Raw genomic sequence first — 144,179 nt, forward strand, 5'->3', positions numbered from 1 at the left:
TCATGACCCAACGAGGTAATGTCATCAGTGCTAGAAGGTTTGGGAGGAGGAGGAGGAGGAGGAGGAGGAGGAGGAGGAGGAGGAGGAGGAGGAGGAGGAGGAGGAGGAGGAGGAGGAGGGAGGAGGAGGAGGAGGAAAAGGCAGTCCCCAACCTGAATTTGCACTTTTTCCCCCTTGAGGAAGAAAATGCTTTGCTTCTCATCCAAGAAGCTTCTTCAGTTCATAACTGAAGAAGCTTCTTGGATGAGAAGCAAAACATCTTCAAGAAAAAACAAAAAAAAAGTCCAGTTGGGACCCACTCAACCAATTAAACTATAGTTGCATCTTCCCAGAAATTAATTGGGCTCCAAGTTCTATCCATCCCAGGAAACATGCCAAGTCAGCCAGGAAGGCTGAGGATGGGGCTCTAACAAGGTTATTGTGAAAATATGGGATGGAAAGATCTTCGGGATTTGACGTTGGCAGACCTCAAAGAGCATCTCAACCCCAAACAGCAAATGTCAGCTTCACTTGAAGGATTTCCAAAGACACTAACTCTTTCCTCAAAGTCAACTCGCCCCTCGTTTTCTCTCTCTCTCCTCCCAGGGATTAAACGCTCAGGGGGAATCGTGAAGCCAACTTTCTCTGCCATCTGGAGCGCCCAAGGTTGTGGTTTGTTCTCACCCGAATGGCATCCAGACCGTGGCAATGGAGCCATTCGGCATAAAGACAACACCCCACAAGCAACAACGTGCTAAATTGTGCCTCTTGTGTCTATGCCTGGGCCATGGAAGGGTTGGCTCCTCTGTGTTGGCCACAGCCGAGGAGAATTGTGGTTGCTTTCCAGATTCCTTGCAGAAGGGGGGCACCCAAGTTGAAGGAGAGGGGGCTTCCATCTTTTCCAGCAGAAGAGGTGGGAGAATAAGTACTCTGCCCTCTGACTGACTGACCCCCCAAAGAGGACAAAATTGGAGGGGTTAGACTAAAAAGGTGATTGCAGTCAACTCCTCCGCCGCTTTTTTTTTTTTTGCAAAATGGAATTTTCCATGAAAAAAATAATAATACTGATATATGGGGGTTTCCTTCAGCTGGAAAGTTGGCAGAAAATCCTCAGTTCTCTCCTTAAGGCATGGTCCCTTCCCCCATCCATCACTTATAGTGTTGTTTCAGCTACTTTTTTTTTTAAGTGTTATTTTTAAAGCTAAAGAGGGAAAGGAAACTAACCCAAAGAGCTCTTCAACTTTGGTGGCTTTAAGACTTGCGGACTTCAACTCCCAGCATTCCATGCTGACTGGGGAATTCTGGGAGTTGAAGTCCCTAAGTCTTAAAGTCACCAAGCTTGGAGGTCCCTGACCCCAACAGAGGAAACACGGGCCAAGAAACAAGCTAGGAGGAACTGGGCTGTCGCTGAGCAGGAGTTCATCAACTTTAAGCCTTGTGGACTTCAACTCCCATCATTCCACTGCTGACTGGAGAATTCTGGGAGTTGAAGTCCATACGTCTTAAAGTCACCAAGCTCGGAAAGCCCTGATCCCAACAAATGAAACATGGGTGAAGACATAGCTTGGAGGAACTGCCGCCCAAGTAAGAATAGATTAAGGGCGTGTCCCTTCTCGCTCTTATCTACTGAAGCTTTGTTCTGGGGAAGGCAAACTCTTCAGGTTGGGTGATGGCCCAGTTTCTTCCCCAATGTGGGACACACACACACACACACACAAAGGGAAGACAATACAGCCAAGGAGGATTTGGAAAGGCAGGCAGTCGATAAAGCAATTTTAAGGCAGACTGTCCGGTTGTTTGGAAAGTTGAAGGTCACCCTGTTCCTGAAAACGGGAAGGGGATTTCGGTTGACTGAGACTCTAGCAGCAGTAGAATTAGCAGCATGGCAGAATGGAGATCTATGGTTGACCTTCTTGGTCATCTTTGTCATCTTCCGCTCGGTTCTCTGGCAGCGACGGGGAGCACGTTAGCAGCTTTCGCCCTCTTGGCGCTCAGCCCCTTCGGACCACAGGTGTGTCCTTCCACAAGAGCTGGCAAGGTCTTGAGAACTTGAGCTCTGGTGGTTGCAGTGACCTCAAGACGTAGGGAGGGGATTCACATTCGGCCCAAGCAGAACTTGGCTCGGCCAAAGAGGTCCACTCTTCTCTGGAAGAAAAGGCTTGAGGGCTGTGAACGTTTGCCGAAGGGTCAAACATTGAGCTCCCTCTTCTTACCAAAACAGACACTCTTCCTCTCTCTCTCCCTCTCTCTCTCCCTCTCTTTCTCTCTCTCTCTCTTGCTCTTTTCTGTCCCTCTTCCCTCCCTCCTCTAGTTTCTCTCTATAAATATTAGGTAAAACATTGATCTATGTTTCTTGCCGTAATTGGGGATCCAGAAATGCAGAAAACCAAAGTTTTGACTCCAAAGACGTACAAAACGGAACCTAAAAACAAAAAACAAAAAACCCATAACACGGTTCCTACGAGATGGACGCAGTACTGAGTAACACATGCTTTCTTCTTCTCCCTAACCCCCACCCCCCCTAAAAAGGCCCGCCCTGGAAAGTCCACTTTTGGGGCGGCCTTGCTTGTTCTCGCTAGTTAAGATACAATTAATACAAATAACCCGGCTCGCCCCCGTTTCCCACACACACACACACACACAAACTCCCTCCGCCAGAGTTTTGGGTCTCCTCGCGGGAAGAAAATGGAAGGCAGAACTGGGTGCAGTCTATAAATGCCCCTGGCGTGGAAACGACACCTGGTGAGAGTTTGAGCAGCTTGTTTTTTTTTTTTTTTTAAATGATACTGGTAAAACGTAGAGGTGGAATGGTGCGTCTCCTTGCCTGCCGCTGGCGGGGAAGCACTTTCTCTTTCTCTCTCTCTGTCTCTCTCTCTCTCTTTCTTTCTCTCTCTCTCTCTCTGATGTGCCTTAACGCATGGCGTTAGGCAAAGTTGAAGCCACGGTGGTCTTGTTGATTGTGCTCTTCAGCATTGGGATCTAAGCAAGCACATTCTCCCTGCAGGTCGCAAGACATGGGGAATGGGATGACCTGTAAGAGAATTAACAGAATCAGAAGGGACCTTGGAGGTCTTCTAGTCCAACCTCCTGGTCAAAGAGGAAACCCTACACCATTCTGGACAAAGGACTGTCTAATCTTTTCTTGAAAACCTCCAGTGAACTTCTGAAGGAAAGCTATTCCACTGGCTAGTTGTTGTAACTATCCAGAAATTTCTCTTTAGTTCTAGGTTGCTTCTCTCCTTGATCAGTTTCCATCCAAGTTGCCTCTTGTCCTGCCTTCAGGCGTTTTGGAGAATAGCTTGACTCCCTCTTTTGGGGGGCAGCCCCTGAGATATCAAACACTGTCATCATGTCACCCCTAGTCTTTCTTTTCATTAAACTAGACATACCCAGTTCCTGCAACCATTCTTTACGTGTTTTAGTTTCCAGTCCCTTAACCATCTTTGTTGCTCTTTTTGGTAAAGTGAAGTCACTTTAAGCTTTAAAATGTCAAGGACTGAACACATTTGAGTAAGATAATTCTGTTTTCTATAGACTTAAAAAGAAGCAAGGAGAAGCAATAGAATCCCTTATGCCACCAGGCTTGAAATTTTGGATCTGGACAACTCAGAACTATGCCGCCTACGGCCTGAACTAAGCTTAGTAAACAAAATTGTCCTACCTGTCAATGGCTACTTCAGCTTCAACCGCAATAACACACGAGCAAACAATCGATACAAACTCAAAGTAAACTGCTCCAAACTCGATTGCAGAAAGTACGACTTCAGCAACAGAGTGGTCAATGCCTGGAGCTCACTCCCTGACTCTGTTGTTACATCCTCAAACCCCCCAAAACGCTAACCTTAAACTACCGTGGACCTAACTTCATTCCTAAGAGGTCTGTAAGGGGGCATGCGTAAGCACACCAGCGTGCCTATCATCCCTGGCCTACTGTTCCTATTTATTTGTACTCATTTATTATGTATATACTTATACCTGTTTATACTTATATGTTTATATGTTTAAAAAAAGAGCAAGAATGCAGAATGGAATAACTAGAAGCTCGAAACAATGGTGGGCTTGTCTACTCAGCCACTACCCATTTACCAGAAGGCAAAGTCACTGGGACTAGAAGTTTAGTCTTTTTGGACTTGTTCTGGAGCTCATCCTTGAAGAACGTTTCTCTCACCAGAATATGAGTTATCAGAATGCTGCTATTATGTCATTCCTAGACCTTCTTTTCATTAAACCAGACATAACCCAATTGCAGCGACTGTTCTTTATATGTTTTAGCTTCTAGTCCCCTAATCATCTGGTTTGCTCTTCTCTGCACTCTTTCTAGAGTCTCGACATCTTTTTTTAACATGTGTGGAGGCAAGAAGGATGGTTCTTGAGTTTATCTGCCCAGCTGCAGTTGGCCAATGGAAGAGGGGGCTTCATCTCATGAACAGCAGGCCTGCAACACCTTTAGGAGGTCAGTTGACTTTCAAGGCCATTTCACATTCCTGAGAACAATCCATTCGCTCTCCTACAAAAGGATGTGGTGGCTCAGAGGCTAAGACGCTGAGCTTGTCAATCAGAAAGGTCAGCAGTTCGGTGTTCGAATCCCTAGCGCCGTGTAATGTAGTGAGTTCCCATTCCTTGTCCCGGCTTCTGCCAACCCAGCAGTTGGAAAGCATGTTAAAAAGGCAAGTAGAAAAATAGGGAACCCCTTTGGTGGGAAGGGAACAGCATTCTGTGCGCCTTCAGCATTTAGTCATGCTGGCCACATGACCACGGAGACGTCTTCGGACAGTGCTGGCTCTTTGGCTTTGCAACGGAGAGGAGTACCGCCCCCTAGAGCCAGAAATGACTAGTGCAAGGGGAACCCTTTACCTTTACCTTACAGAAGGACTAAATTTCCACACCTGGTGAGGTGCCTTCTCAGACATCTCCAGAGGCTGCACCACACCAAGCACGTTATAATAACCCAGCCAGGGGATCTTCAAGTTTTATCGTTGTGAGATAGGCTTGCTTCAAGAGGAGGAAGCCAATTTCGAAGGATTGCATCAGGAGAGGGAAGGGCGACGGGGAATGAAGTCCCCGGGGTCTTCTCCCATCTGTGCTGCCAGTGTTAATAGGTTAATTTCTCTCCCTTGCTGGCCGATGCCACAACCTCTTCCCCTTTTTTTCATTTTAGCATTTGCAACACTCTGTCTATCCCTACTGACACCTTGATTTGTTCCTTCTAGGAACAATTGAAAGGAAAAAAAAAAACACCTGCCAGCTTCTCTTGTGATGACATCCACAGGGGCTTCTGGAAATAGACAAAATATTTATAGATAAATGTTCACCAGCTAGACACTCCCTCATGCGTGCATCCACCTGTTTCTCTGCAACTGTTGTGGTTAGCTGGTAGCAGGTGCGGATGGCTGAGGAGAGCGAGGACTCCCTTGAGGGGCCAGGACCATTAGGGAGTGGACTGCTGCCTTCAGAGATTGTGGGGGCTGGCAGCAGGATGAGGTTCCCGAGGAGCCTGTGCCAAGTGTGCGTGGACGCAGGATTGCTCGCAGGAAAGACCAGCGGCAACAGCACGGGCAAATCGGGAGTAAGGCTGCAAGGTAATGGCCCCTCCTTCAAGAAGATAAAAGTCAGCTGTGAAGCGAATGTACTTTGCAGAAGGCAAAGTCGTTTTGAAACTCCAGCCTCGTGGACATTCTAGTATCCCGAGTTTGTATTTGAAAATTCTTATTTTGCAAATTATTTCTTGTCTGTTATCTTTTCGCACGGTTTGGCAAGGCTTGTGCTTATCACAGCTAATTATTTTGTAAAAGCATTACAAGGTTTCTGTTCTTTCTGAATCATGTTTGATTTGTTGGAAAAGGGTGTGGGTCAGAACAGCAACATTGAAACCCAAAGTTATGCAAAGGAAGGGACAGGCCATCTTCCTAGCTAGACAGTTTCTCTTCCACTGGGAATCTGGTGGTAGCTCAGTGCATTGACCTCTGGGCCTGGCCTCCAACAAGCAGGACAGAGTTTTTATTTGTGAACCGCAAGGAATTTCAGACATATCGCTGTGACAGAGAGGGGCTTGTAACAAAAGCTTTCAGGGGTGCACAGGCCCATAGAAGACTTGGGAGGGAAGCCCCTTCCCAAGTTGTCCCCCCAAAGATACTTTTCCCCCCCAAAAGGCAACTAGACTTTCTTGTATTTCTTTCCCCCTATGGAAACGTTTTGCTTCTAATCCAAGGTTGCTTGCTTACTTCCCTCCCTTCCCCTTCCCTTTCCCCCTGCCCTTCTTCTTCCTCTTCCTCTTTCTCCTTCTCTTCTTCTTCCTCTTCTGATCCTCCTCCCCTTTCTTCTTCCTTTCCTCCCCCTTCCTTTTTTTCCTTCGCAGAATAAACCAAGAAAGTCCAATTGTTCTTTGGAAAAAAGTACTGTTGGGACAATGACATGACCTGGATGATTGAGAATCTCCATAGACATCCCCAAGTTGTCCCCAGATCCTATAGTTTCTAACAGAACCTGAGAGGGATACCTTTTCCAAGAGTCTGTAGCTGTCCAACCAATTCAAGCAGAAAGGACCTGCTGCAGAACCAGTCAGCCAAAGAGTTGGTGAGGACCAGTGGATGTCCTTGTTCTGCAGTGGCCCCTGGTCAATCTCTCTTCAGAGATCAGAAGGCCCCTCCCCAACTCTGTTAGCTTCTCATAAGGTCATAAAAACCGGGTTATGTTCCCACGTGTGGAATGCTGAATGTGTCTTTTCCTGGCTGCATTGCTACCTGGCCATGTGTTTTACTTCTATGCTACTCTTATTCTATTCTACTCTACTCTAGTCTCCTCTACTCTACTCCTTTTTTCTATTCTATTCTGTAATTCTATTCAATTTTATTCTATTCTGTAATTCTATTCCATTCTATTCTGTAATTCTATTCTGTAATTCTATTCTATTCTGTAATTCTAATCTATTCTGTAATTCTATTCTATTTTGTAATTCTATTCTGTTCTGTAATTCTATTCAATTTTATTCTATTCTGTAATTGTAATTCTATTCTATTCTATAATTCTATTCTATTCTGTAATTCTATTCAATTTTATTCTATTCTTTAATTCTATTCCATTCTAATCTGTAATTCTATTTTATTCTGTAATTCTATTCTTTAATTCTACTCTGTAATTCTATTCTATTCTGTAATTCTATTCTGTAATTCTATTCTATTCTTTAATCTATTCTATTCTGTAATTCTATTTTGTAATTCTATTCTGTAATTCTATTCTATGTCTTATTCTGTTCTATTATCTGAACGTTTTCAGCATTTTTATTGTTTGAAAATGTTTTTAGTAGTTTTAATTGCAATGCATTTTTCTGAATCATAAGCCACCCAGGGTCATTGACTGAGATGGGCGGTGATAAAAACTGGAGAAAGGAATTATTGATTTTACGAAGGAAAGTCATGCTATGAGCTATATTTAATTCCATACATCTATGCCCCACAAATGACATAAAATCTAAGTTTGTCCCTGTCCTCACCTCACCTATTCTTGTCCTTCGAGAAGTTGCTTAGCTCTGCGGGAATGCAGAAGGCCTCCTAAGTTGGGGGAAGGTTTTCTGGCTTGAAAGTAGTAGATAATCAGGGAAAGAATGTTCTAACTTTAGATCTTTTTAAATTTTATTTTAAGTTTTCTTTCACTGGATCAGTAAATTCCTGGACATGCTTTGCCCTCTTGAACTGCTTCTTACAAACCGCAGGAAGCATTAGTACCACTTTACAAAGTCTTAGTAAGACCATACTTGGAATACAGCATCCAGTTTGGGTCACCATGTTACCAAAAAGATGTTGAGACTCTAGAAAGAGTGCAGAGAAGAGCAACAATGATGATTAAGGGCCTGAAGACTAAAACATATGGTTGCAGGATTTGAGTATGGCCAGTCTACAGAAAATGAATATGATAGCACTATTCCAGTATTTGAGGGGGCTGCCACAAAGAGGAAGGGGTCAACACAGTTTCCAAAGCACCAGAAGAAAGAACAAGAATCGATGGACGGAAACTAATCAAGAAGAGAAGCAACCTAGAATTAAGGAAAAACTTCCTAATAGTGAGGACAATTACCCAGTGGAATTGCTTGCCTCCAGAAGTTGTGGGTGATTTATCACTGGGGGTTTTAAAGAAATTGGACTAGAGAACAGCAACCAGGATGATTAGGGGACTGGAGATTAAAACATATGAAGAATGATTACAGGAACTGGGCCTGGCTAGTCTAGTGAAGACCAGGGGAGACAGGAGAGCAGTCTTCCAATATTTGAGGGGCTGCCCCAGAGAAGAGGAAGGGGATCAAGCTATTTTCCAAGGCAACCAAAGGCCAGACAAGGAATGATGGATGGAAACTGAACAAGGAGAGGTTCAACCTGGAAATAAGGAGGAATTTTCTGACAGTGAGAGCAATCAATCCATGGAACAGAAGTTGCCCTCAGAAGTTGTGGAAGCATCATCACTTGAGACTTTCAAGAGATTGGATTGCCATCTGTCAGAAATGGTGTAGGGTCTCCTGCTTAGATGGGGGGGGGGGCTAGACTAGATGACCTACAAGGTCCCTTCTAACTCTGATTATCTACAATTATCCCTTCCAGCTCTATTCTGATTGATTGATTGATTGATTGATTGATTGAAATAACCTCTGCACACTTTCCAGAGTCTCAACAAGATCTAAATCCGGCAGATATCTTTTGAGCGCTCCAGAATTACTGGAATTACATTATTTTTAAAATGTTGCCTGTGGCTTTAAAATGTTACAGCAGCTGAATTCTTAAGAATGAGCTCACCAGGCCAGTCTGGAGTTGGCCTCTCTTTGAAATGCAAAAAGTTTGGGGCGTTTGATATAGATTATCTCTTTTTCTCGTCTTTCTCTGTCACCAAATGTATTCATCAGCTGTGCTGGCCAGACGGTTTTTGTTAATTTATTCCAAAGTTGGGCCCTTCATAAACTTCAGCGAGGCTTTTAAAATTCCAAAGGAGAAGGAAACTAGCATCTTTTAAGATAAGGGCAGAATGGCAGTTCAAAGGCAGGTGGGCCTCATCACAGGAGGAGGGTGAAACACAAGTTGGGGAATCCTATATAAACTTCATTTCCCCTTCTGCTAGTGACTGTTAAATAGATCAGTTATACTTCCAGGAGATAAAAACAGAATGTAACCGAATAACAGAGTTGAAAGGGACCTTGGAGGTCTTCTAAACCAACCCTCCCTGCTCAGGCTGGAAACCAAGGGGTCTTCAGACTTGACAGATTTAAGACGTGTGGACTTCAACTTCCAGAATTCCTCCTCCAGTCATGTTAGCTCAGGAATTCTGGGAGTTGAAGTCCACAAGTCTTAAACTTCCCAAGTTTGAAGAGCCTTGTGCTAGAGTTTCAAGTGTTTCTCCACCTTGCCAAGTTTAAGATGGACCTCGACTCCCAGAATTCCCCTCAGATATTTCTTGAGAAGGTTTGAGGTTGAGAAAGACTGCCGTAAGACCTTAAAGCAAGGGTCTTCAAACTTGATAGCTTTATGACTTGTGGACTTCAACTCCCAGAATTCCTGAGCTGGAGGAGGAATTCTGGGAATTGAAGGCGATAAGTCTTAAACTTGCCAAGTTTGAAGACCCTTGCCCTAAACCAGGGGTCTGCAAACTTGAGTTTTAAGACTTGTGGACTTCAACTCCCAGAATTCCTCCTCCAGTCACGTTAGCTCAGGAATTCTGAGAGTTGAAGTCCACAAGTCTTAAACTTGCCAAGTTTGAAGACCCTGGCCCTAAACCATTTCAGACAAATGTCCAATCTCTTCTTTAAAACCTCCAGTTTTGGAGCACCCAGGAGGTAAGTCATTCCACTGATGAATTGTTCCAACTGTCTGGAAATTTCTCCTTGGTTCTAGGTTGCTTCTCTCCTCGATTAATTTTCACCCGTTGTTTCTTGTCCTGCTTTCAGGTGCTTTGGAAAATAAGTTGACCCCCTCTTCTTTATGGCAGCCCTTCAAATATCGGAAGACTACATGTCATCCCTAGTTCTTCTTTTATTACAGTAGGCATACAGAGCAAATCTAAGGCATGTCAGTTAAAAATTAAAGCTTGCTTGCTTTCCTTCTTAAGAATCTCTTAACTCGTTTTATTTTTTCATCTGAGGTTACTACAGGAGAATCTGCAGAAAGGATGTAAGATGATGTGAAGCCCTGTTAGCGTAGTCCCCAGTTTCCAATATTTTAATTGCAAATGGGAAAACAGCAGTTGCAATGGAAAGGAGAAGGCTAAAGGAGATTACATTCTCTTGGACTTAACACCCAATGGCCACCATACCTTTTTGGTCTTCACCGTCGAGACACAACAATCTCCGTCGTCATAGTTGCAAAAGGCTCGGTTGTTGACCGGATCGCAATAATTGTCACCTCCAAAAGGCTGGAAAAAGAAGAAGAAGAAAAAAGATGAGGGCAGTATTCAACTTGCTCATTAATGAACATTGGGGACCGGCCACAAATCTCCACCATGAAGACTCTGGAGAATGATAAGCAAGAGACATCAACATTTTTAGCGGGAAATCCAAATCTGTTCCAATTCAGCCATCCAGTTACTCTGTGAAAACAAGAGCATCCAATAAGTTTGATAGATTATTAATAACGATTTACTTATTTATTATTGTATTGAATTGTTCTGACCCAATCCTTGTTCAACAAGGAAACAACCACAAAACAGAGGTAACAGCAAAACCTTTTAATGATTCTTTACAAATTCTGTTCCTTCACGGTTAAAAGGCTGTTTCAAACTAATTGTCTCGGATAAGAACGAGCCTTGCCAAGGTGGTGCAAGGCTGCCGAGAAGACTAGATAAAGTTACTAAGAAAGATTTCAAACACGAAGAGTCTCCAAATACCAACCAAGATATTTCAAACATCCACAAGGCTTGAGTGCAAAAACTTATTTGCTTCCTGCAAAGAACTCCAGATTCTCAGCTGGCTTTTATCTCTTAAGGGAGGGGCCTTACTCCCAAGTCGCCCGTGTCTTTCCTTTGAGCAGCCCTGCGCGCACGCACACTGGGCACAGGCTCCTCGGGGACCTCTTCCTCACTGCTGCCAGCCTCCACCATCTCTGAAGGCAGCATTCCACGCCCTGATGGTCCTGGCCCAATCCCTACATCACACGCAGGCCCCTCCTCTGAGTCCTCGCTCTCCGAGACCTCAGCCGTCTGCACCTGCTGCCAGCAAACCACAACATGAATAGACTTATATGTGGGTATGTTGCTCCTTTGGTAAACCTTCGTATTATCTCTTGTTGCCATTGCTTTTAAGGTTCTCTGCAAACAGACTCCGGGTTTTCTGGAGTCGAAGGTAAATTTTGTTTCTTACAATAGCCACTTATTTTAGCCATTTATTGTTTTAAGATCAGGGAGCACCAAACTCAGCCACTTTAACACTTGTGGACTTCAACTCCCAGAATTCCTACTTGCTGCTTAGGGAATTCTGGGAATTGAAGCCCACAAATCTTAAAAGTGTGCCCAAGTGTGTTAAATCAACACCCGGCATAACGTGGAAAGCATGCAAGACCGTACGAGTTTTAGGTGACTACGAATGTTGATAGATGTTCTAAGACCTCCACGTTTGCATTGGTGTCTTTGAGATGAATAAACCTGTGTTCTATAAAATAAAGTAAGATATGCTTTGAACCAGTTCTGTTTCTTTGTTTTCATTCTTTTACAACTCCACAGTGAGACTGGGTGGACAAACCCTTTTTGTATTTAAACAAACACGGATCTGGTTGCTATGGCTAAAACCGAAGGCCAAAGGGTTGCTTTAAATCTATAATTAGTTGATTTTGGTTTTAAAAAACAAAAACAAAAACTAGTCAACATTCCAATGATATAGCTCCCCACCCCCCGAACTGAATTACATCATCTTTTATGGGGAAAGCTCGAATTTTCTGCCTTTCTGCTTGGCACAGTGCCAGCTAGGGGCTGCGAAAAGACGAGAGAGATGCGATGCTGCATTCCGATGATGTCGCCTCCCAAAGTGCATTACGACACCTTTTCTCGAAGGGAGGAAGCCTGCATTTTCTGCCTCTCTGCTTGGCACAGTGCCAGCTAGGGGCTGAGAAGAGAATAGGCGACGTAATGCTGCATTCCAATGATGTCACCCCCCCGCCCCCCCGCCCCGAAAGTGCATTACGTCATCTTTTCTTTTAGAGGGGGGGCGGGAGGGGCGGAAGCCTGGGTTTTTCTGGCTTTCTGCCTGGCGCAGTGCCAGATGGGGGGCTGAGAAAAGTTTAGGGTGACCTAATGCTGCATTCCAATGATGTCACACACACACACACACACACACACACACCAAAGTGCATTACGTCATCTTTTCTTTTTTGTGGGGGGGGGTGGGGGAGCCTGGATTTTCTGCCTTTCTGCCTGGTGCAGGGCCAGCGAGGGGCTGGGAAAAGACTAGAGTGATGTCAATCGGGGGTGGGATTGAAAAATCCCAGCAACCGCTTCGCTGCTCAGTTGTTGGGTGGGCGCGGCCGACCGGAAAATCCAGCAGGGCTGTTTTTCACCATCCCAAGGGTCTGGAGGCCCTTCACAGAAGCCAGAAACAGGAGCATTTCCAGACTTCTGGTGCTTCCGGAAGGCCCATTTTCCCCCCTCCCAGACCCCTGCCCTTACCTGCATCCAAAATTGGTACCGTGGACACTCCTGGGAGGGGAGAGGAGGGGTGGTGTGGGTGGGGCCAGCCTGTCAGTTCAAATACCGATTCAGTGAACCTGATGCAAATTTAACAACCGGTTCGCCCAAACGGGTCCGAACCGGTAGAATCCCAAGCCTTCAATTGGTAGAGCCGTACCTTTTCCCTTCCCAGTTCTTCCTAGTCCTGCAAGGTCCCTTCTTACTCTATTATTCTATTCTATTCTATTCTATTCTATTCTATTCTATTCTATTCTATTCTACTCTATTCCTTATTCTATTCTATTCTTTATTCTCTTCTCTCCTTTATTCTATTCTACTGTTTCTATTCTATTCCATTCCATTCTATTCCTTATTCTATTCTATTCTATTCTATTCCCTATTGTATTCTATTCTATGGATGGATGAATGGATATTCTGTACTGTTGTTTATTCCATTCCATTCTATTCCTTATTCTATTCTATTCTATTCTATTCTATTCTATTCTATTCTATTCTATTCTAATTCTATTCTGATGGAAGGACGGACAGACAGACAGACACAGATATTCTATACTTTTGTCTATTCTATTCTATAGATGGATGGATGGATGGATGGATAGATAGATAGATAGATAGATAGATAGAGATATTCTGTACTGTTGTTTATTCTATTCTATTGATGGATGGATGGATGGATGGATGGATGGATGGATGGATGAATAGATAGATAGATATAGATAGATATTCTGTACTGTTGTTTATTCCATTCCATTCTATTCCATTCTATTCTATTCTTTTCTTCCATTCTGAACCGAATGGAAGAAGCTTCTTGGATGAAAAGCTACTAAACGTTTTCAAAGCCGGGCGGGGGGGACGACACCCAAGAATATCCAGTTGCCTTTTGGGAAAGCACCTCTGGGACATCCGTAACCTGCACCCCATAAGATTGTGCATCCCCTCAGACTTCCACCCACCCACCCCCACATAAGCAGAGCTTCTAATTGTGGAAGGGATGCAGGCGAAGCTCCTTGAAGGTTTAATGAGCTGTGATGACCTTGAATTAAGCAGGGTTGAAATCCTAGAATAAATTCCTTCAGAATAAATGCAATTTGATGCCCGAATCGATGCCTGGAGAAGCGATCGGATTTCTGTTTCAAAGAGTCTGAATCGTTCTCCCCGGCGAGGTTTTAGGCCTGGATTTCCTTCATGGAGCGGAAAGTAGGTGAACGGGACCTCAAATGTCTTTTTGACACCTTCGTTCCTTTTTCTGCGATCCTTTTCAATCGGAGAGTTTGTCCCGCTCCCTTTCTCCAATGTTCTTTTTTAAGGAAGCTTATCTCATCCTCTCCCAAAAGGGAAAAATAGAAAAAAAACTACCCCAAACAACCCTTCCTTCTAAACAGCTTTTAAACTGAGCACGTGCCAGAACCCTTTCTCCAAAGGATGAGTGAGAAAAGATTCTTGATTAAATCTTGCAAGGGGGGTAAAAAAAAAAAAATTGCATGAAACCCAGAGCTGTCCTTGTGCACGCGCGCGCTCTCTCTCTCACACACACACATCCCTCAAACAAGCAAGCTATTTTCAAGGAGATGAGTTAAGTGCAAAACGTAAACATCGATCTATTAATGGCACAGTGAGACAATTTTTAATCATAGGCCTCAAATACCTTCCTTCTTGCCTGCTGTGTTAAAAAAAATATAATGATAATCATTTTTTTAAAAAAACCCACCCTTCCACTTTTTTTCTTGTGTGTAGAAGCCTTCGCTCTTCAGGAGAGACTAAAACTTGTGGGTAATTTTTAAAAAAAAAAACTCGAGGAAACGTGTGAAAAAGCATGATGTAAGTGCAAGCAGGAAGCTCGGAAGTGAGAAGAGATGATGATGATGATAATAATAATAATATTATTTTAAAAAAAAGTGAAAGAGGAGAAAAATGTGGGTTTAAACGTTTCGAGCGGGCACTCCACCTTGGTCTGAGGCTGAGATTTGACTCGGGATTATACAAGAAAATAGATGAAACACACACAGAGAAATAACCCATCTTGAATTAGTCTTAATTCCAAAAAGTTACTAGACTAATTCCATGTCTGTTTAACAAATCTATCCATTTTGCATATATATTTTTTTTGTTTTAAAAAGCTAGCCACTTTAGAAGGAGATGTTGGGATTCATCTGCCTTCTTCATTTTAAACCAAATGCATACATTTCTTCAAAGTGTCTTCTATCACATCGTGTAGATCTGAATTTACTGAACGAATTAAAAGAATGGGTTAAAGATAAAAGCTTTCCTCAAGTTCTATTGAACCCGGAGAACCTCTTAATACGGAACTGGTTTTTCACCGTCATCTTTGAGAACTTCTTTCTCTCTCTCTCTCTCTTACATCCCAGGACTAGTTTGCTTTCCTGAAATTTGCCCCATCCAAACACAAACCAGGTTTGATCCTGGCTTTACTTTGGGAGATTAGAACAAGTCAGCGAGGTTTTGCTACTTACCGGAGTTGAGGGAAAGTTATCTAACAAGTGCATGGAAGGCCACCATAACAAGTGCATGGAAGGCCACCATCATGGATTATGGTGGTGAAAGGGAAAGAATGGAGCCGACAGAGATGGAGAAAGAGAGAGACAAGATCTGTAGTGGAAAACCCAGAGAACTGGACTGGCTTACTCACCTCGCAACCTTTGATGCAGCGGACCAACGAAGGGCAAGGATACCACTTAAGTTCTCCAGTGCAGACCACTTTCTAGAAGATTGAATGGAAGAAAGAACATATGGAGAATGAGGAACATCAAGGTAGAAATTTCGTTCTTGATCCAGGTCTAAATCTTCAGGTGGTCCTTCCTTAAAAAAATCAGATCTCATCTCCCTGTAGGTTTGGTGCGTTTCAGGACCTGGAATTCCTCCAAGTATTTACAAGAACGGTTAAACACCCACCGGTTGCAATAACAGAAAGCTTGAGATTAAAATAATATTTAAGGTTCCACCATGGTTGATATTTCGTTTGCAAGAGGGAGGGAAGCCTCTGCGGTGGAAAATAGAGATGGGCAAAAGAAGGGGGGAAATGTTGGAAATGAGGTCAAGATTTTTCCCCTTCCTACTATTAGCACAAAGAAGGGTTTTCTTAAAGTGGTCATCTACGTACATAAACACTTTAGGAATAGGGCAGTGGATATTTATGTACGTAGGTGACCTCTCTAAGAAAAAAGTGTAGGAAATATTAAGCTAAAGAAACATATCAGGAATGGTTGCAGGAATTTGGTATGTCTAGTTTAGTGGGGGGGAAAAACAGGACTACATTGGCTCCTAAATAAATTGAGTTGACTTCCAGTATTTGAGGGGCTGCCCCAAAGAAGAGGGAGTCAAGCTATTCCCCAAAGCGCCTGAAGGCAGGACAAGAAGTAACGGGTGGAAGCTAATCAAGGAGAGAAGCAAACTAAAACTAAGGAGGAATTTTGTGACAGAACAATTCATCAGTGAAACAACTTGCCTCCAGAAGTTGTAAATGCTCCAACGCGGGAGGTTTTCAACAGCCACTTGTCTGAAATGGTATTAGGGCTTCCTGCCTGAGAAGGGGGTTGGATTAGAAGACTTCTAAGGTCCCTTCCAACTTTTAACATTCTAGGTTTGTACGTTCTAGCTTGATGAAGTTCACTCAACAAACTTCCTTAGACTTGGAATGCTTTCTTGCTGGGGAACTTCTCATCGCTGCGTCAGGCCCAGTGTCCTGCCCCTGGTGGAGACGGACTCTGAGGGAGAGGAGGAACAGCCGACAGGGAGTGGAAGTGTGGCTTCGGAGGTTGTGGAGGAGGCTGGGGAAGGGCAGAGGCCGGCTGGGCAGTCAGGGGAGAACCCAGGCCCATCCCTTCTCCATCCTAGGGCAGGCAGGGAGAAGAGGGTAAGGGAGAAACGTCAATGGCGTGGTCTATGGGGGAGGCAAGGGCCTTGATCTCCTTCATGGGCTGCAGCTGCGACAACTGAATAAAAGTATGGACCTGTACTGGCAAATGCTGGTAACAAAGCATGTAAATATCTCTAGTTTATAGTTCCTCTCTGAGTTTGGTGTCCTTCCTGGTGTGCGTTTTCTCTGGACGTCCTCCAGCCCTTATCTTGCCTGGTTTGTGTTGCTTCTTCCCCGTGTGGGAGTTTTTTGTCTTCTGTCAAGGATATTCAGAGATTGGGAGCAAAGTGAAGGAATAAAAGGGGCTTCACCTGTGACTGTGTTTGTTTTGTATCCCAACCTGGGTCATGTTATGAACCACACCAGTGACCATCAAGCAGGGGTTGGGCTAGAAGACCTCTGAAGTCCCTTCTAACCCTGTTATTCTGAAGACCTGAGATAGGGGAAGGAGCCGTAGTTAAAACTAATGTACATTTGTTTTTTTTCCTGCATGGCACCTTTCCCAAATTATTAGCGTTCGCCATCGTTGTAACTATGTCTTACTTCCCCTGTTTCGGTGAGCGTTATCGGCCCCCTCGGTCTGCTTTCCAAAAGATGCAAAGAACCGTGCAATTCAGCGATTTAATTATAGTGCCATTTATTTATTTTTTTGTCACGAAGAAAGCCTTGCCTCCTTTTCCGTGAAGGAAGCAGAGAACTTTACAAGTGGAGATGGCAAGCGACGCTCAGGAGCCATAATTTATCTTTCCCTCACTTTATTTGAGGTCTAACGCTCTGCGTGTCTGTGTGTGTGTGTGTGTGTGTGTGTGTGTGTGTGTGTGTGTGTGTTTAGTGTTGCTCATCGGAGTCTGTTTAAGTCGCTCGTGTGGTGGGGCTGTTGACTTTTCCGCAGCACAGGGTTTTTGTTTTGTTTTTTCCGTGTGACTCAGGGCCCCAAATTGTTCCACCTGTCTTAAAACAGGTCTGGTTTGTGCAAAGGCAGTCCGGGGGAAAGACGGACCATGGTGGGTAAGAGGTGAAGGGCATCGTTTTGATAATCCCATGATCAGGGGAAATTCTATTGGAAAACAGAAAAGCTGTTTTTCCTAGCCAACAGGAAGGCAATGGTGGGGGTTTCTTTTGCGGGGGTGGGGGCTTCTTTGCAGCTCAGCTTATTTCACATTAGGATATTAGGATATTTTTATTGGAAATAAACAGAAGGAGGCTGCAGTTAGGGGCAAACAGGTGAGCGGCAGCTGCTGGAGTTTGGAAGCCAGGGTGTAAATCTACTAGGATTGTAAGCTAACGTCTCCACGTGTGGTCCAAAAAAAAAAACCCCAAGGAATTGCCTAAATCATACTTCCAACGGGAAAGCATGGTTTCGCACTAAAACAGCTCTCATTTCCTCGTGGATCTGCGTGATACTGTTTTCCCATCATTAACAACAAGAGACTGGACTACCATTGGTCAGAAATGGTGTAGGGTCTCCTGCTTGGGCGGTGGTGGGTGTGGACTAGATGACCTACAAGGTCCCTTCCAACTCTGTTAATCTATCTATCTAATCTAATCTATCTAAACTCCCGCACTATCCTGATTTTTTTCCTCTGTGGCACCTGGACTTAGAAAGTATCAATCTTTCTTAAAAGGCCAGCTTTTCTTTCTGTATGAGTCATCCCAAATAGGGTTTGGATTCATTGCTTGATTACAGAAGGAATATTCAGGATGGTTGTACAATTTAAATGGGGTTTTTTTTTGTTGGGGGGCTGGGAATATAATCCTAGACTGGAGACAGGACAGGATCCAAAACAGAAGGCGGCATCATTTGCAGGGTCTTTGGTGCTCTCTGAAATTGGTTGAATTCTTGCCAATGTTTCATCATCCAAACTAGGTAACATTATCAGTGCTAGAAGGGAGTGGGATTTAGAGCCAGAGGAGGAGGAGGAGAAGGAGGAGGAGGAAGAGGAGGAGGAGGAGGAGAAGGAGAAGAGGAAGAAGAAGAGGAGGAGAAGGAGAAAAGGAGGAGGAGGAGGGGGGGAGGAGGAAGAGGAGAAGAGGAGGAGAAGGAAGAGGAGAAGGAGAAGAGGAGGAGGAAGAGGAGGAGGAGGAAGAGGAGAAGAGGAGGAGAAGGAAGAGGAGAAGGAGAAGAGGAGGAGGAGAAGGAGAAGAGGAAGAAGAGAAGGAGAAAAGGAGGAGGAAGAGGAGAAGGAGGAGGAGAAAAGGAGGAGGAGGAGGAGGAGGAGGAGGAGGAGGAGGACTGTGGGGTCCTTGATGTTCTCTGAGCTTGGTTGTTTTCTTGCAAAGGTTTCATTAGCCAAATAGACCAGCACCGATGATGTTACTTAGTTTGGGTAACGAAGCATCTGCACGAAAACAACCAAGCTCAGAGAGCATCAAGAACCCCTCATTTCAACCCATTTCAAATATTCTCCTTTGTAAGTATCAAAATTATTATTTTTCTTTGGCCATCAGCTCCACCAGATATCTTGGACAGTTTATTAGCGTTTATTAGTTCCAGCCAGCATGGTCAGGAACTCTGCAAGTTGCAATCCCAAATGCCCTGCAAATTTATAGTAAGCTTTCAACTTCTCTTTGGTAGGACCTATGTCGTCACAATCGCCAATAAACAAAGATCTTTTTTTTTTCCGCTGTACAAAACTCCTCCATCTTCGGTGCCTTCTCCGAGGCCTCCTTCTCTCCTCCTTTTTCCTTCTTGCCATTGTCCTGGGCTAAGCTCTCATCCCTGGAACAACCCTCAATGATGGCCTCCGAGATGCCAGTTTGCAGCATCCTGGGGTTGACCAGGATAAATAGAGCAGACCGCAGTCTGGACAAACAAGGTCAAGAGCAGCAAAGGAAGTTGAGGTCAAAGAACACCACGAGCCCCAGGGACACTCTGTGTGTGTGTGTGCGTGTGTGTGTGTGTGTGTTTGTGTGTGTGTGTGTGTGAGAGAGAGAGAGAGAGAGAGAGAGAGACCCCATGCATTCAGCAAAAGTGTGTCCCCATCCTGTAATTTTATCCGGCAGCCTCTAAACGGCTTTTTCTGAACAACTGAGCGATCAAATTCATTGTCACGTCGCCTAACCTTTCTGTATGTTCAGCAAACCTCTCGTAATGAAAGCAATTTTTTTTTTTTGGTATTCTGGATGAAATCATCCTCTCCCTGGCATCCCCCTCCCTCCAAATCCTGCCTGCTTTCCCTTTCTTTCCTTTTTTTTTTCACCTCCTTTTTAATACCAGTTTTTTTTTCCCCCTCCCAGCTACCTAATGAGACCTCCAGGGATACATAGGTATAAAATAGCGTTATGGTTTGTTCTAAAAGCCAGCATCAATAAAGGACCATGACAGAGGAGAGGGAGGGAGGGAGGGAGGGAAGGAAAGAAGGAAGCAAAGAAGGAAGGAAGGAAGGAAGGAAGGAAGGAAGGAAGGAAGGAAGGAAGGAAGGAAGGAAGGAAGGAAGGAAGGAAGGAAGGAAAGGAGAGAGAGGGGAAAGAGTTGAAGGGATGAAGGGGAGGAGGGAGAGAAAGAAGGGAGAGAAAGGAGGGAAGGGGAAAGATGAAGGGATAAGGGGAAGAAGGGAGGAAAGGGAAGGAAGGAGCGAAGGAGGAGTGGAAGGACAGGAGGAAGAAAGGGAGAGAAAGGAGGGAAGGGGAAAGAGTTGAAGGGATGAAGGGGAGGAGGGAGGGAAGGGAAAAGATTAAGGGATGAAGGGGGAAGAAGGAGGAAAAGGAAAGGAAGGAGGGAAGGAAGAAAGGAAGGGAGGGAGGGAGGAAGGAAGGAGGAAGAATGGGTTGAAGGCACGAAGGGGAAAGGAAGAAAGGAGAAAAGAGAAGGGCGGGAAAGGAGAAAGGGATGAAGGGTTGAAGGAAGGGGAGGAAGAGAGGGAAGGTGGGAGGGAAGGAACGAATGATGGATGAAAGGAAGGAGAAAAGAGAAGGGAGGGAAGGAAGAGGATAGAGGGAAAGACTTACTGTATTGAAGAGCAATTAACCCACTGATAGGAATAACACGTTTTCTCTCTCTATTTTTTTTTTGCCAACCCGCCTTTGTACCGTGTTTTTGGACTCTTACCTTTACTCGTGGAGGCTTCATCCAGTGTTGGATGTCCTGTAATGTTTCATTGGCAGGTAACAAGATGGGCTCGGTGTGATGTTCCGAGCATAAGATAGTGCATTCAGCTCCTTAAATGGATAAAAAAGAACAAGAGGAAAAGCAATGCATGTCTTCCTGTTCAACTAGGATTAAAAAACAACAACACAATACCGGCTCACACATACTACGCTGGCACTTACACACTCCTTGAGGTTAATACTTCGAACAGCCTCTATTCTGCAAGCCGCCTACTATTTTAATTGGCCCCCGAATCTTATTATTATTGTGGGTACATAAAACAGGCGGTTTATAGCCTCTAGTAACAGGTGTCAACACAGGAGTAAAACCTGTTGGCAGCGCCGAAGGTGCTCATTCAAAAGGATATATCTAACAGATCGATTTGCCTGCTTCTATCATTCAGAAGGTGACTCTAATATTTATCTGCCTCCCAGAAGTTAGTTTGCACCGAGCAACCTCAAAACATGCCGTTCTAAATTCTAAACAAAAATCCAGAAATAAGCTGGATTCTATCAAGGAATTAGCAAGCACTATCTGTGGGTTTGATCTACTTATAATCACTGCAAGCAATGGATCCTTGAGGAGGAATTAAGGAAAAGGAGAAGGATCTGGGAATTAAAACATTTGAGTTTCTAACAGTTCCCCACAAGAGTCACCTCATAGAGAAGATGGGAGGACACAGACATTTCATAAATTATAAATGAAATAAATCATCAGAACTCTTTTGAAGGAAGGCTCAGATCCAGGGGTGGGTTTCTACCGGTTCTGTCCACCTCTGTAGAACCAGTAGCTCTGAAGAGCAGCAGACATAGAACCAGTTCTATGTCTGCTGATGTTTTTGTCCACCCGCCCACCCGGACTCTTATCTGATCTTTATTTCCTGATTTTTCAACTTCAGCTGCTGAATGAGGCACAGCTGCAGTTAAAAACCCAAGAAAAGAGGGCTGTTTCAAAGGCTGCTTCTCTGCACGCAGCGTGCTGATGACAATTTACAGGCGCACGGCTCGCAGAGTGCAGGGAAGCGCATCATAAATCACCAAACTTCGTGAATCCCGAACTGGTAGTTAACCCTGTCGTATCCCACCCCTGCTCAGATCCATCAATTCTTCCCAGTTTAAGTTACTTCATCTTTAGGACCTGTCCAGGGTTCTGAAAGGAAGAAGCTTCTGGCTCCCTAACCTTCAGTTTTTGTTCTCTGGACACAAAAGAATAAATTTGATAAATAAATATCCCCTTGTTAAATAACAGCAGAATTTGGTTTTTTTTTAAATGTTACTTTTAAAATGGGGTTTTGTTCCTGTTCCACATCTGCAATCCAAAAGGTTGTAGGACAAAAAAAAAATCACTGGAGGCTTTCAAGAAGAGACTGGACTGCCGTCTATCAGAAATGGTATAGGGATCTCCTGCTTGGGCAGGGGGGTTGGACTAGATGACCTACAAGGTCCCTTCCCACTCCGTTAATCTGTAATCTAAACGCTTAATTCTTAAATCAGGCAGAGAAGTCAAGTCTGTGGCTGCAGATGGAATTAGTGGAGGGGTCTCATTCATCACGGCAGAGATGCTGGACACCAGTTTATTCCACTTTATCTGCAGGGATCCTCACTCTCTTTTATTAAAGTAATCCTTGGGACCATTCAGAGACATGCTTCCTCTAGAAAATGCCTCTTATAACCCCACAGGTTCAGGTAATCTTCATCCTAGGACTGCAACCGAGCCCAAAATTTATGTTGCAAAGTGAGAAACGGGTTAAGTGAGTTTGGCCTCATTTTACGACTTTGCAGTTTTGCAAATTAATAACGCAGTTGTTAAGTGAATCTGGTTCCCCCATTGGATTTGCTGGCCAGAAGGTCGCAAAAAGGGGAGCGACATGACCCTGGGACATTGCAACCGCCATACATGTGAGTCAGTTGTCAGATAGCTGAATGTAAATCATGTGATCCTGGGGATGAGCGTATCTAACATCCCATCCTCTGCCATCCCTTTCTCCTTTTGCCTTCCATCTTTCTCAATGTGATGACCTGGGATATGGCACAAAGGCAACACAATCAGACAATAAGTATGAGTTCCTTTATTAGCTCCAACTTTGCCCCCAATGTCCCGGTTATTCTCTGGTCTGAAGAAAAACTCTCCCATAAACCTGCAATAGCCTTTGGCTACAGATATTCCAGTCCAGACATTGTAAACAGAAAACTTTAAACAATAAATCCAACAAGGCAAAATAAGGTAATTAAATCCAGCAGAGCAGGATACGGAGTTCCAGAAATGAAGTAACAAAGCAGTAAATCAAACCAATTGGGAGGATGTTAGGAACTCAGATAAAGCACAGCCAAACACGAGATAAACTCAACATTTGTTCTTGACAACCGCCACACCCATCTGCCTCTCCTTTAAACTCCATCCCCGGGTGTGCCTTGTGAAGGGAATCAGGGCCCTTTCCTCCCCATAAGCCACGCAACCCACGTTGCTCTGTTCTCTGTTCTTCCCTGCGTGCTCTAGGATGAAGAGGGGGTGGGCCTTGGTCTTCCTCTGAACCTCCCTCTCCCTTGTTCTACCTCTCCCCTGCTCTGCCCAGCCGGACTTTGCCCTTACCCAGTTTCCTCCACAGCCAATGGAGCCGCTTCCCCACTCCCTGTCAGCTGTTACGAGAAGGGGGGCATAACAATCAAGGTCTTCTCCAAGAAGACCTCTCTTCTCATTAGGTGGCCAATATAATCAACTTCCGAAGGTATTTGATTTCCTTCAGGGTTGACTGACCGGATCTCCTTGCAGACTGGGGAGGCTTCTCCAATGATTCTTGTGCATAGGTGGCATGAAATAAACTCACAGTGGTCTTTTTTAACTCTATCCTGGCTCCTGATCCTAAGTAACGGCAGATATTTCTCTCTCTCTCTGGGCACAACGGGTTATTATCTGCCTCGAACTCTGCATTGGCCACCGGAAGGGCATCCGGCCAGTAAACACTCAGCTCCATTCAATTGCTCCACCCCAATGTAAGGGATTACGGGGTCACTAAAAGGGAGAGAGAGAGAGAGAGAGAGAAACCACTGGTTCCTCTTTTCTTATGCCTGATGTCAAGGCATCTCTCACAAGGGACCATGGCTGGAGGAAAACAAATATGGCTGGGCTGAGTATAACCAAGTCAAAACGATAAAGATGGCGCAAGAAGAAGCAGACAATGCAGAGAACCCTTCAACGAGGCAAGAATTTAAAAAAGGGGGGGATTCTTTTCTTTTCCCACCCACCCCTTTCTCATTCTTCCCGTCCTTTCCTCTCTGCCTCCCCGAAAAAAAGAGCAAGTCAAATATCCTTTGCAAGTACCAGCAAAATTTGGCAGGTATCGAGATGTCACCTGAGTCTCCAGAGAGCAAAACACATCGTCTTAGGAGAAAAGGAAAACAGCCGCCGCCTTCCTGCCCGTTCGCTAGTGCTAGTGCAATTTACACTTAGGCAAGAAAACCCAGTCCTGGAATTGTTTTGATATACAATCCATAATTGGCTTCATTATAGAGCAATGAGATCATTCTGATCACATGCTCTTTTCTCTCCCCCCCCCCTGGGATGGGCGCCGGGGGGGGGGGAACATACCCAGCTTCCCTGCCAGTTTGAAAAAGACAGAAGAGAGGTTTGTGGAAAAGAGACGAACACCCATCTCGCCTTCTTGGGCTGGGATGGGTCCCCGGCTTCGGTTCACCTTTATGGATGGCACATACCCAACCATCGTGAACAAAGGATGCTCCAAGCAGAAATGGTCTTTCCAGATTGGACACGCCAAGAGGAGAACAGAACTGGGTCTGAATTCCTGGCATCTGAAGAAAAGGTTTGGGGGGGGAAGCCCCCTCCCTGACTAATATCAGGCAAATCCATCACAAAGAACCTAGATGAGACATAGATCGATCGATTAGAGGTGGTATGCAGCCGGTTCTGACCGGTTCTGGAGAACCAGCAGAGGAAACTTTGAGTAGTTCGGAGAGCCGGCAAATCCCACCTCTGACTGGTCCCACCCCATCTATTATCTGCCTCCCGTTGAGTCCCAGCTGATCGGCTGGGTCTCCTTTGGTTGCCCTGCACAGGAGAACGGAAAGCGGGTTATTGGGGTGGGGAGAAAATGGGGATTTTTGCAGTCTGCTTCCTCTGCCAGGCCCACCAAACCACACCCACCAAGCCACATCACGCCCACCACAGAACCGGCAGTAAAAAAAAAAAAAATTGAATCCCACCACTGAGCTCAATGGACCATTCTAGGTGACTTAGGGGAAGATAGCTTTTAAAGTCGGTTGAAGAGAGCATCTCCTTCACTACAGGCTAACTGGAATAGCAGAATAACAGAGAGTTGGAAGGGACCTTGGAGGTCTTCTAGTCCAACCCCTTGCTATATCGTTTCAGACAAATGGCCGTCCAATCTTTCTTCTTGAAAGCCTCCAATGAAGAATCAGAATGAACCTTGACTATGGTCCCAGTCCAGCATAAAAGTTAAACATTCAAACAAATAACGTTCTCTTAAAAAAGGTGATTGGAACAGGGAATCGTCTTGGTTGCTCTTCTCTGGTCTTCTCTTCTTGTGTGTGTGTGTGTGTATGTGTGTGTGTGAGTGTGTGTGTGTGTGTGTTTTTAAATGACCCAACTAAGGTTCTTAATGTTGAACTGAAACGTAAGTTGTTCAATACCTATTCCGGAGCCATCAGGGCATTGTAACTTCAGGCCCCCACTCAACAGTTTGGGTGGGGAACAATGGCCTTTCATCTCCGGGCAGAGATGGAAGGATCCGCTCCAGTTGCCATCCTTTCGACAACGGATCACGTTAGTTTCATGACCCTGGAAAGAGAAGGAAGATGTTTGGCTGGAGAAATAAGCAGCACCCAAAAGAAAGAAAGAAAATGAAATGGTCCAGGAACTTAGCTCAAGTTGGGGGACTGCCTTTTTCCTCCTCCTCCTCCTCCTCCTCCTCCTCCTCCTCCTCCTCCTCCTCCTCCTCCTCCTCCTCCTCTTCCTCTTCCTCTTCCTCTTCCTCTTCTTCTTCTTCCTCCTCCTCCCTCCTCCTTCTCCTCCTCCTAACCCCACTCCCTTCTAGCACTGATGATGTTACCTAGTTGGGCAATGAAACATCTGCAAAGAAAACAACCAAGCTCAGAGAGCACCAAGGACCCCTTCCCATTTCAGTCCTGAGCTACAAACATTCTCCTTTAATCTGCCTTAATCGTTCAGATTCTTGTAGGGATCAAGAGCATGCAATATATTTGTATTCCTTTGGACCACCCATTTCCTGTGCTCGGCAGGTAGTAAAAGACCCACCGGCAATCGCTCAACGGGACTCACCGATTGAAGGTCTTCTTCTGTGCACTTAATCTGACAGACGCTGTCGAACTGGAACCCGTTGGTGCAATGGTACAGCCCGTGAAACTTGGCAGGGGGTGGGTCACAGGTCACAGGGATGCAGGATCCTTCCAGCCATGTCCCGTCTTGGGCACACTGGATCTTAAATGTCCTCCTTCCATAGAGGCAAAGACAAAGGGAGAGAGAGAGAGAGAGAGAGGGAGGGAGGAAGAGAGGGAGGGAGGGAAAAGGGGGGAGGAAAAGGGAGGGAGGGAGAGAGGGATGGAGAGAGGGGGAGGGAGAGGGAGGGAGGGAAAGGAAGGGAGAGAGGGAGGGAGAGAAGAAAAGAGAGAGAGAGGGAGAGAGAAGGATAGAGAGGGAAGGAGGGAGAGAGAGATGCATGAATGAGAGGAGGGTGGAAAAATCAAATAATCCCAGTTTCTCCACGCTCTCTTTGCAATAGCCATTGGTGCCCCCAATAATTAGAAAGACTCTAGAAAGAATGCAGAGAAAAGCAACAAAGATGATAAAAAGACAGCAGGCTAAAACATACAAAGAACGGTGGCAGAAAATGAACGCATCTAATTTAATGAAAAGGGGGTGACGTGATAGCGAAACGGCCAGCGAAACGGCCTTCAGAAGTTGTGGTTGCCCCAACACTGGAGGTTTTTAAGAAGAGACTGCAGAACCACGTGTCTGAAATGGTGTAGGGTTTCCTGCCTAAGCAGGGGGTTGGACTAGAAGACCTCCAAGGTCCCTTCCAACTCTGCTATTTGGTTAAAGATCAAGATCACCAACCCTTTCCCTTCTTTGGGGCAGTGGGGGGCGGGGGGGGGGACTTGCTGTTTATTTGTGAGCCACATGGGAAGCTATCCATGTTTGGAGAAGGAGATACACAAACACACTCAGGCCAAATGGACCCCCTTTTTGAGGAAGGGATGCGGAGCGGGGTGGAAAGCTACATTCAACCAGAATCTTCAAAGGCTTTGTGGCCAAGAAAGGGCTTGGAGATCCTGGTGTGTGTGTGTATGTGTGTGTGTGTGTGTGTGTGTTTAATGGGGCGGGTGTGCGGTTCCTCCCCCATCCCTTTCCTCCCCCCCTCCCCCCCTCCCCCCCAAGTCGTAAAAAGAAAAAGAAAAGAAAAGCAGGATAGTGAGAAAGTTTTCCCACCGAGGTTCAAAGGGGGCTCCCCAGGTTGCGATACCAATGGGGCATTTGCCAGAAGGAGGCAGGTGGCCCCCCAAGGCTGACTTGTGAACGAAAAGACATAGAAACGCAGAAGGGGAGTGAACCCTAACTGCCTCTTTCTTCCTCTTTTAAATAAGAAGCAGGTCCCAAATGGTCTCCTCCCCAAAGCGACCCATTAAAGCCCCTCTACGAAGGAAGGAAGGAAGGAAGGAAGGAAGGAGGAAGGAAGGAAGGAAGGAAGGAAGGAAGGAAGGAAGGAAGGAAGGAAGGAAGGAAGGAAGGAGAGAAAGAAAGAAAGAAAGAAAGAAAGAAAGAAAGAAAGAAAGAAAGAAAGAAAGAAAGAAAGAGAAGGAAGGAAGGAAGGAAGGAAGGAAGGAAGGAAGGAAGGAAGGAAGGAAGGAAGGAAGGAAGGAAAAAGAAAGAAAGAAAGAAAGAAAGAAAGAAAGAAAGAAAGAAAGAAAGAAAGAAAGAAAGAAAGAAAGAAAGAGAAAGAAAGAGGAGAAAGAGAAAGAAAGAAAGAAAGAAGGAAGGAAGGAAGGAAAGAAAGAAAGAAAGAAAGAAAGAAAGAAAGAAAGAAAGAGGAGAAAGAAAGAAAGAGGAGAAAGAAAGAAAGAAAGAAAGAAAGAAAGAGAAAGAAAGAAAGAAAGAAAGAGGAGAAAGAGGAGAAAGAGAAAGAAAGAAAGAGAAAGAAAGAAAGAAAGAGGAGAAAGAAAAAAGAAAGAAAGAAAGAAAGAAAGAAAGAAAGAAAGAAAGAAAGAAAGAAAGAAAGAAAGAAAGAAAGAAAGAGGAGAAAGAAAGAAAGAAGAAAAACAGGGGAAGAAAAAAGGGGAGGCAGCTGTCCTTTTTTTTTGAGGATTCTACCAGCCTCGGGGGTTTTGCTTGCAATGGATCTATTCCTCAGAACCCTGACCCACAGTTCCTACTACAAGCACCCCCCACTCGTCTGGCTGGAGAAGCCCAGATGGCCACCGAGAGATTTGTGTCCCAAAAGTGGCCTACAGATTATTGCAAAGCGCCGCTGTGAGGAGATACCACCTACTTCCGTGTTTTCTGTGAAGGTCCAGGGACATAGTAGCCCGGTCTGCACTTATACTTGCAGGAGGAGCCCACTTTATGTTTCTGAATCCGGCAGCGGCCAGTTTGGAGGTCAGCATTGGGAATCAAAGGAGGCGCCCGACACATCAACTCGCAGAGAGCCTCTGGGAAGGACCACAACCCGTCTTCCAAGCATGTCAAATGGTTATTGCTTCCTGGGACAGACGACAAAAAACCAAAACCAATGTCAGCTGGGAGCAAGCGGTTATAAATACTGCTGGGTCGGAGTAAATAAGTCAATAAAAATGGGTGTTCGGGGTTCCATCCACCATTGCCTGCGGAGGGAACGGGAAAGAAAGCGGCTGTCATTCTCACAGGCGGGTTTTTATTTTTCTGCCTCGTTCTGCCTTTCGCTCTGCAGCCCGCTGCCTTCCCGCCAGCAACCTGTTTGGTCTTCCTGTGTTTTCCAAAGGGAAATTTTCTACTCAGGTGGCTTTTTCAGGTCAAGGAGCCAGGATAGGAGCGCGATGGAACTTGGATTGTGTTTTTGTGACACAGAGAGAGAGACAGAGAGACACAGAGACAGAGACGGAGTAGGGAGAGACATACAGACAGACAGAAAGGGAGAGAGACAGACAGAACGAGAGAGAGGCAGAGAGAGAGAAAGAGACAGAGATGGAGGGAGGTTGAGAGACACAAGAGAGAGAGAGAGAGAGACAGACAGACAGACACAGGGAGACAGAAAGAGTGGGAGGGAGAGAGACAGACAGACAGAAAGGGAGAGAGACAGACAGAAAGAGAGAGAGAGGCAGAGAGAGAGAAAGAGACAGAGATGGAGAGAGGTTGAGAGATGAGAGAGAGAGAGAGAGAGAGACAGAGACAGAGACAGAGACAGAGAGAGACAGAGAGATTAGAAAGAGTGGGAGGGAGAGAGACAGACAGAAAGGGAGAGAGATAGGACAGAGAGAGAGAGGCAGAGAGAGATAGAAGGAGACAGAGATGGAGGGAGGTAGAGAGGAGAGAAAGAGAGAGAGAGAGACTTTCTACTACCTTAAAACAATAAAGGAAGCTTTAAAACAATCAAAAGAAGTTTTAAAGCATCCCGGAAACAAAGTGGGAAAAGCAAAAGAATAAAACTCATTTGCAAGGGAAGAAATCAGACCGGGGTGGTGGGGTGGTGGTGGTATTAAAAGTAGATGTTGACACTTATGCTGAAGAAAACGGGGCCATGCCATCCAAGGAAAATTTCTGAAAATCTCCTTCATCCATCCTACTTTCCCCCTTGAATCTCAGATGTCCCAATTATCTCTTTCAGAACCATCCTCAGATGGGTCAAACTTCCCTCTCCTTTTCTTTCCCTTTACCAAGAATATTTTAAAAAATAATAATAATCCCCAAATCTAGGAGCACATTCAAAGAAAATGTCATAGGCATCTAAGCTCTGCAGTGGATTTTTTTTTTGGTTTATCAATCAATCGAATTTCTAATCGGTCATAGTCCAGCAACTCATTCTTAGTTTCTCACCCCACCCTTGATTTGATGGCACAAGAGCTTCCACAATAGTTGATGTTCTCCATGCTCTTCACTTTCATTCGCCCAGATGTCTTGGAACCAAGGTCAGGCAAAACTCCTGGGACGCAAGCTTTGAGTTAACCTACAATAGTAAAGGTAAAAGGTTCCCCTCACGCACACATGCTAGTCGTTTCCGGCTTTAGGGGGGCGGTGCTCATCTCCATTGCAAAACCAAAGAAGAGCCAGCGCTGTCCGAAGACGTCTCCGTGGTCATGTGGCCGGCATGATTAAATGCCGAAGGTGCATTGAACGCTGTTACCTTCCCATCAAAGTAGCTCCTATTTTTTTACTTGTATTTTTACATGTTTTGGAACTACTAGGCTGTCAGAAGCTCGGACAAGTAACGGGAGATTCCTCGGAGAGGCAGCGCCAGGGATTCAAACGACTGATCTGCTGACCTTTCTGATCGACAAGCTGAGCGTATTAACCACGGAGCCACCGCGTCCCCCTACAACAGATTACACTGCAATTCCCTGTGTCTGGGACGACCTTGGGTTTCTCTTGCAGGAGATTGGCAAGGATGACCCACCATGGTCCAAAATACTCAAGGGGCCCTTCCGAATCCAGAATGGGGGTTGCAGGGAGATGGGGAAAACAACTTTGAGACCTTTTTGTCTTCTTTTGAGCTGTTGAGGTATTCTTGGACTCTTCTGAATGCTCCTTCCCTGTGCCAGCTCCTCTGCTTTCTCCAGTCTGACTCACCCAGCATGTCCACCACAGTCCAGCATGGATGATCTCATGCTTGTTTCGGCAGGGTGATGAACTGTGACATTAAGAAACAGTGGCTGGTCTGACATTGGGGGTTGAATTTGGAGTGAGTCATCCCCGGCTCTGGACCTAACATGCTGCAGCTCACTGAGGGATCAGTGTTAGTCACACCACACCGATTCAGCATTCAGAATTGCTTTCCCCTTCTCCTTCAACCAAGATAGTATAAGGTCTCCTGTCTTAAAGGAGAAGGAGGAAGAGGAAGAAGAGGCGGAGGAGGAAAGAGAGAGAGAGAGAGAAGGAGGAGAAGGAGGAGGAGAAGGAAGAAGAGAAAGAAGAGGAGGAGGAAACAGAGAGAGAAAGAGGAGAAGGAGAGGAGAAGGAGAGAGAGAGGAGGAGGAGAAGAAGAGGGTGGTGGCGATGGTTTAGGATCAATTCGAACTTTATCAGTCAATTCAAACTTTATCAGTCAGTCTCCTTCTCTTTCTCCTTCTCCTTCAACCAGGATAGTATAAGGTCTCCTGTCTTGAAGGAGAAGGAGGAAGAGGAAGAAGAGGAGGAGGAGGAAAGAGAGAGAGAAAGAGGAGGAGAGAAGAAGAAGGAAAGAGAGGAGGAGAAGGAGAAGAGGGTGGTAGTGATGGTTTAGGATCAATTCAAACTTTATCAGACAGTTTCCTTCTTCTTTTTCTCCTTCTTCTTCAACTATATGGTCTCCTGTCTTGAAGGAGAAGAAAAAGAAGGAGAAGAAAAAGAAGGAGAAGAAAAAGAAGGAGAAGAAAAAGAAGGAGAAGGAGAAGTGTCTTGTCTTGCCTTCTGATGCAGATTTGTCTAAAATGGGATAGGTTCTCCTGATTATGCAGGGGGTTGGACTAGAAGGCCTCAAAGCGCCCCTTCCAATTCTGTTCTTCTTCAGAAACCTCAAAGCCTCACGTTAGAGTTGACAAAAACTGCCCTCCTCCCTGAGAACTTACCTTTTAGCTGAGCAGGAGGCTTGCAGGTAAAGGAGCACTTCTTGCCAAAGGTGGTCCCTTCGCTGCAGTTAAAAGTAGCCGGGTAGACATGGTGCTGGTCTGGAATCCCGCAGTCAATGGGCTCACAGGATACCTGCTTGTTCCATTCCCCATCCAGGCAAGTCATGGTGGTGCTTGGCTCCCACTGAAAGAAGGGAAACAGGGTTCATTAAGCCAGGGCTTGCTTGACCCATCTCTCACCAAAGGAACTTGTATCCTGGGATAGTTTGTCTTCTGATTCCATCCCCCCACCCCCGGGCCAAATCACACTCAAAGTGTTGAGGCTGCATGAGTTTTGAGACAATCCATATCTACAACCAAAGTTATTGGCTCTCCAAGGTCCCTCCCATCTCTTATTCTGTTAGCTGTAGCCCAATTGAGCAGGGTCTATGACAATTTGCCATAGCCAAGTCATCACGGCCAATTCACCACAACCAACTCACCATGGCCAATTCATTGAGGCCAACTCTCCATGACCAACTCACCATGGCCAACTCACCACAATCAACTCACCAAGGCCAACTCATCATGGGCAACTCATTGTGGCCAACTCACCCTGGCCAACTCACCACAGCCAGCTCACCATGGCCAACTCATTGTGGCCAACTCATTGTAGCCAACTCACCATGGCCAACTCACCCCAATCAACTCACCATGGCCAACACATTGTGGCCAACTCACCATGGCCAACTCACCACAGCCAGCTCACCATGGCCAACACATTGTGGCCAACTCATCATGGCCAATTCACCACAACCAACTCATCATGGCCAACTCATTGTAGCCAACTCTCCATGACCAACTCACCATGGCCAACTCACCACAGCCAACTCTCCATAACCAACTCACCACAATCAACTCACCGTGGCCAGCTCACCATAGCCAACTCTCCATGGCCAACTGACCACAGTCAAGTCACCAAGGCCAACTCGCCATGTTCAATTCACCACAGCCAATTCACCACGGCTTACTTGCCGTGGCCAACTCACCACGGGACAAGAGTTACATTAATATTAAAGAAATAGTGGGATTGAATCATTAAAATAAAGATGCAAAAGGAAAGACGGGATTTGAATGTGAATTAAAAAAAATTAAAGTATTTTTTTTTTATTTATTTCAAATAATTAAATTGAATTGTTAAACTGTCCCACAGCGAGTTGGCAATGGCGAGCAACCAGAGTAGGGCAGGGTGATGAAATTAACCAAGCATCCCTATTTGCTTTGGAGACGGAAACCCCTTGATCAAAACCAGGCACATGAGTTGGCTCTTGTTCTCAACACACACACACACACACACAAACACACACACACACAGAGTGAGTGAGAGTGAGAGAGAGAGAGAGAGAGAAAGAGAGAGAGAGAGAGAGGCAATTGCTCTGCTGGTGAAACCTATAAGCCGGCTGTATTTAGTTAGTGGACTCTCACATTCTCTTGACATTCAACCTGGCTTCAGTGTCTTCCTTCCTTCCTTCCTTCCTTCCTTCCTTCCTTCCTTCCTTCCTTCCTTCCTTCCATCCATCCATCCATCCATCCATCTCAGCCTCATTGCAGAACCAGCTTTCGGGCAACAGGGGTGTTTTGCTATGAGGCTTAAGATAAGGAAATCCAGGCCATGGGGCAGAGCAGGGTGGAATTGCATTCCTTTTTGGTAATGCCACTGAATTAGACAGTCTCTCTCTCTTTTTTCCTTCTCCCTCCCTGTATTCCTTTCCCCCCTCCTCTCCCTGCCTTTTCCTTCCTCTCTTCTTTCCCTTCTCTCCCTTCCTCTCCTCTTTAATTCCTTCTCTCTCCCTTCTTCCCCCTCTCCCTTCCTTCCTTCCCTCTCTCGTCCTTTCCTCTTTAATTCCTCCTCTCTCCCTTCCTTCCATCTCTCCCTTCCTTCTGTCTCCCTTCCTTCCCTCTTTAATTCCTTCTCTCCCTTCCCCCCTCTCCCTTCCTTCCCTCTCTTCTTTCCTCTCTCTCCCTTTTTCTTTTCTCTGTCTCCCTCTGTCTCTCCCTTCCGTCTCTTTCTCCCTCTCCTTCTCTCTCTCTTCTTTCTTTTCCCTCCTTCCTTTTTCTCTCTTCCTTCCCCCCTCTCTCCCCCCTCTTCCTTCCTTCTCACTCTCTCTCTTCCCTCACCACGGCCCAAATCTCTCTCATCGTTCCAACTTCAGGAAAAGCGGGAGTCTTTTGCAAACCCAAAGCGATGGAAAAACCTCCAGCATAGTTCACGGGTACACTGATAGCACAGAGTCGGTGCCAAATTGAGGGTTGCGTGTGCACACAAACATCTTTGCAGCTTGCACACAAACACACACACAGAGAGAGAGACAAAATAATTAGGGGAAACAATCTGATTCTTTTTTCTTTCCCTTGAAAAACTCTGGATTCTCTTTGGCTGCAAAGAGCCCGCAAGAAAGAGAAACAAACAAGCCATTCGGGCTTGGGTGGGGTGTGTGTGTGTGTGTGTGTGTGTGTGTGTGTGTGTGTATGTGTGTGTGTGTATGTGTGTGTGTGTTTGTGTATTGGGGAGGGGGGAAGGTTGCAGAAGGAAAAGAGACAGACAACTTTCTCCTGGAAGAGAAAGAAGCCAGTCAGTGCTGGGGCCGCGTTAGGGTAAAAATCCTCGCGCAACAGAGGCCCAGATGGTTGAGCTCGCTCTTCTAAATGGAGAAAACTCCACAGATCTTTCCTTTTCTTATGGGAAGACAAATTTGTTCTGAGACAAATTTGGTTTCTGCTGGCTGCCAAAAGAAGGCACCCTAATTTGGATGGTGATGGCAGGGTCAAAGGCATCCGCTAGACTTTCTCCCCAAAGACATCGCGATAAACAGCCTCTTGGTATCCTTGCAGGAAGTGACATTTCCCTCCCCTGGTTCTCCTCCTACGTTTAATTCTCCTCTCCTGACGCCGTTTTAGGGTTTATTTAGTTGCGATGCTCGTTGCGAAAGGGGAAGACCAGCTCGGTTTCAATCGCTTGGTATTCTCTTGGCGTCTGCCAGCAAAGTCAGGGATATGAAAAATGGTTGCGGGCATTGGGTCTTTCTGGTCTAGAGAAAAGAAGGACCGGGGGAGACATGATAGCAGCCTTCCAATATTTGAGGGGCTGCCAGAGAGAGTTTTGCAGCGATAATTCAGCACCAGAAAAAATAAACACAGATGGCTGATGCTTCATTTAACATCTTTATAAACATCGATTTTTACAAACCAGTTGTAGATTTCTCCAACACGGAGCAAACTCAGACAGAAACATGTTGCAAGTTCAGAGCAGAGCTCCAGTCTTCAGCAAGCAAGTTAGTTTCATCTTCTATAGATCAGCAGTTTCATCTCAATGGGCAGAACTCCACATAGCTGCAGAGTTGCAGAGTTTTAACATAGAGCCACACCTAGACTACTTTTAGTTTCAGTTTCCAGCCTAGGCTACTTCGAATTTCAGTTTCCAAAACAGTCCTCGTTGGCTGACTTAGTTGCTATGCTATTCATTGGCTGACCTTGTTACCAAGCTCTGTTCCATTTCATGAATATATTGACACTGCCCCAAAGGAGATGGGGTCCACTTATTTCCCAAAGCACCAGAAGACAAGACCAGGGGTGGGATTCTACCGGTTCGCACCTATTCGCTAGAACCGGTTGTTACCATTCTAAGCAGTTCAGAGAACCGGTTGTTAGAAGAAATTACTGGGCTAATCCTGTAAGGAAGGCAGGAAGGAAACATTCTGGTGTTGCTTACAGAAACGGCCTCTCCGTTAACCCCTTATTACATTCTTGGCAGGACTAGACTTCCTGTTCCAGGAACTTCTCTGGAGTTTTTTTTCCCCTCCTTTGCTGGTACTTTGCTTATGTGGAGTGACCATTCAAAGTTACAGTGGCACTGAAAAAAGTGACTTATGACCATTTTTCACACTTATGACTGTTGCAGCATCCCCACAGTCATGAGAGGCCAGGTGAGGAGATGCGTGCCACGATGTGAGTGATATTGAGTTGGCCACACCCACCAACTAAGCCACGCCCACAGAACCGGTGGTTAAAGGTCTCTCCCAACCCTATGATTCTATGTTCTCTCTTATCACCGCTGCTTCCCTGCAATCCCATTGCCAAGGAAGAGCTCAATTTCCCATCCTGTTTAGCATCTTTTTTCTCATCAGAGTCACCTTGGGTGAGATGGGTAGCTGTATCCATTTACACACACACACACACACACACACACACACACACACCAGTTCCACCAACCTGGCTTTGGGGCAGATCATTGGTTCTGTGAGCCTGGAGGACATAACCTGTTTGGCAGGTAACGTTACACTGGGCGCCATTGTAGTGCCCTCCGTCAGTGAAAGACAGTATGGCGTTCTCAATTTCCAACTCTTGGCAGTCCATGGTCTTGCAAGAATGGGGGACACAGCTGTTTGGGGGGAGAAAAAGACTCAGTTAGAGTAGGAATAATCAGACTTCCAAGGTAGCATATAACTTGTAGGGCGGTAATATCCCAAAGAGCACTGTGATTTCACCTAAATGTGATTTTCTTCTTCTGAAATTTTTCCTTCTGTGTCCTGAAAAAAACTTTTTTTTCCATACTTCATGTTCAGGGTGAGTTAAAATGTCCTTCCTTTCTTCCTTCTTTCCCCTTCCTTCCTTCTTTCCCCTTCCTTCCTTGTTTCTCCTTCCTTCCCTCTTTCCTTCTCTTCCCTTTCCTTCCCCTGCTCTTCCTTTCTCCTACCTCCCTCTCCTTCCTTTCTTTCCTTCCTTCCTTCCTCTTCACTTCCTCCCTCCGAGTCCTTTTCTTTCTTTCTTTCTTTCTTTCTTTCTTTCTTTCTTTCTTTCTTTCTTTCTTTCTTTCTTTCTTTCTTTCTTTCTTTCTTTCCCTTCACTCCCTCCCTCTGAGTCCTTCCTTCCTTCCTTCCTTCCTTCCTTCCTTCCTTTCTCCCCCCATCCCTCCCTCCCTCCCAAGGCAAAGCAGGAAATCAGGACATGCAATGTGTGTTCGCCCAATTTCTAGCCTCCTTGATCCTAGGGACTAGCCTCTTGGACTCTAATGATGAAGGAACCAAGTCAAACTGCAGGGGATGTTCTGTCTAATCAATTCAAGGAAACACCTATCGCCCCCATTTTCTGGATGGGAAATAGAGAGGGGACGAAGAAGAATGCCACAGCACTTATGCCAAGGTGCACCTGGGTTTTAAAAACCACATGGGGGTGGGGGACACATTCGGGGACTGGGGAAAAAGTGAATTAAAGATGCTGGGATGTGCTGGGGATTCCCTGTGTTAGAGGCACATGGCCAATCTCAGACACGAAATATCCTCTCATAAAGTATATTGTGCCTCAATCTCTCTCTCTCTCTCTCTTTCGTTCTCTCTCTCTCTCTATGTGTGTGTGTTTGTGTGTACTACCATCTGTGCTGCACAGCTGTACATTGAAGGGTGTGAGAGAAAACACACAGCCCACCCTGCAGAAGCTGGCTCTTGGCTGCTTCCAACAAATGTATGGATAATAAAATACGGTTCAGAGGATCTGAGGAAAGCAAATGTACGACTATCAAATGTGCAATGCACACTCTGCACTTAAAAGGAAAGGAAAACCACGTGCTATCTGGGCAGGAGTAGGGAAACAATATGAAATTGAAAGCTGGGGGTTTGGGACCTTCCAGTTCTTGGCCCATGTCAATTCTCTTGGTAGAAGCTGATAGAAGCTTAGTATATGCCATGAAACATATAGAATAATCCAGGTTCTTCAACCCTCGTTTGGGGTGTCACCTGATCTGACCTCAAAATGCCTTCAAAAGCTCAGGAAGGGCATGGCAAGTCTATGAGATCCAGGTTCCTCAACCCTCATCATTCAGGAGACCACCTGAACCTGACCTCAAAATGCCTTCAAAAGCTTAGGAAGGGGGTCAAAGGGCTATGAGATCTAGGTTCCTCAACCCTCATCATTCAGGAGACCACCTGAACCTGACCTCAAAATGCCTTCAAAAGCTTAGGAAGGGGGTCAAAGGCCTATGAGATCCAGGTTCCTCAACCCTCATCATTCAGGAGACCACCTGAACCTGACCTCAAAATGCCTTCAAAAGCTTAAGAAGGGGGTCAAAGGCCTATGAGATCCAGGTTCCTCAACCCTCATCATTCAGGAGACCACCTGAACCTGACCTCAAAATGCCTTCAAAAGCTTAGGAAGGGGGTCAAAGGGCTATGAGATCCAGGTTCCTCAACCCTCATCATTCAGGAGACCACCTGAACCTGACCTCAAAATGCCTTCAAAAGCTTAGGAAGGGGGTCAAAGGCCTATGAGATCCAGGTTCCTCAACCCTCATCATTCAGGAGACCATCTGAACCTGACCTCAAAATGCCTTCAAAAGCTTAGGAAGGGGGTCAAAGGCCTATGAGATCCAGGTTCCTCAACCCTCATCATTCAGGAGACCACCTGAACCTGACCTCAAAATGCCTTCAAAAGCTTAGGAAAAGGATCGCAGGGCTATAAGACGCTAACCAGGATCATTTCCAGAAGAAAAAGAAGGACCTTCACCAGGCTAAGGAAAAGCAGAAATTCTGGAAGAGTTAGGAGCAGCAGGCAAATCATTTAAGCTTCCTGTCCAGGGTAAAGTCCTACTGGGAAACCGCTCAACATGCCTTGGCGAAGACCACAATATTTTGATGCTGGAATTCGAATATTATCACAGATTTATAACCCACTCCGCACTTCAGACACAAGTGTGGCGATAATATTTCCTCTTTTTCTGTTCAAAAAACAAAATCCGAGCAGATTTTGCAGGGAAAGAGGGCCCCACCACATCAAGGTGTTTTCCAAATCTCTTCGTAGCAGCCAATGGAGGAAAGAACCCTGGAGCTCTCCAACAATATCCAGAACAGAGAGGCTGCTTCCTTTGCAAATTATTATTTTTTTTAAAAAAAAAAGAAAGCATAATTGCTTCCCAGCAGGCCTTCAAATGTTAATGTTTACATATGGAAGAAGGCAGCTTCGTTGCTAGCTCACCAAGGCTCAGGAATAAGCTTTGGAACGCACCTGGGAAAGCCACGGCAAATGAATTTGACAACCCCACATTTGGGGTTTGGAAGAGACCACCCAGGTTCGTACGGTGAGGCATCAGAACCATTTAGAGTCTCGAAAGGAACACAAATATCATTCAGCAATGAAGAGAATAACAGGTGAAATTGCAGATTAACATCCAAAGGAGATATAAACCATAGACATTGGCATGGGGTCCTGTCCCACAGACATCTCCGCAGAGAAGAAACCCAAACACGATGAAAGCAAAACCAGTTTAGCACACACCGAAGTTAGGGCGAGAGCAAGAGATCTGACTTCGGATTGCCCCGAAGGAGGTGAGTATATTCAGAGACCTCCCATTCCCCGGATCTGGTTTCAAACCCAAGATCCGGTTTGTGGATGTTGGGGCCATGGGTGGGATTCTGCTGGTTCAGACCGGTTCAGGCGAACCCCTAGTTCCGAAGATTAGCTGGGAGCGAACCGGTTCTCTCCCCTGCGCTGTACTGACCATCATCATCCCAGCTGATCCGCACGGAAGAGCCTATTGCCGCTCCTCAGCTGTGTTACTCCCTCGAAGTAACAAAGCAGGGAAGGATTTTCGTGTTGCTGTTTACGCATGCACGGTGTGCATTAGGCGCAAAGGGCACATGATAACCGAACCGGATGTTATACTGGCAGCATCCTACCCCCGGTGTGAAGCTGGCAGAGTTAGAAAAAGGCTTGCTGGAATAACGGGAGAAAAATGTCAGACGGTTGGAGCTTGTGGGAGTTGGGTGTTAAAAGGAAAGAAGAAATGCAGCTTTAAACAACTGCCCCCCCTTTTTTTATCTATCCTAGACTATATTGTTCTCTTCCAGGTGGATGGGAACGCAGGTATTTTATCCTCCAAAGGAGAAATCGATGCAAGTGGGATTCTGATTGTCAGTATGAAGCTTTCTTGTCTGTACATCAACTAGACAGGAGGTGTATGAACGTTGGAAGGAAAGAAAGGAAAGGAAGGGAGGGAGGGATGAAAAAAACGAAGGAGGGAAGATGAGAGAGGAGGGAGGGAGGGAGGGATAAAGGAAGGAAGGAGGAAGAAAGGAAGGAAGGACTCAGAAGAAGAGAGGGAGGACTTGGAGGGAGGCACCGATGGAGGGAGGGAGGAAGGAAGCAAGGAAGGGGAAGGAAGGAGAGAGGGACAAAGGAAAGAAGGAAAGGGAGGGATGAAGGAAGGGATGAAAGAAGGAAGGAAGGACTCAGAAGAAGGGAGGGAGGGAGAACTTGGAAGGAAGAGGGAGGGAGGGACAAAGAAAGAAAGAAAGGGAGGGATGAATGAATGAATGAAAGGAAGTAGGGAGGAAAAGAGGGAGGGAGTAAGGAAGGAAGATGAGAGGAGGGAGGGAGGGATGAAGGAAGGAAGGAAGAAGAAAGGAAGGAAGGACTCAGAAGAAGAAAGGGAGGGAGGATGGAGGAATGCAGCAAGGGGAAAGAAGGAAGGACAGACAAAGGAAAGAAGGAAAGGGAGGGAGAAAGGAAAGAAGGAAGGAAAGGAAGGACTCAGAAAAAGGGAGGGAGAGAAGGAGGACTTGGAGGGAAGGAAAGAAAGAAAGAAAGGGAGGGATGGATGAATGGAAGGAAGGAAGGAAATTATAAGTCACCCTAATCATAAACATGAAAGAAGAAAAAGAAGTTTTATGGGGAGATGGAAAGAAGCATTTTAGCACCTTCCTAATCCATGGCCCACCCAACCGGTTTCTGCAGCAGATGCAGAATTTCAAAATCTGGCCTGATCCGTCCCTCCGTGCTTCCAACCACACCACATTTCCTGCTCAGGGCTGATGTAAAGATCCACTGAAAAGCAAAGAAAGCAATCTCTCTCTTTTTTTTTTTTTGTGGGGGGGAGGGGGTGTCCTGTGAAAAGAATTAAAACCCAAACGACAAAGATCCCTCCCTCCTTCCTCAGAGGGGAGGTCTCTCTTCTTGAGCTGCTCATTTCAGTCCAACCTTGGAACTGTGCCGACGACCGGGACTGAGGTCACCCCGAGAGGTCAACAGAGGTGGAAATAATCTATGGACCTTCTCCCTTGTGGGGTTAAATGGCCCGGCCTGTTTGTATTCAGGGGGAGCCACATGGGTTCTGCCAACAAGGCCAAAGGGTCAATCTTCTCCTCCCCCTTCCCCCCTTCCTTCTTCCTCAGGAGCCTCTTCATCGGGGACTTCTGAAGTTGGTGGCTAATGAGCGGTAAAGAACCAGAAAGAGACTTACCTCTGTTCGGCCGGGCTGTAGGTCTGCCCACTCTGACAGCTGCTGATGGCGATGGGGTCAAAATTCTGGAAGGAGCGCAAGGCCACCCCGGAGATAGCCACATACTGAGATCTGAAGGTGATGAGAATGGCCCCAGTCCGGTAGAAGTGCTGGCTGAGGTCATGGACAACGGGGATAATCAAAGGGTTTTTTCGGCAGCTCAAACCGTGCTCCCCTGGGGAGGGGGAGGTTAGAGAGGGAAAAAAGAGAGGGTCCGGGGTTGGTGGGAAAGAAAAAAAGATTGAGGAGGGTCTCTTAATTGGGAAGAAGAAGCTAAATGGAAAGAAGGAGTACAACAATGCTTGAGTAGGGGCCTGGACTATCTCTCAACACTTTCTCTCTCTCTCTCTCTCTCTCTATCTAACTATCTATTTATCTATCTCTATCTATCTATCTATCTATCTATCTATCTATCTATCTATCTATATATCAATCTGATCTATCTATCACCTATCTATCATCTATCTATTTGTCTATCTATCTACCTACCTACCTACCTATCTATCATCTATATGTGTGTCTGTCATCTATCAATCCATCCTTTCCATCCATCCATCCATCCATGTATTATACATCTATATGTCTGTCTATCTATCAATCAATCTATCAATCAATCTATTTGTCTACCTATCATCTATCTATCTGCCTGTCTGTCTGTCTATCTGTCATCTATCTACCTACCTATTTATCCATCCATCCATCCATCCATCCATCCATCCATCCATCCATCCATCCATCTATCTATCTATCTATCTATCTATCTATCTATCTATCTATCTATCTATCTATCTATCTATCTATCTATCTACTGTATCTACTCTGTTATTCTGTTATCCTTAGAAATCCTTTGGATCTTTATTGAATAGGATTCTAAGGGAACATTGCAAGAGATCCAAGCCACATGCTTCACATTGTATGAAATGCCACCCAGCAGGAATCCAGGATTGTTGGCTTAGCTTTGTGCTAATCGGCCCCCAGGTTAAAACCAACAATAAATACATATAGAAAAAAAATCAATAAAAAGTGTTTCCCAATCCCAATGAACTGGTGGAACTCCATGACAGAACCTGTTACCGATTTTTGCGTGTCTATTTTTTAAAAAAAAAATCTTCCTGTTTACTGGCTTATCCCAAGGCGAAGTAAAAAAAACAACACCACCATTTTATTTCATGTTGCATTATAACCGAGCTAGCATTCTCACCGAGATCGTGACTTTGGTTTTTAGTGTCCACCAGCTGCACAAAAATTGTCTCTTGTTTCTGCTCGAGGTCCATCTCCTGCCATGTCCCATCTGTTACCAAGTGGATAATCACTGCAGCCGCTACCATGGGTTGGTTATAGAAAGCCTATGGAGAGAGAGAAGAGAGAGTGAAGAAGTGTGGATCAGTTCTCACTTAAACATAACCATTAATGGTCCAAGTTGGAAGCTTCACCAAAGGTTGTCTGTTTGAAGACTTGAATTTCAATCCCTTAAAGGAAAGACCTTTAACCAATAGGGAGATGCTACCACTCTTGGTGAACCTCCAGAACTAAGATTGTTAGCAACCTTACTCTCACACCCATCCATAAGGCCTGCTGAGAACTATCTGGAGACTCACAAGTTTCCCTCTCAATCTTCAACCATAATCTGATATGTTAAGTTTCTTAGAAAGTTCTACCAGAACTTCATGCTCATGCAGAGAGGACTTCAAAATAATCAATAAGATGTCTACATCTGGGGCTCCTGTCCATTGAGATGCTCTATTGGAACTCAGTGGGTTTCCTGACAAACCTTACTTTGATTACAACTTTTTTTTAAAGAAAGCAATGATTTCAATATGTATATATTTAATAAAAAACATAGAATGGGATTCCCACCAATTGCACAGCCTCCAACACCATGAATATTTCCAAGGAGGCCTCTGGACCGCATGGAAGACTGAAAATTGTCCTTGGAGAGACACAAATGAGAAGAGAGTATCTGTAGCCCAAGATTTTGTTAAGGTTGTGCCTGTGTAGTTGGGGAAACTAAAGACCATGGTGAGGAAGCTGTATGGTATCATCTCTTTGGCCCTCTGCATCTATCCATGTCTACCAAGAATGTCCATGGTGGTTCACCATCAGCAGACTTTCAAAATTCCATCTTAAAAAGAAATCCCACCGAATTACATCTAAAAGCTACATGACAAACTGGAATTTGTCCTGGAAAAGTGACAAAACTCTAATGAACCGAGTTCCTTCTGCTGCTTCTTGACCCTCACTATTTTATCTAATCGCATTGCATATTTACCTTCAGCCAGAAAACGGTGTGAGTGTGATTGGCGGTGCAAGGGTACCACGCATATTGGGCCATAGCATCGTTGAAGTCATACTCCTTGGTCCGGCACATCTGATAAAAAGAAGAACACGACGTCCAGTTGGAAGGGGGGAAGTCTACGTAAAGTCCGTGCAACCTGCGGATGCAACTTGATCTGTTGACCTATACAGCCTCGGACAACTCATCATGGCCAACTTGCTGCAGGACAATTAATCATTTCACTTAGGTACAGTTGAAGAGCCCTGGTGGCGCAGTGGTTAGAATGCAGTATGGCAGGCCAAACTCACTGCTCACTGCTAGCAGTTCGATTCTGATGGATCAAGGATGACTCAGCCTTCCATCCTTCTAATGTCGGTAAAATGAGGGCACAGATTATTGGGGGCAAGAGGCTGACTCTGTAAACTGCTTAGAGAGGGCTGTAAAAGCACTGTGAAGCAGTATATAAGTCTAAGTGCTACTGCTATTGCCACTTTTATTATGGGTGGCCATGTTTTCATTGAAATGATTGTAAATCTTGTAAATTTCTGGATTGACATCGTTCTATTACTATTACTCTATTACTACATGGTTGCATTGAAATTAAATTAACTTTTGCATCTGTTCAATTGTCCCATGGAGAATCGACCGTGGTGAGTTGTCCCATTTCATATACAGATACCCCATTCCGCATGCTAATTTCCAAACTACAGGTTAACCAAATGCCACGATTGGGCTCACATCACATATGCTGCCCCAACAAGTAAGCCACAGGGTAGCTTCAGGGTGACTGTTTGAGACAAGCAGAGATGCCAGCTGGGTTCTCACATTGCCCTGATTCACAAACCACCAACCCTATTTTAATCGATCGTTATACAAACCAAAGAGTTTATATAAGATATTGGGGCTGTGGTGGCACAGGGGTTAGAGGGCGGTACTGTAGGCTACTTCTGCTGCCTGCCGGCTGTCTGCAATTTGGCAGTTCGAATCCCACCAGGCTCCAGGTTGACTCAGCCTCCCATCCTTCCGAGGTGGGTAAAATGAGGACCCCAATTGTTGGGGGCAAGAGGCTGACTCTGTAAACTGCTTAGAGGGGGCTATAAAGCGCTGTAAAGAGGTATATAAGTCTAAGGGCTATTGCTATCGTTCATTAGCCCTAATGACGGGATTGTCTTGCAACTGGATATGAAGGACAGAAAATTTTTGAAGAGAATGTTGTGGACTTCCATGGTGGTGAACACGGAAAAGAAATGCCACAGAACTTCAAGTAAGAACCTTTTCCTTACATCCACACTGATTTAAAAAAAAGAAAAGAAAAATCAAGTATTCGGAGCTAGATTGGCCAAAAGTGAAGTCATGATTTCTCTAATTTAAATTCCTTTCCCCCCCCCCCCTAAACAAAAACCCCGAGAGGGAAGGAATCTGTGGGCAAAACATAAATCAGGTTTAATGGGTTGGAAAAAAAAAAAGTTTTTTTTTTTCAGTTTTGTTAAATAAAATAAAATAAAATAGAAGGGGATGGGAAGGGCGGGAAAGAAAGAAAGAAAACCTAAAAACTGGGACCAAATTTTGCCGAGGCTTGCCAATGGATTGTGTTACATTTTACAGCAGTGTAAGAATTTACATAAACTATCTTTGGCGTTTGAAATTCATTCCAGCAATTTGACATGTATCATTTTCAACAGTCTGTCTCAGTGGGATGGGATGGGGAGGGGGGGTGAGGGAGGGAGGGAAGACTGGTTTTGATTTTAATACCTCTCCCAGTTAGAGGGACCAATCCTTGCTCACATCTGCAATTTATACAGCCACGGGGGCTCCCCAAGACCGATGGCGCGCGCCCCTGGTTTTTTTTTTTGCAACTCTTGCACTCTGCCCCTCCTCTCCGTTTCCTCCGACCCCCCACCCCCAAGATAGACTGAGAGGGAAACTGAACTGGGAGGAATGGAGTTTGGCACCCGTCACCTGTCGCTGAATGGATGAGTGAGAACTTGCTTTCAAAAGCTGACCCCCCAGCCTCTGCTTAAAAAAAAACTTGAGCAGAGCCCAAAACAAACCTTTAAAAGATTGAGGCTTCCATTTTATATTATTTTATTTTCCCTCTCTCTCTCTTCCTCCCTCCCTCCCTCCTCTCTCTCTCTCTCTCTCTCTCTCCCTCGTTTTTTGTTTTTTGAGCTCAGCACTTTTTCCCCTTGAAAGAGGTTTGCGAACAGAAGCAGAACCGCTTGGCTGATTTGGGTTCTGTTGTGCGGTTTAGGGAAGGGGATGGAAGGCCAGCTCTCTTCGGAATTGTTCCTCCATTCTGCACGGCATTGAAGAAATGAGTGGGCTTATCCTAGGTTCGAATGCCAGAGGTAGTTTGATGCCCAAAGTCTTTGCGGGAAGCCTTCAAACGAGGCCAAGTTGTCCTATAAAACTCTTAGGATTCTTTGCGTGTTTCCCCCCCGCCCCCCGAAACCTCTTTCCAAATATCGGAATATTTTGGACAGGCAAACCATAGTTGGCAGGCACCAGGTGAGAATGCATGTCGTAGCCCTTTTCTTGCCTGGATTTCATTCAGAGATATAATATTCAGTGAATATTCTTAGTGTTCAAATATTAAATGCAGAAAGGAACTGAAATGGTCTGTCTGTTTGACTATCCATTCATCCGTCCAATCCTCCACCCCTCTGTCTCTGCATCCTTCTGTTTCTCCATCCATCCCTCTATCCCTCCCTTCCTCCATCCCTCTCTCCATCCATCTGTACCTCCTTCTATCCTTCCTTCCATCTATCCCTCTCTCTATCCATCCCTCTCTCTCTACCCATCCATCTATCCCTTTCTCCATCCATCTGTATCTCCCTCCCTCCTTCCATCCCTTCCTCTCTTTCTCTCCATTCCTCTCTTCATCCCTCTCTCTCCATCCCTCTCTCCCAGCTCTTTCTCCATCCCTCTCTCTCCATCCATTTATCCATATCCCTCTCCATCCATATCTCTCCATCTCTCCATCCATCCCTCTCTCCATCCGTCCGTCCATCCATCCATCCATCCCTCTCTTCTTCTAAGTGGTTCTCAATCTTTTCTTCACCACGGGCCCCCTTTAAATACCTTTTGTGGCCACGGATCAGGGCCACAGAGATAAGGGAAAAAAAACAAAACAGATGGAAATGAATCAAGGAGAGAAGCAACCTGGAACGAAGGAGGAATTTCCTGACAACGAGGACAATAAACGAGTGGAAAGGACTTGTCTTCCGAAGTGGTAGGTGCTCCATCACTGGAGGTTTTTAAGAAGCGATTAGACCGCCCTTTGTCCAGAATGGCGGTCTCTAGGTTAGGAAGTTAATCTAGAAGATTTCTAAGGTACCTTCCAACTCTTCTGTTATTCTGTTTTTCTTTCTGCTTGCAGAGGAACGGAAAGACTCCGCGTTTTTCTTCCTGGCATCCCCTTCTCTGGAAAGCTGTTTTCAATTAGAGCTATCCTGAGCGCCTCTGCCTTTGAGTGGATTCTAAATCCAGTTTTGTCCCTTCCACCCACCCACCCACACACACACACGGTACAGGAAAGCAAAAGATGGAGCAAAGGAGGATCAAGAGTTAGGTCTTTCCCCTGGGATGCGGTGAGATTTCCCTGTGACTCATGGAGAGTCCGCTTTTGGCCAAGAAGAAGGCAACATGTTTCACCTCACCACGGATCCCAGAAGGCTGCCAGACTCTGGAGTTTTCTCATGAAGTCCTAAGCCCCAGAAATGTCTGTAGGAGGCCAGGGGAAAAATAATCTAGCAGTCATGCAGAGAGACAAAAAAAAAAATATTCATGTCAAACCCTGATCCCTGCCTCTTCAAACCTCGGTACAGCCGTCGGCGAAACCAGCTGTGCTTTGGGTCTGTTATACTGCTTTTCTGCAATAGCAAGAGCACTTAGACTTATACACCGCTTCACAGTGCTTCCACAGCCCTCTCTAAGCGGTTTACAGAGTAAGCCTCTTGCCCCCAATAATCGGGGTCCTCATTTTACCCACCTCAGAAGGATGGAAGGCTGAGTCAACCTTGATCTGGTCAGGATCGAACTGCTGACAGTGGGCAGAATTAGCCTGCAATTCTGCATTCTAACCACTGCGCCACCACGGCAGATAGATGATAGATAGATAGATAGATAGATAGATAGATAGATAGATAGATAGATAGATAGATAGATAGATAGATAGACAGGCAAGCAAGCAAGCAAGCTGGTAGGCAGACAGGCAGGATAGATAAGAAAGATGGGTAGATAGATAAGATACATAGATAGATTAGATCAATATAACACATAGACATATACCACGTCATAGTGTTTTACAGCCCTCTCTAAGCAGTTTTACAGAATCAGCCTCTTGCCACCAACAATCTGGGTCCTTGTTTTACCAACATCAGAAGGATGGAAGGCTGAGTCAACCCTGAGTCGATCAGGATCAAAGTGCTCGCCGTCAGCAGGGTTAGCCTGCAATACTGCATTCTAACCACTGCACCACTATGGCTCACAGATAGATATATAGAGTGATAAATAGAGAGATAGACACAGAGATGGATAGATAGATAGCAATAGCAGTGGCGCTTAGACTTATATACCACTTTATAGTGCTTTACAGATCTCTCTAAGTGGTTTATAGAGTCAGCCAATTGCCCTCAACAATCTGGGTCTTCATTTTACCATCGTTGGAAGGATGGAAGGATGAGTCAACCTCGAGCCGGTCAGGTTCGAACTGCTGGCAGTTGGCAGAATTAGCCTGCAAGACTGCATTCCAACCACCGCTCCACCATGCAAGATAGGAAACACAGATCTTGCGTAAACTGGGGAAGGAGAAACAACGCTGATCCTACAGCATACTAAGAAGTGTCCCGTATTGGGGTTGATGAATGGACAGGGTTAGGAATGTTGATGGACAGGGTTAGGACTACAGCAGCATCGCCTTTCTATCCTTCAAATGAGAAGACTCGAATTTGGTGGAGAGCATGAAAAGGACATCAAGGGCAGTTGAGTTCTTCAGTTCTGATGAAACTGAGCCTGTAGCTCACCCATCAAAATTGAAAGAACAAGATGGCCTTGTTCTGTTCTTCAGTTGTCTCAGTAAACAATGCAAAAATGCAAAAGTCACACATTAAGACAACATTAAGTACAACATTCGCACGTTAAGGACAGGGAAGGCTATGCAACTACCTATATGCAAAGCTACCTAGATCACATCCACCCCTGGCTTGGGTTGAGTAAGCTTACGTCCAAGAAGCATTTGGCTATGTGGCAGTTTTATTGCATTAGCCCACGAGTGAGAAAGTTTATGGCCTTCCTCCAGATGTTATGGAACTCCAGTTCCCATAACTCTTGTCACTGCATATTTTGATGAGCGTTGGCTTTCTGCTCTGGGTTATGTCTCAAGTTTTCTGTTTCTCTTCATTGTACTGGCATAAACCACCCACACTCCCACTGGATTCAATGGTTAGGAAATTAAAACAGGAAGCCAAGAAGAAGGGAGGGAAAGAACATGCAATTCCTATTGGATGGGCAGAAAATAATCCTCCATTGCTACCGCTGATAATATCACCTAGTTGGATAATGAGATATCTGCAAGGAAGCCACCAAGTTCAGAGAGCACCAAGGACCCCACATATACAGTACATCACAGAAGTTAGTACTTCCGCTCCCATTTTGCAAATATTTAAGTCTACCTTTTCATGGGACAGCACTGAAGAAATGACACTTGGCTACAATGTAAAGGAGTGTATGGGAGCGAGCACTAACAGGCTGACCCCACCCCACTCCTTCAACCTCTGCAGCAATGCTAGCCGCACTCATACATCTATTTCCCAAAGCTGACCTCTGGGTATGATGCTGAGCACTCAACTTCTTTGGTCAACCATGGCGAGGCCTGTTCTGAGTGGAACCTGTCCTGTTAAACCGTTGTGTGGTCTTGGCCACCATGATGCAGCTCAGTTTCAAGGTCTTGGCAATCTTCTTATAGCCTAGGAACCCAGGGGGGTCTTCAAACTTAACAGCTTTAAGAACTTGTGAACTTCAACTCCCAGAATTCCTCCTCCAGTCATGTTAGCTCAGGAATTCTGGAAGTTGAAGTCCACAAGTCTTAAACTGGCCAAGTTTGAAAACCCTTGCTTCTACCTACCTACCTACCTACCTACCTAATCTATCTATTCCAGTAGTCTTCAAATTTGGCAACTTTTAAGACTTGTGGACTTCAACTCCCAGAATTCCTCCTCCAGTCATGTTAGCTCAGGAATTCTGGGACTTGAAGTCCGCAAGTCCTAAACTTGCCAAGTTTGAAGACCCTTAGACTAGACCAGTGGTGGCTAACCTTTTTGGGCTCCTGTGCCAAAAATTGTGCGCACACTTGCACACTCGTGCACCAGCACCCAGAAGGCAATGCACACACCCCCATAGCCCCTACGCATGCACACACAACCCCCCCCCACTGCTCCCTTACCTGCACTGTGCCTCACAGCTGATTTTTGGTTGGTTTGAGGCCTCCCTCTGTAGAACCGGTAGCTCTGAAGAGCAGCAGACATAGAACCGGTTCTATATCTGCTGATGTTTTTGCCCACCTGCCCACCCGGACTCTTATCTGATCTTTATTTCCTGATTTTTCAACTTCAGCTGCCCAACGAGCCACAGCTGCAGTTAAAAAAACAAGAAAAGAGGGCTGTTTCAAAGGCTGCTTCTCTGCACACAGTGTGCTGATGACGATTTACAGGCTTGCCGCTCACAGCAGGCAGGGAAGCTCCTAAATCCCAAACCAGTAGTTAACCCTTTCGTATCCCACCCCTAGACTTAAATATTTACCAAATGTGTGGTGGGGGGGTACTCACTTTCTGTGAGATACTCTCTTGGCCAGAATGAAAAAAAATTAGGTTGATATAGTGTAGGGAAAACAGGCCCTGGACCCTATCAAATACTGTTGGATTACAAGTCCAGTAGGTTTCACTATCACAGCTATTGGGATGACGAAAGCGAGCGGCCACAACTCTGCACTTAAAGGACCTTTTGCCTAACCCCCAAAAGCCGCAACTTCGCTCCCAGCTCCAGATCAGAGTCCTAAGATGACACTTGGGAAACCACAAAACCTGATTAGCACGGAATGTCAACTGGAGAGAACCAATTTACAAAGGACATTTTGCAATCCAGGGCTATATTTATCTACCGCGTTTAGAAGATTATGGTTTGGCTATGTTTGGGAGGCGCATCTGTTGCACTCCCAAACAATAACAAGAGCAGTAATAAGAACTGTGTCACTCAGTCCTTCTTCCTGCTCAAGGTTGAGGTGGGAGAGGAACGCTCTTTGCGAATAAAGTGTAAATAATGGCTTTTTTTTCCACTTGGGAAAGCGGGACAGGCAGGGTCCCATCTCCCACCGTAAATCAAGGGGGCAGCTACGCTGCAGAGGGGCTGCTTTGAAAAGGGGGGATGCAACAGCTCGAGAGAGAAAAAGGGGGGGACCTTCTACTCTATTAAAGCAGAGCAAGACGTCAGGCAGCGGTGAAATACAACTGCACTGAAGGACTTGGCAGCAACAGATAATCATGAAAGGGACTTTTCAGGCAGATAAATCAAGGGCGAGAAGGAGTACGGAGGTAAATCTTTGCCCTTTGTCGAAAAATTCGCCCAAATGCTCTTTGGGTTATTAAGACAGCTTCATCCTTTCCTCATTTAGCTCCCGACAGGGAGAAAGTCCGACAGGAACTTTCCAATTTTAAAGCCATTTTCTTCTCGGCTCGTCAAATGTTGGGAAGAGTTTGGGGTGTGCCTTTTGTAAACATACTCAGAAGATAAGAACTCCCTCCCGAGAATCCAGCGAGGAAACCTGCCAATGTTTTTACCATGGACAGTTCCTATGTCCAAGAAATCCCCCTTTCTGATCTGTATTTAAGCGTTACACAGGTAGTTCTTGACTTACGACCACAACCGAGCCCAGAAATTTAGGTTGTGAAGTGAGGACATTTCTTAAGTGAGCTTCACCCCTTTTTGTGGCTTTTTTTGGGGGGGCCACCGTTGTTAAACATGAAAATTAGTTAAATTAGTCCCACGGCTGTTAAGCCGATCTGGCTTTCCCCATTGACTTGGCTGGTCGCAAAAGGGGATCGTGTGACACCCCGGGACAATGCAACCGTCATAAACATGAGTCAGTTGTTATGTCAATCACGTGACCATGGGGATGCTATAACGGTTGCAAGTGTGAAAAAAGGCCGTAAGACCTTTTTTTTTTCCCCAGTGTAACTTTATAATCTCACACTGTAATGTTGTAACTTTGAATGCTCACTAAATGAACTGTTGTAAAGTTGAGGACTATCTGGAATTTTGTTTTTTATTTTGTATGCCCCTATAGCCAAGCATAATTCGAGACCTATTTTTCTCCCAGCACAACAGCCCCGTGAGGTTGATTGGACTGAGAGGGAGGGACTGGCCCAATGAGTTTCTGCGAATAAGGTTAGCCTAGAAATAGACTGTCCTTGTTCTTAGTTGAACGCTTAACTACTAGGTTGCTAGTAGTTCCTAGCTGAACAGGAGTAACTATTGATGATAATGTTGAGAACAGTTCCCCTGATATCTGTCAAAACGGATAATGTGGGAGGATAGACAGTGAATCTTAATTTTAGTGGTTGTGTTGGAGAGCTATATGAGCAAGAGCAAAAAATAGTGTGTGAATGTTTTCCAAAAATGAAATTCCATTCCTCCTCCTCCTCCTCCACATTGCCATCATCACGTAAAGTTGAGGGGGTCCTTGGTGCTCTCTGAGCCTGGTTGTTTACTTGCAGATGTTTCATTACCCAAACTAAGTAATATTATCTAGCACTGATGAAGTTCCCTAGTTGGGTAATGAAATGTCTGCAAGAAATCAACCAAGCTCAGAGAGCACCAAGGACCCCCTCATTTCAACCCCGAGCTACAAATATTCTTTTATTGGTATCTAAAGTTATCAGGCCAAACGGAGATAAGGGAACCTTCAACAGCTTTGCTCACACAAGCTGATGCCCAACTTAGTTGCTCTCTTGGACAACAAGCACATCTTCAGGTCTCCTTAACACTATCATTCATTAGACTCAGTCGGAATATGGATGTTGAACATCACTAGCGCTTGTTGTAAACAACCAAGCAAGTGGCAAATGCCAGCTTTAATCCCATTTTCCCATCTTAAAAAAATGTCGGGATATGTTATGATTTTTTTTTTAATTATTGTTATAAAGAGTAGAAAAGAACAAAGCCTTTCTCATGTCAAAGAAATAAACGAACTCAGATGACTTCCCCGCGGAGACAACCGCAACGGTTTTTAATTAAGGATGCCACCCAAACTAAAAATGAGTAGGTTCATTGGTTGAACTTATTACGGTAAATAATTCCCACATTATGCGTTTGTGAATTCCGAATTGTGGATTTTTAACAGTTTTCGGAATGCAAAGTGGGACTGATTGCAAATTAATTTGCATTTTCTGCATGAAAAGCATTCCAACGCAATCTCTAAAAAGTAGAAACAGGTTGTCCATCTGTACTAACTCACAGTTTACTGTCTGTGTTTGTGAGACAGAGAAAGAGAAAGGGGGAAAACACACACACAACTAAACACTTGCAGACTTACTCTGGCACCAAACACCCATCTCTCTACTGCAACGTATTTTTGAGTAAGAGAGAATTAGGGTATGAAGAGATGGAAAATCCAGTTTTGGAATCAATCGAGTGTTGTTGTTTTAAGCTGGGATGCTTTTTCCTCATTCAATCACCATGCTGGAAACAGCTAAATTGAGAATTAAACATTTCTGTGACTGTATAGTTCCTGTCCCTCGCTGCCTGCATTATACCAAGGTGAAGGACCATTTTAGTCAAAAATAAACTTTTTGTTTGCTTTCTTTCGCGATAGAGCTGGCATCCTATCCATTTGGTGGAATGTCACATCCAGTTTTGGTCTCCACGATGTAAAAAAGATGTTGAGACTCTAGAAAGAGTCCAGAGAAGACCAACAACGATGATTAGGGGGCTGGAGGCCAAAACATATGAAGAGTAGTTGCAGGAATTGGGTGTGTCTAATGAAAAGAAGGACTAAGAGTGACATGACAGCAGTTTCTTCCCATATCTAAGAGCCTGCCAGAAAGAAGAAAGGAGTCACACTATTCTCCAAAGCACCTGAAAGGAGGACAATAAGTAATGGATGGAAATAATCAAAGAGAGAAGCAACCTAGAACTAAGGAGAAACTTCAGTGAGGACAATTAACCGGTGGAATGTCTTCCCCCGAGAAGTTGTGGATGCTTCATCCTTGGAGGTTTTTAAGAAGAGAATGAACAGCTACCTGTCTGAAATGGCATAGGGTCTCCTGCTTGAGCAGGGGGCTGGACTAGAAGACCTCCAAGGTCCCTTCCAGCTCTATTCTGGTTGATAGATCTCAGGCGAAAGAGAACGGATGGGTCCATGGCAGTGGTGAGATTCAAGTATTTGAACAACCGGTTCTCTGCCCTAATGATTTCTTCCAACAACCAGTTCACCAAACTGCTCAGAAAGTTAACAACCGGTTCTCACAAACCGGTGTGAACCGGCTGGCCCATGGGTTATTATTCAGTCCAGACAAGCAAAGCTTTCTCCCTTCCGATGGTATATATGGGTTATTTTACTTAAATATGTTAAGCCAGTCCTTGCCTCGCACACCATGACTCCTTCTCTGCTCAGCCTGATGAAGAAAACCCTGGACAATTTCCCCAAACTCCTACCTTGATAGCACCCCGGGGGCTGGAGGGGGCAAGGGGAAAGAAGGCATTTAATGAAAACCGTAAGACCCATTTCCTTTCTTCTTTTCATTTAAAAAAGGAAAAGAAAAAGCTATCTGTAGCCAAATACTCCAAACCGCATAAGCACAAAAAGAAATAGCTAAAGGGGTCCTAACCAGTAAGAGGGCAGGCAGTGGGAAACAAGCCAACCATTCTTTCCTTCCCTCGGCCTCCTGTTCTTAAAAAGTTCCCAATTTGCTTGAGGTCCCAGAATGTTTTACACAGCCTCCCCCTTTTCCAACCATAGTTTGTTTTTATTTTATTTTTATTTTATTTTATTTTTTTTATTTTTGCAAAAAGGCTTCTGGAGCCAAGACAGCTCCAAGCAATGTTGGAAGGCTTCATGGCTTTTGTTTTGTTTAAATTTCGACCTCCGTCTCATTGCAACAAAGGTCAAAGCAAACTTGGTTGCAAACTCTGGACTGGAAGCAACTGCCTTCTGCTTCCTTAGTTGTGTGTGTTGTGCGTATGTATGTGTGTGTGTGTGTGTGTTCCTCTACAGCACCGAATCAAGAGAGCAGAGTGTCCTGCCCCTCTCAGTGTTAGCTGCTTTTCTTCTCCGAAAATGACTTTTGATTTCTTTTTGAAAACCTAAAACAAGGTTTGAGCGTTTCAAGAAAACTACCTTGTATGTTTTCTGGAGTTTTTCCGTGCAAAACCTGCCTCGGTCACATTCTTTGAGGCACGGGACAGCCAAGCACAACTTAAGGATGAAGGGAAATTGGCGGGTGGGGAAACAACACTGGGTAATTCTTCCAAGGAGAAGCTACCCAATGAGGCCAGAGAAGTAGTTGTGAAATCAGAGAGCTCAAGAAAATAGGAGAAACGTGTCAATAGACTCCCTTCTGCAGATTTCTGCTTTAGTCTGTGGTCAGCTAGTGTTCTGCAAGAAGCACATACCCTCACGCGCAATCACATGAGAAAGCAACCAAGTTGTTTTTTTCCAGGATGCCAACTAGGACCGCATAACAAAAAAGGCCTTGCAGCTTGGAGACTAGAATGGACAAGAGGCTACTGAAAGAGATTCCTAAAACAATGAAGAGTCTGGAAAACGGTGGGGGGTGAGAGGGGTGGAAAGAATTATTCTCTTATTTTATGACAACTTGGAGCCATGGTTCAATCTGGTGTGGAAAAAGCATTAGTGAAGGCATCAAGAATCCACTACCTTCAGATGCTGTGATGGACACCAGCTGAGATAGTACTAGATACATTCACAGAGTATCAAGCTACTAGTGGGATACTAATCTCAGCTCCTGTTGACTTCACCCAAAACGTTGTAAGGCATTTACTGCCCAATTCTAGGTGCAATTGGTTGGTTGGCCACCATTATAAACCCTTGGTCCAAACTAGACTTAGGTTCATATGCATACAACTCAGAAGTAACAATAAGCAGGGACATCTAGAAGGACAAATGAACTTCCCTTACTCATAAAGCTAAAGGTAACGATTTCCCTGTCCAACTCTAGGCCATGTTTCTTGGCCAAGGGAGCCAGCATTGTCCGAAGACAATTTCTGTGGTCATGTGGCCAGCATGGCTATATGCCAAAGGTACATGGAAGGCTGTTACCTATTAATCTACTCGCGTTTGCATGCTCCAAACTGCTAGGTGGGCAGGAGTTGAACTCACCCTGTCACATGGTGCTTGGGTCTCAAACCTAGGCTGCCACCTTTCCAGTCCAACAAACTTAGCATCTTAACCACTGAGCCACTGCACACTCTACTCATAAAACTACAACAAGCTAAATCTTAAAAGAGGGGTAGTTAAATATAATTGAGTTCAGTATTAGAATCAGCCAGGGTTCATTCCTGGTTGGGTAGTAGACAGGTACCATGAAGGAAGGAAGGAAGGAAGGAAGGAAGGAAGGAAGGAAGGAAGGAAGGAAGGAAGGAAGGAAGGAAGGAAGGAAGCTGTGAAAAAAACAAATAAAGAATGCTTCATCCTACAAGCAGACCCAATCATGAAAAGCACAGTACTATTTTAATTTAGTCTAACTAACTATGCAAATCCAGCTTAATTAATGCACTCATCTTGTCTTCTGTATGAAAGTAGCATCCTTCAAATGTCATCAGTCATTGCATGTGGAGGTTCCCAGGTGTCAGCATTCCAGCAAACCTCCAATCCAACCAATAACTCTTTGAGAAGACAGACATCTTCTCAAAAGTTTATTTTGGATAGTAAACTGGTACAACTGGGGAATCCCGAATCTGAAAGTCCTTATTGGCTTCCTTGCAATAAGTAAAAACTACAAATCCATCCCCTGTACCCATCATCACATCACATGCCCCAATCACTGTTTGTCCCAACTTGAGACTTCCCTCCACTTATGTGCAAAATAACATGACCTTGAATTAGAAAAAGAATGTTATTATGTCTAACTACATACACTCCAAGAAATTCCCCCCTCCCACTTTCCCAGGCTCAGATTTGGCAGCATGGGAGCATCTGGTCTCAATATGGCTTCCAAAGCTGACACCAGGACCATGAGGTGATATACAGGGCTATCCAAAACCATGGCTTGTTCATCCCAGAAATACACTGAGTGCCCGACCATCCTTACTTGATTTGCTGCTGGCTGACCCGCTACCACCGTAGCTGGGCATTTCTCGTTATGGTGTGAAACTGAGACATTGGATGCCCACTGGTCCAGGAACCCTTTGGGTGTGTAGATCCCACAATCCGTGATGCTGGTTGTCTGCTCAAACTCTTCGCATACACCATCCCCATCGTGAAAGTAGCAACGACTCGGCTCATCTGCAGGGAAGAGAATCGCATCGAGTCAACTCTGGTAGTATCACACTACTAACTAGGGCGTACAAAACATTTGCTAGACCAATACTCGAATACAGCTCATCAGTCTGGAACCCACATCATGTATCTGATATTAACACAGTTGAGAAAATCCAGAAATATTTCACAAGAAGATTTCTATACTCCTCTACTCATTGCAGAATACTTATGGCACCAGACTTGAAATTCTAGACCTAGAAAACCTAGAACTATACTGTCTTCGGTCTGATCTAAGTATAGTATATAAAATCATACATTGCAATGACTTACCTGTCAATGAATACTTCAACTTCAACCATAACAATACAAAAGCACACAATAGGTACAAACTCAAGGTAAACCGCACCAAACTTGACTGCAGGAAATACGACTTCAGCAACAGAGCGGTCAATGTCTGGAATACTCTGCCTTATTTTGCGTTTCTTCCCCAAACCCCAAAAACTTTAACCTTAGACTGTCTACTGTTGACCTCACCCCTTTCCTAAGAGGTCTGTAGGGGGCGTGCATAAGTGCACCAATGTGCCTACCGTCCCTGTCCTATTGTTTCTTTTATTTTTCTTATATGTATTCATTTCATGTATTCACAACTATGTTTATCCTTATACCTATTATCTTGTAAGCGATTGACAAATCAAATCAATCAAATAAATAAATAAAACTGTAACTGTACCTAGATGTTCTGCTTTGGGTACCACAAAGCCCCCTCCCAGAAGGTAACAAGGAAAACAAGTCGTGAAAAGGATGTGTAGCGTCCCAGACAATACTGCAGACCTTGTTCAAGCCTCACTTATTATGACATGTCCTGGATAGAAGGAAGTGAACTTCCAATAATCTTTTCTGCTGTCCTCGCCACTCTCTGTCCAAAGCAGGATTGCTTCCAAACCAAACAGTAATAGAATACGACAATATGATGATCTCGATTGTCCCTCTATAGAAAGTGGTAAGGACAGCGGAAGGAATGTACATTTCTCATGCAACACAGAAAAATACTTGGCTTTAGTAGTAAAGAGTATTTTCACTAGCGATGAGTCTGGGAGCCGTTCTTTTCTATTGACCAAGTTGGGATGGCTGACACCTCCAATGCTCAAAGGTGGCAACACAGTGCGACTGGACAAACCAACAGTGTCTTTGGGAATGCCAAGCTGTTGCCCTGGAACTAAATTATGCAAATTAGAAACATTTGCACCGATTAGTTCCTCTGGCAGAAATCCCTCAACTTCTATCCCAGTCTGGTTTTCATCACGCTTCTCTCCGCCTTTCTTCTCGTCAAAGCGCTGGGTTGGCAGAGGGCAAAGAGACAGAGAGAGGAACAGTGAATTGCTAACATATGTATCGGAGGCCAGTTGTGAACCACACATTTTCACAAGCCTGTCAGCAGCTTTGGGAGTATTGTCACATAAAATGGGACTCACCGCTTGGCCCTGTTGTGACATACTTCATCGCTGATCGGTGGCCGTGTGTTATGAGGCTTGCTCTGTTTTGGCCAGGCATCCATCCGGATTCATCTAGAGGAATGTTCCACCAATTTCAACCCGTGTGGGGAATTGCCCGAGGTTACCTACTCTGACTTGGAAATAGACCTTGTGTTTGCGATCAAAGATCATACTTGAAACCCTCTGTATCTTAGGATCTGTGTAGGCCGCATTTAAAACCCTTCAGTGACCTCATTTGGGGGTCTCAACATTGAAATGACCTGGAATCTTCTGCAGATAAGACCTACCAGCAATGGACGTTCTCCTCTTACTAATATGGCTAATTACTTATATTCCAGTTTAGCACAAAAGGCACCATTTACGGGGGGTCCTTGGTGGTCTCTGAGCTTGGTTGTTTCCCTGCAGATGTTTCGTTATTCAAACTAAGTAATCATCAGTGATAGAAGGGAATAGGGTCTATACGGAGGGGCGGGGGACAATAACAGAGGGGTCCTTGGTGTTCTCTGAGCTTGCTTGTTTTCTTGCAGATGTTTCCTAACCCAACTAGGTTACATCATCAGTGCTAGAGGGGAATGAGGGAGGAGGAGGAGGAAGGAAGGAAGGAAGGAAGGAAGGAAGGAAGGAAGGAAGGAAGGAAGGAAGGAAGGAAGGAAGGAAGGAAGGAAGGAAGGAAGGAAAGAGAAGAAAGGAGGAGGAGGACTGTGGGGTCCTTGGTGCTCTCTGAGCTTGGTGATTTTCTTGTAAACGTTTCATAACCCAACTAGGTAACATCATCAGTGCTAGAAGGGAGTGGAGTTTGCTCCCTCAGCACTGATGGTGTTACCTCGTTGGGTCATTAAATGTCTGCAAGAAAACGACAAGGCACAAGAGCACCGAAGACCCATCATTGCAACCCTGAGCTCCTCTCTCAGCACCATGGTGGATCCAATGTCTATCCTCAGAAACCCAAGAAATTGTCTTGAAGCCAAACTATTTGCCCCATCTATTTTGGAACGGTTGTTCCCCACGCAAAACAGGATACAAGCCTTCTCGGTAAATGAAACGGGTTTTTTCTTTTTTCTTTTCCATGTGCTACAGATTTGCTACCTTCACAAGGGAACAAGCTGTTCTTGGGCAAATCCCCATTGTCAGTGTTCTCTATAAGTGACCCTAAAATTCCCAAGAGACTTCTTATCCGGTGGCTTATAGTCATGCATCTGTATCTTAACACACGAACTTGTATGAAACCAAAAGAAGTAAACAAAAATAAACAGCGCAGGGTTAGAAAATAACAACAAAGCGGATTCAGAGTTGGCGGTGGGCGACTGATTTTGGTGGCTTGATGCCAGCCAAGAAACTACAGGCTCCAGTGTCATCCCTTATTTTGTTCTACCCCAATACTTGCGAAACACCAAGTTTAGTGAGGACAAAGTCTTCGTAATTGGAAGCTTCTATTTATCCCACATGCAGTCTGTGTGGGTGGGAAAGGAGGAAGGGAAGGAGATAAAAAACAAGCCTGAATGAGACACTGAATGAAACTGGAAGGATAGAAAGCAGAGGAAAATTGTGATACTTCAATGGCCCTGCATAAGTTCCATCCCTTACTTCTTAACCAGATTAGCCTTTTTTCCCCAAACCTGGAACCCAATAAATATGAATTCCAACATCTCTTGAATGTCAACAAAGCTTTTGCAACACAGCTACTCCAGCTGCTCATGTTTTTATTTCTATTATTAAGAATGTAAGAATGTCCTTTGCTAAAAGATATAGGAAGGAAGGAAGGAAGGAAGGAAGGAAGGAAGGAAGGAAGGAAGGAAGGAAGGAAGGAAGGAAGGAAGGAAGGGAGAAGGGGGAGGGAAGGATAGAAGGAGAAGGAAGGAAAGAAGGAAGGAAAGAGAGATGAGAGAAGGGAAGAAAAGGAAAAGGAAGGAAGGAATTATTTACAAGACAATTTGGAAGCGTTCTCCGGGAATCAAATCACTGTCCTTGTTTTGCTGGTTTGAGGAGGCCTGCACAAATTTGTTTGCGTAACTATCATTTATTTAATTTCAACTGCTTAGAAATAAAACCTCAATATCTCTGTTGGGCACGATCAAGACAGATGCTTTCATTTCGACTGGGTTCCCCACCCCCGCCCCACAGCTTCTACCTTCCTTCAAAACTGTAATATTTATTCATTTCATTCCCTCAGGGCGATATCACCCTGACTTTGCTGGACATCCCAAAAGCTATAAAAACCTAATTGTTTCATCAAGTTCTGGATGGCGGGATCTATTCCCTGGGGGGAGTGCTTATTATTCTCCCCCCCACTTGTGTACTCATTCACTGTCTTTGCTCTGTTTGTTTTTTAACTGGGGTTTTTTCCCCCCCCAGATGTTGTAATCTTATTGTGTAAGCCACCTAGACTCGCCCCTCCAAGGAGGCGACAGGCGAGTTGAGAAATAAATAACGAAGACAAACTATATCAAAACAATGAAAAGGAATGTGTGGCGTGGGCTTCCTTTTCTCTTCTCTTTTCTGATTCACCTATATAATCAGAGAAGCCACAGCTTCCAACGTCTCCTGGTGAGTGACAGCGGCTTCTCTGGGCTGTCTCCCTTCCAAGAAAGTAACTCACCCTCTTCCTTTCCTTTGCTGACATCTCTTCTCAAGTTATACTGTGAAATAACATTGCGAGCGCCAGAATAAATTAGATCATTACAATTCAATTACTTAATGACTCCACCTCTCTCTCTCTCTCTCTCTCTCTTTCTTTCTATCCCCGCAGCATGCAGTTCCAATTTCTTAATAGGACTGAGCAGTTGAGGGAAATAAAAGAAACTCAGAGGACTATAGATTGCGTGGGTTTATAAAGTCTACAGAGAAAGTATTCGTAATCCTTACACACTCACACAAACCAAGTGGCTAATGCAAAACACAGAGAGAGGGAGCACACTTAGTACTTCCTTGTCTTGGGGAACTCCAACACTGAAAATGTGGTTTTTTTTAAAAAAAAAAAAGTGGAAGGACTAAGGAGAGGTTTCTTAACAGCAAAAGCAATTAAACAATGGAAACTGGGTACCAATATCTGAGGGGGGGTCAATCTATTCTCCAAAGCAACTGGTAGCAGTATAACAACAGCACACCTGAAATAAGATCCTATGTTCAGTTTAAGCTAGCTAGCCCTGGTCTGCTCCAGTTGTGCTGAGTTGATTCATTCGGAGAAGAGTCCAAGCTTGCAATCCCAGTACAGCAGCTAATTTGTTCCTGATTACATTTAAAACCTCCATAAATCTTTCTGCTCTGGCTCATGGGAGTCAAAGAGAAAAGGGAGACAGAAATGTCTGGATGAAGAGAGATGTTCTCCAAGTTATTAAAAGAAAAGGCTTGCCGAATGCAAGATAGACAGTGAACATGTCCCATGTTGGATTCCAGCTTTGGTTTTTCTGAGTCAGCACGTCCTGCCCTCTCTTACCTTCTTGGCAAGGCTTACCCCACTGACATGGGTTAGGGGAGCCAGGAAAAGATTAGGTAAGGAGAAAATGTAGCTTCAGTACTGTATTTTCCCCCCCATTTGTTTTCTTTTCAAAAGAAGATCTGTTCCCAGCCTTGGCAGGTCACTGTGAAATATTCTCAAGCTGCCCTTTACAAGGACGGCAGCTGGACTGGCCCAAAATGTTGAAGTGCTCCAGACAGAAAGACAAAGAGAAAGAACACAGTGGAAAAGAAATTACCGCCCCACAACCCACCCACCGAACAAGCTCTGTGCCTTGTAGTTTGGACAAACAAACAACAAAAAAAAAAAGAACAAGAAGAAAAAGAAGAAGAGGCAGAAGTCGTTCAACGCTGGAAAAGCCACTTCTCGAAAGCGGCCACCATCCTGGAGCTTCCAAAAAAATGGCAAATGCCATTGCAAGGTTGACCCCGGTTTCCGGCATCCAGAAAAATAGCAGCTCCATTTCTTTCCATGTTTGGAAGATCTCATGAAGAACAGAGACAAAGCCATGTATCATGGAGGAGGAAGACGAACAGCTGACAGGGAGTGGGAGTGTGGCTCTGTTGACTGTGGAGGAAACTGGGGAAGGGCAAAGTTCAGCTGGGAAGAGCAGGGGAGAGGTAGAACAAGGGAGAGGGAGTACAGAGGAAGACCCAGGCCCATCCCCTCTTCATCCTAGGGCACGCGGGAAGGAATGGAAAAGAGAGCAACATGGGTTGTGTGGCTTATGGGAGAGGAAAGGGTCATGATTAGCCACAGTTGGGAAGAGGGTTTAAAAGAAATGCATGCTGAATGCAGCAGCTGCCGGGAGCAAATGTGAATTTATCTTGTGTTGACTTTGGTTATCTGTGTTCCTGGCGTCTTCCCAACCTTGTTGAGTTATTGCCGTGCCTTCGGGTCTGGAATTCTTGTTCCTGCCCTGCCGGACTAATGACCTCATCTTGCCTTGATTGGACTTATAGTTCCAGTTTTGGTTGACCACGTTTTGGACTTGATTCTCTGCAGCCAAAAGCTGTTCCTGGGAGAGTTTTTCTCCAGCCCAGAAGGTAACCAGGACATTGGGGGCAAAGTTGGAGCTAACAAAGGGACTCCTACTGATTATCTGACTGTGTTGCCTTTGTGCCACGCCCCTTTGGGTCATCACACCATGTATGGAAAAAAAAAACGAGCTGTCCGATGCAGAAAGATGATATATTCACTCTCTTGCTCTGTCCAACGCAGTAAAGCATTCGTGCAAGAGATTCAGCTTTCTTCATCTTAAACTTGGTCAACTTTTCGAGTGATGTGAATCGGGTTGTTCGGTAGTTTAAAGTTGAATTTAACAGAGCTGGAAGGGACCTTGGAGGTCTTCTAGTCCAACCCCCTGCTCAAGCAGAAGACCTTGTATCATTTCAGACGTGGCTGTCCAGTCTCTTCTTTAAAACCTCCAGGGATGGAGCATCCACAACCTCTGAAGGCAAGTCGTTCCACTGGTTAATTGTTCTAACTGTCAGGAAATTCCTCCTTTGTACTAGGTCGCGTCTCTCCTTGACTATTCCGAGAGGGCCTTGTGTCATCTCCCCCTTACAAGCTGGAGATGAAGTTGCCTTACGCATGAAGTTGGCCCACCAGAGTTGATTTTCATTGTTCCTCGTAACAAACTGGATCCTGGCAAGGCTGGAAAACTGATAAGACATTGGCTGAGATCTTATAAACAGCAGATGTGATGTTAAAACCGATGCCCGGGGTGTCTCATGATGGATTGCAGAGAAGAAGGCATCCTCAACCTGCTTCTTTGGAGAAAACCGATCATCCCGTCCATTAAAAAAAAAAAAATCCCTGAGATTTATCGGAATTATGATTATGGGTGAGTAACCTTCCACTCTCCCCAAGAAAACCCTGCATTCATTTGGGGTCCACGTGCCAAGTGGAGCTGAATTGGATGGAGGTAGAATTGAGGGTGGGGTGGTTCCTTCTCTACCTACCCCATCTCTGCTTCTATCACAGCTCAGCATTAAGGTCAAATAGCTAAATCAGTCCTCCTTCCACTTTGATTGATTATGTGCTATCAAGGAAGTGTTGACTTTTTGTTGACCACACAGCGAGATTTTTCTTCAGGAGAGTTTATCCCTGTTTTAAGACGTTGCGCGGGCCCCTTATCTTATCAACGCAATCCTAGGTTGGATGAACAGAGGGATAGAATCGAGAACACACAAAGTATTAGTACCACTTTATAACGCCTTGATAAGGCCACACTTGGAATACTGCATCCAGTTTTGGTCACCACGATGTAAGAAAGATGTTGAGACACTATAAAGAGTGCAGAGGAGTGCAACAAAGACAACAGTTGTCTGTTATTCTGTTGCTCTGTTATCCACGTCTGAATCGCAAACCCAGACAGAAAAAAAAAACCCTCCCTCTACAGGGCCCACACGCATTTTAAAAAACTACACAGAATAATCTGACCTGCCCCCCCTGAAAAATCTTAAATTCGGTTTCAAGGTTTGGATAAACGAGTATATAAATATGGATTGGCACAGGCTTGCCTTTTCTAGAAGACTTGGGTGAAATGGCATTAAAAAAAAAAAATAACGCTCCAAACTTGGAGAAATAGCAATAAATTTCCCATCCCTTTGATGTGCTTGGCTTGCTAAATGCTTAGAATATTTTATCATTGGGTTAGGGGGCCAGAGTTGCCAGGGAGATGCCTGTCATCCCAAGAAATCCACTTTATGTTCACCTGATGTTCTTTATTGCTGGCACTGGGGGTCTGCAGACAGTGCATGGCACTGATGGTGAAAACTCATCCAACCCAATTTCCAGACAAGTTGTGTCTTCTTAACTCAAGCAATCAGATGAAAGAGGATAACGGAAGTCCACCCACGCTTGGCTAGGGAATTCTGGAGTTGAGGTCCACCTGTCTTAAAGTTGCTTAAAAGAGAGGGTGCTCCATTGTTGGAGGTTTTCAATAAAAGATTGGTCTAGGAGGGTAGAAAGATCCCTGCCTTGGACAGGACAGAGTAATAGACTTACAGAGTTGGAAGGGACTGTTGAGGTCTTCTAGTCCAACCTCCTGCTCAGGCAGGGAAAAAATATACCATTTCAGACCAAGGGTTGTCCAAAGCTCCAGTGTTGGAGCACCAACAACTTCTAGAGGCAAAAGCTGTCCCATTGATTGATTGTTCTAACTGTAAGGAAATTTAGTTCTAGGTTGCTTCTCTCCTTGATTAGTTTCCACCCGTCGCTTCTTATCCTGCCTTCAGGTGCTTTGGAGAGTAGCTTGACTCCCTCTTCTTCATGGCAGCCCCTCAGATATTGGAACACTGCTATCATATCACCCCTGACATGATAGCAGTGTTCCTAGGACGTTGGACTAAAAGACCTCCAAGGATCCTTCCACCCCTAGAAGTCCTTGAATCCAGGTCTTCACACCTCACAAATGTTGGAGAACGACAGCTCCTTGTCTTCATGGGTCAACCAGCCCATCAGAGTGGGAATGAGGGAAGACCAACTTCTGGAGAGTCCTTCCCTAGCTTAACCACAGTATCACGCTGGCATGTCTCCTGCGGATAGATGGTCCTTCCTTCTTGTTTATTTGTCCTGGATCCTTCTGGTTGTTGTTGTTGTTGTTTTTAAAAGAAGAGACAGAAAGAGGTGGGAGTAAGTGGCTACAAAACCTCCACCACATGAGGAGGTTTTCCATCCGCATTAGGATGTTCGCAGAAACAACACAACAGCTTTCCACCTGGCAGACGCAACCCCCCAAAAAATCTAATTTTGGGTTTCGACAGGGGACTGCGTTGCACAAACCAGCAGAGAAAGACCCACAGGGCTGCATCCTGTTTTCAGTTTGGGATGGAGCTGCTGGCACCAGAATTATCTTTTCTTCTACACAACTGAAGTCCTTTTTCCCAAAAAAATAAAATAAAGAAAAACAGGGAGAGGAGAGGGAAAAGACAGCCCAGACGAAATTAAAGAGGCAAGGAAAAGGGATATTTTTAAGTCTGATTATTTATTTAGGGATCAATCCAAAGGCAACCAGCCCAGAATTGTATTAACTACATGTCCAATTTTGATTTTACTTTTATTTAAAAAAAAAAGAGAGAGAGAGAGGGAGATGGGGGACAAGAATGTTCAAGAATTGTTTCTGAGTTACAGATTCTTGGACGGAGTTGGCTTCTGCATCAACCTCCCTCTGCCAACTGCTAAAGTCTATTTGGGGTCAACTCCCCATTGCTTTCCTTCGTGGAAGCAAAAAGAAACAATTGTTGGCCACGAGCAGGCTTTTATCATAAAGAAATTCTGACTACGGGCCGATTACAATAAGAACTAAAGCCAAGCGCTGATGATCTGCTGGCTGGAGTTGAACACGTTGCCGGAAATTATCTTCCAAGCTTCCTGGAAGTCTTTTCTCCTTCTGGGTTTTTTCCTCTCCTTCTCAGCTTGTACTTTTGTGGAACGCTCCTTAACAGACTTCCTTGTTGCCATGCTTGGTCCTTTCGGTTAATCATCCCTCCATCAGGCAGAGGTGGTTTTCAGCCGGTTCTGACCGGTTCTACAGAACCGGTAGCGGAAATTTTGAGTAGTTCGGAGAACTGGCCAAGACCACCTTTGACTGGCCCTGCCCCCATCTATTCCCTGCCTCCCAAGTCCCAGATGATCGGTTAGGTCTTCTTTGGTTGCCTTGCACAGGAGAACGGAGCTGAAAAGCAGGTTAGTGGGGTGGGGAGGGAATGGAGATTTTGCAGTGACCTTCCCCTACTACGCCCACCAAGCCACGCCCACAGAACCGGTAGTAATGAAGTTTGAATCCCACCACTGCCATCAGGGATCCTTTCTTCACTTCTTCCCACTTTCTGAATGGGTCCAAAGTCCCCAGGAAGACTCGATCAAAGTATGGGGAGATGTTTGTTTGGTTTTTTTTCCCTGTAGCACAACTGCAGTGAGGTTAATCGGTGGAAGCTTGTTAAAGAGAATCCAACGTAAAAATTTCCTAACAGTAAGAACGATTAACCAGTGAGACGGCTTGCCTCCAGAAGTTGTGGGCGCTTCACCATCGGAGGTTTTTAAGAAGAGACTGGGCAACGATTTGATTGTGACTGTATAAGATCTCTTGCCTTAATCAAGGGGTGGGAGTAGAAGACCTCCAAGGTTCCTTCCAGCCCTAGAGTTCGGGGATGTGTGCCACGAAAGCATGCATTGAACCACACACGGCACATGGGAAGTCTCAGACACTTGCAGAAAAAAGGGGGGAAGGAAGGAGCCAGAAAGCTAACAAACACTAGACAACAATAAACACAACTTTTGATGACGATGATGATGTCATCCATTCAGTTGTGTCTGACTCTTGGTCATTCTTTGGGCCAGGATTCTCCACATCTTCCAATCTTTCCCTACTTCTTTGAGTTGTTCGATGCTCTGGTTGATGTCAGCTTTGATGGTGTCCAGCCACATGGTTTTTGGATGGCCCGGTTTCCTTTTACCGCTAACCTCTTCCAAACATAATTGCTTTCTCCAGCGAATTCCCCCATAGGACATGGCCAAAATAAGTCACACGCAGTTTTGTGATTTTTTTTCCCCCTTTCCAGTGACAACCCCGATGTTTGCACCCCTGAAATTAGACCAAAAGAGCCCATCTGTATTCTTCAGAGCGTCTCAGGCAAAGGTACCAGCCCAGAACGTATAAAAGGAAAAGACTCAGATGCCAAGGAACCATATTCTGATGTGAGCATTGGAAGAACAAAATAGCATTAATTCAATCCGCTTCCTTTTATTTTATTTTTTGTGTGTGTGTATGGGAGGAGGGAAAAGCAAAATTGGGTTTCAGGAGACCAGGGCAGTCTGACCGAGATAGGGAAAGGGGGGAGAGGGAGGGAGGGAGAGAGAGAGAGAGAGAGAAAGAGGAGGGAGAGAAGAGAGGGGAGAGAGAGAGAGAGAGAGGAAGAGAGAGGAGGAGAGAGAGAGAGAGAGGGAGAGAGAGAGGGGGGAGAGAAGAGAGAAGAGAGAGAAGAGAGAAGAGAGAAGAGAGAGGGAGGAGAGAGGAGAGAGAGAGAGAGAGAGAAGAGAGAGGAGAGAAGAGAGGAGAGAGAGAGGGAGAGAGGAGAGAGAGAGGAGAGAAAAGAGAGAAGAGAGAGAAGAGAGAGAGGAGAGAGGAGAGAGAGAGGAGAGAAAAAAAGAGGAGAGAAGAGAGAGAAGAGAGAGGGGGGAGAGGACAGAGAGAGAAGAGAGAAGAGAGAGGAGAGAAGAGAGAGAGAGAGAGAGAGAGAAGACCACACATTCACTTTTGTTCCTGCTATTTTTACCTCCTGTGATCTAAAGCAGATCGATCCAAGTCGTATCTGATTAGGAGGAGGCTTGGGGCAAACAACAGGCCAGGAAAAACATAAGCAGAAGCTAACAACGTTACAGGTCAACAAGCAAATGCAAGAGGGTTTGTGAGCTGAGAATGCACAGAGGCAAAAGATAACAGATCCCGGCAAGGTGAGAGAGCAAAATGCAACGTTCCTTCTTCCCATGAAAAACAAAACAAAACCAAGAACGGTGGAACACAGCAACGTGGACTTAAAGAGCTGTTGATCATGAACATCCTAACAATAAGGATTGTCTCAGAAGGTGGCGGCCTTTCCTGAGCCGATTGTAGATAAGCAAACAGTGGTGGGCCAGCTGTCACTCTTCCAAATTTATGCTACATTCACAGAACGCAGTTCAACAGGTCAGTTGCAAAAATAAAGGCTGCATTGGCACCGCTCTTGAGGAGTTTTCATGTCATGCGGAGTTTTGTGCATTGGGGCGAATCTGGCCCATTAAAAAAAAAAAAATCTTCACAATTCCCAGCACTGTGCAGGAAAATGATCTGATCTGGAAACTAGATTGAGCACCGTGTTGAAGGCAACCCACGTTTCTGGAGCTTGCCTTTTAATTGTTGAAGGGCAACTCCTGGTCCAGATGACTGTGTGGTCTAATCCCAGTCTCACTGCTGGGATTATTGGTAGGTTGTGCTTGATGGCTGAGACAATGGAGTGTGACTTGTGTGGGTTTCAAGAGGAACTTCAACAAGCTGCCAACATCCCAAGTCATGTTAGACAATAGAGTTGGCTTTTTGTCATCAAGTTGACCATGATTGGATGCATTAAAAGGGCTGAAAGAATAAAGCTACTTCAAAGCTTTTCGTGAGGGGACATGCTAGTTGGAAATGGTAGGCCCAACTAGTATGCTTGGTTAGTAACGGTCAAAAACAAGTTAATGTTTTCCTTCCTTTCTACTACTGTAAAGGAATCACCGAAGAAAAACAGAATAACAGAGTTGGAAAGGCCCTTGGAGATGTTCTAGTTCAGTCTCGTAGTCAACCAGGAAACCCTACATCATTTCAGACAAACGGTTGGCCAGTATCTTCTTAAAAACCTCCAGTTGGTGGATCCACCACTTCTGGTGGCAAGCTGTTCCACTGGTTAATGGTTCTAACTGTCGGGAAGTTCCTCCTTAGCTTTAGGTTGCTTCTCTCCTTGACTAGTTTCCACCCATTGCTTCTTGTCCTGCCTTCTGGGGCTTTGAAGAATAGATTTGACCCCCTCTTCTTTGTGGCAGCCCCTCAGATATTGGAAGAAGGCTATCATGTCACCCCCTAGTCCTTCTTATTATTAGACTAGATTAACCGTTCTTTGTATGTTTCAGCCTCCAGTCCCTTAATCATCTTTGATGCTCTTCCTTGCACTCTTTCCAGAGTCTCGACATCTTTCTTATATTGTGGTGACCAAAAGTGGATGCCGTGTTCCAAGTGTGGCCTTATTTTAACCATTCTCTGGTCTTCTGATTGATTTGATGTGCAATACACCTAGTGCATGTATCAAGTAAGCTTTGTCCAACGTGATGCTCAACATCTAAACGCTGAAATGTATTTTAGGGATTGGGCATTGCCATTGAATTGCCCCAATTAGCAACAGCCAGCGATGTCCTTTGTCCTTTTATGAAGCATCTGAAGTCTGATTCTCCCACTAGTGTGAATTTCTTTGCTCTAAGAGTCACAGAGCTGTTTCACTCCTTCCCCCACCAAAAAGAAGAACTAGGGGGAAAGAGAGGGAAATTTATAACAAACAGCTAAATCTCTGGACACCCATCTCTTGTATACTCCAAGCATCCTGCCGCCATTGAGCGCTGACAATCATTGCTAATCAAGCCTCAGGAATAAAAAGATCTGGTTAAGCAATTATCATCCCTGAAAAGGAAGGATAAAAGCAACTTTGATGCCCCTTCAAGGGGGCTCATTAGCATCTCAAAGGAGATGTCAGCTCCTTCAGCTTTGCCAACTTGGGGCTCCCAAAGACTTGACCCCTTCGGAGCTTTTCAGAGTTCAGCTTCCCCCTAAAGATCCTATAGATAAGCTTCCACTGGATCTAGGGTTTAGAATGGGGTGGGGGGTGGGTGGGAGTGGGGAGGAGGGCTCCAATTACAAAGAAACCAGGAAGGATTGACCATTTCCATCATCAAAGATGGAATACAAAGAACGCTTAAACCCCTGAGTGTTAAAGTGTGAATAAACCTGAATCGGGGTGAAATTTAAGGCTGGTTTCGCACACTAGTCAAAACAAAGTACTATTCTGGCCCCCAAGACGATAGCAGACTTGGTTAACAATGGCATTATTGTGAGTGTTTTGCACAACGTAGAAGAATAGGGTTGGAAGAGACTTTGGGGGTCTTCTAGTCCAAGCAGGAAATCCTATACCAGTTCAGGAAAACGGTTGTCCAATCTCTTCTTCAAGAGACTGAAGTGTTGGAGCACCTATAGCTTCTGAAGGAAGGTTGTCCGACTGATTAAATTGTTCTAAATTAAGTCAGGAAATTTCTCCTTCGTTCTAGGATAGTTTCTCTCCTTGGTTAGTTTCCAACTGTCTGGAATCCACATCATGTATCTGATATTAGCACAGTTGAGAAAGTCCAGAAATATTTCACAAGAAGAGTTCTCCACTCCTCTACTTGTTGCAGAATACCTTAAGCCACCAGACTTGAAATTCTAGACCTAGAAAACCTAGAACTACGCCGCCTTCGGTCCGATCTAAGTATAGTATATAAAATCATACATTGCAATGTCCTGCCTGTCAATGAATACTTCAGCTTCAACCATAACAACACAAGAGCATTGGATAGAACAATGTCTGATTGGGCCATGTGATGGACTATTGGGTGCAGGAGGTGGATCTTTGATTTTCACTTGGGGAAGGGAAAACCTGGAATTTCAGATTTGGGTTTTCCCAGATGTGCCAATGGGACTTCTTTATTAAATTCTTACTTGGACGGACTTTGTCTCTGAGTGTTGAATTGAAATGGGGTTTTTGGGGGTGGGTGGGTAGAACGTTCACAATTGCTACCGTTGAGTTGAATTCACCAGCTTTGTAGACACTTTGACTCCACTGCCTCTACAAAGGAGTTAACAGCATTCACCAGGGCTAAAGGTTGCCTGAAATCTCCAGTTATTCTCAGATAAAAGACATACAAGCTCTCATAAGCCTCGCTGCCAAAAGCTCAACTTTAAAAAAATTATTATTATTAAAGAGATGAATTTATTTTTCTATTCGTGGCTTGGAAAGAAAAGACTAGCTCCACAACACTTGCCTCTTGGTCCAAGAAACCTGCTGAAGAGATGCTGATCTCTCTCTTTCACTTCAGGCCACCTCGATGGATGGTAAGAGCAACGTTCCTCTCCACGGCTTGGACCTTGCGTTATCCGTGGGATGTGCGCGCATGGTGGTGTTTGCTGATGAGAAGGATACCCCAGCCAACTTACCTACACAGTTGAAAGATAATTCCTGACGGCAAAAGAGGGAGCATCCGTCATGATTCACTTTGTTCATGTCATCACATTCTTCCCCAAGGTCTCTGCCAAGAGAAACAACCGCTTAGAACAATTGGATTATTAAAATAAATTTTAAAGCATGGGAGGATCTGGAGAGGAGACCTTTAAACCTCAAGAGGTTAAGACAATTTCTTCCTTAGAGGTTTTTTTTTTTTTTGCTCTTCTACAAGATGCACCAAAAAGAGAAGGGAGGGAGCGAGGGAGGGAGTGAGGAGGAAGGAAAGAAGGAAGGAAGAAGGGAGGGAGGGAGGAAGGGAGGAAAAGGGAGGGAGGGACAAAGGAAGGAGGGGAGGGAAGAGAAAGGAAGGAAGGAAGAAGGGAGGGAGGGAAGGGGAGGAAGGAAAGAGGGAGGGAGGGAGGGAGGGAGGGAGGGAGGAAGGAAGGAAGGAAGGAAGGAAGGAAGGAAGGAAGGAAGGAAGGAAGGAAGGAAGGAAGGAAGGAAGGAAGGAAGGAAGGAAGGAAGATAGATTCTAAATGTTTTGGACTAGATAAAAACTCCTGTAAGCTCCATCAGAAAGATTAGTTAAGTAGGGTACCAATACATTCTAAACAAACATTTCCTATCAGTTTAAAAAAAAATATTAAAGCCAGGGACTTTAACTGGTTGGCCAAGGATGAAAAGGTGGAGTAGCCATCACCTTTACTCATCTCTTGGAGAGGGGACCTTTTGAGAGTCTCTGCTCACTCATGCAGACCTTTAGAGCAAATCTGAAATACAGGTGAAATTCAACCTTCCATGGACATAAATCTTTGCATCTCACGTTCTGAGAGCACAAATGACTTTTGGGACTCCATTCTGTTTTTCTTGTGATGGCAAAGGATGGTTACAGCCTTCGCATATATAATCTGCCCTCTGGAATATTCTTGGTTAAACAAAAAATAATGCCTCTTAAGTGGGAAGAAACATCATAAAACAATTATGGGGATTTGCAGGGAAGCAACAACATACAAGGAATGTTGATTGAAGGTCAGCCAGTTTGGGGTAATGGTTAAAGCCCCAGACTAGAAATCAAGAGACGGAGAGATTTAATTCTGCCTTAAGCACAAAACTAACTGGGTGACTTCTCTCTCTCTCTCTCTCTCTGTCCTAGGAAGCGAAAATCAAGGGGGGATTGGGGGAAATCGCTTTCGAAAAAACTTGCCAAGAAAACTACAAGGGATTAGTCTCCAGAAGTCAACAATGATGTGAAGCCACACACACAAAGATCTGCGCACATTTAAACAAACAGGAGACATTGGTATCGAATTGTGCAATGCTAGAACCCGTCTTACAGATTCTCAATAGATTTTCTATGTCCCCTCAAAGAGGATTCTGTTTTTCCAGCACGGCCTTAGTGCTTCCAAATATTGTTTGTCCCCCTCCCCATTGTTCTCAATCACTTTTCTGAATTGATTTTATGGTTTTCTCGTACGCCCCTTAAACTGTCATCTGCGGCCTCTTTGCATGGGCCACACTTTTTGATACGGAAATATTCTGATGGGGGAAGGAATATAATCCCATCTTAGAAAACGAAAGGAAGGTGAAAGAGGGGGAATGGAAGGCTACCGAGGAAGAGCATGAAGGTGGAGTTGAAATAGAGGATTTTTTTTACACCCAACACTTGTCCATCTCACTTTGTGGAGAGAAAAAAAGATGCGGAGACTCTAGAAAGAGTGCAGAGAAGCGCAACAAAGAGTTAGGGGACTGGAGGCTAAAACATACAGAGAAGGGTTGCAGGAATTGGATATGCCAATTTAAAAGAAGGAGTAGGGGTAACATGATAGAAGTCTTCCAATATCTCAAAGAAGAGAAAGTCAACCCATTCTCCAAAGCACCTGAAGGCAGGACAAGAAGCAACGAATGGAAACTAATCAAGGAGAGAAGCAACTTAGAACTAAGGAGAAATTTCCTGACAATCACAACAATTAATCAACTTGCCTCCAGAAGTTGTGAATGCTCCAGCACTGGGAGTTTTTAAAAAGATGTCTGAAGTGGTGTAGGGTTTCCTGCCTAGGCAGTGGGTTGGACTAGAAGATCTCCAAGGTCCCTTCCAACTCTGTTATTTTATTCTATTCTAATAGTTGTAGCCCAGGGTTGAACGGTGGGGTCCTGAGCTCAGAAAACATCAAAGAACATGCATCAAGCATCATGCAGCCATTTGCTGGTGAGATTTTTTTTTAAAAAAAATCAAGGGTGGGCTCAAACCTTCTTACTGAAAACATTGGGATTTTATTTTGGGAATGTGCCAGATTTGAACCAATCCTTGACACGCGCAGAACCCAAAAGCTTTAAGCGATAACAGGAAATGTGAGTCTCCCCTCCCCACCCACCCCCCAAAAAAGATTTGTACTTACTTCTGGATAATCCCATCGCCGCAGTAGCCTTTTCCATGAGTGTAGGACAGGGTGGGAGAAGGTTCGCTTTCTTTTTGTTCAGAAACCACAGAAACTCGATAATGGTACGGCGTGCCGTCCTTCAGCTCACTGCAAATGAAGTGGGGGGAAAAAAAAGAGAGATAAGTGAGTCTGACAATGAGAACCTTAAAGAACCTGGGCATGATGTCCACTTCCTTGAAAAACCTTGGGTTGTTTTTTTTTTTTTTTTTTGCAAGATGTAGTGATGCTGTGTTTGTTTATTTATTTGTGAGGGTCTTTGGGGGCTCACTGAGTTTGGCTGTTTTCTTGCGGTTGTTTCTTCACCCAACTAGAGGACAATGCTAGAAAGGAGTAGAGCATGAGGAGGAGGGGGAGGAGGAAGGGGAGGACAATGACTATGGGGGTCCATGGTGCTCTCTGAGCTTGATGGTTTCCTTATAGATATTTCATGACCCAACTAGGTAACATCATCTGGGTTAGAAGGTAGTGAGATTTGGAGGAGGAGGATGAAGACGACTGTGGGGTTCTTGGTGCTCTCTGAGCTTGGTGATTTTCTTGCAGACATTTCATGACCCCAACTAGGTAGTGTCATCAGTGCTAGAAGGGAGTGAAGTGGAAGGGGGTGTGGAAGAAGAGGAAGAGGAGAATGAGAATGAGAACTGTGGGGTCCTTGGTGCTCTCTGAGCTTGGTTGTTTTCTTGCAGACCTTTCGTTACCCAACTAGGTAACATCATCAGTGCTAGAAGGAAGTGGGGTTCTTTCATTTCCTTCAAGCATTGAGCTTCCTTAACTGGGTCATGAAACATCTGCAAGAAAACCACCAAGCTCAGAGAGCACTAAGGATCCCCCACCCCCGCAGTTCAATCCTGAACTTCAGATATTCTCTTCTCTTGGTTCTGTAGTTATTTCTCAGATCGATATGACCGCCTATCTCACAAAAAAGCAGGGCATGCGGGAGACAAACAGACTTAGCAAATCCAGCGTGGACTTCCATACAACCGTGTGTCACAATCGCTCGTGTATCTTTGGAGAGAATGGATGGAGAGGAGCACCAGGTCCTTCCCGGTCAGGCGCTCCAACTCAATGCAAAGGCATGTTGAAAGCAACTCAAAACCCACAGTTCCCGAGGGGGTCCTTCCAAGTCATCCTATGCCTCCTGCCAGTGTTTTGCAAGCCATGACATTTAAAGGTTGTTTAAGAAGAGAAAGAGGCTTAAGTCAAAGAAACCGCTTCCACCACATCGGTGAATGAGAGTGGCCATCCTCTAAATGAAACCCAGATTGTCGGGTTGTGCAAAAATTAGCCAAATCATCCACTCTATAAAGTATGGGGTTTTTGTTTTTTAATGTTACTGGATTGTTTTGATTATTTCCAATGAAAGGGTTGCATTGTCTAAAGCTTGCAAGGTTCGGCCCTTGTTTGATTTGCTAAAGAGATGAGCACGGAAGCCAACTAATTTATTCCTCTCTTAATAAGACTTGTTTTATTCCCAGGAGTGGCTTTGTACTAATTCATTTTAACATCTGAGAGCAGGGGAGGCGGGGTCACACTATTTTAATATTTGGGATTTGGGTTTAGATAGAGGATTGCCCCATTTAGCTTTTTTATGAGGGATTCCAAACCAAAGCCTTTATTTCCTTATTGAAGTATTAAAGCTTGTAGCAACCAAGTGTCAGACTCATCCCTTTGTTTATGCCAAGAACACAGGAAATTTACAACAATAAACAGTAAGGGACATAAAGCAATCGCTACCCAAATTAAAACCAATCATTAAAATAATGAAAAACTTTGAGAAAGAGGCATCTTTTTAACATCTTTCTAAATACTAGGGGGGAGAGAGAGAGAGAGAGAGAGAGAGAGAGAGAGACTGAGACTTTTAAGACAATCTGTGTTGAGCATTTATGTCTAATTTTAAATGACAATTGCCCGACTGCTGGATGTTTACATTTTACAATTAAGCCACAATATCTTTGCTTCATCTTCTTCATGTAAAAGAAGATATGCAGCATGAAGTAATAAGTTTCCTGAGGGAAAGGAAGAAGGGAAGTGGTGAGAGTAAAAGGAAGGAAGGAAGGAAGGAAGGAAGGAAGGAAGGAAGGAAGGAAGGAAGGAAGGAAGGAAGGGAAGGAGTGTAAAAGAAAGGAAGGAAAGAAAGAAGGAGGGAAGGGAAGGAAAGGAGTGAGAGTAAAGGATGGAAGGAAGGGAAGAAAGGAAGGAAGGGAAGGAGGGAAGGAGGAAGGGAAGGGACAAGGAAAGTGTCTAATAATTATGTACATTATTTGGCCTTTTTAAAAGAAGATAAGGATTGCTATTAGTAGAAGTTAGTAGCTATTCGGTTATGGGGTTGGTGCTGCTACCGTGTTGTTTTAAATATGGAATCCTGCAGATTATCCTTTCCAAGGAGAAAGAAGGAAAGGTGGCAGGACAGAGGAAAAAACTCTTGAGAACATTTTCAGCGATGCGCCACAAAATGGATAAAGAGCTCCATTCAACCAGATGGCTATTTCCAGCCAGAGGAAAGTCTCTGTGAATCATCAAGCTGGTGTCCTTTTTCTAACCGATAACGGAACAGAACATCCTTCTACCCAAAGGGGACCAGAAGCTAACAAATAATTCAAATAAGAGTCGCTCGAGAGTATGACCTCATCTGTCCTCTCAAATGAACCTTCCTATCAACTTCCCTTCCTCTTTAATTGCTCATCATGTCCCCAAGTTGTCCTCCTCTTAGGCAGTTAATCTCCTCCCAAATTCACTTAGGGGTATTTTCCCAGACTGAATTTCCAGCGCTGGAGAAACTGCTGGGACCTCAAAGGCCAATTCTGTGTGCACTCCAAAACAAAATTCACGAAGCCATGTCTAGTCTAATGAAGAGAAGGACTAGGGGTGGACTAGATAGAAGACCTCCAAGAACTGTTGTCCCAAAAGTGATTCCCCCCACCCCAAAGGCAACTGGACTTCCTTGGTTTTTCCTTTGAAAACATAACAGAATGACAGACTTATTCTTTTTTTAATTTGATTTGTCAATCACTTACAAGATAAGAGGTATAAGTATAAACATGAGTAAGATTACAGGAAATAGTTGTACCTATAAATGGGGGCAATAGGACAGGGACACTAGGCACGATGGGGCACTTATGCACACCCCTTACAGACCTCTTAGGAATGGGGTGAGGTCAATAGTGGTTAGTTTGAGGTTAAAGGAGTGGGGGTTAGAGGATGTAATAGAGACAGGTAATGCATTCCAGGCATTGACCACTCTGTTGCTGAAGTCATACTTTCTGCAATCGAGTTTGAAGCGGTTTACACTGAGTTTGTATCTGTTGTGTGCTATGGTATTGTTGTGGTTGAAGCTGAAGTAGCCATTGACTGGTAGGACATTGTAGCAGATAATTTTGTGTGCTATGCTTAAGTCTAACCATAGGCGGAGTAGTTCAAGGACTGACTTGGAAGGCACCTTGGAGGTCTCCTAGTCCTCAGGTAAGAGACCCTATACCATTTATGTTGGAGAACCCACAACTTCTGGAGATAAGCTGTTCTATTGGTTAATTATTCTCACTGTCCGGAAAGTTCTAGGTTGCTTCTCTCCTTGATTAGTTTCCATCCATTGCTTCTTGTCCTGCCTTCATTGGAGAATTGGTTGACCTCCTCTTCTTTGGGACAACCTCTCAAACACTAGAAGGCTGCTACCACATCACCCTCTAGTCGAGGAGTCTTCAAACTTGACAGCTTTAAGGCTTGTGGACTTCAACTCCCAGAATTCCTCCTCTAGTCATGTTAGCTCAGGAATTCTGGGAGTTGAAGTCCACAAGTCTTAAACCTGCCAAGTTTGAAGACCCTTGGAAGAGAGAGAGGGAGAGGGAGATAGATACTGTAGATCAGGAGTCTTCAAACGTGACAGCTTTAAGACTTGTGGACTCCCAGAATTCCTCCTCCAGTCATGTTAGCCCAGGAATTCTGGGAGTTGAAGTTCACAAGTCTTAAGCTTCCCAAGTTTGAAGACCCTTGCCTTCTTTTCATTAAACTAGACATATCCAATTTCTGCAACTGTTCTTCATACATCTTAGCCTCCAGCCCCCTAATCATCTTAGTTGCTCTTCTCTGCACTCTTTCAGCTCATTGCACTTCTCATCCAAGAACTTGTTCATTGAGTTCTTGAATAAGAAGCAAAACATTGTCAAAACAACAACAACAACAAGGATTTGTCTTTCTGTCTGTCTATTTTGTCTCTGTCTATGTATCCAAAGCAGAAGACAAGAGCAGGATTTGGCAAATTTAAAGAAAAAAAACACTGAAAAACCAGAAGTTCCTTGCATCTCTCTGTTATTACAGCTGGTTGACTTGCTGTTTGGACAAGCTGGAGCAGAAGAACAGGTCAGTGTCCAAGTTTTTTTTGTGTTTGTTGGTTTAACAGGCAGGTGCATCCAAAGCACCTTAGCCAATGTTGGGTCTGATGCAAGCTTACAAACTAAGGAGGCCACGGAACACACAACTGTGAGGGTTAACAGGGTGGGGTTGTGTGGGTTTGCTTGTAGGAAGAAGAAAACCTGCTGAAGATTTGGAGGTCCTAAAGGTCATCTCCAACCCTACTTGTGCAGGTCCTCCTCTTGCTAAAATATTACCTGGGAGGATACCGTAGGGCGTAGGAGGGTGCACTGATGATCTTCCCTAGTTGGGCAATGAAATGTCTGCAGGAAAACAACCCAGCTCAGAAAGCACCAAGGACCCCACAGTTCTCCTCCTCCTCCCTCCGCTCCACAAACCCCTCTCCCTTCTAGCATTGATGATACCTAGTTGGTTCATGAGAGGTCTAAAAGGAAATCACCAAGCTCAGAGAACACCAAGGACCCCTCGTACTACTTCTCATCCTCCTCCTCCTCCTTCCCCCTCCATTCCACAAATCCCTCTCCTTTCCAGTACTGATGATGTTACCTAGTTGGGTCATGAAAGATCTTCAAGGGGACCACCAACCTCAGACAGCAGTAATGACCCCACCGTTCAACCCTGAGCTACAAATATTCTCCTTACTGATATTTTTATTGGTAAGGAAAACTGCAAATGTCTCCAATGTTTAAAGTCAGTTTCTTAATACACCAAATAGAGAACCACCTCCTCCTCCTCCTCCTCTTCTTCTTCTTCTCCTCCTCCTCCTCCTCCCTCCTCCTCCTCCTTCTTCTCCTCCTCCTTCTTCTCCTCCTCCTCCTCCTCCTCCTTCTCCTCCTCTTCCTCCTCCTTCTTCTTCCTCCTCCTCCTTCTTCTCCTCCTCCTCCTTCTTCCTCTTCCTCCTCCTCCTTCTCCTCTCAAGAGATGGCTGGGAGTCACACACATGTGAAAAGTTAAGGTGCTCTCAAGTTTGAGGCCTCTTTAAGGAGGGAGGGTCAATTGCATCTGCTTTGGATTCCCAGGAGGACCGAGGAGGAAGCTGCTTGCATTTCAAGCAACAGTTAAAGAAAACAAAAATAAAACAGGACCTATTTTCTTTGGCCCATTCCCTACCACGCTTTTTCAGAAAAGAGGGTGGAAGTACCCCCTTCTCTGTTATCCTCCAGTTTGCAACTGGCCTCACCAACTAAGCCACAGAGAAGCAGTAGATCAAGCTTGCTCCTGTCCACTGAAGAAAAAAGACCCAGGGATAGAGAAGACATATTTTAGATGCGGGGACCGAGCAGCTCTGGCCAAAACAAGCAACAGAAGAAGGGTGAGAAGGGGGAAGGAACTGCGCACAAGTTTAGAAAGGGAATTATTTTTAACATTGTTGAGTAATGCATGCATCCAGCCTTGCTTCCTTCAATCAAACTGAGAAAATGCCATTTGTTTATGCCCAGGAGATTTTGTGGTATTTTAGAATTCACTCCAGCATCTAAATATGGAATGCTATGGTGAAATAACAGCCCATGAGAAAGTGCATAACAATATATATTGTTAGACAGATACAGTACACACACACACACACACTAATATTTTTGACCTCAATCCTTTAACTTTGGAAGAAGAAGGGAGGTGGGGGAGGAAGAGGAGGAGGAGGAGGAGATAGACAATAAGGAGAAGAGAAGGAGAAGGAGGAGAAGATAGAGGAGGAGGAGGAGAAAAGGAGGAGGAGATGGACAATAAGGAAAGGAGAAGAAGGAAAATGAGGCGGAGAAGCAGGAGGAGATAGACAAGGAGGAAAAGAGGAGGTGGAAGAGGAGGAGGAAGAGGAGGAAAGGTAGAAGGAGGAGAAGATACACAATGAGGAGAAGGAAATAATATAAACCTGTTGCCAAATATATGAATTTTGATCATGTTACTATGGGGATATTGCAATATCGTAAGTGCGAAAAACGTCACGTCACTTTTTTCTCTGTGGTTGTAACTTCTAATAGTCACCCAATGAACTGCTGTAAGACTAACTGTCCCTAACCTGAAAGTATCCAATCCCAATTTTTGCCTAGTCAAGCTTCCTCTAGGAAAACCGGACATGCTAGCTTACTTTTTACACAATTGTATTGCGGCACCGACTCCCAAATGCAGGGACATTTTATTTAACATTTCCCGAGTACCATTTTGACAGAATTTGGGTGGGCATGGTGACCCCCCCCACACACACACAAAACAAGTTGTCCCAGAGTTGTGGGTTCCCCACCTTGGCTACTGTCATTGAATTAACAGTTTTGTGACCTGGGCAAAACCTTGGAAGGTCATTCCAAATCTAGAACCATGAAACCATGGCAAATAGTCAAAAAGAGATGCTTCCTTTGAACTTCAGAATAATGAAATTAGATTAGATTAGATTAGAAACAGAGTTTGAAGGGACCTTTTAGGTTTGTGATGGCGAACCTATGGCACACGTGAGCAGCATGCAAACTTACCTCGCTGGGCATGTGTGCACCTCACAGCCGATTTTCGGCCTCCCAAAGTCTTGAGGAAGGCTTCTTGCAGGCTTCTGCAGGCTTTGCAGGCTGAAAACTAGCCCCGTTTCATCACTTCCTATTTTTCGGAAAATACCGGAAGTGACAAAACAGGGCTAGATTACGCGCACATGCGTTGGCTGCATGGGGGTGGGGGCTGCATTGCCTTCTGGGCGCTGGCATGCGAGTGGCACAGAAGCCCAAAAAGATTAGCCACCACTGTTCTAGGTCATACTGCCTGTATTTCCTCCGCAAAGTTATCATTAATACAGTAGCTAGAATTTGTGGGGGAAATGATGGAAGAGAAACATTAAACTCCCAACTTCCTGGTTCTTATTGTTCCAAACTAATTGAATCCTCATAGCATCAGAACATCCAGTCCTAAGATTTTGCCCCCCCCCCCTCACTGAGGAGCAGCCCCCCAAAAAGAGGGCTTGGTTAAGCTATCTTTGTTTATTTCTTATGGAGATTGCTACCCCTGCTGTCCAAATTAAATCTCCAGGGTGATTCACTTTAGTGCATTTCTTGATGCAAGACACAGCAGGAGCCACGCCAAGAACAAGCCTGCAAATACATGTGCAAACAAGCCAACAATTGAGATAAACCTCATCTAAACAACTTCTGTTCTTGAACTGATAGTCTTCAAGCTGCTGAGACCGTACGGTTTTCAAGGGAGAAAACAGTGAGGAATGTGGGTGAATTTCAACATTCGGAGGAGAACAAACCATTTTTAATCTAAAAGAGAAGCGTCTGGAAATTGAGAACATGGTTGAGTTCCTATAGAGGATAAGATAATGGCTTGTATATATTCACACACCCTAGTACATTTGGTAAATATTCATATTTGCTTTGTTTCCAGCTTAGCACCATACATAACATTGGTTAGTTCAGTAACACCAGTTCAGTAGTGAAGATATCGAATAAACTCTAGGAAAACCATGGTTCTAGTTATCCCAAAGGTGCTTTTACAAAAGGCAACTGGACTTCATTTTTGTTTGAAGTTCCCTTGAAGTTTTTTTTGCTTCTCATCATCTTCAAGGAAAAGCAAAGTCCAGTTGTCTTCTGAAGAACTGAAGAAGCTCCTTCAATAAGAAGCAAAACCTCTTCAAGGAAAAAAACGGTGCAGTTGTCTTTTGAAGAACTGAAGAAGCTTCTTGGATGAAAAGCAAAATGTCTTCAAGGAAAAACAAAGTCACAGTGGTCTTTTGAAAAAGTATCTTTGGGACAACCATGACCTGAAGGACTGAGAGTCTCCGTGGTCATAGTCCCAGATCATCTTCAAATTGATTTTCTGTCCAATTATTGGTTGAGTAGTGAAACAGCTCTACCAAGTTTTAACCTGGTTAGGGGTTGAGGATGAAAAGGAGCGTTTTGCAAAAGGGCGACTGGACGGCAAAAAACAGAAGTAAGAACACGCTTACTCCGTTTCAATTAAAGTTCAGAACAAGCAATCAAATTGGCTTACGGTACTTAAAAGTAAAGGTTCCCCTTACATATACGTGCTAGTCGTTTCTGGCTCTAGGGGGCATTGCTCATCTCTGTTAAAAAGCTGAAGAGCCAGCGCTGTCCGAAGACGTCTCCATGGTCATGTGGCCGGCATGACTAAACGCCCGAAGGTGCAAGGAACGCTGTGACCTTCCCACCAAAGGGGTCCCTATTTTTCTATTTTTCTACATTTTTTTCAACATGCTTTCGAACTGCTAGGTTGGCAGAAGCTGGAACAAGCAACGGGAGCTCGTGCCATGACGCGGCGCTAGGGATTCGAACCGCTAAACTGCTGACCTTTCCGACTATGGTACTTACGTGTCTACAAATGTCCGTCTGAGGTCCGAGATGAGAAATGAAGGTCCTTTCTGAAATGGAGGATCCCGGGAGACCTTGTAGTGGATGGGCTGGCACTTTTTACACTGTGAGCTTTGCGGGACCGAAGTGATCATAGCAGCATCGATTTCCAGTTGTTCATCCAAGGTGTAGATCTGTATGCCCCGGACTTCGTCCTTCATCTTTTCCGTATCTAGCCGGATGGTCATGGGGATGTCACAGAAGAAGTTCTGAGGCCCAAGCGAAATGTTTTCTCCACTGACCATCAACAATTTGATGTCGTTTATGGCTTCTTTGGAGTCCCACTCAGGGGAAACGTAAGTCACCCAGATGGTCAGAGATTCTGGGATGACCGGATATTGGAACTGGAGCTGAAGGTAACAACCTTGGGGCTCAGGGCAGGCCGGTGGGACTGTTTGCTTGATGACCGCAGAATTGGGAGTCCACGTTCGTACATCAGGTTTACAGGGCTGTTCTACATCTGGGTGTCCTTGAATAGAGAAGAAGAAGAAGAAGAAGAAGAAGAAGAAGAAGAAGAAGAAGAAGAAGAAGAAGAAGAAGAAGAAGAAGAAGAAGAAGAAGAAGAAGAAGAAGAAGAAGAAGAAGAAGAAGAAGAAGAAGAAGAAGAAGAGGAGGAGGAGGAGGAGGAGGAGGAGGAGGAGGAGGAGGAGGAGGAGGAGGAGGAGGAGGAGGAGGAGGAGGAGGAGGAGGAGGAAGAGGAGGAGGAGGAGGAGGAAGAAGAAGAAGAAGAAGAAGAAGAAGAAGAAGAAGAAGAAGAAGAAGAAGAGGAGGAGGAGGAGGAGGAGGAGGAGGAGGAGGAGGAGGAGGAGGAGGAGGAGGAGGAGGAGGAGGAGGAGGAGGAGGAGGAGGAGGAAGAAGAAAGCAAAATGGAATCAAACTTGCAGGAAACCTAACCAACCAGTGACACCAAAGATTCTCCAAGATATCAAGCAACATATAGATCTGAAACCAGCAATATTCTTATTGGGTGACTAAGGGAAAGGAAACAGAGGTCAAAGAAGGATGCAACGGAGAAGAAGAGCAACAGGCTATCTCGACCATAGTTGCAAGACTGAGTAACAAAGAGTTGGTGATTTATTTATTTTTTCATCAGTGCAGAAGAAACAGAGTGAGCAAACAACCTTCTATTTTTTAAAAAGAAGGCAAGTCTTGATTACTAACACAGACCAGGAGGAGAAAAAAAGGGCTCCGGGCTTAATTATAAATTTGTTACTCATCCTTCACTGCTACTCCGCTGATTGCATTCTTTTTGCCTTCTCTCTGAGGAATTTGTCATTCCTTTCTAGATATTAATCATGCTCTCTGAAGAGGCTCCCAATGTATATTTGTAGGAATTGTCAGCACATATGAGTGCACTTACATGCCCACTGTGCCTCTCTTCCCCCATCCCACCCTTGCCCAGGTCGGTAACTTGAGGCTGACCTTCAGCTCCTCGGGGACTCCAGTGGCCAGATGGGTCGCATGGCATCGGAGAAGAAGCACTGGAAGCATATTGCACCAGAATCCGTTCTTCCCCACACAGCTCACATGATGATCCCACTTCTCTAGGTGGCCAGGAAGTAAAAGAAGGAAATGCTCCAACTTAGTAACAGTTGAAAGGAACGTTCATTCATTCATTCATTCATTCATTCATTCATTCATTCATTCCTCCCTCCGAGTCCTTCCTTCTTCCCTCCAAGTCTTTTCTCCCACTCTCCCTCCCTTCCTTTCTCCCCTCCCTTCCTTCCTCTCTTTCCCCTCTTCCTCCTTCCCTCCCTCAAAGTCTTTCCTTCTTTCCTCCCTCCCTTTCTTTCTCCCTTCCTTCCCCAGAACAACAAAAAACAGATAAGATGGCTTGCTGTTCCAATGGTTTACTTAATTATGATTCATTGAGATTTGGGATACTATACACTAAGCTATATCCTCGGTCCACCATTCACACCATAGATTAACCTCCAACCCACCAACAGCATCACACGAACCCCATCGCTAACTGGGTCTGCCCCGTGAGAGGTCTAATCTTTTAGATAGGACTTCTTCTTCTTCTTGAAGTAAATTGGATCCCAATCACCAACACATCTCCCCCCAACTCCAACTCTGCTGGCAAGTGTAGGGAGGTTGAATTATACTCCACATGAACTATGACTAAAGGCAGCTAACCAATTTGCTCAGCCATGTAAACAGCTTCCTCGGTGAAGAATGTGTTTGGGGCCATTCAATGAATCACATTCTAAACCGGGGCTCATCGTGCCGATAATCAGCTTCGGAGACAAAACATTGCTCTTGCTACTCAGGTTTCCACCTCCCTCTCCCTGAGAGAGATGGAAATCAGGATTGAAAAATGAAAGCCCTGTCAACCTCCGGCCCAACCATCTCCTTGAATCAGAAAATCTGTAGTATGCGAGCTATTTCCTTGGAAGAAGAAAGGAGGAGGAGGAGGAGGAGGAGGAGGAGGAGGAGGAGGAGGACGAGGACGAGGAGGAGGAGGAGGAGGGGAGGAGGAGGAGGAGGAGGAGGAGGAGGAAGAAGAAGAAGGAGAAGGAGAAGGAGAAGGAGAAGGAGAAGGAGAAGGAGAAGGAGAAGGAGAAGAAGAAGAAGAAGAAGAAGAAGAAACAACAACAACAACTTTCTTGGATAACAAATGGGAAGGGGGTGTTGAGATAAACTAGGCATCTACCCTCACTCCACTTCTGGAGAAGGAGAAGGAGGAGAAGGAGAAGGAGAAGGAGAAGAAAGAGATCAAGAGACGATAGACATGAATATTGCTGCTCTGTCTGTTGGAAAGCATTTTGGGGTGATGCACCTCAACTTGTTGCTGTTGCTTTTTTAAATCTCCAGGGGGACTCTTCACTGAAGGATTGGGGGTGACACGACAGCAGCTTTCCAATATCTATGGGGCTGCTGCAAAGAAGAGGGGGTGGGCCTATTCTCCAAAGCACCAGAAGGCAGGACAAGAAGCAACGGATGGAAACTAGCAAAGGAGAGAAGCAACCTAGAACTAAGGAGGAATTTCCTGACAATAAGAACAGTCAACCTTTGAAACAACTTGACTCCAGAAGTTGTGGGTGTTCATCCAAATTTGCTCCATGGTATATTTACATATTTACATATTCCCTCATTCTTTTCCTAATTGCCATTTGATTTTCTTTTTAGAAAATGGTTTAGAAACCAAAAGAAAATGAAAACCAAATTTGTAATGTATATCCGTTGCCACCTGAGATGAAGACTAAATTTGCAAGAACGAACAAAAAGTCTGACTATAGTTTCAAAAATATTATTTTTAAGCAATTCCCTTCCTTCAGTCTTTGGGGGGTGGGTGGAGATTTATTTATCCAAGATTAGGAGAGAGAAAAAAACCTCACAAAATGATGCAGGAGAATGTATCCTCCAGGTCATACCTCCTCGACAAAAAAAAATGAAACCTCCCAATGGAAGGGTCTGTAAAATAAAACTTGAGTGTTGATTTAAGGTTTTTTGTTATGAAATCTTAGATCAAGCTGGCCAGCAACTGGATGTCATTTAAGTATCCATTTGCCGTGGCTTAATAAAAACAAGACTGAAGGCGGCTCCTTGAGGACTGGTGTCTTTCATTACACAATAATTAGCCTTCGATCAGCATGCCTCTTAATATTAGACAGACTGAATTTATTTCATGTACAATCGCCACCTTATGAAATATAAATTGAATGCACATTGCATGGGCCTTCATCAAGGCCCAAGGAAAGAGGAAGTTGAGAATGAAACCTAGAATGTAGGTGAGGGGTGTCTCCCCAGCCTTGTTGATTTGTCAAATGTAGACACACCGCCCATCTCACACAATCAGGCAACTTTTCTGGAGAAGGGATTGGCTGAGCTTGAATTTTCGTTCATGGATGCTTTAGAAACTTAAGTCTTTGAACTGGTTAAAATGTTAGGGAACCGTGCTGAGCATCAACCTGTCAGAGACTGGCTGAGTCTGGGGAAGGAGTTAAGCAGGGAATTAGTCTGGAATCATTATGTAGGCACAAGAAGGCAAGACCTGGTCCCTTTTGAATGCCATTTCAACTCTTCCTGTGTGGCTCTAATTGTTCACACCTAACATTAATCTTCCCAAACTAGTTGTCTACACTTGGACTAGACTGGATAAAATTCAATGGCATTCAAGGGGGATCAGACCTTACCCTCTTGTGCCCAGGTAAGGATTCCAGATTAATTCTCTGCTTGTCTCCTTCCCCAGACTCTGCCAATCTCTCTCCAATACAACCTAATTCTTTTCAATCTTTGTTCTGCAGCCAAACAGCTAGGATGCATAACATCTGTTCTTCTTTACTTGAAAACTAACTGAATAACAGAGTTGGAAGGGACCTCGGAGGTCTTCTAGTCCAACCCACTGATCAGGCAGGTGACTCTATAACATTTCAAACAGATGGTTGCTCAATCTCTTCTTAAAAACCTCCAGTGAGGGAACACCCATAGCATCTGAAGGCAACCCGTTCCACTGGTTAATTGTTCTCACTGTTAGGAAGTTTCTCCTTCGTGTTTCTGGGATAATTCTTCAGCCTCCTTCCCTTTCTGATCTTAAATTTGTTCACTTCCTTTTTTCAGCAGGCTGAGGAAATTTTCTCCTATGACACTCAAGTCAGGTAGGCCCTGCCCCCTAAGCAAATATACACCCCTCCAAAGAAAGGGAACAGCCATCCTACAACATTCAGAACTCATTCCTCTCGTATCATTGACACCTTTCTGAGCCTGCCTTCCAAAATACGCACGTCATCCCACCCATTCACCTTTCAAAGAAGTGCCGGTCGATTGGTGGAAACCACTCCAGAGTAACGGAAGTTTCTGTTCGGTCCACAATCTGAGGTGTGATGGCAATGGGGGCTGGCTTCTTGATATGTTGCCAGCTTTGATACACTAGATCTAGGTAGCAATGCATACGGGCAACCTGGTTCGGAGTGAAGGAATTGGTGCAGTCGTCATCTGGAGTAGCACACATCATCAAAAAACAGGAGAGGGACACATAGAGAGAGAGTTAGGACTTAGTAAAACAGGATTTCCCAGTTTTCTATCTGAATACTACTAGCAGCTGTTGGAATTCAGCCAAAATTAAAGAGTTATATCTTAGTTGGTCTATAAAGTTCACTTCGAGCTCCTGAAGACCTGACAGGAATGTCCATGTTATAACCTATCAATACTATCTGCTTCCAAACTATTATTTTCATCTTCCCAGTCTGGACCACAGTGCTTATATCTACATCAAACATAGCTTTGGGTATGAACCTCACCATCTTCTTGAATGCAGCTTTGAGAAAGCTGTGAATCCAAATATTGTGTGACACTATCTAAAGCCAACCTTGGCAACTTTAAGACTGGCATGTTTCAACTCCCAGAATTCCCCAGATAGCACAGGGGATTTCTGGGAGTTGAGGTTCACAGGCCTTCGAGTTGCCAAAGTTGGATACCTCCAAAGATCTAAAGCCCACAATCAGCCAAGTATCCCAGAAAATAGCACTTACCTGCGTAGCTCATAAAGTTGTTGAATGGTGTATTCTGGAAGTTACGGAGCCCACACATGTTACTATTAGCAGGGGGGTCGCCACAGACTTTGTGGGTTGGGGTAGGATTGGTGTCGTGGCAAAGATCCCCCGTCTCGAAGGATGGTTCCGTTTCCATGCATGGGTCGCTGCAGGAGAAGATCTCAGACACCCCCTTAAAGACGTGGTAGAGTCCAAGGCTGTGCCCGACTTCATGGATCATGGTGTGGGTGTGCCCCACAATGCCATAGAAGGAAGGGTTCAGCACGATGCCTCCTGCATGGACAAGAAGGAGGAAGGGACGTTGCTTCGTGCTTCAGAAACATTGTGGAACCAAAGAAGACACAGATACAAGACTTGTGTGGTGCCATGGGCACAGGCCTACCAACAGCATTTGCAACAAACTTCAAGCTCAACATCTTAGCCACTGAGCCACGGTGTTTGTTTGCTTGTATCTTGTCTTTATTATTTTTTATAACTAACTTAAAGCTTATACTTCTTCCTCTTCCTATTTTCCCCACAATAACAACCCAGTTGAGGTGAATTGAGCTGAGAGAGAGTGACTGGCCCAAGGTCACCCAACCAGCTTTCATGGCTAAAGCAGGACTAGAACTCACTGACTCCTGGTGATTGGCCCAAAGTCCCCCAGCCAGCTTTCATGGCTAAGGCAGGACTAGGACTCACTGACCACTGATTATTGGCCCAAAATCACCCAGTTATCTTTCATGCCTAAGGCAGGACTAGAACTCACCATCTCCTGGTGATTGGCCAAACATCACCCATCCAGCTTTCACGGCTAAGGCAAAACTAGAACTCACTGACTCCTGGTGATTGACCCAAAGTCATCTAGCAGGCATTCATGGCTAAGGCGGGACTAGAACTCACCATCTACTGATTTCTAGTCTGCCACCTTCACCCCTAGACCAAACTGAACCGAATTCTTGGGAGACCATCTCTTGGGAATATAATACTCCCAAGCAATTGTATGAGAAACCAAACAGAATCCCCGTGTATTGTTTTTGCAACAGAATCACCCCAAAGCACCATTCGTCTTGTCTTTCCCAGTTTTTGTTTTCTTCTTCTTTCATTTGAGGCTTTGGGGTTTGGTTTTCTTTTGTTTATGTTTCTCTTTCTTTCCGATGGTTGGAGATATTGAGGAAGGAAGAAGAAAAGGAAAAAAACAATCTCCCTGAATGGAGAAGATAAACATCACAGTACAGAGGCTGGCACAACTTTATCAGGGCTGTGTAGCAGGTTGTTAGATTCTTCTGTCTGTTTGAGGGAGAAGGGTTGGGGGTTTTTGGGGGGAGGGGGAGAGAAGAGGAAAGGAACTATATTTTTCACCGCTGTCAAAGGTCTAAATCAATTACCCCCTTTTTTTTTTCATTTAAAAGCAAAAGAGGGAGATCGTGGGGGCTCTGTTATTGTTGTTGTGCCCCGATGATAATGTATTCCAAAGTTAAGATCTGGACAACTGAACATATTTCATTTTATTTTCTTATTAAACAGATATTGGATTTGGGGAACGGGTGGGGGAAACAAATACGGAGAGGCGGGACAGGGTTTTTCTGAGCGAGAAGGGGGCAGAGAAGGTGTCTAAACAGGAAATTAATTCTCTCTGTTCTTAGAGGGTTTTTTTTTTTTCCAGCCCTCCCTCTTTCCTTGGGAGCTGACTTCAAATTGATGGCACAATAATTAGAACTGGTGCTCTCACAGGTAAATTCAGTGACTCTCCCTTTGAACAACAATTAATGGAAGGGAAGGGAGTGGAAGGGAAGGGAAGGGAGTGAGAGTGGGGTGGAGTGGAGTGGAGTGGAAAGGAAGGGAAAGGAAAGGAGTAGAACAGAGTGGAGTGGAATGGAATGGAACATAGCAGAACAAAACAACAATATAGAATAGAATAGAGAATTGGGATGGGATATAATAGAGTTGGGAATAGGGAATAAGGGATAGGATGGGATTTGATGGCATGGGATGGGATGGAGTAGAGTAGAGTAGAGTAGGGTAGGGTAGTGTAGGGTAAGGTAGGGTAGGGTAGAGTAGAGTAAAGTAGACTAGACTAGACTAGACTAGACTAGACTAGACTTGACTAGACTTGACTAGACTAGACCAGACCAGACTAGACTAGACTAGACTAGACTAGACTAGACTAGACTAGAATAGAATAGAATAGAACAGAACAGAATAGAATAGAATAGAATTCTTTATTGGTGAAGTGTGATGAGGCACACAAGGAATTTGTCTCCAGTGCAGAAGGTCTCAGTGTACATACAAACAACGAAGTGACAAATAAGACACCAATAATAGAAAGTAATAGGAAAGATGAGAAGGATAAAAGCAATACAGCCCTACTACATGGGTAAATATACTTAGAAATATGTCAGTGTTGTGGTGTTCAGGTGTTTAGCAGAGAGATGGCATGGGAGAAAAAAAACTGTGTCTAGTTGTTTTGTCATGCAATGCCCTATAGTGGCGTCCTGGGGGGGAGGAATTGAAATAGTTTATGTCCAGGATATGAAGGGTCTATAGATATTTTCTCAGCCCTCCTTCTTACTCGCACAATACACAGGTCTTTGATGGAAAGCAGGCTGGTTGCAACAGTTTTTTCTGCAGTCCTAATTATCCGTTGAAGTCTGTACCTGTCCTGTTTGGCTGCTGTACAAAACCCGACTAGTTACACATTTACAAATGACAGACTCAACAATCCCTCTGTAGAACTGTAACCTTGGGCAGCCTGAACTTTAATTAAGCCTTAAAAGGGAGGACAGGCAGCCGACAATGTCACCAAGACATCTGGATAAATCCAGCAGGAGGTGCTAGAAGAGAGCCTATGGTTAATTGGTCCAAATATCCCGTTATTGGAACTGAAATGTTCTGTTCCTCTTTGGCTGTAATAACAGAGTTGGAAGGGACCTTGAAGGTCTTCTAGTCGAGCCTCCTGCTTAAGCAGGAGACTCTATAGCATTCTGGACAAATGGCTGTCCAATCTCTTCTTTAAAACCTCCAGTGATGGAGCACCCACCACTTCTGAAGGCAAAGCCGTTCCACTGGTCGATTGTCCTCACTGTCACGAAATGTCTCCTTAGTTCTAGAAGTTCTTCGTTCTCCTTTCAGTCCCTCCCGTGGCTCATGTTGAAGTAGAACTTAAGTGCAAATGAAGTTGCCTTGTCAGCTTCATGCCCGAAGGGAGACTAGAACTCACCGTCTCCTGGTTTCTATCCTGGTGCCTTCACCACGACCCCAAACTGGCTCTCTACCTCTTCATTAAGTAAATGCAACGAGACGGCATTCCAGCCAATTTCCCAACCACCCATTTGACGGCCTTTCTGGCTGCATTTGCTGAGCGGATCATCGTCAGCAATGTGGTTCTTAAGTGAATCTACCTGCCCCATGGATTTCACTCATCGGAGGGTTGCACTAGGGGGTTGCAATGACCCCAGGACCCTGCAAACATCATAAAGATGAGTCGGGGGGCCAAGCATTTGAATTTTGATCCTGTGACCCTGGAAATGAAAAACGGTCCTTTCTCTGGTGCCGTTGCAACTTCAAATGGCCATTCAATGAACTGTTGTAGGTTGAGGACTGTCTAACCAACTGCACGGCCACCAGTGGTGGTATTCAAATTTCTTTATATCTGTAAGCGTGGCTGGGTGGGCGTGGCTTGGTGAGCGTGGCAGGGGAAGGATACTGCAAAATCTCCATTCCCTCCCCACCCCACTCACCTGCTTTCTAGCTCCGTTTGTCATGTTAATGGAATCATTAAAAAAAGATTGGGAGGATACAAAAAAAAAGCAACGGAGGAATATAAAAAACAGGCAGACAAACATAGATCTCTCCAACCACCTTTTAAAGCTGGGGACAATGTGTTTTTGTCAACTAAAGATCTTTAGTTGAAGCCTGCGATAAAATTTCTGGGCCGCTTCCCTGTATTGAAAGTAATCAATCCAGTGACTGTCCAACTTAGCCTCCCTTGGCTGTTGGGGAAAATGCACCCAGTATTCCATAATAACCCGTTGAAGCCTGCTGTTGGTTCCAGTCTATAACCTGTATTGCTCCCCACAAACCTCTGGTAGTACAGAGTGAAACTCATTATGAGATAAAGAAAATTCTCGATTCTCGATTAAACCGAGGACAGTTACAATCCTGTGCAACAAAAGAAGACCCAGCCGATCAGCTGGGACTCAGGAGGCAGCGAATAGATGGGGGCAGGGCCAACCAGAGGTGGCATTTACCGGTTCTCCAAACTACTCAAAATTTCCGCTACCAGTTCTCCAGAACCTGTCAGAACTGGTTGAATACCACCTCTGACCACCACCACTTACCCAAGTGTACGAGGGCTTCTTTGTCCCAAGGAAAGGTAGCCATGCCAGCCAGCTCTTCTTCAGAAGAATTGGCAAAGAAGATGTTGAGGTGTGTGGAGCCATTCAGGTTGAGCTTGTTCTTCAGTTCCTTGACATCTAAGTAGGCCCTGAAACAAGCATAAGAAAGGCTGGTTAGCAGGCTCATTTTGCTCGCCCTCATTACCTGTGTCAGGTATATCTAACGTACCTCGACTGAGGTAGTGGCTGTTGGAACTCTTTGTCTTTGCCCCATCCAATCTATCTTTAGAGGATGAGTCCAGGTTTTCAAGACATCCATTTGTCCAGGAGGGTTTAAGTTCTCCTGCCTTGGTCAAGGGGTTGGAGTAGAAGACTGGCTATATGTATGTCAATTTCAGGCTTGACACAAGATCCTTTCCAGCCCGAGGATTGTATATTTCTATGTGGACTGCCTATCTTTCCAGTGAACCCTTTCCAGGGTTCAAATCAGCCCGCTGCAAGAAGTACCGCCCTTCAAATTCCTCACCCGAATAAACAAGGAACATCTACAGCCTGATGCAATGGCTCTTTTTGCCTCCCATTAAACACCCCTTTGGGCAGAATGTCTTATGGGAAGTGAGTGTATCAAGAAAAAATGCTTTGGTGACATACAATCTTGAAACATTCCTGGAGCTGCTGGTGTACTGGATCCATCCTGGGACAACGGTGGAGAGGTTTTTCCTAACATCTGCCACTTACTCACAGGTTAACAACGAGCTGCCATGAGGAAGAACTCCCGAGTTGCTCTTCTCGTATTACTTTATTGCTAACATAGGGGTGGGGAAAACACCTGCATCCAAACGCCCTTCCTGTAACCAGGGTTCAGCGCTGACGTTTAAAAAATAAAGAAAACCCAGCAGGCTGCAAGTTGCTACGTTCATTTCTACCACCTCCTTGTTCCAAAGAACTTCCTAAAATGGGTGAGGACCATTGACCAGTGGAAACTTGTCTCCAGAAGTTGTGGGTGCTCAAGAAGAGACTGGACAGCCACCTGTCTGAAATAGCCATAGCGCTTCGACTTATATACCGCTTCACAGTGCTTTTACAGCCCCCGCCACGGCGCAGGAGGCCAACTAGGCCACGCCCACCCAGCAACGGGGCAGAGAACCTGTTGCTAAAATTTTTGAAGCCTACCCCTGCAATGTCTAAGCAGTTGATAGAGTCAGCCGGTGGCCCCCGACAATCTGGCTGGTTTTACTGCCTTCTGCTGAGTCAGACCTTTGTTCTGTCTAAGCCAGTCTTGGTAACTCAACAAAGTTTTGAGCAAGAATTGTCCCATCTGAACTCAGGCCCTTCGGTATGCAAAGTAGATGCTCAGCCACTGAGTTACACTCCCTCACCTTATAGTCATAACAAGTCACCTTAGAAGCAAATCACTAGTCTATACACCACTGGTCTCCAACGTTTGAGGGAGTCATCTTCCTCCATCCAATTTGTTAGATACCAAAAACTGAGACAAGGTTCAAAAGATGATGTCACTGCACCACAACTCCTTCCTTTAAAGTCCCGTATCTTACAGTTTCTTGGGTTTCTGCTGATCTCCATCCCTGCCTTGGCACACAATGCTATGAAGTCTTCAACCATTCCTCCCTGCTGACCAGCATGAAGGTTCTCATGGATTTTGGTAGCATAGAATTTTGCAAATTTTTGGAAGTGGGGAAACCAAAGAAACTAATTCAGTTACTTTCCATTCAATGCTTGACATTTCTCTACTGGACAGAAGAGAGAGAGGGGTCTAGAAATCCAGGTGTGATCCATCCGGATATAATTTCAAAACGGATGCCACCTGTTGTGGTTTGCTGTCAGCCTGTGGAGACAGCAGCAGAATCGGACAGCGGGGAAGAATGGGGATCAGTCAGGGAATCTGGGGAGGACTCAGACGAGGGTCCTGCATCCAATGCAAAGATGGGGCCAGGACCATCTGGGAGTGGGGTGCTGATTTTGGAGCCTCCAGAACCTGGCAGCAGCGAGGCAGAGGAACAAGGGGACCCTGTTCACAGTGCATGTATGCGCAGAGCTGCCAGAAGGCAAGAGCAGCCAAAACAAAAGGGGCGACTCAGGAGTAAGGCTGGGAGGTGATTGGCCCTCCCCTAAGTTATAAAAAGACAGGCAAAGGTGAAGAAACTTTTGCAGGAAGCAAAGTCATTTGTTCTGTTCGGATTAAATCCTGAAGTTGTGTGGATTTTGTACTTTGGTTGGTTTTTTTTATATTTAATTTGACACTTTAGTTGTTGGCAGAAATTCAAAAGAAAGAAAGGTGGGTGCTTATCTCGAGGGACTATTTGGGACTCATTACTGGCTGGGAATGAACATAATTCCCAGCATTGAAATAAAACCAGAGTTGTTTTAACTAAGCGTGTTACGGTCTCGGGGAGCCTTGGTCAGAACAGCCACCTTACAATACTTTGATCAAACATGCTGTTGGAATCCCTAATGCCAGGTTGGAATTTCATAGAGAATGGATCTTTATCCGACCCTGTAGGTCTTATTTGAATGAGATGTAGGAGAAGAAGAGGCAAGAGCCTTGAGGGATGGAGTCAAGTGGAGAATCAGTCTGGAATCCTTACATTCTCACAAATGGTCTGAGTCCGACCCTTCTTGAATTCTGTAGCCCCAATTTAGTCCTGGACATTGGTCGACTAGATTCTTGTGTATACGCATGAGCAATAAATCAGCTTCTGTGGAGCTGAAACCCTAATTTATCACGCCTGACATGAGACTCAGTGTGCAGTTGAGGGACGGTAGAGGAAGGACTAAGGGCCTAGAAAAAAAAGGAAGGAGACCTAGCGCAGTCTTCTCCATAGAGGATAACCAGGTTTATGTGGGCTGTTTAACGTGGAACGTTTTCCAAGCCAATCTGCTCCATTGTTCTGCTATGCTAGGTTCGTAGAATCCTCTTTTCTGGAATTCCATCCCCAAGGAGAAGCTACAAGAGCTGGCAAGGCACCAGAGGTTTTCAGTCCTCCCCCAAGGACTCTCCAAGAAAAAGGGGGAAGGGAGATAACCCAACCAAGCAAAGCAAGACACAATGATGTTTCCACAATACCACGATGGCTCTCTCTCACACATTTTCTCGCTAGAGCACCAGCCTTCCTCACCCTCCACCCCTCCCACCTGCTGATGAAGTCATCAAATTGGAAATAGCTCTGGGCTTGGCGTCCCCAGCCCCTCCTTTCGCTGAATCATGAAAGCTACCTCCCTAGGCACAGAACCAAGAAGGGGGGGGGGGTGTTTTCCTTCCAGGCAGAGCTAGCTTCAAGGAACAGTAGCTGTCTCCTGAAGATTGCAGCTCGGCTACGGATGATCCTACTCTTGAATGTCCCCTCCGTAGGGTTTGTGGCCAAGGCCGAAGGAGACTCTGCTGCAAGTATTGAGAGTTAGTTGTCTAAGGGAGAGGTATTATTTATTAATAGCATTAGACTCAGTGGTGGGATCCAAAATTCTACAGGTTCTGCGGGCGTGATGTGGCTTGGTGGGCGTGACACGTGTGGATGTCTTCCCTCCTCCTTCTTCCAGTGTGATCTGTGAGCTGCACTTTATCTTCTCAAGGTTATTTGCATCCCATGATGGAGGATATAATGTCCGCCGCATCAGCCCAAGCCAAGTGAACCAAAGAAGCCAGACAGTCAGGAACTGCCAAAATTACATTTCAAAGCCATGAGAACAGCTCTGGAAAATGATCAAAGATGTTCTCCACTATCACTGGAACATTTCTTTGATGCACCCTTTAGAAAGGGCAAGTAGGCTTCTTTCTCTCTTTCCTTCCTTTGTTCATCCCTGCCTGCCTCCCTCCCTCCCTCCCTCCCTGTCTCTCTCCCTTCTTTTCCTTCCTTCCTTCCTTCCTTCCTCCTCTCTCCCTTCCTCCCTTATTCCTCCCTCCCTGCCTTCTTTTCCCTCCTTCCTTCCTTCCTTCCTTCCTTTCCTCTCTCCCTTCTTTCTTTATTCCTCCCTCCCTGTCTCCCTGCCTTCTTTTCCCCCCTCCCTTCCTTCTTTCCTTCCTTTCTCCCTCCTTCCCTTCCTCCCTTATTCCTCCCTCCCTCCGTTCTTTTCCCTCCTTCCTTCCTTCTTTCCTCCCTCCCTCCCTCTCTCCCTTCCTTCCTTATTCCTCCCTCCCTGTCTCCCTCCCTTCTTTTTCGACCTTCTTTCCTTCCTTCTTTCCTCCCTCCCTTTTCTTTTTCAGCTGCTTTGTAGTAATCTCTACAGCTTTTTGTACCACATCTGACTGGATGGTGGAGAACGGAAGGATTTATATTCCTGGTAGACTGCTGGTTATTTGCATTCTTTTAGAGCGTCATTGAGGCCACTTGGAGGTTTACCTGCAGTGACCCTGAGGACAGAGATAAACCTCCAAGTGGTCTCAAGGACCCTCTAAAAGGATGCAAATGACTAGCTGCCTGCAAGGGATATAAATCCTTCTATCCTCCCCCATCCAGTCAGAGCGGAAGAAGCTTCTTGGGCGAGAAGCGAAACATCTTTGGAGAAAATCAAGAAAGTCCATCTGCCTCTTGAAAAATAAGCATCTTGGGGACAGTTCTCCAGTCTGCCTTATTCTTATTCTTTTTCCAGGGAAGCAAAAGACTTTGGCCGGGTGATCAGGCTGATCTCATGAAGGGTTTTAATCATGAATTGTTTATTGTCGCCCTTTTCCTTATTCTATTTGAAGGAACAGAAGGAGCTGACTCATAGATCAGGGCAGAACAAGCTGCTGATCTGCACTGGCGGGAAAAAGGGGTAGAAGAATTTCTATCAGCCTCCAAGAATCAAACACCAGCCTTTCCTCTGTGATTTAATGTTACTGCATCTTTTGGTCTCATTTCAAAACATAAATTTTCCTGGCATGGACTTCCCAGGTCTCCCTCTTTCCATCAGGCTGTTCTCTATTTCGACAAACGTCTTCTATTAATAGTTTTCTTTGGGTGGCTATTAAACACAGAGAAGTTTTGATCAAGAACAAGGAAAGTCTCTCTCTTTCTCTCTCTCTTTCTTTCTCTCTCTCTCTTTCTTTCTCTCTCTCTCTCTTTCTCTTTCTCTTTCTCTCTCTTTCTCTCTCTCTCACTCTCTCTCGTTCTCTTTCTCTTTCTTTCTCTCTCTCTCATTCTCTCTCATTCTTTCTATCTCATTCTCTCTCTCTCTCTCTTGTTCTCTCTCTTTCTCTCTCTCTATCTCATTCTCTCTCTCATTCTCATTCTCTCTCGCGCGTTCTCTCTTTCTCTTTCTCTCTCTTTCTCTTTCTCTTTCTCTCTCTTTCTCTCTCTCTCACTCTCTCTTGTTCTCTTTCTTTCTTTCTCTCACTCGCTCGTTCTCTCTCTCTCTCATTCTCTCTCTCATTCTTTCTATCTCATTCTCTCTCTCTCATTCTCTCTCTCTCTCCTTCTTTCTCTCTCTCTCTCATTCTCTCTCTCTCTCTCTCCCTCTCTCTCTCCCTCTCTCTCCCTATTACCTAAAGATTTTGGAACTTCTTAAACTGCAAGCAGACTCATAGCTAGAACAAGGAAATTTTTGTGCCCAGGTCTCTTCCGCAGTAATCCAAAGAATAATTGGAGTGTTTCATCTCACCATCTATCAAACCTCAAAAGGCTTTGCCAAGCTACTAATTTTTATGGCTTCTTTAACAGGCTGTGCCAAAGCTTTCTTGACTTGCCACCAAGTCACACAGGAGTCCAAATAATAGTTACTGCTAAGACAGATTTCTCATGGTTTAAAAATGATATGCCATCCATCAAAACCAAGTTAATGGGGCAGCAATGCTTTTAAAAACCAGGCAAGCACTCGGAATTCATGTCTCTAGACACATCCTGTTCCTGATACGATTCTCAGATGGTCATTCCAGAAAGGTACACATCCACCTGCTTTATCAGTTCTGCTTGAGTTTATTGCTGGCATAAAATACTCACAAAAAGAACCAAGAATGCTCCCCTTCCCTCTGGGGTACACTTCTGTTCCAATCTCCACAGAGATAATATTACTAAGACAGAATGAGGTAGGAGGAACAGGTGAAATGAGAAACTAAGTGACTCTTGGTTAAAAGCCAAGCTGTTTTCAGAACATTTATCGGTGCGGTCACCAAGAATCAAAAATGACTTGGTGGCACATAGTTTATCCAAAAAAAAAAAAAAGTCCCAAAATTTAGCCAACAAATAGCATCATTGTGTTTTTATGGAGTGACAAGCATCAGATGTGGTACTTAAGGATTGTTAATAGCAATAGCCTTAGCACTTCAACTTTTATACCGATCCATAGTACTTTTACATCCCTGTTTAAGCGGTTTACAGAGTCAACCTATGGCCCCCAACAATCTTGGTTTTCATTTTACCAACCTTGGAAGGATGGGAGGCTGAGTCAACCTTGAGCTTGTCAGGATCGAACCCCTGGCAGTCAGCAGAATTATCCTGCAATACTGCATTCTAACCACTGAGCCACCACAACTCCGGTGGAACATTGTAGAAAGCAGGACAATGGTAGCACACTGGTTGGAATGCAGTATTGCAGGCTAATTCTGCTGACTGCTAGGGGTTCGATCCCGACCGGCTGAAGGTTGACTCAGCCTCCCATCTTTCTGAGGTTGGTAAAATGAAAACCAAGATTGTTGGGGGCCAGAGGATGACTCTGTAAACGGCTTAGAGAAGCACTGTGAAGTGGTATATAAGTCTAAGTCAGTGGTGGGATTCAAAAAATTTTACTACCGGATCTGTGGGTGTGGCTTGGTGGGCGTGGCAGTGGAAGGATACTGTAAAATCTCCAGTCAGAGGTGGTATTTGCTGGTTCCCCAAACTAGTCAAAATTTCTGGTACTGGTTCTCTAGAACTGGTCAGAACCTGCTGAATACCATCTCTGATCTAAGCACTATTTCTACTCTACTCTACTCTTATTCTTATTCTGTTCTATTAATTCTATTCTATTCTATTCTTTCCTTATTCTATTCTGTTCTAGTCTAATCTAGTCTAGTCTAGTCTAGTCTAGTCTTTCCTTATTCTATTCTATTCTATTCTATTCTATTCTATTCTATTCTATTCTATTCTATTCTTTCCTTATTCTACTCTACTCCACTCCACTCCACTCCAATCCAATCCACTCTACTACTGTACTCTTATTCTTATTCTATTCTTCTTCCATTCTGTTCCGTTCCATTCCATTCCATTCTATTTTAATTTTCCCCATTTCTTGCCACAGTTGTTAAGAGAATCACATAGTTGTTAAGCAAATCTGGCTTCCCCCGCTGATTTCACTTGTCGAAAATTGGCGGGGAAGTTTGCAAATGTGGCCAAACAACCCCGGGACCCAGTGAATAGTCATAAATACATGCTAGTTGCCAAGCATCCAAATTTTGATCACGTGACATGCTGCAACTGTGATAAGAATGAGAAACGGTCACCTGTTACTTATCCCGTGCTACTGCACCTTCAAACAGTCACTCAATGGACGGTTGCAAATCTAAGGACTGCGTGTAGAACATGCGCATATATGTGATTTGAAGATGCTTACCTGTTAGGAGAATCGGGATCAAAGCAAGTTTTGGTGACATCCGTTATATCCGGGTTGCAGCAATCCCCGCCGTCGAAGTTGTACTTCTCCGAGTTGCAATCCATGTCACACATGCCATTCTGCTTCTTCCTGTTGAAGGAAAGCTGGCGCACGTGGCGGCAATCTCCTCCATCAAACCCGGTCAACGTATGATTGCACTCTGGATCGCAGTTCTCATCTCCAATCTTGCTGATTTCGCAGTTGGCCAAGATGAGGCGGTTGCGAAGGGAGGAATCGTTGATCTCCAGCACCTCTATTTCCCACGAGATGTTGTACGGGCTGAAGGCCTCGTTCAGTTGCCGGTGCTGAAACTCTATTTGTTGCTGGCTGATGGTTGGGTTGCGATGATGGTCATCGTAAATGTTCACCACGCGGTAACGGACCACCTTCTTGTGACGGAAGGTCGGGATCCGGTTGTAGCTGGCAATGACCTCCACATTGTCGCAAACCGTTTGGCCGCAAAGAGGGGGCTCCAGGCTGGTATCCAACAGGTAGCCAGAGTGGGAGGTCAACTCGGTCAGAGGAAGACGTGGGCTATCTTTCATGGGAAGCCAGTTGCTTTTCACATTCAGCAAAGTCTCCTGAAACACTAGTTGAGGTAGAGGAACATCTACTTCATGGGCCACCAAAGTCATGTCCATCAGTATCTCCTTCTGAGAACGGACCGTTCTCCAAAGACTGAAATGTTCTATGTATCCTCGGTAGTTTTGGTGTCGGGCATTGCCACCCAGCATAAGGATCTTACATTTGAAGGTCAAAGGGCTGAAGATACTCCCCACCTGTTCTCTGCTAGCCGCCACCTGGGCACCGTTCACGTACATCTTCATCAAGCGTCCATCGTAAGTGATGGCAAGGTGAACCCACTGATTCGGAAGATAGCTGTGGTGATCTGTGATGGTGGTAACCTTCCGGGCACGGTCAGTCTTCAGTGAGAAAAAATAGCGAGGATCTCGATTACCTTGGTTGCTGACGTTGTTGATTCCCAAAACCCATCCTCGGTCCAGGGTGGTGTAAGAACATTTGTCGTATAATCCTAAGTGTCCCCAACACAAAAGAAAAAAGAAAAGGAGAAAAGAATGAATAAGGGTGAGCATCGCACCCAGAGGTCGTATTCAGCCAGTTCTGACCGGTTCTGGAGAACCGGTAGCGGAAATTTTGAGTAGTTCGGAGAACCGGCAAATGCCACCTCTGACTGGCTCCGCCCGCATCTGTTCTCCACCTCCCAAATCCCAGCTGATTGGCTGGGTCTTCTTTGGTTGCCCTGCACAGAAGAACGGAGCTGGAAAGCAGGTTCGTGGGGTGGGGAGGGAAGGGAGGGAATTGCAGTCACCTTCCCCCAGGAGTGAGGTGGAAATTGAGATGTTGCAGTCTCCATCCCCTGCCACGCCCACCAAGCCACACCACGCCCACCAAGCCACGCCCACAGAACCAGTAGTAAAAAAAATTGAATACCACCGCTGATCACATCATGAACCAGAGGTTGTGAATCCTGGATCCTTGTTTTTCAGCATTTACTTGAGCCCATCCATCATTCCAACATCCAGCGGAACATTCTCCAATGTCAGCATCACAAGAACACTCATTCGTGCCCCTTGAAATGTACGCATAATGCCAATTAATTCCACCAAATCCTCATTAGCGAATGATTCATTAGCAAAAAATTTTTAGAACCTTCCTAGAAATGGCAGTTCCTAGAATTCTTCTGTACCTATCCGCGCAAGAGAAGGGAGGAATATAAGCTACTTATTTGTGCACAAGAGGTAGAAGATGTTTCGTTTCACGTAATCAAATGCTATATGAACAAACTACAACAAGTTTTGAACATTTTTCCAGAAAGAATTCCAGAGAACTGACTTGAGAATCTCTCAGAAGGATGCATTTGCTTACAACTAGTTATACTGTTTAGTCCTCATCCAGACGGGTTTTGAAAACCTAAGAAATCTGCTCACTTAGTGCTCTCTATATGCCAACAATCATCATTTCTACTCTACACATCAAAAATCCAACACATCCCTTATCATGGAACAAATTGGAAGGAGGTAGTAAAATACCAAGGGTGTGGGACAGCGGGTTCTGACCAGTTCTGGAGAACTGATAGCGGAAATTTTGAGTAGTGCAGATACCACCTCTGACTGGCCCCAATCCCATCTGTTCTCTGCCTCCCACTGAGTCCCAGCTGATCGGCTGGGTCTCCTTTGGTTGCCTTGCACAGGAGAACGGAGCTGCAAAGCAGGTTAGGGAGGTGGGGAGGGAATGGGGATTTTGCAGTAACTTTCCCCGAGGACTTGGGAAGGCATGGAGATTTTACGCTCTCCTTCCCTTGCCACGCCCACCAAGCCACACCACACCCACCAAGCCACACCACACAGAACCGGTAGTAAACAATTTGGAATCCCACCCCTGGTGTGGGAGGTAGGAGAATACCAAGAGGATGGGCCCCACTACATATAAACTTCTGCAATAGGAAGCAAACGTGGTCTACCCCCTTGATTGCATGTGAAGGTACGAAGGTACCGCACTGAGTCATCAGGAAGGACATCTATTTTGACATCATGCTATCTGAACTGGCACCGACACCTCCACTCCGTCCGCATCCCACACCTCTACGGAGAAACAGCTCTTTGGGGTGGTCGAACTGGGGTAGGGGGGTGTTTATCAGGTTCTCAAGACAAGAGGTTCCTCTACCATCACGGCTCTGATTTTGCTTCCAAAGATTCAGAGGTGGCTCAACTTGCACAAGTTCTGCATGATTCGGTTCAGGGAAGACCTGCCTTCACGTCTTACAGCCTACTTTGCCGAAGCAAAGGAAATGAACAGCGGATGGGTCATATTTATAAATACACCCCACCCCCCACCCTGCTCTTTTGTATTTTTAGAGACCTGTGGAAATTTAAAAAATAGTGCCAGCTTTCTAATAATAGGGAGCTGGGTTTTTGTTTGTGGAAGAAACACTTAGCTGCGGTATTCCGTACTTACGGTTAACTTTGCCACAAACCCACTAAGTCTCATACACCATTGAAATGAAGCCAAGATTCATCTCATTACAATAACGTCTCTAGGCTGTTTATACCAGCTTCGCTTTCCTTGTCTTATTTCTAAACTGGGTTGCAGCGTTTGCCAAATGCCATGCAACCACTGACTGGGTCATAATGATTATCAAATACCACCAGTGTTGATTTCTTAAAGGACAACAGTCAAAACCTTGGCTCGCCTGAATGGCAATGGAATCCTTCTTTGGGGTCAAATCACAGATTGAAATGAAGGGAACAGTTAAGGAAAAACAATATATAAGACAGACAGTATAACAGAGTTGGAAGGGACCTTGCAGGTCATCTAGTCCAACCCCCGCCCAAGCAGGAGACCCTTCACCATTTCTGACAAATGGAAGTCCAATCTCTTCTTGAAAGGCTCAAGTGATGGTGCTCCCACAACTTCTGAAGGCAACTTCTGTTCCACTGGTTGATTGTTTTCACTGTCAGGAAATTCCTCCTTATTTTTAAGTTGAATTTCTTCTTGTTCACTTTCCATCCATTATTCCTTGTCTGGCCTTCAGGTACTTTAGAAAATAGCTCGAGCCCCCTCCATTGTGTGGCAGCCCCTCAAATATTGGAAGACTGCTATCCTATCTCCCCTGGTCCTTTTCTTCACTAGACTAGCCATGCCCAGTTCCTGCAACCATTCTTCATATGTTTTAGCCTCCAGTCTCCTAATCATCCTGGTTGCTCTTCTCTGCACTTTTTCTAGAGTCTCAACATCTTTTCTGAATTCTTTATTGGCCAAGTGTGATTGGACACACAAGGAATTTGTCTTGGTGCAAATGCTCTCAGTGTACATAAAATAAAATACATTCATCAAGAGTCAAGAATCATCAGGTACTTCACTTAGTCATGGAGTACAATAAACAATCAAATCATACTAGGAAACAGTCAATATAAATCATAAGGATACAAGCGACAAAGTTACAGTCATACAGTCACAAGTGGGAGGGGATGGGTGATAAGGAGTGATGAGAAGATTAATAGTAATAGTAGTGTACACTTTGTAAATAGTTGGACAGTGTTGAGGGAATTATTTGTTTAGCAGAGTGATGGCATTTGGGAAAAAACTCCCCTTGTGTCTAGTTGTTGTGGTGTGCAGTGCTCTATAGCATCATTTTGAGGGAAGGAGTTGAAACAGTTTATGTCCAGGATGTGAGGGGCCTGTAAATATTTTTTATAGGTTTTTTTTTTATAGAAGCCACAACAACTAATGAACTCAAGCCAATGAACAGCTGAGAGGTGGCGCCCAAGTGAGAAGGGCTGGTGTGCATGATCTGGTGGGCTTCTCTATGAGATGTTGACTTGTACAAATGAGGGGAAAAGGGTGACGGAAACATGACTGGCAGCTACGAAGACGGAGAGGGACAGGACCCTGTTTCTATCAAACTTTCCAGAAAGAGAGGTCTGGGTGGAGATAGGCCACCGGTTCTGTTCTTCAGAGAAAAAAAACAAGGAGAGCTAATTTCCCTCCCCTGAGTAACTTCTGGAAGTTGTCATAGCTTTCATGGCTGGGATAATCCAACCCAAGGTGACAGGTCTTAGTTATGAAAGGGGAATTTCGGTCAACAATCAAAGCTGCAGTCAAGAGGCCCATGAATGGGGAGGAAAAAAGTTGGAGCTCCGATCTCTCTCCTTTTTTGCATGCTTTAATCACTTAGTATCAAATTTGCCGCAGAATGCTTGAAAGAAAGAACCTATCCGGAGCTTTCTTCTGGGCAGCGGAAAATAATCAAAACAGACAGATTTGGGTTAACTATTTCCATGGTGCATGCGACTGAATGAAGTTGGGGATGACTGACCCAACGTATTACCAAAAGTCAGCGGAGATTTCTTGGTCTGGTGGCGGCGGTTGGGCAGAGTTAGAAAGAACCCCAAAGAGCAGGGCTGCCAAAAAAATTGCAAGAATGTGGGATAGTTGCTTGGAAGAAATCACCTGCATTGTTTTATTAATCAATCACTATCTAACCAAAGTTGCCTTCAGAAGTTGTGGGAGCTTCATCCCTGGAGGCTTTCAAGAAGAGATTGGATTGCCATTTGTCAGAAATGGTGTAGGGTCTCTTGCTTGGGCAGGGGGTGGTACTAGATGACCTACAAGGTCCCTTCCAACTCTGATGATCTGTTCTGAGCCAGGGCGATGGGACCCCCTCTCCATCCTGCAGTTGAAAACCGCAAGCCCCTTTCAATCCCCGTTTTCATTTGACGAAGCCAAGCGGGGCTTCTTGCGGTGGGAAGAACAAACTTCACCGTGAAGCCGTTCCTGAGCCAGGAACACCAGGGAAAACATGATTTTATTTTATTTCATTTTATTTTTAACAAGGCTGGTGGGAATACAAGAAGTTGAAGGCTAGACCAAAGGCAAGCCAGCGAGATCGTGCAACACACAAGAATCGTTCGCAAAGGTCCTGCCCCTGCCCCGCTGACAATGGGTCTCCCCAGCACTGCAGGCTGGCTCAGTTTCCCCCAGCAACAGTTGTAAATCTCACACTGTTTTCTTTCTGCTCCTCCCCCCCCTTCCCCCCCGGCTTAAAACACAGCTGCCTTTGGCCCACCCTTCTTTCAAACTCCAGGATAATGGAAAGCAGAGCTTGGGGCTCAGGATACCTTATAGGATGCTGCGTTAAAAAAAAAAAGGTTAGATACAGATAATCAGAGTTGGAAGGGATTTTGGAGGTCATCTAGTCCAACCCCCCCCCTGCCCAAGCGATGGACCCTACACCATTTCTGACGAATGGCAGTCCAATCTCTTCTTGAAGGTCTCGAGTGATGGAGCTCCCACAACTTGGTGACCCCTGATCTAGAGGAGGAGCCACAGTACAGAAAAAAATGGAGAAGGGAAGGCCAAGATGCTCAAATCTCAGCGTTCCCCTCCAAATAAATACAAGAACAATCCGCTCCATCTAGGACCATTTCTGTGCTGTATTTTATCCTTCCTGTGTTTCAAAAGCATTCAGACCAGAATGGCACTGAAACAATAACTTTGTTTAATTATAGTTGCAGTTTAAGCCTGTCCTAAAAATAAGTTTATGGCTCTCAGCAACGGAATGCGGAGGCCTATCGGCTGCATTTATTATGAATGAATGGCATATTGATTGGGTTATGCAATTCGGTTCCTTTTTTACAACTAATGAATATTAGTTATTCGAGATGATTAAGGGCCTGGAGGTTAAGACATACAAAGAACGGTTGCAGGAAGTGGGCATGAGGACCAGAGGAGACAGGAGAGCAGTCTTCCAATATTTGAGGGGCTGCCCCAGAGAGGAGGAGGGGGTCAAGCTATTCTCCAAGGCAAGGGTTGCCAACCTTTTGGATCTCAGGGACCACCAAACTCATAATTTTAGATCCCAGGGACCACCTAACAGGTTCTGTGGGCGTGGCCTAATTTGTGTGTGTGGCTTGGTGGTCATGTGACTGGCTGGGCATGGCGTGTATGTAAATATTATAAATATTTATATAAATATTGATTTTTTTAAATTAAAAAAGAGCAACTTTAACCCAAAATCAGGCAAAGCAGACAGGCAGATTGAGTTGCTCACAGAATCACAGATTCATTCAGAGATCTATCTATCTGCCATCAGCTAGCTCAGTCTGTCACATAAAATTTTCTAGCAAGCAAACTCACAAAATTAACTCACAGCACACCATGCATGTAAATATTGAGTTTTTTATTTAAAAAAGGAACAACTTTTACCCCAAAGCAGGCAAAGCAGGCAGGTTGAGTTGCTCACAGAATCATTCAATGATCTATCTATCTGCCATCGGCTAGCTAAGTCTCCCAAATTTGCTTGCCATAAGTCTGCACTGAATTTGCTTGAAAGAAAACCTTCAGTCCTAAGGGAGGTTCAGCTGTGCTGAGCCGAAGATCTAAAAACTAGCTAGAAAGCAAGAAATCCAACGATTTCCTGCTTTCTAGCTAATCTAAATCTCCCAGCACAGCAGAACAGCTGATGGTCGGAAAAAGGAAAAATAGCAATTTTAGCAGGCAAGTTTGCTGGGTAAGGAGTAAGTGGGCGGGGAGGGTTCCCGCGGGCCATGTGGATAGCGCAGCCTTGTGTTTCTGTGCAGCCTGGATTAATTGCTTTGGGGGGATGCTCTGGGGGTGAGATTTCTCTGCGGCCCACCAAAATTTTCTCACGGCCCACCTGTGGGCCACGACCCATGGGTGGTGACTGCTGCTCCAAGGCACCCAAAGGCCAGACAAGGAATAATGGATGGAAACTGACCAAGGAAATATTCAACCTGGAAATAAGGAGAAACTTTCTGACAGTGAGAGCAATCAAATGATGGAACATAAGTTCCCTTTGAAAGTTGTGGGAGCTTCATCCCTGGAAGCTTTCAAGAAGAGACTGGACTGCCAGAAACGCCTGCTTGGGTGGCGGGGTTGGACTAGGTGACCTACAAGGTCCCTCCCAGTTCTATTCTTATTGATAGATTCAACCTAGAAATAAGGAGGAACTTTCTAACAGTGAGAACAATCCACCCATGGAACAGAAGTTGCCTTCAGTAGTTGTGGGAGCTTCATCCCTGGAGGCTTTCAAGAAGAGACTGGACTCCCATCTGCCAGAAATGGTGTAGGGTCTCTTGCTTGGGTGGGGGGGTCATGCTAAATGACCTACAAGGTCCCTTCCAACTCTGTTATTCTGTTATATGCCTGTGACAGGGGTATATAAAATTTTAAAATATAAAATATATAAAATTTATTCCTGATAATATCCCAGGTTTCAGAATGGACTGAATCAGATCCTGTTTTCATGGCCATTCATCTTACATCTCTGAAGGCTTTGGAGGTGTGTGTGTGTGTGTGTGTGTGTGTGTGTGTGTGTGCGTGAGTAGGGGGTGTTGGTGAAGGGCAGCGTCAGGTTCCCAAAACCCTGATCTCAGAATGCCTTGCCTCCTCTCTGCAAACAGCTCGGTCTCAAGGCAACAAAGGAAGGTTGGGAAGAAGAAGAAAAAAAATCAAAGTTATCAGATGCCTTCTCTTTGCTTTGTCAAGCTACTGACAAACAGAGGACAACTTTGCCGGGCAAGATATGGCGGGGGAGAGCGGAAAAAGAAACGGCATCAAGGACAGAAAGATAGAAAGAGAAGGGACCGAGAAGAGGACGATAAGGTAAGAAAACAGCAAACAGGGAAAGCAAAGTCAACGATTCAGGTGTTTGCATCAGAAAACAGGATAAGAGCTCCAATGTCCACCGGCGAAAGGGGAAAACGCTTATCAGTTTTAGATTAAGGCTAGCTGCCCGTCATCCCAGCACATTGCAATCTCTCTCTCTCTTTCTTTCCCCAAAGTTTCTTTGGTCTCAGAAACAAACAACCCCCCCCCCACACACACACAATTCAGCTTCTGTTATCGCGCTGTTCCAAATTTCGCAAGGAAGGGCTTTGAGCCTTTGCTCTCACAGCCAGGCCACAAGCGTTTGGCCATTCTAGCCTGCATCGCTCTCTGCGCACTCGCCGGCCCTGTCCCATCGTTCTTTACAGGGGACAAACAAGCAGCCCGACAATGCAGGAAGCTCCCCATCACGGCTTTTGTCATTTGGGGATTGCATGCCAAGGGAAGGCAGTGGGGGTGGGGGGTGCAGAAACAAAGATCCCGATGAGCACTATGTGCTATTTGCATTTTCTTGTTCCAGATCTCCATCATCTTTCGGTATCCTCACAGGGAGATGCTTGCAGGAATGAAAGAAGAAGATGTTTGCTAACGTTTCCTTCTGCTTTGGAAACACGAGCGTATCTGTTATCATTCTGCCTAAAGGGAGGCAGCTCGGGATGTTGCGTGTTGACAGTCCCAAACTCAGCAGCCTTCGAAAAGTCTTTCCTTCTACGCAGGAACAATAGTTGCATTGAGGTTTTAGAGGCTGGTTCAAGGAGCCTGCGCTGAACTCCTCCTTACCTTTCGTCTTGACCTCTGACACAACTTTGTTCTCCGCCGGGGAAGAAAACCTTCAGAAATCACAAGACGCTTCTTCTTGAAGTGGGTCCCTAAGAGCCTTCAAGATGGGTTGGGAAGGAGCCTATGTGCAGCGCACACTTAGCAGGGCGCTAAGGAATCCCACTCACTTTTTCTTTGGGTGAGCATGAATGGTTTGGTGAAACAATTGCGTGTTGGTCCGCTTGCTTGGTGGGAAGCAATTGAATTTGTTTTTGTCTTGAGGTGGTTGGGGAGGCGGGGTTGGTAGCCCCTAAGAGGAGAAAAGAGACAAGGAGAACAAGAGGGGACACGGTGGCTCAGCGGCTAAGAAGCTGATCTTGTCGATCAGGAAGGTCGGCAGTTCCGCGGTTCGAATCCCTAGCGCCACGTCACGGAGTGAGCTCCCGTTCCTGGTCCCAGCTTCTGCCAACCTAGCAGTTGGAAAGCATGTAAGAAAAATGCAAGTAGAAAAATAGGGACCGCTTTGGTGGGAAGGGAACGGCGTTCCATGCGCTTTCGAAGGCGTTTAGTCATGCCGGCCACATGACCACGGAGACGTCTTCGGACAGCGCTGACTCTTCGGCTTTGTAACAGAAAGGAGCACCACCTCCTAGAGCCAGGAACGACTAGCATGTAGGGGAACCTTCACCTTGAAAAGGAGGAAGGCTGAATTGGAAACTAATCAAGGAGAGAAGCCACCTAGGAATAAGGAGAAATTTCCTGACTGTGAGAACAATCAATGAGTGGAACGGCCTGCCTCCAGAAGCATCATTGGAAGTCTTCAAGAAAAGACTAGATAACTATTTACCCAAAGGTCAGAAGTTGCCTTTAGAACTAAAAGAGGGCTACATTTAAAGATGAAGATACTAAGCATATCCCAAAGATTGAAAAGCCTTCTTCATCTGCTTAACTTTCCCAAAACACCCAAACATGCCTGAGAAGAACCTGCGGGTGGATTTTCTGGAGAGCAGCCAGAAACAGATCTCAAAAGCCAGCAAGTAGCATCTCCTTAGCTCAGGGGTCTTCAAACTTGACCGCTTTAAGACTTGTGGACTTCAACTCCCAGAATTTGTCCTCCGGGTCATGTTAGCTCAGGGAGTTGAAGTCCACAAGTCTTAAACTTGCCAGGTTTGAAGACCCTCACGCTTAGCTAGAAAAGAGCTAGCAGCAAATCTGACTAATGAATTAATCCATTCACTTGGCTTTCAAGATTCCTAATTCAGCAAAGCGAGCCTTCTTGCACACCATGGGTTAAGACGAGGAGGAGGAGGAGGAGGAGGAGGAGACAGCCTTTAGCCCTAACCAAGATCAACATGGATCAAGTTTAGCTTGTGGTGTGAACCCCACCACTGGTTCTTGAGCCGTGATGGCACGGTGGTTAGAATGCAGTATTGCAGGCTAATTCACTGCTCACTGCCTACAGTACAATTCTGACTGGCTCAAGGTTGACTCATCCTTCTGAGGTTGGTAAAACGAGTATCCCAGATTGTTGGGGGCAGGAGGCTGACTCTGTAAATCACTTAGAGAGGGCTGTAAAGCACTGTGAAGCGGTATATAAGTCTAAGGGCTATTGCTATTGCAGGCTAATTCTGCCTCACTGCCAGCAGTTCGATCGTGACTGGCTCAAGGTTGACTCAGCCTTCTGTCCTTCCGAGGTGGGTTACAATGAGGACCCAGATTGTTGGCGGTCAATAGGCTGATTTTGTAAGGCGCCTTAGAGAGGGCTGTGAAGAGCTCTTGTTATTTAGCTCATGTAATTCCAAATGTTGTAGGGACCCAGGCACTGAACCTGAAACTTGTGGGGAGGTGAGGGGGAGAAGCAAAGTTTGATCTCAGCTGCTGAGACAAACTTGCCTAATTCATCCAGGATTCCCGCCACCTCCATCCCCTTCGCCCGCTGCTCGGCTTTGCTACTAGAGACAGCAGCTGATATTCCCCAAAGTCACGCAGGAGTTGCAAAACAGCTCTGCTTGGGAGAGGAGACCGTGTGAAAATTGGCAGCCCCTCGCACCAAAGGCCACCTACCCTCAGAGACGAGGATGACCCAGAGCAACAAAGAGGCCCTCGTTTAATAGCATTGTAAAATTAACTGTTTGGAAAAGCAGGCGTACACCCACCCACGCACCACGAGCTGCAGCTGACGGTGATGTCAGGGCATTTCCATTTCGGAGGAGTGGACAGCAAGCTCGTAAAAGCTTCGAAAAGAGGGAGTTCTTTTCTTTTCCTTTCTTTTCCTTTCCTTTCTTTTCTTTTCTTTTCTTTGATCCGCTGTCACCTGGAACCGAGTTAAACCTTTCCCCCGTCGCCTGTTTTGTTTCATTTGGCTTTCCTTTTTTTTTTTTTTTTTGGTAAAAAATTTATTTGGGTTTCCACAAAACATAATACAAATAAAATATCTTTTTGAGAACAGCATGATTCCAGGTTACCACTTCTCCACACAGACATAAACTCAATTACATATTCGTCTTTATATTCTGTTCCATATCTCATAAGTATTTTATCGTTTTCGCGATAATTTTTCCCCTTCCCTTACTTTCTTCAACCTTGTTTTTAATTACCTCATTCCTTTCTACGTTCCATTACATATCTTTTTCTAAGTTTCGGTATCTTTCCGATCATTATGTTTATACTTTTGTCTGCCCTGTTTACAATTTCATATTTTCTTTTCTCATCATCATCATCCCGGAAGGGAAAGAAAAACAATTCCCTCCCCTTCCAGGCATTAAAAAGCAAGGTTTCCCCTGTAATTACTACATTTGGCTTTTCTTGAAAGAGGCTTCCAAGAATGGCCCCAACCTTTGAGACTGGATCTGCCCAGGAGCTTTGGAAGGAGGAGATTCGATGCCCTTTGCGGAAAGGATGACCCATAATTCGCTCCATAAGCCGGAGCAAGAAAGGTACGGGGAGTTTCCTCTAACTAGAGCAAACTTGAACCTTGCATTTCTTCAAAAACTTGCGGTTGGGAGGGACCTTAGAGATCTTATAGTCCAACCCTCAGCCAAAAGCCGGAGACCCTATACCAGTTCAGACAATTTCTATTCTATTCTATTCTATTCTATTCTATTCTATTCTATTCTATTCTATTCCTATTCCTATTCCTATTCTATTTCTATATTATCCTATATTCTATTCTACTCTACTCTACTCTACTCCACTGTACTCTATTCTCTATTCTATTTCTATATTATCCTATATTCTATTCTATTCTACTCTACTCCACTGTACTCTATTCTCTATTCTATTTCTATATTATCCTATATTCTATTCTACTCTACTCTACTCTACTCCACTGTACACTATTCTCTATTCTATTTCTATATTATCCTATATTCTATTCTACTCTACTGTACTCTACACTGTACTCTATTCTCTATTCTATTTCTATATTATCCTATATTCTATTCTACTCTACTGTACTCTACACTGTACTCTATTCTCTATTCTATTTCTATATTATCCTATATTCTATTCTACTCTACTGTACTCTACACTGTACTCTATTCTCTATTCTATTTCTATATTATCCTATATTCTACTCTACTCTACTCTACTCTACTCTACTCTACTCTATTCTATTCTCCCTTAACCATTCATCAAGAACAGTTTGAGAGAATTGGGATCCTGGGTTGGACAAGTCTCGCTTGATTAAAAGGCAGAACACCCCCCCCCCAAATTTACAATCCCTCGCATCACAGCCTAAGCGGGCCCACTGTCTGCATTTCATCCTCCCTAGAAGTTGGAAATACCCTCTCTTTTTAAGCTGTTGTTCTTGTTTTCCCTCTTCCCTCCTCTGCCTTTTTTTCCTCTAGATCGAACAGGCCATTTAAGGATCTAGATTTGCAAGCCATCTATCCAGAGGTGGGTATTCAGCCGGTTCTGACAGGTTCTGGAGAACCGCTAGTGGAAATTTTGAATAGTTCGGAGGACCGGCCGATACCGCCTCTGACTGGCCCCGCCAACCCCATCTCTTCTCCGCCTCCCGAGTCTCAGGTGATTGGCTGGGTCTCCTTGTGTTGCCCTGAACAGGAGAACGGAGCTGGAAAGCAGGTTAGTGGGGTGGGGAGGGAATGTGGATTTTGCTGTAACCTTCTCGTGCCACGCCCACAGAACTGGTACTAAAACATTTTGAATCCCACCACTGCATCTAGGTCGGGGGGGGGGGTCTTCAAACTTGGCAACTTTTAAGACTATTGGACTTCCACTCCCAGCATTCTCCAGACACAGCATGGCTGGCTGAGGAATGCCGGAAGTTGAAGTCTCCCAAGTCCTAAAGTTGCCAAGTTTGGAGAAACACCCCTCACCCCCCATCTAAGGGAAGAGCAAGGAAGCATCACTCAGGCAAATGGCGTCCATAAGCCGAAAGAGAGGCATCCGACTCGTGTGTGTGTGTGTGTGTGTGTGTGTGTGTGTGTGTGTGTGTGTGTTTTCCTGCTTTTTTAAAAAAGCCGGCTTGTCATATCTCAAGTCACAGGAACAAAAAGCAACTTGGTCACCCTGAGTCAGACAATGGAACCGCCTGATAAAAGCGCCTCTAATTGGAAGCAGTTTTTTTAGCCTCTTGCCCAAGCGAAAGCTGCTCCCTGATACAAGGAATAAAGGGAGCCCCTTTGGCCAAAGGAGACCAGCGGCTCAGTTTTGGGATCCCTCTCTCTCTCTCCCTCTCCCTCTCCCTCTCTCCCTCTCGCTCTCCCTTTCTCTCTTCCTCTCCCGTTCTCCCTCCCTCTCTCTCCTTCTCTCTCTTTCCCTCTCTCTCTCCCTCTCCCTTTCTCCCTCCCTCCCTCCCTCTCTCGCTCTCTCCCTCTCTTTCCCTTTTTCTCTCCCTCTCCCTTTCTCCCTCCCTTCCTCTCCCTCTCTCTCTCCCTCCCCCTTTCTCTCTCCCTCTCCCTTTCTCCCTCCCTCCATCTCCCTCTCCCTCTCTCCCTTTCTCTCTTCCTCACCCTTTCTCTCTCCCTCTCCCTCTCTTTCCCTCTCCCTTCCTCCCTCCCTCTCCCTCCCCCTCTATCTCCCTCTCTCCCTCTCCCTCTCTTCCTCTCCCTTTCTCCCTCCCTCCCACTCTCTCTCTCCCTCCCTCCCTCTCTCTCTCCCTCTCCCTTTCTCCCTCCCTCTCCCTCCCTCCCTCCCCCTCTCTCCCTCTGTCTCTCCCTCTCCCTTTCTCCCTCCCTCTCCCTTTCTCCCTTCCTCTCTCCCTTCCTCCCTCTCCCTCTGTCTCTCCCTCTCTCCCTCCCTCCCTCCTTCTCTCTCTCTCTCTCTCTCAGTTGCCCCCGCCCCCCAAGGAGATCCTTGTTTAGGATCCCTGCCACCCTCTTCGAGCCACCTGTGCGCTCAGGAACTTCTTAGTTTGAAAAGGCCATGAATTCTGGATTCGGATCTGGATGAGAGGGGATTTGGAGGGGGAGGGGGAAGCCTCCCTCCTTGGCGAAGGCTAGACTCGCTCCTTGGCAGAAGCCCAAATGTTTCTACATCCAGCCAAGCCTGGCATGGCGTCAATTTTTCTCCCGCCCTGCGAGGACAGGGAGAGAAAAGAGACTTTCCACGCCTCTCAACTTTCAATGGGGAGGAGGGGGGGCAAGCAAAGGCCAGGAACCCAGCAGGAGGCACAGCCCAGGGGCCCATCTGAGCCGGAGAAGGGGATGGCGGGGACCACCGACTCGGTTAGTGCTTCCTGGGGATTAGGAAGAAAGGAAGATGAAATCTTGACTCTGTCAGTTCTCCAAAAGACACAGAGGGGGTATAAAACGGGGCTCTCTGTCCCCCCAAGGGGAAAAAAGGGGGGGGGAACTGGTAGGGAGCCATGGGGAAGCCACACGCTTTTTTTGAGGTTGTTTTGGTGCTTCTTACCCTAGATGAGAGGAGACATTTCTTCCTTTAGGTCAATTCTAGGGCATTGAGGTCTTCAAACTTGACCGCTTTAAGGCTTATGGACTTCGACTCCCAGAATTCCTCCTCCAGTCATGTCAGCTCAGGAATTCTGGGCGGTGAAGTCCACAAGTCTTAAACTTGCCAAATTGGAAGACCCTTGGATTAGATAGATAGATAGATAGATAGATAGATAGATAGATAGATAGATAGATAGATAGATAGATAGATAGATGGAGAGGGTGGGGAGATGGCGATAGAAGATAGATACTGCAGATCAGGGGTCTTCAAACATGACAGCTTTAAGACTTGTGGACTTCCACTCCCAGAATTCCTCCTCCAGTCATGTTAACTCAGAAATTCTGGGAGTGGAAGTCCACAAGCCTTAAACTTAGCCAAGTTTGAAGACCCTTGAGATAAAGACTCAACCGGCAAGCTGTCCCAATCATGGGGTGTCTGTTGCAAACAGGCTTGGGGAGATGAAAATGCAACCCTAGGTTCTGGCAACAAGAGAGGTAATGAATGGCCAATGTATTTTAATTGATTGATTGATTGGTTGGTTGGTTGGTTGATTATCTCTAGGCCTGAGCAACTAGACTCCACTGGATTTGTTAGTTAGCCAACAAGTACCATATTAATTAATTAATTAATTATTCTTAGGCTTTAACAACTGGACTCCACTGGAGTTGGGTGGCCCAAAAATATTAATTAATTGATTAATTATTCCTAGGTTCTAGCAACTGGACCCCACTGGATTTGTTGGTTGGCCAACAACTATTCATTAATTAAGTAATTACTCTTAGGCTTTAGCAACTAGACTCCACTGGGGTTGGGTGGACAATTAATATCAATTGATTGATTAATTGATTGATTAACTAATTAAATAATCCTATCTAGCAGCTAGACTCCACTGGATTTGTTGGTTGGCCAACAAATATTCATTAATTACTCTTAGGCTTTAGCGACTAGACTCCACTGGAATTGGGTCAATAAGTAACTGATTATTCCTAAGTTCTAGCAACTGGACTCCACTGGATTTGTTGGCTGGCCAACAAATATTCATTCATTAAGTAATTACTCTTAGGCTTTAGCTACTAGACTCCACAGGGGTTGGGTGGCCAATAAATATTAATTAATCGATTGGTTGTTTAAATTATTCCTAGGTTCTAGCAGCTAGACTGCACTGGATTTGTTGGTTGGCCAACAAATATGAATTAATTAAGTAATTATTCTTAGGCTTTAGCAATTAGACTCCACAGGACTTGGGTGGCCAATAAATATTAATTAATTAATGGGAGGGAGGGAAAGGAAGAGAGGAAAACAGCTTCCACTGTGACCATATTTTTGCTCACTTGTCACTTCGAAGCAGCAAACCGCTCCCTCGGGAAAAAAATGTAGCTGGGGACTACCACTCCCATCATCCCCTTCTCAGTGCAAGTATGGTGTGATGAAGGGCCTGGTGGTAATAACCTTGAACCAGTCTCCTCCTCCTCCTCTTCCTCCTCCTTTATTTCTATCTATCTATCTATCTATCTATCTATCTATCTATCTATCTATCTATCTATCATCTCTCTGTCTCTGTCTCTTTTTTTTCTCTCTCTCTCTCTCTCCCTCCCTCCCCCCTCCCCCCCCCTCACTTCACAGGGTTGATGTTGCGGGAAAAAATAGGCAGAAAAATACGAGGGATGCAAATCAACCAGCCAACCAATAAAACATTCCTAATAACACCAAAGAATAAAGCCATTTCTGATCTCTGAATCAATTCAGAAATCTCGGTGGCTTCTAACTCCCTTTGAAACAGCCAGGAAGAGCAAGGGAATCTTTTAAAAGAAGCACTGCATGGACAGACAGATGGACGGATGGAACAAGAGTGGGGGGTTGACTTTGGCAAGGGCCAACCTCTAAGTAGCCCTGCCATATTTGAACCCAAGCTTCTTTAAAGAAGCCGGAGGGAGGGAGGGGGGGCTTCTTAAATGACAGTTGGTCTCCGGAGAAAGAGAAGAAAAGTAGGAAACCTCCCCTAAACTAACTCTCCGAAACAGAACCGTCCCATCTGGAGTTTGCTGCTTGAAGATCCAGCTCTGCGGGGTTGGCGTAGGAGAGGAAGGTCCTTGGTGGTTTTCTGCAAGACAAGTTTCATGACCCAAACTAGGTAACAAACTAGAACTAGCACTGAAGATGCTACCTAGTTTGGGTCATGAACAACTGCAAGAAAAACACCAAGCTCAGAGAGCACCAAGGACCCTACAATTCTCCTCCTCCTCCTCTCCTTCTCCTTCCTCCTCCTCCTCCTCTCTTTCTTCTTCTCCTCCTTTCTTTCTCCTACTCCTCTCCTTCTCCTTCCTCCTCCTCATTCTCCTCCTCCTCCTCCTCTCTTTCTCCTTCTCCTTCCTCCTCCTCTCCTTCTCCTTCTCCTTCTCCTTCCTCCTCCTCTCTTTCTCCTCCTCCTCCTCCTTTCTCCTTCTCCTCCTCCTTCCTCCTCCTCCTTTTCCTCCTCCTCTTCCTCCTCTCCTCCTCCTCCTCCTCCTCTTCTTCTCCTTCCTCCTCCTCCTCTCCCTGTAAACCTAACTCCCTTCTAGCACTGGGTCATGAACAACTGCAAGAAAAACACCAAGCTCAGAGAGCACCAAAAAAAATCCAATTTTCCTCCTCCACCCTTCCACTCCTTCCTGCAAACCCCACTCCCTTTTGGCACTGATGATGTTACCTAGTTGGGTCATGAAACATCCGCCCCAAGCTCAGAGAGCACCAGGGAGCTTTCCTCTCCACCCCGAGCTACAAAGGTTCTTCTTTTTACTGATATCAGAGGCGAGTCAAAGAACTTCACGATGATCCAACCACATTCTTCCAACCGGTCAGATTCAGGGCAGCTCTTCGATGTGAGGGGGCACCCAGGCAAAGCCTTTCCAGGGAAGGGTGAGGCAAACCTGGATGCTTTTTAAAAACCCTTCACTCCGCCCCCCTTTTTTTTTGGCAACTCCCCAGAGCTCAAATCTGCACTTTTCAACATCCCCAAATAAGAGAAAGGAGGAAGGTAGAAGCAAACAAAAAGCGTTTTTTTTTTCCTTCTTCTTCTTCTTCTTCTTTTCCCTGCAACCAGAGACTTACAGTTGCTAAATTGGAAGGAATTTCAAAAATGCTAAAAACTGTCTGCATATGTTTATGTTTAAATCGCCGCCCGCAGTAAGAGCCAGGCAATGCCTTATCCCCCCACAAGGTGTTCTCCGGAGGAGGGGGGGGGGGGAGCTCGATCTCCCATCGTCCGCCCGTTGGAGAGAAGGAGAGAGTCACCGGAGGCGCGTGAAGGGGAGCGGAGTTGTGGGGCGGGGGTAATAATACCTGACAACAGAAGCCACGATTGGTGGGGGGATCGTAGCACTCTCTCTCTCTCTCTCTCTCTCACACACACACACACACACCCCGCAACGACTTGGTTGATTTGAGGTTAGGATGCCAAGCGCGCGCGGGGGGGGTGTTTCTTCGCCTTGCAAACAGCCCGGGACAGACTCCTGAGTAAACACGCTTCGCCCCGCACCGTTAAAGTTCACCCCCCTGGCGAAGGCGAATAGCCACGGTTGCCAAGCTGTTTTGACAAAAAAACACAAACACAAAAAAGCCACGCACCCAGAGGAGAAAGGAAACGCGGGGCTGGGAGGGAAGAGTTTGGACCAGAGATTTGGACTGCCGTTTGTCAGAAATAGGGTAGGCAGGATCTCCTGTCTGGGCGGAGTAGGGGGGGGGTTGGACTAGATGACCTACGAGGTCCCTTCCAACAGATTGCTTGCATCGCACGCCCCAAGGCACAAATCCCTCCGTCCACCGATCGCCCTCTCCATCCCGTCCCCTTTTCCCAGCAGACTGCTCCTAAGCCAAGGATAACAATGACAATTAAGAGAGAAAAAGCGATATTCTCGCTTTTCAAAGGTTTTTCCCCCCACAAATCCCTCCCGCTTAGGAATTCACGGGGAGGGGAGGGGAAGGGGAGGGGCGGCTCTCCCAAACTTAACTTGACACTAATAAGGCCGCGCGGGTGAAAAAACGAGGGTGTTTTTTTTCTCTCTCTCTCTCTCTCTCTTTCTCTTCCCTTTTTTTTCCTTTTCCCCCCGCCCGGGAAAGAGGCGCGCGCGATCTTGTGCGCCATTGGATGCAGGAGCCGAGCACCCGCGGTTCCCCGGCGCTTGACTCCCGTTGGGGCGCATGCAGACGTGCCCCGAGGCCGATCGGTGTCCTTGGAAACGGGGGTTGGGGGGGGGAGGTCCCCAAGGACGGACGGCGGGATCACCAAGCTGCCGCCTCGGGGGTCCCGTGCAAGGAAAGGAAAGGGGCTCCCCTCCGCTCGTTTCTCCTCCCCTCTCTCCTCGTCCGGGAGCAGCTCTCCATCCCATATATATATATTTCCCTGTTCAGGCGCGCTTCCTAAAGCCTCGCTCCGTCCCGGAGTTGCAAAGGCGAGGAGTAAGAGAAGGAAGCTAAGCAGTTCCCATCGGCTCGACAGATCCACTCCCCGCGTGGTGAGAAATTCGCGGGGGTCTCTCCGGCTCATTCACACACAGAGAAAGAGAGACACACACACAAAAGCAGGCAAACAAGGGCGTGTTGAGTCGAGACACAACAGCACGTGGCTCTGTTGTTGTTGTCGTCGTCGCCGCCGCCGCCGGAGAACGCCCTGACAATGCCGAGACCCCCGCTCGGGACCCCTCGCCCTTGGCGCGCGTCTCTTCGGCGGCCGCAAAGGAGCCCTAGCCAACCGAGCAGCTTCCCAGGCGCAGCTGCCATGCCCCCCGACCGTGCGCCCGCCAACTTCGGGCAGCGCCAAATCTCTCCCCCATCCCTACCCACCCCCAGCACACACACACACACACACACACACACACACACCGACACCCCCGTGCGCCCGCCTCTCCTGTCATCCTCAACCGTGCGCCCGCGGACTCCGGACAACGCCAAAAGGACCCCCAATTCCACCTCCTGCTCGCACGCCTCCCCTGTCCTCCCCAACCTTTGCGCCTCGCCAACTTCGGGGCAGCGCCAAACAAGCCCCCTCCCTCCTTACCTGCGATCACAGCCGGCGCTTTCTGCCCCCCTTCGGGCCGGAGCCAAGCCTGGACGGTGAAGGCATCCCGGGGTATCTCCAGCTCCGCCTTCAAGCGCAGCTGGTCGCCCTGGCCGCGGAAATAGAACGCCTTGCTCGGCGGGGTCAGGGGCTGCCGACCCTCGTTTGGCCCCGGGGCCTCGTCCGACGCTCGCCTCCTGCGTCGCGGGACGCGCGGCGCTTCCAAGCCTCCCCGGCCGCCGAAGGGGCAAGAGAGCGCCTACCCTGGGCTAACCTGGTGGCGCAGGTGCCCGGCGCCGCGGGGAACGCCAAAGGAGCGCTTGCTGCCGCTGCTGCTGGTGCTGTTGGCGCCGAGTGGCCCGCCGCGCCCGCCGAGAGCGCTCCTCCAGCCCGCATTCCCCGGCGCCCCCGCCGCCGCCGCCGCCGCCGCCGCCACCGGTGGCGTGGGCTGCTGCCGCCGCCGCCGCCGCCGCCGCGCACACGACCGCGAGAGGCAGGAGCAGGAGAGCCCAGCGCCGCATCGCCGCGCGTGCTTTCGCCGCGGCTGCCTTGGCGAGCGCTCGCGCGGGCTGCCAGTTTGCGAGCTCCTCCTCGCGGCTTTTGCTCGCTCGGACTTCGCTCGCCGCTCCTCTCCCTGCGCCCTTGTTGGCGACGCGCTTTATAACCCTTCTCCCTTGCCTTCTCTCTCTCTCTCTCTCTCTCTCTCTCTTTCTTCTCTCTCTCTCTCTCTCCCTCCCTCTCTCTCTGTATCTCCCTCCCTCTCCCTCTCTTTCTCTGTATCTCCCTCCCTCTCTCTCTCTCTCTCTTTCTCGCACTCTCTCTCTCTTGCCCCCACCACCACCACAGCCGAGCGTCTTTCTCCCCCCGCGCCCCCCGCGCGCGCTTCGAGATTTCTTTCTCTTTTTTTTTCTCCCCCCTTTCACCCACCCTTCTCAAAATAAAATGAAATTTAACCGCCTCTCTTTCACGGCCCCCGTTGGCTCCCCTGGAAGCAGCAACAGCCACTCAAAGAGTCCAGCGTGCTTGTGATGCTCTGATCCGTTTCATTTTATTCTCTCTCTCTCTCTCTCTCTCTCTCTCTCCCACTCCATCTTTCTCCTTCTCCCTCCTTCCCTCCCCGTCTCTCGCTCTTTCTCTCTCCTTCTCACTCCTCTCTTTCTCTCTTCTCCCTCTCTCTCTCTCTCTCCTTCCTCCCTCCCTCACTCCCTCACTCTTTTCTTCTGCCTCCCTCCCTCCCTTTCTCCTTCCCCAACCGACCCTCTCTCTTTCTCCATCTCCCTCTTTCTCTCCTTCTCCCTCCCTGCCCTCTCTTTCACTCCCTCTCTCTCTCTCTCAGCTTCCCTCTCCATCACCTTCATCGCTCCCTTCCTTTCTTTCCCACTGAGAGGAAAGAAAAAGGAGAGGTAGACAAGAGGAAGAATAAACAAGAAATTACTGATTGAGTCGGCTTTTGGGGGGGGGGATATTTCTTTCCCCCCATCCCACCCCACCAAAAAAAGAGAGAAAGATACTCCCCCCACTCCAGCAAAGAATAATGACTAATCCATCACTTTGGAGAAAAGGGTGGGAGGTTAAAGGAGGGGAGGGAGGAATTAGAAAGAAAGAGCCAGATTAAAGTCTTGTAGTGGGACCATCCTCTGTAAGGACCACTTTTATTCACACTGGAGAAGGAGAAGGAGAAGAAGGGGAAGGGGAAAAGGAAGGAGGAGGAGGAGAAGTAGAAAAAGAGGAGGAAGAGGAAGAGGAGGAGGAGGAGGAGGAGGAGGAGGAGGAGGAGGAGGAGGAGGAGGAGGAGGAGGAGGAGGAGGAGGAGGAGGAGGAGGAGGAGGAGGAGGAGGACCATTCCCTTGTAACATTTCACCTCCACCTCTGTTTTGAGATCCTTCCAAAGCTCTTATTCTTGAACTTATGCCTTTTGGCCCCAAGAATTGCCCTCACTTTGGGTGGACCACCCCGTCCTCAGTGCTGGTATGGTCTCTCCCCCCTTTTAAACTTTTTTTTGTCCCACAGCGAGTAAAAAAAAGTCTTGAAACTTGACACTCATATTTTTTTAAAAAAGTTTGTTTTTTTTAAAAAAGGCTTTCTCTTTCCTTCTTCCCTGCCTCTCTCTGCCTTAATTTTTCTTCTTCCCCCTTTTTTTCCTCCAAAGTTATGTAATTGTCAGCCTGACACACACACACACACACACACACACACACACACACACAGAGAGAGAGAGAGAGAGAGAGAGATCTTGGAGGGTGGGTGTCCCCTTCACTGTAGCTAATCCATTACTTCAAATCTGAGTTTCTCATCAGATTATCCTGGAGGAAAATGCACACTTGATTTGTTCACTGGGAAATTGGAGGTACCAAGTCACAGAGAGTGGAACATTAAAAGCTGCTCTATGGCTTTTCAGGAAAATTGGGGGTTTTTTTGGGGGGGGGAGAGAGGAAGAGAGAGGAAGGGAGAGAAGAAGCGAGAGGGTGAAAGTAAGGGTGAAAGATAGAAAGAGAGACAGAGAGAGAGAAAAAATTGTTCATTTAATTTCTAAATTTCTAATTTGAAAAACACCAAACAGAAATTGAACAAGGCTGTATTTTTAAATTGAAAAAAAAGATTTAAAAAACATTATCTTGCCTTCCCTTCCTTCCTTCCTTCCTTCGTCTTTGCTTCCTTCCTTTCTTTGTCTCTCCTTCCTTCCTTCCTTCTTTCTTTCCTTCCTTCCAAATAACACATTTGTCTCTCCCTGGACTTTCTTACCTGTCTTCTATCTTCCTTCCCCCAAATAATAAATCCACAGGTACCTGCACAGGCCACAAGCCTGGAGCAACCTCTGTGCCTGATGGGGGATATTTAGGGTTGAAGGGCATGCCTGCATCTAATCGGTGAGGGGGTGGGTGTTGTGTATTGGCATATAAATACAACACACACCTCTGTGTTTGTGTATGTGCGCGTCTTGGAAGATCACAAAAGCTCCCCCTAACGGCAACAAAAGGTTGGCTTTCCAAGAGAAAATAAATAAATTACTTAGGGGAAGTAAGGAGAAGTTTGATCAAGCACACAAGTCAGTTAAAAAAAAAAAAAACAACACCCCAAAATACCACTTTCCAATAACAACGTTCCCTAATTTTGGTTGTTCATAAATACAGCTCTTGACTCTGGTTAGGATATGTGCCGATAGCTTTACAAAAGATTTAGAGAGGCAGCTGATCTCACATATTCGAAACGGGTTGCCACCTCACCTGTACAGTGCAGTCTCACCTGTGCAGTGTTGGTGCGGTGTTTGGGGTTTTCAGTTCAATGTATGTGGAGGGTGAAGGATGTGTGTTTGTGTTTATTTTCATGGTCAGGATGCGCACTGAAGACGGTGTTTGATTTCGTGGTACGAGGTTCAATGACAAGAAAGTAAAGTCAAATAAAGTCAATAAGTGGTGATTGGTCTCCCCACTAAGTTAGAAAGAAACGGTGAATATCTCCTCCCCAAAAAAGTACTTGGGGTGAGCAAAACCCCCAAAACGAGTTAAGAAACTAAGATTTGTTTTGGGACAAAGGTCTAAATTTCATCCAACATTGTTTTGCTGAGGAACATCGTGACCAGGTATGAAGGAATTTACATGGTGAGAGTGCCCCGCAAGAGGTTTTTATTCCCTCATACAACACATGTTGGCATGTTGATATTTTTTTTTCCTGTCCTGGTTAGCCCAATATTCATTAAGTCCATGTTAGTTGTCTTTGGCAAATTAGCCCTGAAAAAAGTAACTTATGACCTTTTTTCACATTTATGACCCATATCTATGGGATTGAATGGAAGTTTTGGAACCCGGGGAGATTGGAGATTGTTTACAGCACAATTTTCCTTCCTCCAATCCGGGGTTGACCACCATGCAAATAAGCAAGTTCATCAGAACTTTCTTCTTCTTTGGGGTGGAGAGAGAAAGCAAGGTGATCGTTTCTGGCACACCATTTCTCAATGATCAATCTTCATACCCTCCTTCTCCTTCTCCACCTCCTCCATCTCCAGAGTTGGGTATTCAGCTGGTTCTGACCAGTTCTGGTGAACTGGTAGAAGAAATTTGGAGTAGTTTGGGAGAACCGGCCAATCCCACCTCTGACTTGTCCTGCCAACCCAATCTATTCTCTGCCTCCCCTTGAGTTCCCAGCTGATCGGCTGCGTCTTCTTTTGTTGCCCCGCACAGGAGAATGGAGCAGGAAAGCAGGTTAGTGGGGTGGGGAGGGCATGGAGATTTTGCAGTATCGTTCCCCTGCCATGCCCACCGAGCCATGCCACGCCCACAGAACCGGTAGTAAAAATATGTGAATCCCACCATACCTTCTCCTTCCGCTAAACCATGCTCTCCTAAATCAGTGATGGCTAACCTATGACACGCGTGTCACTCGTGACACGCCGAGGCACTTTGACTGACACGCCTGTTGGTGTGGGGAAAACCTGCACATTTAGAGGCTGCCTGTGCTCTGCTCCAATCCCTGCTCCCTGCTTGTTGCATGGAGGCGTGGTGTCACCGCTGCCGCGAGATCTTTGCAGCAGAGAACCAGTTTTAACCGCCATAAACTGAGGTTTGTCAGTTTCATTACCTCAGGAACGCTACAGGAGGAAAGGAGATCCGTGAGGTTCACAGCCCTGCAAGGTGGCCTTCCGATCCCCACATCCTTGCACCTGCAGCCCTGAGACCAGGGAGACGAGTTTCACAGCCCTGTGTGATCCTCCCAGCCCAGTCCGTCATAAACCAAATCATTGATATTTCTTGAAGTGACACACGACCCGAGGAAGGCTACACTTTTTCCCGATTTTCGACACACCAAGCTGAAAAGGTTAGCCATCACCGTCCTAAACACTTGCTCAAAAGAAACATGCGCTCAAAAGAAACATGCGCTGCCAGACCAACTTAATGAAAGAACAACAACCTTTGGGGTTGATTCGATGAACTCTTTCGAAAGCTTGAATCCCCCTTGCTCACAATTCACAATTTTCTCCACCTAACCTCCCCCTTTCTTGTCTTCCTCCCCTCCCCTGACCTTCTCACACCAGGGTTATCCTAGAGTCCTCCTTACTCCTTTCCCCTCCTCCTCTCCGTAAGTGGTTCCTCTCCGTGCTGTATCATTAAAGGGATCGTGGAAAGTTTTCTTTCTTTTCCTTTTTATTTTTTTCTCTTTCCTTTTTCTTTTTCCCCTAACAGCAATGAGTTCACAGGAAATAATAAATAAATACCACAAGGGGAAAGAAAAATCCTTCCAGCTCATGCCCTCTGGGACGGAGAAAGACATCCGCAATTAAAAACCCATCACTGTAGAAATGCTTCTTAGGCATGTATCTCTGGGCTCAGCTGGCCTTGGAAGTTTTCCCTGCCCCGGGCTTTGTAAGCTTTGCTCTAGAAACGATCCTTGTTTCATCCGTGTTCGGTCTTCAAACAACCTAGAACTAAGGCTCGGATTTCCGACGGTCAGTGGAACGAATTGCCTTCAGAAGTTGTGAGTGCTTCCATCTCTGAAGAGACCGGACAGCCACCTGGGGTCTAGAATGGTATATGGCAGTGGTGGCTCACCTTTTGGGGCTTCTGTGCCAAAAATTGTGCATGCACTTGCGCTTGTGTGCTCACATGCCAGCACCTAGAAGGCAACGCGTGCCTCCCACATCCCTCGCAGAGGATTTGTGGCCAGTTTGAGGCCTTTTTCAGCCTCCCGGAGGCTTGAAAAAAAAGCCTCTGCAGGCTGAATCATAGGCCCATTTCATCACTTCCGGTGTTACAGGAAGTGACGAAACGGCCCTATTATTCGGCCTGCAAAGCCTGCAGAGACTTTTTTTTCAAGCCTCTGGGAGGCTGAAAAAGGCCTCAAACCAGCCAAAAAAAATCAGCTGTGAGGCGTGCGCAGGCGCAGTGAGGTAAGTTTTCCTGCAGCTCGTGTGCCGGCACAAATGGCTCTAGATGCCACCTGTGGCACGGGTGCCACAGGTTCGCCATCACGGGTCTAGGGTCTCCTGCTTGAGCAGGGGGTTGGACTAGAAGACCTCCGAGGTCCCTTCCAGCTCTATTTTGATGCAATTCACCGCGGTGTGTAGATCGGGCGAGTCCATCGTCGTCACAATGACTCCAATTTGGGGACTTTCCCCCTTCCGACATTCAATATCTGAGTTGGCCATCCAGCCCAAGAGTGTTGCATGCAGGATTTTGAAACAGAGAGATAAGATTTTGCAGACTAAATACAATAACTACACGTCTCGCCTTCTAAGAGAGAGAGAGAGAGAGAGATGATAGACCATTCAAAGTCGCTCCACTCCATATAAAAATGTACAGGAAAGGATTCTGGCACGAGGCCTGCTTGCTGCTCTATTTATCTAATCATCAGAATAAGGAAAGTGGCTTAAAAAACACTGGGACAGTTCCAGCCATTAGTCATACAACAGAGCTTAAATTAGTCAGAGCTGACAAATCCGAGTCTTTTTCAATGAGATTACTCTTAAGTATGACTAAATCCAACCCACCGGCTGAACTGAAGGAACAGGAGAAATCAAAGCTCCTTCTTCCTTTTGTTTAAGCTAGGCAGAACCTTGTGTATTATTATTTTTTTAAAATGGGGTTCAAAGATGGAAGGTGTATTCCCCTGCTTCTTGTGTTAGTTTGACTGAGGAGAATAACAGGGTGGGAGACTTTGGGTGAGGTTGTTCTCTTTAAAAAAAAAAAAATGGCTATGTTGGCCATGATCCATAACCTAGGCCTGTGATGGCGAACCAATTTGTGCCAGCAGGTGAGCCACAGGTAAACTTACCTCACTGCGCATGCGTGCGCCTCACAGCTGATTTTCGACTGGTTTGAGGCCTTTTTTGGCCTCCCAGAGGCTTGAAAAAAAACCTCTGCAGGCTTTGCAGGCTGAATAATAGACCCGTTTTGTCCCTTCCTGTAATACCGGTTCTGGAAAACCGGTAGCGGAAAGTTGGAGTAGTTTAGAGAACCGGCAAATCCCACCTCTGATTGGCCCCACCCCCATCTATTCTCTGCCTCCCATTGAGTCCCAGCTGATCGGCTGGGTCTTCTTTGGTTGCCCTGCACAGGAGAATGGAGCTGGAAAGCAGGTTAGTGGGTGAGGAGGGAATGGGGGGATTTTGTAGTAACCTTCCCCAGGAGTAGGGTAGAAATTAAGATTTTGCAGTATCCTTCCCCTGCCACACCCACCAAGTCATGCCACACCACCAAGCCTTGTCTACAGAACTGGTAATAAAAAAAACATTTGAATCCCACCACTGCTCCAGTGGGGTTGACCATTGCTGAGAATTCTGGAAGAAGAAAGCTAGTCCGTGGAAGGGAGGCAGGCATAATGGAAAGTTGGCTCGGTGTAATGGGGCCAATCCACCGACATGTTTCTAAGACCCCAGAAGTCAGCTTGTATTTTGCTCAATCAGCTGCCTTGATTCAATCCATCAGGAATAAGGGAAGTGTGAAAGCCACAGAATGAACAAAAAAATTGTGGCTCATGCCACAGAAATGAAAAGTTTCAAGTCTGGGAAGCCAGAAGGACTTTTGTTCCCATTTTAATAGGAGCTTGCTTGGTTTCCCTCCTGACAAAACTTTGCTACCAAGCTGGATTTTGGACAAACCCATCCTCTTCTCCCTCTCTCCCTCCTCTCTCTCATTCTCTCTCTCTCTCTCTCTGTCTCTGTCTCTCTCATTCTTTGACTCTGTCATTTTTTGTCTGTCTCATTTTCTCTCATTCTCTTTCTCTCTCTTATTCTCTTTCATTTTTCTCACTTTCTCTCATTCCCTCATTTTCTCTCATTCTCTTTCTCTCTCTTATTCTCTTTCATTTGTCTCACTTTCTCTCATTCTCTTTCTCTCTCTTATTCTCTTTCATTTGTCTCACTTTCTCTCATTTTCTCTTTCTCTCTTATTCTTTCATTTGTCTCACTTTCTCTCATTCCCTCATTTTCTCTCATTCTCTCTCATTGTTTCATTCTTTGTATCTCTTTTTCTTTCATTCTTTGATTCTCGCATTTTTGTCTATTTGTCTAGCTTTCTCTCATTCTCTCTTTTTCTCTCATTCTCTCATTCATCTCTTTCTCTCTCACTCTCTCTTATTCTCTCATTCTTTGTATCTCTCTCTCTCTTTCTCTCTGTCTCATTCTCTCATTTTTCTTTCTCTCTCTTCTCTCTTTCTCTCCTCCCACCCTCAGGGTTCCACCGAGGCAGCCATCGCTTGATTGATCGATCCCAGAAAGGGAAGGGACCCCAGGAGTGGATGAAATGAAAACATTCCAAGCGTGCCACCTGAGACTTTTAGTAGATGCCTCCAAGATGGTTGGGGAAGAGAAAGACGTGGCCTTTCAAATTGTAGTAGAAATAAAAACAACACAGCGTTCCCGATGCAAACCAAGGAAAGAGTTCAACCCAACTGCAGAACCCGCCATTCTTACTTTAAAACCTGGTAGACAACAGCCACGCAAAGGATCTTCCTGAAAATATTGCAGTCTGCAGGCCAAGCAGAAGAAAATTAACTAGCAGATGATTGGATTTCTTTCTTTCTTTCTTATTTGTGTTTGCCTTCTTCTGGTTCAAGAGAAATCAAGAGACAAAGGGGATCTGTTTGTCAACTTTGTATCAGAGGATTGTATGCCTACCGGTTAGGATTCACTGAGCCAGTTTTTTTCTTCTTCTTCTTCTTCTTCTTCTTCTTCTTCTTCTTCTTCTTCTTCTTCTTCTTCTTCTTCTTCTTCTTCTTCTTCTTCTTCTTCTTCTTCTCCTTCTCCTTCTCCTTCTCCTTCTCCTCCTCCTTCTCCTTCTCCTTCTCCTTCTCCTTAAATACACTTGGTCAGTGAAGATAAAGGCACAGTGACGTAGATAAAGGTTACTGTCCAATTACGTTGCACAGTCCAAATTTAGACATGGAGAAAACAGAATGGATTTACAGTCCTCCTCTTTTAAATCCTCACAAGCACTCAAAATAGACTAGAGCAGACTGACCATCAACAACTAAGTTAAGTCCAGTGGGCAAACATCCCAGCAGAGGGTGGTTTTCTTCTGCATGGCAAATTACGGCGACTCAGAATCCTGGATTCCAAATCAACTGTAACAAACCTAATCTAGAGATACCTCTGTTCTGGATCAATGATTGGAATTACATCACATGCTAAGTAGGGCTGGATTTAGTGCAGATTATGACCTCGACCTCCAATGCAAAGCCACTGCATTAGTTAAACTGTGGCTTTGCATTATATGCAAAACAAGCCATGGTAGTAGTTTGTTGAACTAACTAAACTTAAAATTAAATCTAGGTTTAGAGCACTGTCTGCACCAAAGCACTTGGTCACCTTATCTCTGATTTATTTATTCAAATGTGTTGACCACCACCTTCCATGTGTCAGGCACAAAGAATCAGGCCCGTACATTTAGTTGCAATCCAGAAGGGCTTATTGTTCAGCCTACAGACAAGAATCTAGTCAGTTAAAGTTCAGATCTGAATTTGAACAGTGCTAGATAAGGGTCAACGCAATTCAAGAGGGATCACTTGTGGCAATATAAAGATTCTAAGCCGATGACACATTTCACTCCACCTCCCAGCATTGCCTGCTCTTCTCCTGCAATATTTCTTTTATAATTTGTTGGGAATCAAACCTGGTTGGAAACAAATCCCAAATCTTCTTACCCATCCCAGTGCTAAATTCCCTTGGAAAACCTAAACAAGATTTTTCTATTTGGTTGGTGATGCTGCTTTTAAGCCACCATTCGCTAGTGCCCTACACCTCGGCTTGGCAGTTCTTGGTTTTGCCGAGGTTTTATGAAGACTGATTTTTATGACGGCACCTGACGGACAGATCAGGGGTGGTATGCTACCCGTTCAGACCAGTTCAGCCAAACCAGTAGTAAAAAAAAAAAAATCTCCGACGATCAGCTGAGAAGAGGGGGAAAAAACCAGCTGAGAAGAGAAAGAAAAGTGCAGGATCACTTTTCTCTTCTTTATCCTCTCAGCTGATTGGCACTGTAGGTTTCAGCTGGTATGTGGAAAGCTGCGTGCATGCATTAGGCACATGCATGTTCGATGCACACACAGTCACTGAACCGGTAGTGGAACAGGCAGGATCCCACTGCTGGGACAGTTGAAGGAACACGCATTTGTTTGCCTTTCTACAAGCAAATCCTTTTGTGTTTTTTCCTTTTCCTCTTTTGCAAAAGTCTTCCAGCAAAGCTGGAAGCACAAGGCCAGAGACTTACCATGTGGCCTCAAGAGCAAACTGCACCCAATATCTGTTTTATTTAAAAAAATAAAGGCTGTTCTTGTTTCTGTATAATTAGTTGCAGCCTGCATTATGAAAACAGTCCAGGGCTTATTCGTTGACTTAGTAAAAAAAAAAAAAATTCCCCCTGTGCTGTCCAGACAGTTTAGAGTTAACGGGATTTGGATAGCTAGGTAGCAATTGTGAGCTGTCCCCTTAAGGGAATGCATCATGGTAAATGTAGTTAAGGTATCCTGGGAAATGTAGTCTATGTCACGTGACCACATCTGTAATCCTGATTGGTCACTAAACTGACCCTCGATGGGTAGGAGGAATTATCCTCACTCTTGGCTGAACTCACGGACTCGTGGTAACTGTTCTACCTCTATCGCCACGAGACGAGAGAAAAAGGATAGAAGATAATCATCTTTTTACCTACAAGACAGATATACAAAGGATTGATCATTAAAGAAGGACTTTGACACAAATGTGAGTTGTGAGGATACCCGATGAACCAATAAATGCACTTTGTTATGGACGTCATGTTGAGTTTATCTATCTGCATCTGTACAGCTTACAAATCCACCACTGTACGGAATACAGAACACCCCCTTCCTCCTCCTCTTGCTTCCTCTTTGAAGGAAAGGTGAAGGAGGGACATGGAATGATTTTCAGCGAATTGAGAAGGACCGGATCCAGTTCTCTCCGTCGCCCTGCTGTTGTGCCCACCTGCCTGCCCAGGCTCCCATACTCACCTTTATCCTCTGCTTTTGAAGTGCAGCTGCTTTGCGCAGCACAACAGAGTGCTGCGCGGCGGCTGCTGAAACGACAGGGAGAGCGCAAGCTTGCAGGAGGTGAATTGGAATATTGGTGCGCTTATGCATGCCCCCTACAGACCTCTTAGGAAAGGGGTGAGGTCAATAGTAGACAGTCTAAGGTTAAAGTTTTGGGGGTTTGGGGAAGAAACCCCAGAGTCGGGTAGAGTATTCCAGACATTGACCGCTCTGTTGCTGAAGTCGTATTTCCTGCAATCGAGTTTGGTGCGGTTAACCTTGAGTTTGTATCTATTGTTTGCTCTTGTGTTGTTATGGTTGAAGCTGAAGTATTCATGGACATGTAGGACATTGCAATGTATGATTCCACCAGTTCTCCAGAACTGGTCAGAACCGACTGAATACCCACCTCTGTTCTACTCACTTGAGGGAGAGTCTTGACTAATCACTTTACCAATATTTCCAAGGCATTATGTAACAGAAGAAGAAGGCGGGGGGGAAACTCACAACGGCAGTTATGCCTACTGACACTCAATCATTAATGTTTCTTAACAAGGAGTGACAGCCGACGTCTGTGTCAGCCTTGTCGTGTTCCCTTTCAAATCATGGCTTTCAAATTAAATATTCATTTCTCTCCTCCGCCCCTCCCCGCCACTGAAATATTAATGCGTGGCTGCTGTTTCTGTAACACATATTAATTTCTTATGGCATTTCCAGGCAATGCATAAGTTATGAAGATGGCCTCCCCTAGGAAGTCCAGCTAGACTTTCCCTTCTCTAGATGGACTCCAGGTTGGGAAAGGCAGTTTGGGAAGAGGGGAGGTGGGGGAGAAAGAGGGAGGTAATTTATTTCAGCAGGCCCACCCTCCCCTATTTTTCAGGCTTTGAAACCGAATATTGATGTTTGCCGTTGCATTTCCTCCTCCGGGGTGACTCATCCCTCCTTTCAGTGATTTCTTCTCAGCAGAAAGTGCTGGAGAAGGATCCAGAGAACTGTCTGGCCACCGCAATCCCATTATAGAAATTAAACTTTACAAATCGGACGGAGATGAACGATCTGAAGGCACACAAGTCTGACAATATTGATTGGTCTTCCAGTTGCCTGCTGCCTATGGCTTCGGAAAGAGAGAGAGAGAGGGAGGGAGGGAGAGAGGGAAAGGGAGAGGGAGAGAGGGAGAGAGAGAGAGAGAGGTGGGGCAGATGGCTCTAGCTGGGAACTGGAGAGATGGAAGACCCAACAACAGTTTGATAGTACTTCATGCATTCCTACAGAACCCAACTGCAATTTGAAGTGCAGTTAGGTTCTCTATGTCTATATCTATTTACCCAGGTAGTAGGTAACTCCTTTACTTCTTTACTACTTATCAGGATGATGATGATAATATCAATGATGCTCCTTTGCATGAACACTGAGACCTTCTGCACTAGAGACAAATTTGTTGCGTATCTAATTACACTTGGTCAAATAAAGAATTCTCTTCTGTTCTATCCTTCTGCTCTGTTTCCATATTCTATTCCATATTCTGTATTTATGTATCTCTTCTCTTCTCTTCTCTTCTCTTCTCTTCTCTTCTCTTCTCTTCTCTTCTCTTCTCTTCTCTTCTCTTCTCTCTGTTCTGATTCATATTCTATTCCATATTCTGTATTTATGTATCTCTTCTCTTCTCTTCTCTTCTCTTCTCTTCTCTTCTCTTCTCTTCTCTTCTCTTCTCTTCTCTTCTCCTCTCTTCTTTCTGTTCTGATTCATATTCTATTCCATTTTCTGTATTTATGTATCCCTTCTCTTTTTCTTCTTCGATACACCTTTTTGGAGTTGAGTGAGAAGGTGTCCAAACACAGCTGCTGCAGATTTTTGGAAGAAAGGAATTGCAAGAATGTCTTGTCCTGCAGGAGATGATCAGGCTGAGCCCAAGGGTGGAAATCAAAGCTGCAACTTTCTATGTGCAACTATAGTTCTAGCTCTGCCTTCTGTCATATCTCTGGGTCAACCGTAGCTATTCCATCCACCCAGCCTGACCAAAACTGTCTTTCCCAACTCATTCTGAAGAACCAAGAGCAAAACTAAGACCTTCCAGATCCAGAACAAATGTTCTACCATGGAGCTGCAGCTGGCTTTCAGGAACAAAGAGGGATTCCATTGTTACCCCACTGAAGAAGACACATGCATCTAATTCTCAACCACAAAATAAAATGGAATTGCGATAGAATCCTTTAAAAAAAAAGAGAAAGACACTCCTTTCACAATGATGGCCTGGAGCACACTTGCTTCTCACGAGACCTCAAGAAGCACTCGTGAAATATCAAAATAAGATTATTTTTTTTTTAAAGTTAAAAGAAGTGCAGGGGGAGGGAATCTTATCTGGACCTTGCAGAGGGAGTAACAGTAGCCAGAGCGGCAGTGTTTCTAAACTCTTATTCATATGGAAGGGTCAGCAAAGGGTCTTGTGATTTCCTAGAGATCTTTAAATTTGCTTTCTTTGGATATAGCTTGGCAGCTCCAGAGGGACCATGAAAAGAAACCCAACTCTTTCATCCAGAGGGGGCCTCAGGTGCTAAATTCAAGTTCAAAGCCTTAAGGTTTTCTCTCTCTTTTTTATGTTGCCGTGAGCAGCTTGGTCGATCATTCCCAGATACAGACTCTCCTTCACTTCAGCCCACCCAAATCCTGTTTCTAACCCTCCTTGGGGAGAACAACAGTCTCTGTTGAAGAGTAGCTTCTCTCCCTCCCTCCATCCCTCCCTCCCTCTTTCTCTCTCTCTCTCCCTCCCTTGCTCTCTCTCTCTCTCTCTTCCTTCCTCTCTCCTTCCTTCTCTCTCCCTCCCTTTTCTCTCTCTCCCTCCATCTCTCTCTTCTCCCTCTTTCTCTCCCTCCTTCTCTCTCTCTTCTCTTCTCTCTCTTCCTCCCTCCCTCTCTCTGTCCTCCCCCCTTTCTCCACTTTATTTTTAGGCCCACCCAGATTAAACTTCACTCCCGATGGCTTGCACAGGCAGCATTTGAGAGAAAACGCTTGAAGGGCCACAGAATAAAAATGGTTGCCTACACTATTCAGTCTGCTAGAAAGGTCCACTCAGAGAAGACACTTTTCCCCACCCTGCAGAAGGTCCAAAGTGTCTTAGCTTCTCAGGAGGTCAAGAAAGGCTCAAACGTGTATTCAGAGAGAGCGTTGTGATAGCTAAGTGACCAGATGGGAAAGTGTTGGCCATGCTGTGCCATCCAAACATACTGCTGTTATGGGATGGTCTTGCTAATGATGGATAGCTTGCGCCGCTGACATTCTGGACCTACGTGTGTTTTTTTTTTTATCACGCCAGATGTTCGAATGTGCCAGTTGGTGATAGGGCATGCAGAGTTTCTACCAGTCCTGCTAGTTCCTTCGCTGTTCCCTTGAGAAGACAACATCTAAATATTTTCATTCACTATACCTACTTTGGCTTCTGAATCATATATTCTGGCTAGATGTGGTTACGCAGCACACTTAATTAGAGACAAGAAGCTGATGTATTGTGCAGGCCATCAATAGGGGCAAGAGAGTTCTAGCTGTAACCCAAATGTGTCTTTCTTCCTGGCCAGTGGAGAAGAACCATCAACATTATGAAGCTTCCCAGACTTCTGGTCTAAGGTTGGATAGAGTAAGACTTAGTATGGAAAGAAATGTGTGGGAAGACTATGCCTCCAAAATGTTGTATCACTATATGCTTCCAGGTCCAAAGTCTAGAAGATGCGCCTGGCTTAAGATTAGAGTTATAGTGTGACCTGGCTAGATCCATTTCAGGAATATCACTAGTTCTCCTGAAAGTCATTCCAAACCATATTCGAGGAGTTGAAGAACAGATGATCTTAAGAGGTCTTTGGTGCCCTCTGAGCTTGGTGGTTTCCTTGCAGATGTTTCATGACCAAAACGTCATCAGTGCTAGAAGAGAGTAGGGTTTACTCTCTCCCCTCTAGCACTGATGGTGTTACCCAGTTTGGGTCATGAAATGTCTGCAAGAAAACCATCAACCTCTGAGGATGACAATGACTGAGGATGACAATGACTGAGGTTGATGACATCAACCTCTGAGGATGACAATGACTGAGCACAGTCATTGTCATCCTCCTGCTCAGCGGTGGGATTCAAATTTTTTTTACTACTGGTTCTGTGGGTGTGGCTTGGTGGGCATGGCAGGGGAAGGATGTTGTAAAATCCCATTCCCTCCCCACTCCTGAGGGAAAGTTACTGCAAAATCCCCATTCCCTCCCCACCCCACTAACCTGCTTTCCAGCTCTGTCCTCCTTTGCAGGGCAACAAAAGAAGACCCAGCGAATCAGCTGAGACTCGGGAGGCGGAGAAGAGATGGGGTGGGGCCAGTCAGAGGTGGGACTTGCCAGTTCTCCAAACTACTCCAAATTTCCGCTATCGGTTCTCCAGAACCTGTCAGAACTGATTGAATACTACCTCTGACCATCACCACTTACCCAAGTGCATCAGGGCTTCTTTGTCCCAAGGAAAGGTGGCCATGCCAGACAGCTCTTCTTCAGAAGAATTGGCGAAGAAGATGTTGAGGTGTGTGGAGCCATTCAGGTTGAGCTTGTTCTTCAGCTCCTTGACATCTAAGTAGGCCCTGAAACAAGCATAAGAAAGGCTGGTTAGGTTAGCAGGTTCCCCTTGCTACTCAAAATTTACGCTACTGGTTCTCCAGAACTGGTCAGAACCTGCTAAATACCACCTCTGCTCCTCCTCCTCTCTGCAAATTCCCCTCCTTTCTAGCACTGATGATGCTACCTAGTTCGGCGGTGAAACATTTGCAAGAAAACCCGCAAGCTCAGAAAGCGCCAAGGGCCCCTCGCGTCAACCCTAGAGCTACAACTATTCTCCCTGATTGGGAGAACCGGCGCCTGACCCTGGCAAGGCGAAGAAGCTGCAGGAGAAATCCCCAAAGCACCAACATCCCATTCTCTCTGATATCTGCAAAAGACGCAAGCCGTCCACCGCATCTGCTGGCTTTTCGGTTCCTTACAGCCAGACAGTGGGACTTGAGAACAAGGAGATAGCTTTGACTTCCAGAAAAGCGCTCCGGATGCTTTCCTCCTCACAAGTCTTTAAATGTTATTTATCAGATTGTCAAGTGGGCATGGGGCCAAGGTGGAAATGCACCGGCTGTTAAGCTTGCTAAAATGCCAGACGGATCATCATAGTATTAATTAAAGGCAATTGTATTTCACAAAGAGACAAATGCCAAGCTTAGGTTGTGAGCTGGAAGGAGAAGGCTGCCTCGCCAATTTCCCAGCCTCCCAGCTACGCTTTTAAGTGACTTTTGACTCAGAATATGGGGGTGAAGGGGTGGTTAGACTTGTCCAATCCTTGCGATATTTAAAGTAGGACCTGTAAAAGAGGCCACCACAAGGTTGACTCACGATGTGCTGAAAAGCCTGGTGGAATTCATTAATATAAGATGTTGCAATGGCTATCAGCAGAATTGGATTTATTTAATTTTTTCTCTCTCTCTCTCTCTCTCTCTCCTTCTCTCTCCTCCTTCTGGAGGAAAAGAAATCTCTGTTTATTTGGCCCAAGTTCTTCAGCGAAGATAATGAATGGAGTAAGAGATAAAACTTGCTTTCATCAAGCCAGAACGTCAGTCCGTTCTATAGCCAGGCCATTCGTGCAACCTTTAATGCACTTCTTTTGGGGTCCATACGCCATGATTTTAAGCAGCGATGCTCCTGAGTTGCCTTCGAGCGGTTAGAAATTATGCTTTATTGGCTGTTACCTTGATGGCTGGAAGGCACGAAAAAGTGAGATGTAAATTCAGGAATAAATTTTAAAAAATAAAATAAAGGAAACATGCCATCATGGAAAATTAAAAAAAAAAAAACCTCACTCCAAAGAAAGCCAAATGTGTTTTGGTTAAGTGGCAGAAACATAGGAAAACAACGGGGAAAACAAAATATTGCAGCATCGGAAATATTTGCTGCAGCCACTTATTCATTTATTTGCTAGATTTTGGTGGTAGCCACAGTTTAATGACTCTGGATGGTGTGCAACAGAGAACAAAGATGTGCAACTAATAAAACAATAATGCATGCACACAGAGGAGCCATCTTGAATGAATCATCTGGGGCCAACAGTTGGTTGAATGAGGAATCATACTGAATGTGTGAATCATACTCCACTCCACTCCATTCCATTGTCACCAGTGAAAGGTTTATATTTGTTTTAGTTTTTCAGTGATGCTGACACCAGAAACCGAAATGGAAGATGCTCATAGCACCATCATTCGGAGTCAGTATTCTCTTGCTCTCTGTCTATAAGCCAAAGCATCTTAATGACCATGGAAACTGTCTTCTTAGCAGTGACTTCATAGGAGCGTACACCGACAGCATATTTATTTTCAGGCAAGACTAAACATCATTGAAAAGTTGCTCCATTTATTTTGATTGTGCGTCTGGCAATGTTGTCTCAAACAATGCAGTGTGTCTTCCGTGCTGTATGGCACAGATGTGTTCTTGGCTCTTCCTGATATAATGCTTCCCCCCCCCTCTCCTCTCTCTTTCACATACACACATACAGAGAAAGAAAGAGACAAACACATGCATGCATAAACAGAGAGAGCCCAAGTCCTTGGACTGCCAACAGCTATAAAATCTACGTGTACGAATAACATGCGACGGTAGAACAGAGGCTGAGATCCTCTTTAGATGCCACCAAGAAAAATGGCCGGCGTTAACAAAATGCGTACATACAGGTCTTGCGTTCCAAATGAAATAAAATGTGCAAACATTTCAACTGCCTTTTGCAGAGAGCACAAACATTCCAAGGAGTGGATCCAACCCCACAAACAGTCCTCTCGAAGTCACATAGACACAACGCAAATACGGACACGGTTTTCATCCCAGGTTTTATATTAACTGCAGGCCGACTCCTGCAAGACATTTTATGAATGGGAAGTTGCACTGTTATGCATATATGCGTGCGGACATGCGGTATACTTTTAACAGGACAGAACAACAGAGTTGGAAGGATTGTCTGGTCATCTAGTCCAACCCACTACTCAAGTAGGAGACCCTATACCATTCCAGACAAGTGCCTGTCCAGTCTGTTCTTGAAAGCCTCCAGTAATGAAGGCTTTCTGGAACCAAGCAGTTCCACTGGTTAATTGTTCTGTAGGTCATGAAATTTCTCCTTAGTTCTAGGTTGCTTCTCTCCTTGATTAGTTACCATCCATTACTTCTTGTCCTGCCCTCAGGTGATTTGGAGAATAGCTTGACTCCCTCTTCTTTGTAGCAGCCCCTGAGATACTGGAACACTGCTATCATGTCACTTCTAGTCCTCTTCCTCATTAGACTAGACATACCCAGTTTCTGCAACTGTTTTTCATATGTTTTAGTCTCCACCCCACAATCAAATTTGCTGCTCTTCTCTACACTCTTTCTAGAATCTCAACATCTTTTTTATAATGTGGTGACCAAAACTGGATAGAGTATACATATACACATGCACGTATGACGAATAAATGTCAGATTAGAATAATAATGCAGCATTATTGTATATGAAAGGTGACAGATCTCATATCCTTGCCACTTTCTCCTAACAAATAAAAACTGTGGAAAATTTCAAAGTGATAAAAGCTATTATATAAAGTACACACACGGAGCCATTGTTATATTCCTTTTTCTGGCCAAATGCAGAAAAGCAGTGCTTTGTTATTGTGAAAGTCGCCAAATATGATTTTTTTTCCCCCTTTGTTTTCTTCAAAACTAATGGTTGTAACACCATTTGATTTTTAAACTAACTTTGTCATCTGCCTGGAGAAGATTCTGGTTTAGCTAGGAATGCAATCAACAAAGGCCAAAGAATTTGGTCTCCAAGTTTTCGGCTCGGGGGGACCAAGCACAGAAAAGGATAAATCTGCCCAGTGTTTTTGAAAAGACAGACCTTTGGTGACCTTGGAAAGAAGAAGTGTGTGAAAGAAGGTTGGCCCTACTCATTGTGGTTGTGAGCACCATCCACCTTCTCAATGTCTCTGAGAAAAAGTGACCTCCAGTGGAGAAAAGATTCCAATAGCAGAGAATGCATGTCAACTCAAGCTTGAACTGTTGAGATCTTGGTGTTTGTTGGCTTTTTTCTTGTAGGTCTTTGGTCAAGACACTAGGGAACACAATACCAAGCTTAGTGAACACCAAGAACCCAATCAAGAAAAGGTGGCCTATCCATGACTTCAATGTTCCAGCTTCTACCGACTAACAGAGTTGGAAGGGACCCTGGAAGTCTTCCGGTCCAACTCAAGCAAGAGATCCTATACCATTTCAGACAAATGATTGTCCAGTCTCTTCTTAAAAACCTCCAGTGATGGAGCAACTTCTGGAGGCAAGCGGTTCCACTGGTTAATTGTTCTCACCGTTAGGAAGTTTCTTCTTCCTTCTAGGTTGGTTTTTCTCCTTGATTGGTTTCTATCCATTGTTTCTTGTTTTGGTGCTTTGGAAAAATACGTTGACCTCCTCTTCTTTGTGGCAGTCCCTCAGATAATTCTGCACAAAGCAGAAGAAACAACACAGAATGTTTTTTTCTTTCTTCTTTCCTCCATCTTGGACTTTCAAAAAATAGAAGTTGACCACTGATCCAAGAAGATTCCTATGGTGGCTCCTTGACCAAACAAAGTACCACGTAACATCCATGCATGAATCACATTGGAACGTGAGGTCATCTTCTCAAAGAACCAGATAGGGGAAACGGTTGGGAATCCTACTCACCCACTTCCCTCCTGCCTGAATCACATCCTAATCCAGGAGTCTTCACACTTGACAGCTTTAAGACTTGTGGACTTCGACTCCTAGAATTCCTCCTCCAGTCATGTTAGCTCAGGACTTCTGGGAGTTGAAGTTCACGAGTCTTAGAGCTGTCAAGTTTGAAGAGCCTTGTGTTAGAGTTTTAAGTGTTTCTCCACCTTGCCAAGTTTAAGATGGACCTCAACTCCCAGAATTCCCCTGAGATAGTTCTTGAGAAGGTTTGAGGTTGAGAAAGACTACCATAAGACTTATAACCCTTAAAGCAAGGGTCTTCAACTTGACAGCTTTAAGACTTGTGGACTTCAACTCCCAGAATTCCTCCTCCAGTCATGTTAGCTTAGGAATTCTGGGAGTTTCCTCTGGCAGGAGGAATCCAAAGACCTAGTTGGTGCCCCTTGTTCTGCTTTCCTCCCCTTCTTTATTCTTCTGCAAATTACTAAGACACCTTTGAAAGTCTGGCAAGTTGTCTGTGTACTTGTGTCCACTTGCTTGTGTCTTAATTCCAAAGTAAACACTTTTGCTTTGAGAAACATAGTAACATAGTAAACTAATTTGACTGGAGCTTAAGTGAATCTTTGGGACTTGGGGTTATTTTGATCTGGTCCCAGAAGTAAGAGTCTGTTTTCAGAAACGTAGCGTTTTTGTTTTGGTTCACTGGACTCTCTTTTCTGAGATTTCTTCACCATGGAAGCTTGGAAGCCTTCCCCAGACAAGCTCTGCTTTATGCTATTTGTTTTGCCACCTGCATAGCTGGAGTCAGAAAAAGCAAGGCTTATTATTAATATTTTTATTTTTATTATTCTTCGTACCTCATCGTACAAAACAAAAAGTCCAGGCGGCCGCTAAGAGTTGACGCCAACTTGACGCCAAGACACAAGCAAGGCCACACAAGTCATCAGTCAAGGAGGAGGAGGAGGAAGAGGAAGGAAGAAGAGGAGGAGGAGGGGAAGAGGAGGAGGAAGAAGAGGAGGAGGAGAAGGAAGGAAGAAGAGGAGGAGGAGGAGGAAGGAAGGAAGAGGAGGAGGAGAAGGGGAAGAGGAGGAGGAGGAAGGAAGGAAGAAGTGGAAGAGCAGGAGGAGGAAGAGGGAGGAAGAAGTGGAGAAGGAGAAGGAGGAGGGGAAGAGGAGGAGGAGGAGGAAGAGAAGTAAGGAAGAAGAGGAGGAGAAAGAAGGAAGAAGAGGAGGAGGAAGGAAGAAGAGGAGGACAAGGAGAAGGGGAAGAGGAGGAGGAGGAAGGAAGAAGAAAACATCAACTTCCTTGAAAGATCAGCTTTCAGGGATTATTGATGCTTTCTGAGCTTAGTTGTTTACTTGCAGACTTTTCATTACCCAAACTAGCTAATGCCATCAGTGCCAGAAGGGAGGGAGAGAGAGAGAGAGAACCCCACTCTCTTCTAGCACTGATGATGTTACCTAGTTGGGTCTTGAAACATCTGCAAGAAAACAAACAAGCTCAGAGAGCACCAAGCAGCCCAGTCTTCTTCCTCCTCCTCCTCCTCCTCCTCCTCCTCCTCCCATCTAGCACTGATGATGTTACCTAGTTGCATAATGAAACCTCTGCCAGAAAACAACCAAGTTCAGAGGTCACCAAGGACCCCCTCATTTCAACCCTGAGCTACAAATGTTCTCCTTGATTGTACAATCAGCCTTGCTGTTTGTTTTCCATGCTATCTGTTTTCCAGCTGCCCGTTGCCAGCTTCCCCCTCCCAATCGATCTACCTAATATTGCCCTGTCCCGGGAGAACTTTGTTTCGTTTAATTAAGCCCTTCTCCACTCCCACTCTCTCCCCTACCCACCCACCCCACCCCCATCTGGAACAGTCAGGAAGATGTAGAAGATGGCGTTCTCCACACCTTGTTGTTCTCCACAAAGGGACAAGAGCAAAAAGAAAGAAAAAAAAAGGCTGGCGGAACCTGTGCGGTGCATATTGCGGTTCCCCGAATCCCATCCCATTCCAGCTGAAAAGAGATTAGGCTGTTCATGATCTTTCATTGAAACTAGGGTGAACCCCTGTACCAGGAGGAACAGATGCTACAAAGCATGATGGATTGCCGTGCCCCGCGCATGCGTTGCATACCAAAAATTCTAAGCTTCCATCTCCAGCAAAAGAGGCATGACTCGCATGCTGAAATGGGCCAATGTGGAGTTTGTAGGATGCGGTTTTTTTGTTTTTTGCATGCAAGAAGTTTCTAAGCTCTGTTTGCGGCATCGGTGAATAGAGTACATTCCACCCAAGGTTTCCCCTCCAGGCTCCTCATTAGAAGAAGGATGGTTGACCCTGGTCAACCCTAGTCAGGTGACTCAAGGGTTTATTTTAAATGGGCCAATTCTGAATGAGATGCCTCCACAGAGTAGATCCATGTGTCTGTTAAGGAATGGCAAGATCTTGTTTGCGAAACAAAGCATGGTTGTACATTACTCACTGATTGCAGCATTCCTAAGGGGTGTGTGTGTGTGTGTGTATAATTAATAAAGGAACATCCCTGTCAAATTCAGCATCTTCATCTAGTCTAATGAAAAGAAGGACATGGGGAGACATCATAGCAGCGTTCCAATATTTGAGGTGCAAGAGGAGGAGTGGGTGTAAAACTATTCCCCAAAGCACTAAAAGGCAAGACAAGAAGCAATGGGTGGATACTAATCAAGGAGAGAAGCAATCTAGAATCTGGAAATAAGGAGAAATTTTCTGACAGGAAGAACAATCAACCAGTGGAACAGAAGTTGCCTTTGGAGGTTGTGGGAGCTTCATCATTTGAGACTCTCAAGAAGAGATTGGACTGCCATTTGTCAGAAATGGTGTAGGGTCTCCTGCTTGGGCAGAGGGTTGGACTAGATCATCTACAAGGTCCCTTCTGACTCTGTTAATCTGAATGAACTAAGGAGAAAATTCCTAACAGTGAGAGCAATAAATCAATGGAATAGCTTGCCTTCAGAAGTTGTGGGTATTCCATCACTGGAGGCATCTATCTATCTGTCTGTCTGTCTGTCTGTCTGTCTGTCTGTCTGTCTGTCTGTCTATCGATCGATCGATCTATCTATCTATCTATCTATCTATCTATCTATCTATCTATCTATCTATCTATCTATTGTCTGTCTATCTATCTATCTATCATCTGTCTGTCTATCTATCTATCTATCTATCATGTCTATCTACCTACCTACCTACCTACCTACCTACAGTATCTATCTATCTATCTACAGTATCTATCTATCTACAGTATCTATCTATCTATCTATCTATCTATCTATCTATCATAAGCATAAGCTCTCTGTGTAGATACAAACAACAGAGTGATAAGTCATAGATCCTAATCATAAAATACAATCATAAATCATCATCAGTAGGTGTAAATAGTTGGAAAGATGAGTAGAAAGATGAATAGCAATACAGCCCATCTACATGGGTAAATATCATTAGGCCTAAGACAGTATTGTGGGAATTAGGTGTTTAGCACCAATAGCATGAAGGGCACAGGAGGAAAAATGTCTTTGTGTCCAGTTGTTTTGGCATGCAAATCCCTTTGGAGCATCATGATGGGAGAAATGGGAGAAGGCACGAATTCAATCCTTGTGCATCTGGATATACTTCAGGTTCCTGCCAAGCCTAAAAGAAGTTATGCTTTTGTTCAGTCAATTCCCACTCTAGGTTTCCTTCAGGGTTAACCACTATTTATAGCTTTTATCCAAATCTGTTTCATTTTGTCTAAGCCATTTATCTTTGACTTGCTGTTAAACAGCACACACACACACACAAAGAGACACACGCTTCCTTTGGGTCAATGTATGTGCAGAAATTGGCTGCCGGCCCAAAGCCATTTATTATGGAGAAATCCCAATGACCTTAATAGGGCTACTAATGAGTAAATGGCTGGCGGTAACATATTTAGATTGGGAAGACAAAGGCCTGATGATCGATCTGCAGGCTTGGTAAACAAGGAAAATGTTTCACCTCTTCTCAATAGGGATTTTTATTTTAAAAAAGGAACTACGTTTGTAGCTGGGTTAGCTAGAGCAATTAATAAATAACGAATAACAGAGTTGGAAGAGACCTTGGAGGTCTTCTAGTCTAACCCCCTGCTCAAACAGGAGACCCCATACCATTCCAGACATGTGGCTGTCCACTCTCTTCTTAAAACCGTCCAGTGTTGGAGCACCCAAAACTTCTGAAGACAAGCTGTTCCACTGGTTCATTGTTCTCACTGTCAGGAAGTTTCACTTAGTTCTAGGTTGCTTCTCTCCTTGATGAGTTTCCACCCATGGCTTCTTCTCCTCGCTTCTGGTGCTTTGGAGAACAGCTTGACCCCCTCTTCTTTGGGGCAGCCCCTGGGATATTGGAAGACTGCTATCATGTCACCTCTGGTCCTTTTTTTCATCAGACTAGGCATATACCCAATTCCTGCCACCATTCTTTGTATGTTTTATCCTCCAGGCCCCAATGCTCTTGGTTGCTCTTCTCTGCACTCTTTCTTAACATTTTTTTTTTTTGTAGTGCGGTGACCAAAACTGGACCTGGTGGCAAAGAAAAACAAAATTTCTTGACAGCGAGAACAATTGGTCAGTGAAATGGCTTATCTCCAACACTGGAGATTTTTAAGGACAACCATTTGTCTGAAATGGTGTATGGCCTCCTGCTTGAGCAGGAGGCTGGACTAGAAGATCTCCAAGGTCTCTTCCAACGATATTCTTTTGTTATTCTTCTTCATCAAGACCTCCAAAGTCCCTTCCGACTATCTTCTTCTTCTTCTTCTTCTTCTTCTTCTTCTTCTTCTTCTTCTTCTTCTTCTTCTTCTTCTTCTTCTTCTTCTTCTTCTTCTTCTTCTTCTTCCTACTTCTTCTTCTTCCTCCTCTTCTTCTTCTTCTTCTTCTTCTTCTTCTTCTTCTTCTTCTTCTTCTTCTTCTTCTTCTTCTTCTTCTTCTTCT

At 45.3% G+C, this 144,179-nt stretch overlaps 1 protein-coding gene across 1 annotated transcript; it reads right to left on the reverse strand.

The window, feature by feature from the left end:
* Positions 1-2,754: 2,754 nt before the first annotated feature.
* On the reverse strand, positions 2,755-120,164 carry PAPPA (pappalysin 1). Its single transcript, XM_087914615.1, is given in 24 exon segments — positions 2,755-3,010; positions 10,267-10,365; positions 15,275-15,346; positions 20,550-20,659; positions 25,253-25,400; positions 25,902-26,073; positions 28,126-28,336; positions 31,373-31,556; positions 35,621-35,789; positions 40,638-40,851; positions 41,878-42,022; positions 42,946-43,044; positions 56,274-56,467; positions 71,148-71,239; positions 73,551-73,679; positions 82,259-82,766; positions 83,720-83,841; positions 87,043-87,235; positions 87,772-88,065; positions 92,112-92,257; positions 99,630-100,701; positions 119,524-119,752; positions 119,755-119,823; positions 119,826-120,164. Coding segments are annotated over 24 exon segments (4,998 nt in total). The 5' UTR covers positions 120,045-120,164; the 3' UTR covers positions 2,755-2,902.
* Between the last annotated feature and the right edge of the window lie 24,015 nt (positions 120,165-144,179).

The sequence above is a fragment of the Pseudonaja textilis genome, chromosome 17 (assembly GCF_049901715.1).
Source record: "Pseudonaja textilis isolate UNSWEBS1 chromosome 17, rPseTex1.2, whole genome shotgun sequence".
Classification (NCBI taxonomy): domain Eukaryota; kingdom Metazoa; phylum Chordata; class Lepidosauria; order Squamata; family Elapidae; genus Pseudonaja; species Pseudonaja textilis.